Raw genomic sequence first — 144,179 nt, forward strand, 5'->3', positions numbered from 1 at the left:
CAACTATTGAATGCAGGTGCACTCAGCCACTTACCTCCACCACAGACCTTCACCAGTGGTACCACTAGAAATCAGATTGGTGCTGCAATTGATAGAAACTTCGTTGGTCTCATTCCGAAAGAGACCTAGCAATATCAGAAGTTAAGAAAATGGTGATGCAAAGGTGGCATTATAATAAGTCAGAGCAACTTTAGCCATATCAGCAGCCTAGGATTGAGATTGCTGAAAATGCTTCAGCCTTATCTTTTGCACTGATGTGCTGGGCTCCTCTATCTTTGAGGATGGGGGTATTTATGGAGCCTCCTCCTCTAGTAAGTTGTTTAACTGTCCACCAGTCTTTCATGTCTAAATGTGGCAGGACTACAGAGCTTAGATCTGATCTATTGGTTGTAGGATCAGTTAGCTCTGTCTATCACTTGTTGTTTATGCCGTTTGGCATGCAAGTAATCCCGTTTGGTAGCTTCACCAGGTTGATATTTCATTTTTAGGTATGCCTGGTGCTGCTCCTGGCATGCCCTCCTGCAATCTCCATTGAACCAGGGTTGATCTTTTGGTTTGATGGTAATGGTTAAGTGGGGGATATGGTGGACGATAAGGTTGTAGATGGTGCTGAAGTACAATTCTGTTGTTGTTGATGGCCCACAGCACCTCCTGGATGCCCAGTCTTGAGTTGCCTGATCGGTTTAAAGCCTGTCCCATTTAGCACGGTGATAGTGCCACACAACACGATAGAGGTTATTCTCAATGTGAAGGCAGGACTTTGTCTCCACAAGGACGACATATAGATTTTGCAGGCCCATTTATGGGGCACATGTTTTTACCTTGATTGACATGCATTCCAAATTGTTGGGTGCCCAACTAATGAAGTCTACAACAGCCACAGCCACCATTGACAAGCTGAGGCAGTGCTTTGTCATCCATGGCATTCCAGACGTCTTAGTGTCAGATAATGGCACAGCATTTATAGCCATGTTCAGTCATGGCCGGGCATATCCCCCACTCAACCATTACCATCAAGCCAAGGGATCAACCCTGGTTCAGTGGAGAATGCAGGAGGGCATGTCAAGAGCAGCACCATGCATATCTAAAAATGAGGTGTCAACCTGGTGAAGCTACCACTCTGCTTCCAATGGGTTAGCGGAATGAGCTGTGCAAACATTCAAGTCATTGATGAAAGAAACAAACTAATAGGTCATTACATTTATGCTTAGCAAGTTTCTTGTTATCATACAATACCACGCCACATACAACCACATGGGTCATGCCAGCCGAACAACAGAGCTGTTTGGATTTAGTATATGCAGATTTGGTGGGGAGGGTGGAAGCTAGGCAGAAACAAAGACATAACTTAAGTAAAAAGGATAGAGTTTTCTCAGCTGATGATCTAATTCTGGCCTGGAACTTTACAGCAGGGCCGACATGGATGGCTGGTAAGATTGTGGAAAGCACGGGGCCAGTTTCTTCTGTTGTGGAAGTACAAGGTCATTGGGTAAAAAAAAAGTGGATCCTTTGAGAAAGAGAGCTGGGCCTGATACAAGAGATCAAAAGGAATCTCCTGCAGCAATTCATGTTCAGTAGTTGCTGATACAGGGATCTCTGTTGTAAATGTGGAGTTGGAACATTTAACCGTTTCTGAAATTGAGGGAGCTGTAGATACTGAAAAAGATCTCAACCCCAGATTGATGAGTTTACCTTCTGCAACAGCCTGCACAGATTCTTTACTCATCAAAGATCATAGAAGTGAACTGAGATGTTCCTCCAGAATCCAGAAGTATCCTGACAAATTGAAATTGTGATGAGTTTTTCCCTATGTATCTCTTATGTCCTTTGAGTTGTGCATGCTGATGTTTAATGATATTACTTTGTTTCATTCATGGGTGAACTCAGGCTGTGTGGAGGGGTGGGGGGGGAGGGGGTGAAGGTGTGTAGTAGTGTGGCCTCTTTAAGGGGGCAATCCCTGAGGGCCACATGATCAGGCCGAACCTTATGGGGAGGCAGTGTGGGTAGCTGAGCCAATTGGGTGCAAGTCTTAGGTCATGGAGGAATCTCATTTGGAGCCAGGGAGGAGAACAGAGTAGACATGTATTGCAGTTCTATTATTGCTTGTACATTTATAAATATTGTTGATACTAAATCTTTCATAACTTGAAACCACAACATGTTATTATTGCCTATCTCTCAAACATTTTGGTTCCCAAACTGAGTTCCGTGAGGATCCCTTTAAGGGTTCCATGGTCAGTTCAGCCACTCGTCCTGAGAAGAACGAAGGTGGAGGGGAGCCTGAGAAGAGCAGGTGTTGTGGGGAGCCTAAGAGAAGCGTGAGTGGGTAAGAGTGATTGAACTGATCGTGAGGGTGAGTGAATGTGAGTAGGTGAATGTGAGTGGGTGAGGGTGAGAGTGGGTGATGATGAGCGAGAGATGGGTGAGAGCGGGACATGATGAGAGTGGGTGAGGGTGAGAGTGGTTGTGTGTGAAGGAATATGTATGATTGGATGCTCCCATAAAACATAGGAAAATGAAGGTAATTCTTGGAAGTATTTGCTGAATAATAGAACTTTTTATTATAATAAACATACACATTAAGACAGAGAAACAATGTCTAAGTTGTTTTTGTATGCCTGTTGGGCAATGACAATCTTTTTTTTGTCACTTAATTCTTAATATTAAAAGAATGTTTCCCAGTGATTACTTGGGAAATCAGAAGGGTTCCATAGCTGGAGAAATGATTGGAAAATGAGTCTTTTGTTGGATTGGGCACATTTAACAAAAGATAATTTTTGAAAAACATTTTCTCATTTAATAAGTTAAAAATGAGTAAGAATTTAAAGCTTTTTTTGTTTGATACTTAGAAAGTTAGTACTATATAAAATTAAGGATTGAAATACTTTTAACTTTCTCTGATAAAGCAAAATACTCCTGTGGTGAGATTTTTAATCTATAAGTGGGAGTTGGCTTATTGTGCCACATGTGAATTGAAAATCTTGAATCATCCTGATTAATTGTTGATGGTCATTGCTTTTTTTCTGTCTCATGTGTAACCTGTGAGCATTTAATTGGATGCTGGTCATTTGCTATGGTTGTTGTCAGATGCAGAGAAGTAGCATTGCCTGTGGTCAAAGGTTAATTGTGGTCATGTGTCTCATTTGCTTAAATTGGTGCTTGTGGGTTAGTTCAAAAATAGCACCAATTAAGAATGTTTTTTTTTTACTCCTTTGTTATTCAGCATCCCTTTCAGCCACAGATACAACACAACAATCTTTTTCATGTAATTCATCCTTGGTTCTATTTAAAAAAAGCACTGTTAAGGATTTCTGAGCCAGAATATAATTTCCACAGAGGGGCACAGTGGAGACTAACAGAATTTTATTTTTCCCATTCTAGTCTGAACTTGTGAGAGAATCAGGGAACATAACCTTCCCTAACTATTAACACACATTGTAGCTCAACATTTGAACAATTTGGGGATTAAATTTCTGAGTCGAGAAAATATGCGATGGGGTTGCTGTTCATGCTAACGGTTCAGACCTTGCAGTTGACTCCCAAAATATGATTGATACACATCATTTTCTCGTGACACTTCTGAAATTCAAATATAGGAACTGAACAGCATAGGGGGAAAAAAGTACAAGTCAGCTTCGAGAGAAATTCAAAGAAACCAATGAAATGTTGGCCCCTTTTACAACTGGGGTAAGTTTCTCCCAGCTGACCCTGACTGAAACAAAATAGTAATCTCATTATAATAGAGCACTCCTTGAAGCAGGAAAGGCAATAGTTTCTCACACACCCATGACAATATGCTGACGAGCTGTTTTAAGGTTTTGGATCTTCCAAAAGTTTGCTCAATGAAATATGAATTGCATCTTGGTACATTTAATAAGGAGCCTGAAAACACATTTAAATTTACAAACATACAGGGAAATTGTGCCATTCAATAAATGTCAAATGTGTCCCATCTTGTCTGAATATTAATTTCAACAATTTTTTCATTTGTTCATATATGTGGGCATCATTGGCTAGGCAGCATTTATTGGCCATCCCTCATTGTAAGAAGGAGTGTCCGCCCAATTTGCCTGTGCAATTTCTAGCTTGGTCGCAAGGGCAAACCGGGTGGAGGTTCATTACATTTTTTTTCATTTCCTCATCCCAAGGGCAGGATAAAAGGCCCAGGAGCAACAAAAGTTTCCCTGTGATAGCAGTGTGAGTATAGAGTTTTGCGTGAGTTTTCTACTTATTGCTTAGCATTGGAGGTGTGTAATTCAGCATTTTGCGTCTTCACTGGAAGGTAATTGGGTGGATTTGGGAACATTGTTCCATCATTTGCAAGGCATTGGTTGCCTGCATCTGCTGCAGAGGGGGGTAGTATAGTTTGCTGGTGGGACCTCCTCCAAAGAGGAAGAGAGGGGCAGGAAGGAGAAGAGTCAAGGTGAGTTTAGCCAGTGACATTCAAGAAGGCAGGCACACACTCATTTGGTGCAGGAAGGGCAAGGTGAGACTGGGATGCTGAAGACTTCACTACCTAGCAGCTAGAGTATGCAGGCAGTGCACCAACTGCCTACAAATGTCTGAGGCTAGGGCTCTCCAGGGATACAGTGGTATCCCTTTGCAACATGATAGGTCTTGAAATTGTCTCTAACTGCATGGAGGGTCCATGATGAAAATGGAGATCAGTGGCATTGAAAGGCACAACTGCCCTTAACTTCTATGCCTCTGATTCATTTTAGGGCTCAGTGGGGGGTCTGTGTGGCATCTCACAGTCAGTTGCACGCAGTTGTGTCAAGCTAGTGACTGGTGCCATCTTCGACACTCCTGCACTTTCATCTTACAACACTCCCAGGTACCAAGGCTGTTCTTGACACCTGCACAATTGGATGAATGTCACCTGGGTAACAAGGACTATACCTTGAGGTGGCTGATAACCCCATTCCATCATCCTAAAACTGAGGTCGAGGAGAGATACACCAAGAATCATGCATCCACAAACATTGTGGTGGAGAGGATCATCGGGCTGCTCAAGACATATTTCAGATGGCTAGAGTGATTTGGGGGTTATTGCAAACATGTCTCCCTCATAGTTGTCATGTGCTGTGCCCTGCACAATCTACCCTTAACAAAGGGACGACCCAGTGAAGGCTGAGGAAAATGAAGCAGGAGCAGAGGCCTTGGGAGGATAATTCCACTGATGGATCAGAGGATGAGTTTCAGAATGCACAGAATGAGTACACTCAGGCGAATGATAGGAACATTCAGCGGGGCAGAGATGCGAAGAATGTGTTGAATCTTCAGCCCAACCAAAGAATCCAGCACAAAACTCTCCTCTTACAAGTCTTTGCAACATCCGACTAATAAACTGTGCAGCAAATTCAACCTAATGAATTGAAGAAAGTGTTGATGTGACTTCATATTAATATAAAAACAGTATTCACAAATCCAAACCAACTATAAACTCCAAATAATGAACACAAATAATGTCATTTGCAGACTGGGGACTTCCTGCCAGTTCAGCAGCAGTCCACATTATTGTAAGGCCAGGTAAGGTAAGGGGATCAGGTTAGCTTCGTTGGCTGGACAGCTGCTTTGTGGTGCACAGCACTGCCAACTGCATGAATTCAATTCCCGTACTGGCTGAGATTATTCATGAAGATCCACCTTCTCAACCTTACCCCTCACCTGAGGCCTGGTGATCCTCAAGTTAAATCACCACTTGTCACTGCCTTAGATCACCTGGGAGTATGGAGACTTTTTACATTATTGTGATTTGTTGTCACTTACAGGGGACAATAGAAAGGCTTATTAGTGTTCCATTCCAAATGCCCCCTACCCCCACCTAGGCATTTAGCATACCATTTCAATGTAGCATACCTCCCTCTCCAGTGCATTGTGGCCTATTATGCTGACAGTCCAGCCTTGACCAGACAGACTTCAGTTCCAGCTGGCATCATACTCAGTTCCCTGAGCACGCCTGGGAATAGACATCCAACTATACCTCTCTGCATAAGTCCATAACTTCTCTGCACTTATCTTACTGACTGCAGGAGATCATTGAACCTTTAGCGACACTGCAGTCAAGTTGGTGCACAACGTTGTACCCATTGACTTTGGCAACCACCTTGGTCTAGGCCTTGTTAGTCAGGTGAGATGGCCTTTCTCTTCCTGTCCCTGGGCATCAGGATATTGCGCCTGGCACTGATGTCCTAATCAGTACAGACAGGGTTGTGAAATGGGGAATACTTTGCCTATCTGAATTGCCCTCCCATCTTTCATGGACTCTTGGCATGAATGACATCCCTGGAGGGCAGTAAAGTTCTTCGTCTTCAGCTGGCAGACTCCCCCAAAAGCTCCTAGCAACTTTCAGGGAACTGTCTCCTCTCGTTTTTAAACCCCGCATTGGGTCATCATTGGACCCGGTGCCTGACAGCCTGCTCAGTGTGAGCCTAACACATTTGGTGGGACTTAATTAGCTACCCTGTGTAATATCAGGTCAACAACGCATTCTCAGGCAGGAGCAGGTTTCATATCAGCTTCCACTAGCACTGACTATGGGCACATCCTGAGGGTAAAATTCAGGCCCTTGTGTAGAAAGCAGCATTCACAAACTAGAACTTGGATCAAGTAACTTACGTAACTGCAAGTGCCAGAAGGCTGAAATAGCGATAGAAAATGCAGGTACCGCACCGATGTTTGGTAAGAATCAGTAAAGGTTAGTATAGTGGTTAATCAGAATTGGAAGTGGTAACAAATAAACCAGAGGCCACTAAACTGAGGCAAAGGTCACTGCCACTGGTATCAACATCACTCAGTTAGCAGAAGGGGTATCTGAACAACTAGAGTTGATACCAAACACATTATTCAAATTCCAACTGGGCTTTTGAAATTCCCATCATTTGCAGTTTGTCAATTTTGAGTGGAAATACAGTGACTTTATTAAACACTAATATTGAATATTATAATATTTTATGTCAAGCATTTCAACTCCTAAAGGGATGAAGAGGCATTTGAGGGAAGAAAAATTATTGTGTGAAGGAACATAAGTGGCACTAATTTGTCAAAAAGAGACAATTTACTAGGTGTAATGGCAACTTCCAGTTCCTAAAAAATCCTACGCTCTTAACAGAGAGCAAGGGTCTTACTTCTATTTAGAATTTCTGCCTTGAATTTATGATCAATTATTTCACTAAAAACAAAAACAATCAGTTACTAGAATATAACAAGGTGGGCCAAGTGATCACTGAAAAATTATCTTTGATCACATTTGGATTACATTTGGTTATATGAATAAACTTAAAATGAAATGTTAATCTGCATTTATTTTCAAATTAGTACAGTGAATGAACATCATAGTGAAATAGTATATGCAGTTATAACTTTTTATTGGTCAATTAATTGAAAGCAATTTGAGCTGGGTAGATTTTAATATTTAAGCAATGAACATCTCCACATGTAGAAGGGGAAATGAATTAAAATGTATTGTGCATTTCATGAGCACTGATGTAGGGCTGTCAAAGAGCAACTAAGTGTCTGCAACATTTTTTTTATCCAGCAAGACATTAGTGCAATTTGTAAAAACTCTTAATGATCTGACAAGGGCAGCAAAGGTAAATGCTAGTTGTATGTTTCTTGCGCGCTATACAGCCAAAACATTTTGTTTATAAAGAAGGAAGTAAGAGAGTGCAGAATGTAGTGTTACAGTCATAGCTAGAATGTAGAGAAAGATCAACTTAATGTAAGATAAGTCCATTCAAAAGTCTGTCGGCTACAGGGACAAAGCTGTTCTTGAGTTGGTTGGTACATGACCTGAGACTTTTGTATCTTTTTCCCTGAAGGAAGAAGGTGGAAGAGAGAACGTCCAGGGTGCCTGAGGTCCTTAATTATGCTGACTGCTTTGCCAAGGCAACGGGAAGTGTAGACAGAGTCAATGGATGGGAGGCTGGTTTGCATAATGGATTGCACTATATTCACAACTTTTTGTAGTTCCTTGCAGCCTTGAGCAGAGCAGGAGCCAAACCAAGCTGTGATACAACCAGAAAGAATGCTTTCTATGGTTCATCTGTAAAGGTTGGTGACAGTCATAGCTGACATGCCAAATCTCCTTAGTCTTCTGAGAAAGTAGAGGCATTGGTGGGCTTTCTTAATTATAGTGTCGGCATGGGGTAGATAGGACAGATTGTTGGTGATTTGGACCTAAAAACTTGAAGCCCTTGACTTGAGCAAGGAATTATCAATTTGTCCATCACCTGAATGTATTCAAATTTCTTTCTTCTTATGTATCCATGCTTAACTGTCTTTTGGAATTCATAGAATCCTCAAGGTACAGAAAGAGGCCATTCAGCCCATCGAGCCTGCACCAACAACAATCCCATCCAGGCCCTATCCCTGTAACCCCATGTGTTTACCCTGCTAGTCTCCCTGGCACTAAGGGGCAATTTAGCATGGCCAATCTACCTAACCCACACATCTTCAGACTGTGGGGAGAAACTGGAGAACCTGGAGGAAACCCACACAGGCATGGGGAGAACATGCAAACTCCACACATACAGTGACCCAAGTCTGGAATTAAACTCAGGCCCCTGGTACTGTGAAGCACAGGGCTAACCACTGCACAATCCTTATGCATCACCCATCACACCAAAACTCTCATACAGCTGCTCATCTATTCCTCCAGGTGAAAGACAATGGACAAATTAAAGAATGAAAAGGAAAATGTTAAACACTAGAATGTTATTCCCTATTAAGGATAAATTCTTAATAATGCCTGGGACTATCATGTGGACAGGCCATGCTGCAAATGACAGATTAATAGACATCGATATTCCAACCCATCATGAGGAAGAGACAATAGACATATTATAATATGGATTCTTCTAAAGCCATAGCGGGACAAAACTGCAGGTGCTGGAGATATGTGTTGGAGTTTGTTAGCAGCAGTTTGATTTGTTGAAATAGAAACCAAGTTCATGTATACTATATTTGTTGTTATTATTGTGTGGAAACTTCAAAGAAGCTGAAAAGTGAATGGATGCAATGATGTTTATCTCCACAGGAAGAGATAGATCAAACATCACATTAAAGTTCAGAATCATAGAATCTCTATATGGCCAGTCCACCTAATCTGTGCATCTTTGGAATGTGGAAGGAAACAGGAGCACCCAATGGAAACGCACGCAGACAGGAGGAGAATGTGCAAACTCTGTACAGAAGTCATTCAAGGCAAGAATTGAACCCGGTGCACTGTGAGGCAGCAGCGCTAACCACTGTGCAAATTCCACACAGACAGTCATTCAAGGCCAGAATTGAACCCGGGTCTCTGGCGCTGTGAGGCAGCAGTGCTAACCATTGTGCCACCTTGATGTGGTATGATGTAGAAATGAATTTCAGCGCTCTGAGGAATATAGATTACGAACTGTAGTCAGGAAGTGTGATTGTGAAAGAAAGTTCCCTGGGGCCCCATTCCACCGTATAGATGGAGCAGTTGTTCTCCAAAATTGGAAGGGCTGACCCAGTCAGAAGTTCCAGAGTCAGTTTATTCAAATAATGTTGAGGGATAGGAGGGTCTATGACAGAGGCCCAGGGTAGGTGGGTCTATGACAGAGGCCCACCAGCAGAGTGTCAGACATGTGGGTGTACCTCAACATCATGACCTGCAGCAGTTATGAAAGTGGCGATTAGAGACGGCCAATAAATTCTGGCCTGGCCAGTGACACTGGCATCCCTTGAATGAATACAAGAAACATCATGGAAGCTTCAGAAAGTTAGAGTGGTGGGGGATATGAGGGGTGTGGGGGTGTGGAGGCATGGGACCAGGTATCCCATATCACCCAGCAATCCTGTTTCTGTTGTTGAAATAGAGTTATAACAGTGAGCTGACAAAGTACAAAAGCTTCATGTCAAATCACAGCATGTTGTGAATTTAGATGCATATCTGTGCCTGTTATTGCAAACAGGTTGCAGATTTAAGGAATAGAAGCCAGTCTGTTTCATATAAAAACAGGAATTTAGAACTGGAGCATGCACTGTCATACAGGTGGAATCAATAACTCAGACCCTGGGAAATCCAAAAGAATTCTGAATTATTTAATGATTACGTTGGTCATCTACGTGGGAGCCCTGTAATATTAAATTAATTGAGTTGTCTTGATTATAAGGGAGTTTTCAAAAGATTGGCAGATCATAACAAATGGCCCTGTGGCTCCCTGGAAAGTACATGCATCATAAAAGCTGGTCAGTTTAGTGACTGAAATAGAGATGCCAGAGACAGGTATTGGAAGGTGCACCCAGGTCTGCAGATCCTATTGAGCATATAGTCTACCTGCCAAACCTTGCAACCTCTTGCTGTTCTCCCCCCATTGCTGCTTCAGGTAAGGGATCATATAAAGTTCCCATTGTTCAGCCCTGAATCCGTTATAGCTGTGCCATTTTCTGGAAGCAGAATATTTTCCAAGGATAAGAATCAATGTTGGAGAAGGCTTCTTGAGTTTTAGACTGAACATTTGTTCCAATACTTACAGTGAGTGGTAAAATAAGGATAAAAGTCTCCACAACAATCTCATGTAAACAGTATTCCTTAATTTAAAAAACCCACCTAGGTGAGACAATCTTGACAAAAAGCTGCTTTAAAACAGTGGTACAGATTCTCAAAGTCCTGGAATTTAGGGCAGATTGTTTCATCCTATTCGGATTCTGTCATCTTCATGCATCTGCTGCTGTGAGAGTAAATGCTTCTTTGGTGCAACCTGAAACTGAACAGAATTGTTGCAAACACTCCTCTTCAGCAGAATTCCAGCATACACTGACCTCCTTCAAAATTATTGGTTCCAAACAACACAAATTCCAGATTGCATTCTTCCTCAAACCTGGAATTTCAGGGTCAAAGGACATATGTGCCAATTAGAAATGTTCAAATCGGGTGGTTGCAAAAAGACAGCATAAACATGAAGAGGTAAAATGCAGGTCTAAGAAGGAAAGGGAATGTTACAAATATGAGAAGTGGGAAAGGAACTCCGGAATAGACTCGAGCTGAGGAAAATGAACATTAGCATCAACAATAAGTGCTTCAAACAAACAGAAGAAACAGCTAGTATCTAAATATTTTAGTGATGAAAGACTTGTATTTAAAGCAAATTATTCCTTTTTCACAAGCTCAGGACCCAAAGGGTTTTATAGTCCAATGAAGTACTTTGAGTGTAGTCACTATGATAGTGCAGGATACACAGTGAACAGGTTACCAGCAAGGCCCCATAAACTGCAATGAGATTAACAACCGCATTCTGATGAAGGGTTACCCAGATTCAATGTTGGCTCTGTTCTCTCTCCGCAGATGCTGTCAGACCTGCTGGGACTTTCCAGTGTTTTCTGTTTTTGCTAACAGACACATTATTTGGTTAAGAAATAAATACAGGTCATGGCAGTGTGGTGAAAAGACCAGCCCACTTTTGATTGCTGACATGGAATCTTTTACATCCACCTGACACAGTTTTAACTCACATCTAGAAGATGGCACAATCTCAAGAGTAGACTGTGTCAGCCAGCATTTTATGTTCAAGTCTCTGGAATAGGACTTGAACGCATAACCTTCCAATGTAAAGATAAGTACTACCAAATGAGTGCAACTCTAACCCAGTCGTAAGTATGCTGATCCAGCCCACAATCTGATATGAATACACTTGAGGTAAATGTCATCTGAGATTAAAAGAGTCAACATGGATAGGATTCATAAAGTCTGCTTAATTGTGTGCATTAAAATTGGAACAAAGGAGTTTGGACCAAAAAATTGATAAAGCATTTATCATTTTCACATGTGGATCCAATGAATGCATGATCCATGAAATTGTGAAACAAGGAATTTTCACTGCTTATGATTTGGCATCTAAGGTATATAGGTAGAGATTTTAAAACACTGTGGAAGGTTTTATACGGGACCCACAGAGCATTCTCATAGAGCTAGAGGATATTTGGCAATTGTTGTTATAAAGGGAAAATGTAATAGATTACAAGAAACAAACTCAATTAATGCTAAGAAGTTGTTCTGTGAAATTGGTTCCAGATGATTTAAGGTTTTGCTTGGCCAGGGGTGTACAATTCTGATATATCTGACCTTGGGAGTTTAAACCTTTTATACACTTTCAGGTTTTCAATGATTGCAATAGAAAAGACAATTGGGCATGGTGTTTAATGGGAGATTAATTCAATATCACCTATTTCACACCATTGCTTAAGTTAATTCTAATCCCACTATGTGAACTCACACATGAGATCAATTCAAAAGCTGTGGACGCTCCCCCAGTTCTTTTTTCATCTGTTTTATTTCTTTTCTGTTTCCCCCTCTGTTCTTTTCTCTTCTTTTCATCTGAATGGGAATCAGTAAGTGATATAGTGTGGTATGGTGTGGCACGTTAAGGTGGGGAAGTAAGCCACTAGAATCTGAATTTTCTACTGCTCAGTGTAGGGTGATGGTCAGAGAGTGAATGAAACCATAAGCAGCTGCAGGCAATATTTTTGGCTGGCAAATGTGGATGCTGCTCAGGGGAAGGCAAATCAACATAAGAACATAAGAACATAAGAAATAGGAGCAGGAGTAGGCCATCTAGCCCTTCGAGCCTGCCCCGCCATTCAATAAGATCATGGCTGATCTGTCGTGGCTCAGTTCCACTTTCCCGCCCTCTCCCCATAACCCTTAATCCCCTCGCTTATCAAAAACCCATCAACCCGCTTCTTAAAAATATTTAGCGAGGCAGCCTCCACCACTTCAACGGGCAGAGAATTCCAGAGATTCACCACCCTTTGAGTGAAGAAGTTCCTCCTCAACTCCGTTCTAAACCGCCTCCCCTTTATCTTGAGGCTGTGCCCCCTAGTCCTACTGTCTTTTTTGAGCGGGAAGAGTCTCTCCACCTCTATCCTATCCATCCCATTCATCATCTTATACGTCTCAATGAGATCTCCCCTCATTCTTCTAAACTCTAGCGAGTACAAGCCTAGTTTATTCAGCCTCTCCTCATAGCTCAACCCCCTCAACTCCGGTATCAGCCTAGTAAACCTCCTCTGCACTCCCTCCAGGGCCAAAATATCCTTGCGCAGGTGCGGCGCCCAAAACTGCACACAGTACTCCAGCTGCGGCCTCACCAATGCCCTATACAGCTGCAGCAAGACCTCCCTACTTTTATATTCAATCCCCCTCGCTATGAAGGCCAGCATCCCATTCGCCTTCCTGACCACCTGCTGCACCTGCAGGCTGGGTTTTTGCGATTCATGCACAAGGACCCCGAGGTCCCTCTGCACCGTCGCCTGCTGCAGTTTTTCGCCACGTAAGTAATAGTCCTTCCTACCATTCTTCCTACCAAAGTGGACCACCTCACACTTGCCAACATTAAATTCCATTTGCCATTTCCTGGCCCATTCGCCCAGCCTATCTAGATCCTTCTGCAGACTCTCCACACCCTCCACACAATTTGCCTTTCCCCCAATCTTGGTGTCATCAGCAAATTTCGACACCCTGCACTCGGTTCCCTCCTCCAGATCATCTATATAAATGGTAAATAGCTGAGGCCCCAGCACCGACCCCTGGGGCACCCCACTAGTCACCAACCGCCAATCCGAATAGCACCCATTGACCCCCACTCTCTGCCTCCTATTTGACAACCAATCAGCAAGTCAGCAAATCCTGGGTGAGGCTGGAATCTGATCTGGTTTGCTTTGAGATGGACCACGGGTGAATTTTAGACTACATGTGGCATAGAGAAGGAAGAATACAACTAGGCAACAGAAAGTTTTTGTGTTATTAGATCTAGCAGCAAAACTCAGGAAAGAAACGTGAATGGATAAAGCTCTAATTGATTTTTTTCCTTTTGACTATTGTCTCAGTGACTTCTGTTAACCTAACATACTATTTTTCTTTCCAAAGTTACTTGGTGCACCCCATTCCAAGACACGTTCCTGCATTTCCCTTCCAACAATCTCCTATTTAATAGAACAAGACCTTCCTCACATTAAACTTCTCAGTACATTGAAGCTGCTAGCAACATACGTATGTCGTGAATGTGGCTCTCAGTACCTGGATTGGAAGCAGCACGTGAAAGAATCTGGGCGATTGTGGGGATGACCAATGTCCTTGACAAATGTCTCTATGGAAGCTGCTATCCTAACAGTGTTGACTTTGTGCATTGGCATGTCGGCACGAGCCTTCAGATTGAAAGCCGACAGGCTCCTTCACCATCTGTTGCCATTTGAGGAATTCAGCTGACATCTCTTCCTAATGTCCTCCTAATTCTCTCTGCAGCTTCAGCAACTGATTTAGGACCGAGTCTGCTGGCGCTTCATTAGATTCAAACTCGGCCCACTCATGGGCTTCAGCAGTCTTCCGAGTGCCAGGGACCTTGAACGTCCTCCACCTGCTATGGACCAGACTTTGTTCTGTGCTCACTGGATTATGATTCTGAATCTGCTCTAATTGATTTTTTTTGACTATTGTCTCAGTGACTTCTCTTAACCTAACATACTATTTTTGTCCCATGAGATGTATGTCTCTGTGCTGGTAGAGGGTGTAGATGAGAGCTGTCATAGATGCTATCATCAGGTTCCTCATCAGAGGTTTCCTTGGGGCTTTAATTGAAGGCCTGGTTGGATGTGGACTTTGGATACTTGACAGAAAAACAGAAAGTAGGGATAATTAGTGCATTGCAGCCTATTAAAAACATGACAGTGCTCTCACAGTAGTGTTGACTGAGGGATGAGCTGGTGTAAAGGATCCTCATGTAGTGCTGGTGCCAACCTCACTGTCCATGTCCTCTCTGGTAAGAAGTTTGGTGCAATTTTTAAAAGAAATGATCACCTTGAGTTCCAGCAATCCACTCCTGGTCTGGGATCTCTCGCTTTTTATAGTGCATGAGCTTGTCCTGCATAAAAATAGATGGAGAGAGTGTGAGCAACTTACATGCCAGGGCAGAGGATAAGGTTACCTGACATGTGTGGGTGATGAGTGGAGCCGTGGATGGGATGAGGATGTGATCTTCAGAAGAGATAAGCCCAGATGAAGATGTGAGGGTGTGAGAAAGAGAACGTGAGTGATGATATCCCTTGAAATATCACTGAGTGGGTTTGGCATGTGATAGTATGAGGTGAAAGTGATGAGATGGTTGACTTACCCTAGCAGCATAAATGTGATCATTTGTCCCCTTTCTGCAGGCTGACTTAATAGGCAGCGTTAACTCTGACCTCTGCCACTGTCTACCAATGGTAGTCATGATATGGAGATGTCAGCGTTGGACTGGGGTAAACACGGTAAGAAGTCTCACAACACCAGGTTAAAGTCCAACATGTTTATTTGGTAGCAAACGCCACTAGCTTTTGGGGCTCTGCCCCTTTATCAGGTGAGTGGGGAGTTCTGATCACAAACAAGGCATATAAAGACACACACTCAGTTTACAGAATACTGATTAGAATGTGAGTCTTTACAGTTAATCAAGTCTTAAAGGTGGAGATAGCATTAAGCATAGGTTAAAGAGATGTGTATTGTCTCTAGGCAGGACATTGAGTGAGATGTTGTAAGCCCAGGCAAGTCATAGGGGTTACAGATAGTATGACATGAACCCAAGATCCCAGTTGAGGCCGTCCTGAGGTGTGCAGAACTTGACTATCAGTTTCTGCTCAGCGACTCTGCGCTGTCATATGTCAGGAAGGCCGCCTTGGAGAGTGTTTACCCAAAGATCAGAGGCCGAATACCCATGACCGCTGAAATGTCCGCCAACAGGAAGAGAACAGATTGTCGAGCAGTGTTCATTCATCCATTGTCGTAGCATCTGCATGGTCTTCCCAATGTACCAAGCCTCGGGACATCCTTTCTTGCAACGTATCAGATAGACAATGCTGGCTGAGTTGCAAGAGCGTGTACTGTGTATCTGGTGGATGGTGTTCTCACGTGAGATGATGGCATCTGTGTCAATGATCTGGCATGTCTTGTGGAGGTTACAGTGGCAGTGTTGTGTGGTGTTGTGGTCACTGTTCTCCTGAAGGCTGGGTAATTTGCTATGGACAATGGTCTGTTTGAGGTTGTGCGGTTGTTTGAAGTCAAGAAGTGGGGGTGTGGGGATGGCCTTGGCAAGATGTTCGTCTTTATCAATGACATGTTGAAGACTCCAGAGAAGATGTTGTAGCTTCCCCGCTCCGGGGAAGTACTGGACGATGAAGGGCACTATGTCCACTGTGTCCCGTGTTTGTCTTCTGAGGAGGTTGGTGTGGTTTTTCACTGTGGCATGTTGGAACTGTAGATCAATGAGTCGAGCGCCATATCCTGTTCTTATGAGGGCATCTTTCAGCGTCTGGAGGTGTCTGTTGCAATCCTCCTCATCTGAGCAGATCCTGTGTATACGGAGGGCTTGTCCGTAGGGGATGGCTTCTTTAACGTGTTTAGGGTGGAAGCTGGAGAAGTGGAGCATCATGAGGTTATCCGTGGGCTTGTGATACAGTGAAGTGCTGAGGTGACCATCCTTAATGGAGATGCGTGTGTCCAAGAATGCAACTGATTCCAGAGAATAGTCCATGGTGAGTCTGATGGTGGGATGGAATTTGTTGATGTCATCATATAGTTGTTTCAGTGATTCTTCACCATGAGTCCAAAGGAAGAAAATGTCATTGATGTATCTAGGGTATAGCATCAGTTGAAGTTCCTGTGTGGTGAAAAAGTCTTGTTCGAGCCTGTGCATGAAGATGTTGGCATATTGCGATGTGAATTTGGTCCCCATGACTGTTCCATGTATCTGGATGAAGAACTGGTTGTTGAAGGTGAAGACTTTGTGGCCCAGGATGAAGCGGATGAAATGTAAAATTGCATCTGGAAACTGGCAGTTATCAGCGTTGAGTACTGGGGCAGTTGCAGCAATGCCATCATCGTAGGGGATGCTGGAGTAGAGTGCCGAGACATCCATTATGACAAGGAGTGCTCCATGTGCGCTGAGTTTCTGTAGGAAGTCCGTAGTGTCGCGACAAAAGCTGGCGGTTCTTTGTACAATGGGTTTCAGGATACCCTCGATGTGGCGGGAGAGGTTCTCGCATAGGGTCCCATTGCTCGATTAAAATGGGATGGCCGGGTGTGTTTGCCTTGTGTATCTTTGGGAGGCAGTAGAGATCTCCAATGCGGGCAGTACATGGGATAAGAGCTTCCACTTCTAAAGTGGTTTGGAAATCCTGTGGTCGTGAAGGTGCTTTATAAATGCAGGATTTGTCATGGTGGACATTAGTGTATCAGTTAATTAACAGCATTACGCCATACATTAATATATATTCATTGAAAGTAGAGATATCACATCAGACTTGACTTTTATCCCAGTGAAAAATAAAAGGTCACAACGAAAACATGTATTGCTTGCAACCTTGGTAAATGTTGCTGAAGCAAAGCAAAATTAATCCCCATCTTTGCCTGAAACAATAGTACTAATCTTTACCAAAAGCCTGTTGGACAGAAAAGATCCTGCTTTTACACAGAATTTCTGGGGCAAATGTCATGATCTTTCAATGCTGAATGTACATGGTCTGATTGTGAATTCAACAAAAGCAAAATCCATGGAACAAGGTGGCATGGGAGCAAATAGAGGATACATGCTGGCCAGTAGTTGAATATTGTCTTGCTATATTGAGCAAACCTGATAAAGTAACACGTGAGTGATGAAATTACAAGCATATTTTGAAAGGTCTGGTTGGTTCAGCACATGTTTCATTTCTAGAATGAACACACTGTCATTGACTTACATCACAATAGTTGGACTATAATTTTCTTTCTGAAGATACATTTGCTCATTACGTGGGAGTGGAGTAACAATCACAAAGAATGTTATTTTCCTATTGCCTGAGTGCAACATGGATAGCAATAGTACAAGAATACAAAATGTTTTATGTTGCCTCAAAACACGCCAATGCTGCCTCTATCAATTGTAAGGCAGGCGCCTTAATTAGCATGAATGGAGAAAACAGTCTGGCACATTTGATTTATTTGCTTATGTCACAAGTAGGCATGCACCACAATGAAGTTATTGTAAAAATCCCTAAATCGTCACATTCCAGTGCCTGTTCGGGTACACTGAGGGAGAATTTAGCATGGCTAATGCACCTAATCAGCAGGCCTGTCAGAAAGGAGGAAACTGGGGCACCTGGAGGAAATCCACACAGACATGGGGAGAATACGCAGACTCTGCACAGACAGTGCAGGAACCGATCCTGGGTCCCTGCACTGTGAGGCAGCAGTGCTAACCACTATGCCACCAAGCCGGTCCAGTTGATCTTAACCTGTTCAGAATGCCATCATCCTGCTATTGCTTCTTAAGTGAGTCTGGTGTTTTGAATTTAGTAAGAAGTTGCACAACACCAGGTTAAGTCCAACATGTTTATTTAACACTTCTTACTGTCTTTATCCCAATCCAATACCAACATCTCCACATTTTGATTTCAGCCACCCTTCCTGGCAACTTTTCCCAACTGTTAATCTCCCTTTACATGAAATAATGCTCCCTGAGCAACAAGTCTGATCTGGCTGCATTTGTATCTGAATCTTTGAGAACCAGATCAATTCTTGGGATGGTTTACATTGGTCGTTATGGAGGTTTTTTGATTCCATTCACTTGCTGTCCTGATTGGCCCCTAACATTGACATCCAATTGACAAACACCTGCCCTGACTGTGTCCCCTGATAATCATTCATCTTCTGAAGGATAGATCAAGTAGGAGAAAGATTTCTTCTTGCAAAGCATAAAGAAAACGTGCAAAAATGGCAGTGTGGGAAAATAGTGGAGTCCTGTAAAGTTGGGAAAAATCTCATGGGAGAGGGCATCAGAGGGTGGTTGGGGAATAATATGAGGGGGCACAGTTAGTCGAAGGTTGGGGGAAAGTCCCCTAAGAGGTCGCAAATGAGGGGGATTCCCATGAGGAATTGGTTTGGGTCTTATAAAATTTACCCAGAAGTTAAGAGGTTTTAATTCTTCTAACTCTCTGGGTAACTATTGGTATAGCCGTATCAGTATCATTCAAAATTAACATTTAAATTGCAATTCTAGATAGTTCCTAGTGCAACGTCATTGCCCAGTAGAAGTTTGTGTCTCGGGACAATTGCTGAGCAAACACTTAACTGTGAGGTTCCAGAGGGGATTTCCTCATACATCTTTGGGGTACCCAATCCCACCCATGCTGGGCAGCTTGGACATTATGGCCCAATGTTGCTTCTGAATCAGCAATGTTGCTGATTCAACTTCTCACTGACAAGATAGAATGACATTTAGTTAGCTCTCCTTGAATAGATAGCTTCAGTGATCCCTCCATTGCAAGAGCACATGGCAAATGCAAGATGTTGCAAATAGCTCCAATTCTAGTCTGAAAGTTTCCCTTGATTAATCAGTGCTTTTTCAAAATAATTATTTATAATATAATCAATGGGAATCAGGGATAATTTTCTTTGCAAGTTAGGGTTGGTGGTTGTGTTTTTTGGAAGCCGCACATCACTGCAGGAGTTTCTCAGGGTAGTGCTCTAGGCTCGACCATCCTTCTATCATAAGGTCAGAAGTGGGGATGTTCGTGGATGACTGCGCAATGTTTAGCACCATTTGCGATTCCTCAAATACTGAAGAAGTTCATGCCCAAAAGCAGCAAGACCTGAATAATATCCAGTCTTGGGCTGACAAGTGGCAAGTAACATTTGCATCACACAAGTGCCAGGCAGTGAGCATCTCCAACAAGAGAGGATTTAACCATAGTCCCTTGACATTCAATGGCATTACCATTGCTGAATCCCCCACTACCAACATCCTGTGGGTTATCATTGACCAGAAACTGCTCTGGACCAGTCATATAATGTGACTACTCACCTGCTGACCTCCCAAAGCCAATCCACCATATCCAAGGCACAAGTCAGAAGTGTATTGGAATACTCTCCACTAGCTTGAATGAGTGCAGCTCCAACAACGCAAGTAGCTTGATACCTTCCAGAACAAAGCAGCCTGCTTGATTGCTACCCCTTCACAAACATACAATCCCTCCACCACCGATGAACAGTGGCAACTTGGTTTTCCATTTACGAAATGTACTTCAGGAATGCACCAAGGTTCCTGAAGCAGCACCTTCCAAGCCCACAAGTGCTACCGTTTAGAAGGATAAGAGCAGCAGGTGCTTAGGAACACCACCACCTGGAGGTTCCCCTTCAATTCACTCACCATTCTGATTTGGATTTGTTTTGCCGTTCCTTCGCTGTCACTGGGCAAAATTCTTAGAATTCCCTCCCTAACAGCACAGTGGATGTACCTACACCTCAGGGACTGCAGAGGTTCAAGAAGGCAGCTCACCACCATTTTCTGTGGGGCAACTAGAGATGGGTAATAAATGCCGGCCTAGTCGGTGATGCCCACATCCAGTCAACAGATCAAAACTCCCATTTTCTCATCCTAACTTACTGCAGGAGGATTTCAATGGCTTCTCTTTCTTCCTTTGAGGCACACTTTAAAATCTACTTCTATGAATAAACTCCTGGTCACTGACCCTATTATCTCCTTATGTGGTTCAGTGTCAATTTTTTTTGATAACATACCTGTGGAGCAACATGGAGCATTTCACTATATGAAAGGTGCAATATAAATGCAAAAATGTCATTGTTATTGGTTGCTTAGTGGGTTAAGTAATAAATTGTCATGCTGCCTTTATTTTGTTTAGTATAAACCTGATTCGATGGATCTTTTTGTGCTTTGGTGTGATTAGGGAATTTTGGATAGCCAGTTGGTTAAGGGAAAATCTGACTGAGACAGTGACAAAAGACACTAAACTCATGAAGCGAGCAAACACGTGCAGATGGGCTGAATGGCCACTTCAATAACAGATTCAGAAAATGCAAATATCATTACAAAGGCATGCAATTTGTTGAACTCCACCACCAATTATCAGTTGAACCCAAGTGGAATATCTGTTGGCAAATTGGTTGCATCTCTGAGGGCTGAATCATTAGAATAGAAAATGGTTACAGTGGGCCCAGCAACTCATTCTGATGAATTTGCCTTGCCTCTTGTTGTGTTGGAAAAAGCTACTGCTGCCAATAATCATGTGCAATTTAATAGTATTTTTAATATTGGGATGGTATTTACCTTCAAAGGGGTTTCTTTGCATCTTTTTCCTAGTTGGTACAATAATTATTTAATTAGAGTTTGAAATCATAAGTTTCTGAATCTTGCTTCCAAGTGCATAAAGAAATTGTGAATCCACTGAAGGTGGAGTAGATTTGCACTGAAGAAAAACACAATGACATTCCCCTGTACATAATCAGAGTGTGGGAGCTGTTATGTTCATGTCAGCTTTGGATAGTCAGATACAGTAAAAACTGAAAGAATAAGCAGCTTTTGGTTTATTCAGAAATATATATAGTGAAGAGTTACATTTCATGCTTTTCAAGGCTGACTTCTGACATCATTTAAGTATTCTCTCTGACTCTGCTTTTTTAGTCTTTGGCCAGTTCTGCTTTCATTCATTTTAAGGTCAGCCATTTCTTCAAGCACAGATTACAATTCACAGTGAGAAATGCCAGAACTGGTTCTTTAAGTGCTGACTATTGTTGTCATCTGTTTCTAAGGGATGTTTTTAAGGCATGCCATCACTTGAAGGGAAATGGCTCATGTAATCCAGCCTCAGTCTCACTTTGACCTCTGAGCACAGGATGTGGCTCACAGCTGCTGATGTCATCAAGCTTTCTATCCATGTTGTACATATCCTTATGTGCCCAGTTTGAAGAAATGAATCCACAATGTATTTAAGTTCATGTACTAATGCCACAAGTATGCTTATATTTACACTGCATGAAGTTACGGTGAAAATCCCTTTGTCACCATTCTCCAGCACTGTTCGGGTATACTGAGGGAGAATTTAGGAAGGCCAATGTACCTAACTAGCAGGTCTTTCCAACTGTGGGAGGAAACCCACACAAAAAGGGAGAACGTGCAGACTTCGAGAGACAGTGACCCAAGCCGGGAATCTGAGATACAGCTAACCTGCTGTCCCAATTCAAATTGTTTAAAAATCACATGGAGCTATGGTTTCTTAATTCAGGTGTGTCTGAATCAGACAAGCAAGCCATAAAAAATTGTGTAGCAACTGAAAATGAAGGTCTAAGCAGACTGAACACATCAGGATTAACAGTAAAAGAGTTAAAAGGTGTGGATATCATTAAACTGGTTCAGAATCAGGTTAAACTCCCATATTCATTGACTAGATTTATTTTATTTTGACAGCAGTCAACAGAATCGATGGACCACTTTGTCGGTAAGTGCAGAGAAAAGGGTACATATTGCAATTCTTCAAATGTAGAATTAGCTGACAGAGTTGTTGATTTGGTGATTGCATCCACACTCTTAAAATTTTTCCATAACGATCTGCTAGACAAGCCCATTGTATAGCATTGAAGACCTGCTCAAAGATGGACGTAAGTACGAAGAAATCCTCCCAGGGTGACAAAGCTTACAGGTCCTAAGTACAACACCAGTTATTAAAACACTCACTGGAAAACTGAAACTTAGCAAGACATGGGGAAGATGTAGCCTTTGCATAAACCAAGGAAATGCTCAGCTTTCTTTCAATTCTGTAAGACAGAAAGAACCACTGGCAGTGCAGTAGCACGAAGGCTAATGCTAATATAAAGTGTTGTGCACTGATCTAAACTGTCCATATACAACAGGTACTTTCAGGCTAGAAGAATGCTCATCCCATAGCTATTAGAAATATGTACATGATGTGTTGACAAACCAAAGCATGCAAACACATAGTGAACACATTTCACACCATCAATACTGTGAAAATATAAATACTATCACACTATCTGAGGTTTTTTCAAAATCCAAATGATCTGTTTAAGAAAGTTGGCAACTATTCAAATTGGCTAAGATTGACATTGGGGCAAGTGCCAACAAAACTTACTCTGCAGATTCTAAAAGGTCTAAAAGGCCTTGGTGAATCCTACAACTGTACAACTTCAATGGACAATGGTTCACTAATGTACAGGATCCATAGTCCTGGAGTGCAAGCACAGTCAAATTTCCTGGGGAGGGGATGTCATTGATGGTCTACATCATGAAGATAAAGCCTACCAGTTGCAGGTCTACCAGAAGGCTGTGAGTTCTCATTTCTGACAACCCATGGAATTAGTCAGATCTCACAAGGCAGATCAAGCTCAGAACGACTCCTATCAATGCAGTCCATGACCCAACATTGAAATATCCTGAATGTTTGTTCGAAAGTAGCAGTTACAAGGGAGCTGCAACATTACACTTGCAGGAGAACATAAATTGATCAATTGATCCATGACATAAGTGCAGGATTCACTTAGACAAATTAAAGATTAAACGAGCAAAATGGAGAAAGGCAGCATCATTAGAAGGGTGCAAGAGTAAACCGATTGGTACATGTCAATCATAAAAAAGGACGGATCCTTGAGAGATTGTTTCAATCCATCATGTTTAAATGCAGCTTTGAAACATTGTCCTTATAAAATTCCCACAGAGTTAAATCCAAGATGCATAGGTGCAAAATTCCTCTTGAAGTTTAATATTGAGTATGGCTACTGGTTGGTACAGAGAAGTCACAAAAAATTATTACATTTAGTACCTTATTCAGGTAATTCTGTTTTCAACAACTTCCTTTTTATATTAGCCAGGGGCTCTTTCAAGCTCACATGGACCTCATAACATGCACCGTGCCAGGTTGCAGCAATAGCACTGATTACGCTGCTGTTGTGAGAAGAACAAAGCAAGAGCATGACCATAATCTGCACTTAGTGAAGCAGCAAAAAATAAAATATTAGTGTTCTACAGCCTGAAATACGCCATCAATGTGCAGAAAATCAATTTCTCTGGCCTTATTTATTCCAGTGCTCCCATAAATCTCTATTCAAGTAAGATAAATCTGGCACATTTTGTAAACTGCAAACTATAGCAGCTACATAAAGAAATGGTAAAAGTTTCTATTCAAGAAACTATAGAAAGTCCATCAAAGAATGGCCTAATTCAATGCCCAGGAACATATGATACCATTTTGCCCTTCCTGATTGAGCCAAGCATCTCCTGGGAAGTCTTTTTTAAAGGCAGGCAAGTCATCATACCTGAATCTCTGCAACCTGAGACTCTCTAACAATTTCATCACTTACACAAGGGCACAGATTGGATGGGAAGAGTCAAGAGACAGACAGCCTAATGGACAGATATGAACAATGACATTGAAGTCATTGTCAAGAAGAGCAAGGCAAATCAAGAGCAAATGTCAAGTCAGCACGAAGATCCATTGACTCCATATGAAGATATGAAGTTCCTATGCATCCTTCACCCAAAATCGCATCCCAGCTCCTTCATGTCCATGATACTGACGTCCTTGTCATCGTTGACTACTGCATCAGGTACTTCATTATTCAACAATACGTCAAGCAGCGCTGTTGCAAGTGCTATTTTAAGATAATCTGGTATGCCTAGAGATATGAATATGGATAATAGTCCACAATTTATTGGGAAGTGATTTCAGGATATGTGTGACAAGTGGAATACAGATCACACTAATTCTTCCCCTCATTATGCCAGATCTAACAGCCCAGCTGAATGAATGATTTGCACGATGAAATCCATAATTTTCAAATGTAGGCCGACCAACAACATCTGCATGTTGCAATGTTACATCAGATAGTAACTCTTTTAAGTGCAACTACTCCATCACTGGCAGATCTCATATTCAGCAGGCCACTACATACCAATTTACCTACTCTTATTCATTCTACTCTCTCAGAAACTAGAGAGCAATATTTGGAACTGCAAAAGGTGATAAATGTGTATGATAAAATGCAAAGACAGAATTGACAAATTTAGAGTTTGGACAACATGTTTGCATTCGGGATCCCACAGAAGGTATGAAGCAACTACTTGTGGTGATAATGACTTGTTCAGAACAAAGATCCTAGGAAGAAGTTCCACAAAAATGTGCAACAATAAGGCATAACCGAAGATAAATCAGATACATTTGAGTTTCTCAACCACCGTATAGTTCTATTGCATTGAGGTCTAGATCTCAAATGCAACCAGGAACAACCTCCAAGATTGATAACCCCACAGATCAGCATAAGCAAAAAAAACCTCCAGACAAGATTACCATTACATATCTGGGTGTACTAGCAGATTATCTGAATGCTTTAGAGATTCTTGGATTCTTAAAGCCTGGGTACTCACATAATGGTAACTAAACAAAGAAACATAGAAACCAGGAGCAGAATTAGACCATTTGGATATTGGAGCCTCCTCTGCTACTCTATCTGATCATGGCTGATCCTTGATCTCAATGCCATATTCTTACTTTCTCTCCATACCTCTTGACGCCATTAAAATCGAAAAAACTATCTTTCTCTTTCTTGAATACTTCTAGTGACTTGGTCTCCACAGCTTGCTGTGGTAGAAAATTTCAGATTCATTACTCTTTAAGTGAAGAAATTTTTCCCCATCATTGACTACTGCATCAAGTATCTCATTATTCAACAATACATCAAGCATTGCTGTCGCAAGTGCCATTTTAACATAATTTGGTATGCCAAGAGATATCAATATGGATAGTGGTCCATAATTTATTGGGAAGCCATTTCAGGATATGTGTGACAGAGAACAAAGAACAAAGAACAAAAACAGCCCGGAAACAGGCCCTTCGGCCCAATGAGCCCGCGCCGCCATTTTAACATTACCAGTACCCCCTCCACCCATGACCCTTATCTATGCTTATGGCATTCCATATTGAGGAAAACTAATTTAGGGACAATTTATTACCTCCAATCAGCCTTATAGCACATCTTTGGGGTGTGGGAGGAAACCGGAGCACCCGGAGAAAACCCACGCAAGCATGGGGAGAATGTGCAAACTCCCACAGACACTGGCCCAAATCCATGTGTCTGCACAGCATACAGTGATAGTCACTGAGCTGTCGTGTTGCCCAGCAACTGGTCCAATTTAAGCGCACACTAACGACATGAAGCACTAGGCTACTCTCGAACATCCAAGAGCAGCCCTAGTACGACCCATCGCGTGTATGCCCCTCGTTGGACAACAAGGCAGACCGACTTAAAACCTGTGAATTAAAAGAGAAAAACATTAGTATCATTCCACATCCTTATACATTACAAGTGGAATACTCAGTCCTAAATGGTCTACCTCATATCCAGCACACATAGAACATGAACATGTATTGTAAATAGTTCTACTTCTTCCGACAAGTAGAATGTATCTTTAAAAAGGAAGAAGAATATTGTCATATGCCTTTAAGGGATAGCAGTATGATATCACTGGAAGGGAAATGTTTCATGTGATCCAGTCTCAGTTTCACTTTGCCCTGTGAATGGAACACAGCGTACATAACTTTAATGTTTTCATATTAGTGATGTCTTCATACTTTCTATCCATGCATACAAGTTCTTGTGTTTAAATAAATAAACCCACAATGTGTTTACACAATCCCTTTTAATTGATTGGTGCTTTAATATCATTATAAAAACATGACAACCACTATTTCTAGCAAAGGGTGCTACTCTTTCAAACTTTAATCGCCATACCCACTAAGAAATTCAAGAACAGGCACTTATAAGACAAAACCATTATTACTGTTTTTATCAACAATTTGCTAAAAGCATAGCCCTTTCAGGTCAATGGCATTTATTAAGTATTTCATGAAGATGAGTATTGCTGGCAAGGTCAATATGTGTTCTCCATCTCTTATTACGCTTTGAGAAGGTGTTGGGGAATCACATTTTTGAACAGCTGCAATCCACCTGGTGCAGGTATACCAACAACGTTGTTAGGAAAGGAGTTCCAGGATTTTTGATTGAGCATCAGTGAAGGAACAACTATATAGTTTCAAGTCAGAATGATATGTGGCTTGGCACAGAACTTGTAAATGATGGGGGTGTTCCCATTCATCTGCTGCAGTTGTCCTTCCAGGTGGGTAGAAGTTGGAGATTTGAAAGGTGCTGTCGAAGGAGGCTTGGTGAGTTCATGCAGTTTGTTTTGTATGTAGTCCTCACTACTGCCCCTGTATGTTGTTGGTAAAGGGAGGAAAGGTATTGAGCTTCTTGATTGTTGCTGGAGCCACACATATCCAGTCCATCATGCTCCTGATTTGTACCTTGTAGATGGTGGACAGGCTTTAGGGAGTCAGGAAATGGTTTCTGCTGAAGAATTCCCAGCCTCAGTTGTGTTCTTGTTGCCATTGCAATTAAATGGTAATCCAGTTCTTTTTTTGGTAAATGGTCACTTGTACTGACAATAATTTACCTTTGGTCTGAGGCTTTTATTCTGCTAACCCCCTGACACTAAGGGGCAATTTAGCATGGCCAATCCACCTAATCCGTATATCTTTGCACTTTGAAAGGAAACCGCAGCACTTGGAGAAAACTCACGCAGACATGAGGAGAATGTGCAAACTCCACACAGATAGGCAGGATGTTTTGCTCAAACTTGTGACTGTGTGCTCATTTTGGAATGTGTTGACTGAGGTTCTGGGGGGAAAAAAGACGAATCAGTACCTTTCAGTCAGCTATATTTATGGAATCTTTCATTTCTAGCGCATCCCCAGCAGGTTTTCTTCAAACAATATTAGGGTAAATCAAACTTTCAAAAGCTTTGAAACAAAATTTGTAGTTTAAATCAAGAAAAGAGGATTTAGTGGGTGAGAATAAGGGAAAAATGTTTGGTGATTACACATCAGTTATTTATTTTCTTACAATTTTAGTATGTTCAGTTAACAAGGAGGAAAAGTGCGAAGGTAAAGGGATGAATGAGAAACTTAGTTAATTTTGATTCAATTTTCAAAAATAAGTTGAACTTTGAAGTCAACTGATTGTTCACATGTATTTTGCTCATATTGTTGTTACCAAAGATAATTGCTATTTCTTTGTTGACAAGATTAGGGGAGAGGTTGAGGAAGCAATATGTGAGGGAGTAGAGAAGACTGAGATGAAGGAAGTGGGCACTGGGAGGAGAGCCACTAAAGGTGACATTTTCTTTACAATGTCCACACCAAATGCAACCAGAACCACACTTTGCAATACCACCCTCTAATGAAAAAAGGAAGAAGTGGAGCAGTAGAAGAGTAGAGAATTAAAAGCCATTGAGATTCAAGAAGCAGAGGCAGGTGAGAAATGAGACAGACAGAGAAACAGTAGAGGAAAAAAATGGATGACATCAAACGGTAAGACGTGACCATGCTCCAATATGCAGAGCTACAGGAAAAATGTGCAGGAGCGACACAAGGTAAATTGTCCTTGTAGAAGTCTAGCATGGACACAAGAGGATGAGTGGACTCCTTCTGAGCTGCAACCATTCTATGACTCTGTGCTATTCCATTTAATAAAATAATATCTCCATTAATTTATTTTAATGCTGCAATTAAGTCCATGTTAGCTGCACTAGGTGGCAGTCTAGTTAATTTTCACAACTCTGCAGCAGAAAGCTTCCTGTGATGACAATTATTGTTCTTAACCACGCCTTCCCCTCAAGTTTCCCTGATCTCAGTCTTCCAGCTGAAGGCTGCTTTGCTGAAACTTTCTCTCATTTCCTGTTGAAGAAGCAGGTTAACTTCTGGTTAACTTCCATCTTGACCAAATCTCAGCACTTCAGTAGTTTTTACTTTTTGTAATATTGAACCAATGGGTCAAGAAGCAAAAACAGTAACATTTTACGTTATCTGTTTGATCTAATAAAGTCCTGTAAAATTTGCTTCTAAAAAGTCAAAGAAAACGTTAGCATTTTATGGCAATTTTATTTCCATATTGTTGTCACGTTAAACCATCTTTAGTTGCCATTTTTTGGTTCCTGTCTATTCTCAATCTTGTTGAAAATGTCCCTCTTGTCTCCCCATTATCTCATTCATTGACTTTTGGCAGATTTCATTAACAGTGTGTCACCAATCTAGCTTTAAAATAAGACAAAGTTCAACGTTGGCCATGTCATTGCACCATGGAGATAATTTCAGCTTAACAATTAATGCTTTTCAATTCAAATAATACAGTATTGAATGACTGCAGCTGCAATTTAACATATAGCTAGTTTATGAAATAATAATTGTAATCAAATTTAATTTTCTTATTTTTTTATGTAAAGTTGTAATTGGCATGACTATTGCTGAACTATGACTAACATTTGAAAAATGTCCTTTAATAATTACTTTCAATTAAATTGAAACAATTTCACTAGGAATTATGATGTCTTTGCATACAGATTAGAAAGATTTCTAATATCTCATTTCAGCAAGCATATTGGGCAGAAACCTCCCCACCCACCCCCCAACAAAATTCTAAGTGTCGTAACAGTGTGAAAATGGGAGTCCTCCACCCAACTCTTTTGGGTGAGCTCGACGTTGTAATCTTCTGGCACTCTTGCCAGTTTTTCTGATACCTGGGAGCTTGGCACTGGTGGTGTTGGGGGTGGGGAGCAGGTGATGAGGATACATAAGTATGCTGAGAAAGCCAGCTTCAGAGCACTCAGTTGCCCCAATCTGTTAGTGAACCTCACCCTTCTACCAACGGGGACAGTGGACCGCCCCCCACCCCCCCTCCCTGTCCCCCTCCAACGCTACCCCCCCCCGCCCCCATCATCGGCAGCATTGTCATTTCCTACACCCGCTGGCAATGGGGCAACAGGACCCTCCTGATGAGTCCCCTGGAGGACTCTGATATGCCCATCCCAGTCACAAACCCCTCAGCGGCCTACTCCTATACGTCCACCCCACTGCATAGACACCCTGCATGATGCCTCCTATTATTTTGCATATCCACCATCACAGCTCCTCACAGGCCCTACCCCACTTAGGCCCATGACTGCCCTGGCACACATATGGTGCCCAACCAGGTGCTGCCAGGTGGGCACTCCCAGATTGGCTCTGTCCATTGGGCATTGTCCAGCCATGCCCCTGACCACCTGGGGTTTTCAATAGCCTCCAATCCCTCCACATGGCCATCATGCCTGTCTCTGCAGAGCAGTTGTGATTCTCGGTGGTGCGACATCTCACCAGTGAGCGAGGGAGCAGAGGTGCCAGACTTGCTAACTACATTTAAATGTAGTCAATCCTATGCGAATAGGCTTTGCACCCTTTCTGGGCACAAAGCCATTCTCACTAGCAAACAAGGCATGAATTGGATTTTTGGCCTCACATGTTATCTTCCCAGCTGACCATGTTGATCGACCGGCGAAGCAAGCTGGTAAGATCATGCCCATTGTATATTTAAGATGCAAAACTATTAGAAATCCTCAGCAAACATAGCTCAATAATAATTGCCAGTGATAGACACTTCCAGCCAAGGGCACACTGCATTACAGGAGTAAGCAAGAACATTGCAATGAAAGGAACTACAATTACAATCATTCATTCTACTGTTTCTGAGTAAAAATAATATTCCATTTATAAAGGCTCCTTTCAGGCAAATACAAGCAACATCACGGAAGAAGAAAATACCCAGCCCACCCAGGCATCAACTGGACAAAATACCATGAACACATATTCCACTGGTCAGCACCAAATGGCAAAAAGCTCCTGTCCATTGAATTGCTAAGTACAGAAAGTGATCATTGGCCCTATTTGGTCATTCCAGCTCTAGCCACAATGCGTTAGCTATTAGAAGCAGAATGGAGTTCTTTCATCAATATGCAGCTTTTCATTAGCCACTAACCCCATTCATATTGTGACAGGGTATCTAACGGCGTCTGCAGACTCATTTCCTTAAACTAACAGTCGGACAATGCAATCTGAACAGCAACTTTTGGATATTTAAACTACTCCTCATCTGAAGGAGCTGTAACATTTGCATATAAATAAGAGTACCGTCAGTCATAATGTTATTTCAACAGAAACTATGACCTTAAATTGTGTATTCTATGTTTGCTACATGGGCAGTTATTGTGTTTTTGCATCAAACCTTGAATTGAAGGCAAAAAGATGGCTGCACAGAGAGTGAGGATCTCATCTGCAGCTTTGCAAACTTCAGATAGAACAAGACCCATACAACCATTAGAATTATTAAAAACATTTGTTCATGGGATGTGGGTGTTGCTTTCTGAGCCACCAGCATTTATTGCCCATCCCTGAGGGCATTTGAGAGTCAATCTCAAACATAGGCCAGATAAAGATAGTAGATTTCCTTCTGTAAAGGCTGTCGACAATGTGTTCATGCTCAACATTAGAGTTTTAACTCCAGATGCTGAATTCAAATTTCACCATCTACCATGATGGCATTTGAACCCAGGTCCCCAGAGCATTATCCTGGGTCACTAGGTTACTAATTTGGTGACAATACCAGTACACCACTGCCTTCCCAGTTGATTTTCCAAAATCATTATTATCATTTGCCAAATATTCCATTATTTTTCTGAACAAAGGAGGAATCGAATAATCCAAAAAATAATATGAGCTCAAAGTAAACCTTAACCACGAGAATTCAGTTCCTGAACATCAGTGCAGCAGCAAGGGTTCATCCAAGGCACATTTGGCAAACTGCCTTTGCTGCCTCTTTAAAGGACCATATTCTGTCCAAATGTGTGCAATGAAGTGGCCTAAAACACACAGAAACACTATCTTCTGCACATTGGCAGTTACCATCAAAACACATTCCTTACTCTTACTCTTGACAATCAGAACTAGAAGTATCAGTATAAAAATATGATACATCCATTTGATTACTTGGCCTCCTGTGTAAGATGCCAAGGCGTTTCATCTTACTGCTGGAACATTATGTACATTCTAAACCTAGCCTTAAGATTTCTTTCAAACAGCCCTTCCATGGAAGAAATAAACATGCTGGTTTGCTACATGGTTTCAGTGTCAACCGGTTGGGATTCAGGTGAGACTTCATCACTCATATTTGTCCATGCAATTGTCCTTCAATTAATTCAAGCATGATATGCTTTGGCATTCGGAGAAACACCATGCTGACTCTGGACATGTTACTAGTAATTCATCCCTTCTGCACATCCAATGACCTGTACGTAGCTGACACAGGGGAGCAGTGAGAATCAAAGATTGAACTGGCATTTATTGTACCTTTTAGAAACATCCCCAATCACTGCACACAGAACAAATTGCACCTTGTAATTTAACCCATCCAGATTGTTGAAATTTGTCAGTATAGTCTCAAGTAGATTGGAGCCTTAGGTCACAGCACTCCGAGCATCCACTGGAGATACTGTGCTAAAGGTTTTTATTATTGGTGCTCCACGAATGTCGATGTATCACTAAGCTAAGAAGGGGGCATCTGCTGAAGGTGCCTAATACTGCCACACTCATATGACAGAGTGAAGCTCTGGATTATCATGTCTAGCCAGCAAATTCCCCAGACTCTTGCCCCCTCGCTGTCTCTTCAATTGGTGGGGCAGGAAATCCTGTCAATGTTTTTGATCTGTGACCTTTCATCATAACTGTATACTCACAGCATTCCAGCACTTTCTGTTTTTAATTTTCTTCTCATCCTTTCCTTCTGACCACATCAGCTTGGAAAATTCCAAACTGAAAATTCATGGCTTTCAGTAATGGTAATGATTAGGAGTAATTGGCACAAAAGCTGACAAGACTCTGAGTGCCAAAAGATTAAAATATAATAAAAAGGTCTGGAAATGGCTCAGACTAACATAGCTATCCATTGAAGGACTGATAGATCAACTTTTGCCTGGTGTAGCAACACAGTAGAACAAATATTCTCATCAGCTGATTATTGGCAAATTGCATGCATGGTGGCCCTCCTCTCCTTTGATAATGTCTTACCTGTTTTCAGTAAATATTGCAGATGGCAGTCCCAAAAATTGCTGGACAATCAACAGGGTTAAGGAACTTCAGAAATCTTACAATCGCAGAATTGTTACAGTGTAGAAGGAGGCCATTTGGCCCATCATGTCTGCACTGGCTCTCCAAACGAGGTCTGATTCTTGCTTTGTTTTGTGTTCAACTATTTTCTGTTTGAAATGAAAATAGCTGGTGTGATTAGAAAAGCTGAAATCAGTCCATGATTTAGACTGCCCTTTGAACCAGTGATAGTAAAAGTATCTGAAGATTCTAAATCACTGGAGTTTGACTTTATGAGATGGTGTTAATCAGTCAGTAAAAAAAATGGCTGTCCTTCTCACATTGCTCCCAATTTTAATTTCCATTCACTTTAATGGAAAATAAAAAGCAGGGAGATGTAAAATGTACACTTGATTTTATTGTCACATGACTTATACTGTTGCAAAGTCAAAATTTAACAGTGTTATATGTGAATACAATGTGCAATCCTAAAAAATGCCATCTGCAATTTCTGTTCCGTAAGTTTAAAAAAAATAAGAAAGCCCTTTTAATGTATCTTTTGGCACGTGATTGCCTGTTTTGTTCAAAGCCGATATTGACTGCTACAGAAGGTGTGAGAAATCTATGATAAGTGCGTATGTGAGTTCACTTTTGGCAATGGGAGTGAGTGTTGCTCCTTTTATGAGAAAATAACTTTTTTGTTTTCATTTATTTGTTTGTTGCAGTTGAAAGAATTTGAAATTGAGCCAAAGTGAATTCTGCTATCAGCCAAAGTCTCAGACGTCAGCTTAATGCCGCCAGTTATTCTAGCTTGGCTGTTTTCAAGACGTGCATGTATAGATGGAACACTAAGCATGCCAGATGTAGTTTAGACGATATATGGTGATTCTTTTTGCAACATTAACCAATTGGAAGAAAAAAAATCATCTGTATTTAAATTATAATTTCACACTTATAATTTTGGAAATTCCATGTCCAGTCTTGAAAATAGTTTTAAAAATTCCCTCATGCAAGGTTTTCAGCATGCATGATGTCTATTGACTGATAGCCAAACTTCTCTCTTTACTGTCACAACAATTTACTTCAGCCCAAATCTCAGAAGAGCAGCTTCTTACTGCAGCTGTGTGGCATTTTCTTCTATTTCCTGTAATAGCCATTCTGCAGCGTCTGAATGATATTAGAGATTTTGTGCTGACTTAGGAGTAATTTTATGTTAAGGAACTGAGAATTGGATGAGAAGCCCAAATCAGTTTCAGTTTAGATCCTTGAAACAGAGGGGAGCATTCATCCCAATAGTCTTGGCTGGATTCCCAGAGATTAAGGACAATTGTCCGACGCAATGCACTACAGGCCTCCTGTCAATGCGATTCTAAATCTGATGGTCTTTTGTTACTTAATTTTGACCAGTACTGACTTTATATTTAATTTAACCCACCCAATGATTTTCCAGTCAGGAATCGCACTGCGGACCCTTAAACTGCAGGCTATGTTTTCTGACTCTGTGAAATCCTAGTGCTGAAGCTAATAGGTCAAATGCAATAAGTCCTGACCTTCTGAAGGGCACACACAAATCCAAATAAGAAGAACCCTCAGAGAACATGCATCTTTTAAAAAAAATAATAATTGAATCAAGCCCTGAGAAGGCAGGGTGTTTAGCAACCTGGCAATCATTGGCAGGGAAATTTTATTTTCTGTCTGCATGGCACACAAAGAGAACAAAAGTTGTACTCATAATGATGCAAGAACCTGCCATCCATAGGCAAATTAGATATCTTCCCCCTGAGTCTGCAAGATCCAGCAATCAACACTGGAAGATCACAGTGAACATGATCCCAATCTAATGTCAGAAATGCGGCCAGCAATATTTAGCATTTATGTTCTTGCCCCAGTCATTGCTGGTGTTTGCTGCTGGATAATTTCAAAAGAAATCACGTTGTTTGGAATATAGCTTTTAAGATGTTCAATTGAAGATTCTACACCATGGATTTAATATACAGCACCAGTAAACTAAAATATAATTCACTGCAACTCAGAAATCATTAGTTGTAACAAGTCATAAATGGTTACTATTTAAACTTGAATCATTTTCATATGAATTACATTTCAAAATCATTGAGGTGTCATTGACACTGCTTGTGCAATATGATTTTAATGAGGAGATATCATACAATAGAGGTGTGATAAATTTTAATGCATAATAATGAAGTTATCTCTGTATGTGCAGCATAACTGTTAAATAATTATTAGCAAGGCAAAACAGTTCAAAATAGCAGCTGTTGCTATGTAATTCTTCTTATCTACTTGCCATGTTTGCTAAAGTCATAAGCACAGGCTGACATTTAGCTTGAAAAAGATAATTCTTTATTATACAGCATGAACAGTCAAATGGAATGGGCACAATGTCAATGGCCTATTTGATTGTTGCTCCCATTTAGTTGATATTTGCAACTAGCGTGATATTAACCTTTGTAAAATGACATGTTATTCTATATCTTTTGCTGCAGTGTGTTTGACATCCGACTAATACTGTGGTCAAAAAACCTGTAATTCTGAACCAATGGGACTTCTGGTTGGTGCAATAGAACTAAAATATTAGTGCTAAATTAATCCCTCCCTTATTAAAAGTTGAATGGCCATATTAATAGAAATGCAGGTATTAAAGTTGGTGGGCATGAGGGACAGGAAATAATTGTTGGTCAAATGATTGTTTTTCAGCTGCAGGTATATAAAAACAGAGATGGCCTTCAAGCCACTTAGCAGTAGTGAAATCCAAATGATTTCACAATAACGATAATCAGGCTCATAACAAATCTGCAATCTGCTTTACACTACACCTAATTTTCTTTTAAAGTGTATGCAGCATAAAATGGCCTGTCTCTGCTATCAGCCTGTTTATGTCATTGGAAAAGGGTAGTTTCACCCCCTTGCCTTTAGCAATCGAGCAGTGAGGGCTAAATTTAACATGCCGGTTTAATGGCCAACAATGAACTCAACAATACCAATTTAGCAGGCCAGGCTAAGAATCTTAGCTCCCAGTATGCCTAATCCAAATCTCTGAGAAATCTCTATCATTACAATTTTCAAAGTAGTGACCAGAGCAACTCTCCCTTCTTCAAATGTATTTGTTGTGATAAATTGCAGATGATCTTATTGATTTAAACAGCAGGATTTTTCTGGGAATTATGAAACAGTTCTGTTTTACTATAAAGACATTGTACCAATTAACTGCTCGATCCAGCTGTCATGTATTCACAAATTGTTCTCGTCGATGTGAAAAGAATTATGCTTTGTCCTTTGTGTTGTATGGGAACTGATTAGTTATTGATAGAAAGTTACAATTCAGTCTAACGTTTTTAAACTGCATTTATTTACAATGTATTGTTTGATTTGTTATTGCAATCAGACATACTAATCTGAAAAAAGCATATGACATTGATTTGATCTGGGAAATCTTTGAGCATCTTAGGGCTTCCTATACATACTGATTTTAAAACCTGGGCTATGTTTTCCTTCTTGCTCAAAAATGTGGCAGTAACCAATTAGTTACATTTACTTATGACCTGCAAGCAAATTGCTGGGAGAATGTAATACTGGAACTACAGTTGATTACAGCACAGAAACAGGAGTGGCACAGTTAGCACTGCTGCCCACAACACCAGGGACCCGGGTTCGAATCCCAGCGTGGGTGACTGTCTGTGTGAAGTTTACACGTTCTCCCGTGTCTGCATGGGGTTTCCTCCAAGTGCTCCAGTTTCCTCCCACAGATCAAAGATGTGCAGGTTTGGTGGATTAGCCATGCTAAATTGACCCAAGTGTGAGGGGTACTAGCTCAGGTAAATGGATGACGTTATGGGGATAGGGCGTGGAATGGATTGTGGTCGTTGCCGATGTAATGGGCTGAATGGCCTCCTGCTCTCTACGATAGTATGATTCTATGAAAAAGGACATTCATTCAATAATGTTTTCAACAGTTCTCTCCCAGAGAATCCAAAACTAACCTCAGTCCCTGTCCTCACCATATGAGCATTACATTGCTCTGCTTCAAGTCTTCATTCAAATTTTGCTTTTAAAAATGTCTCTTGAAGTGCCTTGGGAGGAAACCTCAGATGCAGCAGGCTGCAGCTTCTCTGGCCTATCAGTCCATCAAGACACTCCCTACTTCCCACAGATGGAGGTCCATCCGGAGGGATATTGAGGTGCACAGTTAACCTCTCACTGGCCCACAGCCACAATGAGCTCATGACAACAGCAATCATCTACAGCTTAGCATAAACACTGGACATTCACTGACTGGTCTCCTGGATCTGTCTCTCCATGATGGCTGCTGTCTATGAACAAAACCATGCGTTCACATACCTAAGATATGACAGAGATCCCGAACTGGGTGGATTCCTCCATTGCCCACTCATATATGCTCAGAGCCTCAGGCAGTCTGCCAGATTCTCCCATGTTCTTCTCAACAGGTTGAGTGTGGCTGACATCAGAGACCCATCTTCAGCTGGATGTGCAGCATGGGTCTGACCTCCAACAGCCCTCTGACTGGAGGGTATCGAGCATCAGAGGCGTTGGTTGTCACAGCCTCTGCCTTCTGCATCTGTGTTGCCGTGAGGTGCTGAGGAGGAGAAACTTCTTTGTACTGAACTTCTCCTGGTCCCATTGTGGGTTAATGAGTGTAGATGGCCTTATGGGAGTTGAATGACATAAAGGTACTGTGACCCAATACTTCTACGTTAGCTACAGTGTAAATGCCACTACTTTAGAGTGTATTTATTAGTATCGCAAGTAGGCTTGCATTAACACTGCAATAAAGATACTGTGAAAATCTCTTAAGTGTCATTCTTTGGCACCTATTTGGGTACACTGAGGGACAATTTAGCATAGCCAATGCACTTCACCAGCACCTCTTATGATGTTACCAAATGGCAGCTTAAAGGTGAGGAAAATGAAAGGCAAAGTTTGCCTTGTGGGAATCCAGAAATAATGGTGCAGAGGTGCAAAAAGAAATGATTAATGGGGATGACCTGATTATAGTAAACAGGGATGAGTAGTCCAAACAAAGGCAGTCCCACTGAACTGAACAGCAGAGGAAAAACTTTGGAGCAGAATAAGGGGCTACCATCTCAGTAGCTATAGAGAAGTTGTGAAGGCCAGTGCAGGGAAGACATAACATGGGCTCAATTCCAGTAGATTCCATGTGTGCCTTTGATTAAGGTCTTTGTTGTGTTGTGCTAGAATCAGAAACCCGATTTGAGAGATTCAAATGAGGAATTGTGGCAAAAATGGACAGAGATTTGAGAAGAAATGTCATCAAGTATAATTGAAATGTGTGCACTTTCTTGCTAAATCCTGCTTCTCAAATATTTTCAGTGTTATAGACACATTTAGACTGCTAGCTACATTGGAAAATGAATAAAAAGCAATCTTTGTTCTGCAGTTTGTGCTTTCCTACGCTTAAAATTGTCCCAAATGACCACTTTAATTAAGGAGTACAGCCATAATGATTTCATATTCAGTTTTCCGCTCCAGAAAATACCGCAAATCTCTGGAGCAATGAAACCAGATCCTACCTGTCAAAACACAAGGGAAATTGTACAAGTTGTACACGAGATAGAACATTGCATGCTTGCACTGTAGTATAAACATAGAATACTGGAAAAACTCAACAATTCTGGCATTATCTGCAGAGGGAGAAACAGTGTTAATAACCCAGAATTTAGTTCAGAGGTAAGAAGGGAATTGGGTGTGTTGCTTTGTATCTGTGAAACCTGCAATTTCAGATGTTTCATTGCCAGATGTCTAACCATTTCTCTATTAGTTTTCCACTCAGCCAGTCCAACAGATGGGAACTTGTAGAGCACAAGATTACAGTTGAGCTGCTCTAAGAGGAGTTAAGTCTAGTGAGGGTGTGGGAGAGATGATGGGTGATGGGAAAGTTCTGATCAAGCAAGGAGATGCAAACATGGGGGAATCTGGTGGCCTGAATGAGGGCAGATTATAGTTGTGGAGGCTTGATAATTGTTGGGCCAGAAGTCCAACGGTGTTTGGGAACAGATTGCAGACACTTTACTGCAGGGTTGGATCTGGAGGAACCACATCTCTCCTCTTGGTCCTCAAGCAATGTGGTCAAGGCATTTATCTCAGGGATTCAGTCCCCAACACCTCCTTTCAATTGTTGTTTTCCTAAGACTTGGGAAATCCAGCTGGCATGAGTTAAGAATAGAATGACTGTTTAAATGATGGCACATAGCTTCATTATAATATTTGAAAGGTGACCCATCACTTGCTGGTTGATTGGTTGTCTATTACTCATTCCATCTTTGCTAAAGTGGAAATAAGCAGATTCAAGGCAGGTTACATTCCTGCTTCAGATTTTTAAAATCTTAACTTTTAACCAATGCTAACGCACAGGTTGTGGTGATTAGGATTTAACGCAACATTTCAGATTGATGATCTTACATCAGAAATGGAAAATGTTGCAAGTTTAATAGATCTTAATTAAGAACAGAGGCTGGAAATATGAGAAGGGGCGAAAGAACTACAGGGAAGGGTGGAAGGAATGCTTAAATGAATAAACAGATAACGTGCAAGACAAAAGTCGGATGGCAATGGGACAAGATGATAAAGTAAAGCTATAAAGACTGGTCTAGGGTAGGTGTAAATGAGAAAAGTAGAATCCTTACCAAAGGTTGTTGCCTGAAATATTGGGAGCAGTGGTTCTGACCTGAAATTGTTGAACTCAATTGTTGAGTTGATTTGATTTGATTTATTATCACATCTATTAAAATACAGTGAAAAATATTGTTTCTTGTGCGCTATACAGGCAAAGCATAGCGTATACAGAGAAGGGTAGGAGCGGGTGCAGAATGCAGTGTTACAGTCATAACTAGGTGTACAGAAAGATCAACTTAGTACGAGGTAGGTCCATTCAAAAGTGTGATGGAAGCAGGGAAGAAGCTGTTCTTGAGTCGGTTAGTATGTGTCCTCAGACTTTTCTCTCTTTTTCCCAATGGAAAAAGATGGAAGAGAGTGCGTCTGGAGTGCATGGGGTTCTTTAAACATGCTGGCTGCTTTTCTGAGGCAGCAGCAAGCGTAGACAAAGTCAATGGATGGGAGGCTGGTTTGTGTGATGGACTGGGCTTTGTTCAGGACCCTTTGTAGTTTCTGGCAGCCTTGGACACAGCAGGAGCCATATCAAACTGTGATACTATAAGAAAGAATGTTTTCTATGGTGTGTTTGTCAAAGTTAGTGAGAGTTGTAGCGGTGGTGAAGAAGGCATTCAGCATGCTTGGTTTCATTGGTCAGAACATTGAACACAGGAGTTGGGACATTTCGTTGAAGTTGTACAAGACATTGGTAAGGTCACACTTGGAATACTGTGTGCAATTCTGGTCACCCTATTATAGAAACGATATTATTAAACTGGAAAGACTGCAGAAATGATTTACTAGGATGCCACTGGGACTTGTTGGATTGAGTTATAAGGAGGGGCTGAATAGACTGGGACATTTTTTTCTGGAGCATAGGAGGCTGAGGGGTGACCTTATAGAGTTCTGTAAAATAATGAGGGTGAATGAACAAGGTTGATGGTCAATATCTTTTCCCAAAGGTAGGGGAGTCTAAAACTAGAGGGCATAGGTTTAAGGTGAGAGGAGGGAGATACAGAAGTGTCCAGAGGGGCAATTTTTTCACACAGAGGGTGGTGAGTGTCTGGAACAAGCTGCCAGAGGTGGTAGTAGTAGTAGTGGGTACAATTTTATCTTTTAAAAAGCATTTAGATAGTTACATGGGTACAATGGGTATAGACAGATATGGGCCAAATGTGGGCAATTGGGATTAGCTTAGGGGTTTAAAAAAAATAAGGGTGGCATGGACAAGTTGGGCCAAAGGGCTTGTTTCCAAGCTGCAAACTCTATAAGTCTATAACTATAACTTGCCAAAGTTCCTTCGCCTCCTGAGGAAATAGACATGTTGGTGGGCTTTCTTGACTATAGTGTCGTTGTGGAGGGACCAGGACAGGTTGTTGGTGACCTGGACAGCTAGAAACCTGAAGCTCTCAACCATTTCCACAATGGGTACAATCAGATAAGCCATGATTTTATTGAATGATGGAGCTGGCTCAAGGGGCCAAGTGGTCCACTCCTGCTCCTAATTCATTTATTTGTATTTATCTTCTGTTATGGTCATTTGGGAAGTTCAGTTCATTTAGTTTATTGGTCTTTATGGGATCAGAACATAATTAAGTAATTTTTACTTTAGTTATTAAAACACATACACATTCATTGAGAAAAATAAATAAACTTGAGGGCACCTAACTGATTAAATATACCTGTGGTACCAAAAGGCCAAAGTTATCATTGCAGAACCAACTCTGACAAACGTCAAGTGATATTAGAAAGCAGAAGCACACTTTTCATTTCCTATAGACCAACAAAACTATAAAAAAAGACTGTCATCTAAAGCAATAAGTGCCGTTGTTGGTTTGTTGCCTTATTCCTTAATCAGTTTCAGAGAAAATTTTTCTTCTGGTGAGGGCAAACAATTGTTTGGCCTCATAGTTAAAGTAAATGTGTGCTGTTAGACAAAGGTTTGTCATTTTAAAATAATTCATAATTATTTTTAGATGCATGTTGCTGGTCTGCTTTTAAAATAAAATTGTTCTTCAGATATGTGAGACACTGGCAAGGCTGAAAAGTTAATGATGGGTCTTGGACTTTTGCAGTTTACATGGTGAAGGTATGACTACAAAACGTGTAGGGTAGAGAAGAGTAGGAATTTGACTCATAATGATGAAGCAATGCTATAAACTGTCCTATTCAGGACGTTCTCTGGATCAGAAAAGAACTTGAAGATGTTGAATTTTAATGACTCCCCAAATGCAAAATCAACCCAGCATCTCACCATAACTTCAATCTTCCCAGCCACAGACCAAGGCCACTCAAGGGCCAATCTAGTCCATATTTTCTCAGGGCTATTGCTGGTGTTAAGAGGATTTCTCATCAACCCTGAATTACACATATTGTAACAATAAATTGTTGTGACTGAAACAAATGATTAGCTCAAACTTTGCCTCCACCCTGAGCAATAATCTTAAAACTCAATAGCAAGGCTTTGAAGGGTACAGATCAACAATTCTCAAAGCACTATCTGTCCTTTAGTTTGTTATTCAGTTCCCATTTTGTTGATTCTTTTTTGTGATTGATGGTGAATGCCAAGACAAAGCACATGAAAAGAAACTTTTGTCTATGTATGCAGTTTACGAAGATTTAAGATAAACAATTTGCTTCAATATGTAAAAGGAAGTTTGAACTCCATAATTAAAAAACCTATAAAAATATTTCTGCTTTGCATACTGCATAGCTGTCATTAATTTAGCAGCTATAGTCAGCAAAATACAATTCCTTTCTTATTCATGAAATAGAATCCGATAAATTAATAGTTGTCAACAGAAGATGCAAATATTACTGAGGAAATGAGCTTTGTGTAATAAATTGACACAGATTCATTTGATGTATTTTCAAATGCATTCTCAAATGACTGCTTTGTCAAAGTAAAATGTGATTAATATATTTGAGCATTCAGGAAGATTTTTTTTAAATTAGTTTTGGAAATAAATAATACATTTGCCATGGTGAAATTTGTCTGTGTAGTGCAGAATGCTGGCTCATTTGCAATTAATAATGCTAAATATTACATCACTTAAAGAAAACGTTCCCTGTAGGGTGAAATGTAGGAGCAACAAGCACAGAGAACACTGGATGTCTAGGAATATTCAGGACTCAATAAGAAATAAAAGAGTGGCTTTTAGCAGGTACAAAGGGAAGAAATCAGCGGAGGCCTGTGGAGTATAAAAAGAGCAGGTAAACTTAAAGAAGCAATTAGGAGAGCAAAGAGTGGACATGAAAAAACACTGCAGATAAGATGAGAGAGAATCTCAAGATAGTCTGTCAGTATATTAAGGAGAAGAGGATTCCCAGGGAAAAAGTAAGACCCATGAGGGAGCCAGGAGACAATCTGTGCATGGAGTCAGAGAACATTCACAGAGCGTTAAATTAATATTGCAGATCTGTCTTCATAGAAAGATACATAGAAAATAGAAGCTGAAGAAGGCCATTCAGCCCTTTAAACCTGTTTCATCATCATTATGATCATGGCTGATCAATAAATTCAATATCCTGACCCGCCTTCCCTCCATATGGCTTGATCCCTTTCGCCCCAAGAGCTATTTCTGATTTCTTCTTGAAATCACGCTATGTTTTGGCATCAATTACCTTCTGTGGTAATGAATTTCAGAGATTCAGCACTCTCTGGGCAAAGAAATTTCTCCTCACATCAGATCTAAAAGGACCCTTATCCGCAAAGTATGGCCCCTAAGCCTGGACTCCTCCACCAATGAGGACATTCTTTCTGAATCTAGCTTGTATAATCCTGTTGGAATTTTAGAAGTTTCTATTAGATCCCCTGGAGCCAATTCTGAAGGCAAAAATTAACCTCCACTTGGTGAGGCTAGATTTGATCAGGGATAGTCAGCATGGCTTTATCACAGAGAAGTCATACCCAACGAATTTGATTGAGTTTTTCGAGAAGGTGACAGGGTGTGTAGATGAAGGTAGCACAGTTGATGTAGTTCACTTTAACATGGTCCTACATGGGATACTGATAAAGAAGGTAAAAGCACATGAGATCAGGGTAAATTGGTAAAATGGATCTAAAAATGGCTTAGTGGTAGGAATGATGTGGAGATGCCAGCGTTGGACTGAGGTAAACACAGTAAGAAGTCTCACCACACCAGGTTAAAGTCCAACAGGTTGACACCTATATTCCTTCTTAACTACTCTATTAACCTGTCCTGCTGCCTTCAGGGATGTGCCACTGGACAACAGGTTATCAACCTGTTGGACTTTAACGTGGTACTGTGAGACTTTTTATTAGTGGTAGGAAACAGAGGATGGTGGTAGAAGGCTGCTTGTGTAATTAAAATTAGCAATGTCCAGTGGCACATCCCTGAAGGCAGCAGGACTGGGGAGAAGGTGGGAAAGTGGAACTGAGCCACTTCAGATCAGCCATGATCTTATTGAATGGTGGAGCAGGCTTGAAGGGCTAGATGGCCTACTCCTGCTCCTATTTCTTATGTTCTTATTATAACAGGTTAATAGGGTAGTTAAGAAGGAATATGGATACCTGTCTTGATGAGCATGGAGGTAATGTTGGAGCTGTACAAAACTTTGGTTGTGGCACAGCTGGAGTACTGTGTGTAGTTCTGGTATCTCACCATAGGAAGGATGTGATTGCACTGGTCAAGGTACAAAGGATATTCACCAGGATGTAGCCTAGGGTAGAGAGTTTGAGTTATGAAGAGAGGATAAGCTTGGGTTGTTTTCTTTAGTGCAGAGAAGGCTGAAGGGGGACCTGATTGAGGTGTACAAGATTATGAGGGGTATAGACAGAGTGTGTAGGAAGCAGCTGTTCCTCTTAGTTGAAGGGTCAATAACAAGGGGCATAATTTTGAGGTGAGGAGCAAAAGGTTTAGAGGGGATCTGAAGAAAAATGTTTTCAGCCAGAGGGTGGAGGGAGTCTGGAATTCATTACCTGGGTAAGTAATTGAGGCGGGAAACCTCACAACTTTTAAAAGGTACATGGATGAGCACTTGAAATATCGTAACATTCAAGGCTATGGGCCAAGTGCAGGAAAGTGGGATTATTATAGATTTAGTTTAGTTTTATAAGTGCAGATTCGATGGGCTAAAAGGCCTCTTCTGCACCATATGACTCTATGACTCAGTGACACTATGGATGGAATTTTCCCATCCCACCTGCCATGGGAATCACAGCAGTCAGGGGCAGACCATACAAAGGCTTGTTGATCTCGAGCAGGAATTTCCAGCCTTTTGGGTGAGTGTGGCCAGAAATTCCCATCCTATGACTCTAAAGTCATGACCTAGTGCAAAAACACACCATCTAGCATTGTAGGAAGCCAAGCATATGAAGTGGGTCGCAGATCTGATCTTTAATTTACACTACATTTGTTGACCTCATTAAGGGTGGAGTTGGGATGCTATGAGTGGCTCCAGAATTCCAAACCAAGGGGGAAAATAAGCATGATGTGGAGATGCGGATGTTGGACTGGGGTAAACAGAGCAAGAAGTCTCACAACACCAGGTTAAAGTCCAACAGGTTTATTTGATAGCGAAAGCCACTAGCTCTCGGGGCTTTTCCCCTTCGTCAAGCGTGTGGTGAGTTCTGATCACAAACAGAGCATATAAAGGCACATATCATATACATATGCTCTGTTTGTGATCAGAACTCCCCACTCACTTGACAAAGGGGAAAAGCCTTGAAAGCTAGTACCATTTGCTACCAAATAAACCTGTTGGACTTTAACCTGGTGTTGTGAAAATAAGTAACCAGGGCTTCCCCTCTCATTTCTACCAATAGTAATCAGTCATTCCTGAAAGACTAAATAATGTGCCACGATATGGCGTTGCTGGCGTTGGACTGGGATATGCACAGTAAGTAGTCTCACAACACCAGGTTAAAGTCCAACAGGTTAATATAATAATGCGCATGAGAGTCAAGAAAGAAAGTGGACAGAATGATACACTGTCCATTCTGACAGTTGAGAGCTTGAGAAAGTTTCTGCACATATAGTATAACACAATAAATTTCGTGATTGAAATGCAGGTGATGTCAACATTTAGGAATAAATTGGACAGGTGGTTAAAGAAAAGGACAATAGAGGAACAAAGGAACTTGGAATTCCACCTCGGGCTCTTGCAAAAAAATGCTATGCAGTGCTAGTTAAACAGCAGAAATAGGAACAGGGCCATTAGCACTGTAGTGATAAAAGGAGCAGTAGTGAGAAAGAATACTCCAAGAACAGCAGGAGGCTCAAGAGAACACAGCAGTGATAAATGGGGCAGTGGGACAAGGAGAATGGAGCACTGTGATGTGTGATTAAAGGAGCGGTGGAGAAAGAGAGACATGGAGAGAGAGAGTGAGAGGGATAGAAAGAAAGAACATTGCAAGAAGAATGGGAGGCCCAAGAACACAAAGGAAACTAGTAAGCAGGATCTCGTTGAATGGTGGAACTGGCTTGAATAGCCTTCTGCTCCTTCGTCTTATGGCCTAGGACCGCAAATGTGGTAATCTCCAATTATTACCATTGGCAAATTCTAACAAGTATGGGAATTGAAGAATAGAGTATGCAGGGTTGTAGCGAGTGAGTGGGGGAGCATACCTTGATATACAGGCAAGATGAGAATCTTTTGAACTTTCTTTTCAAAAGATTGCCTCTTGTGGACTATAGTTCATAAGACCTCAGAGGGGCCGTGACTCATGACTCTTTGAAAAGCTGGCCTGATTCCATGAAAATTGTGGAACAGTTGTTCATGTCTTTTCCTGCAATGGAGCCACACCAGCCTTATCATGAGTGTGGGCTTGCAATCCAAACCAATCTTCATCTTTAAAATGCTTGGCTGAAAACCTGCAACACAAGGAGCCGGGTCAAGGATCTTGGCAGCCAGTTTCACCCCTGCACAGATTCTCTCTGAATCCAAGAGTATGAGAAGAGATTAACTGGTAACAGCAAAGGAAAAAAAATGATGGATCAGAACTGGCCATAATCTTCCAATCATCCTTAGATTCAGGGGTAGTGCCAAAGAACTGGAGAATTGCAAGGATTACACTTTTGTTCAAAAGGGGGGTGTGACCCAGCAAATACAGGTCAGTCCATTTTTCTTTTACTAAATAATAGGATGTGGGCATTGCTGGCTAAGCCAGTATTTATTGCCCATCCCTAGTTGCTCTTCAGAAGGTGACAGTGAACTACCATCTTGAACAGTTGCTATCCATGTAATGTAGATGCATCTGCTGTGCTATTAGGGAGGAAATTCCAGGATTTTGACCCAGCAACAGTGAAAGAACGGTTCACTGTTCTTTCCAAGTCAGGATGGTGAGTGACTAGGAGGGGATCTTCCATGTGATGGTGTTTTCAGGTATCGGCTGCTCTTGTCTTCTAGATGGTAGTGATTGGGAATTTGAAAGATGCTTCCCCAGTAGACTTGGTGAGTTCCTGCAGTGTTTCTTGTAAGATGGTAAACATTGCTGCCACCATTCATCAATGGTGGAGGGATTGAATGTTTATGAAAGGGGGAACAATCAAGTGTGGTGCTTTGTCCTGGATGGTGTCGAACTTCTTGAGTCTTGCTGGAGCTGCACTCAGCCAGGCAAGTGGAACATATTCTGTCACACTCCTGACTTGTGCCTTGTGGCAGACAGGCTTTGGGGTTATGGGCAGCACAATGGCACAATGGTTAGTATGTTGCCTCACAGCACCAGGCACCTGGGTTCAATTCTAGCCTTGGGTCACTGTCTGTGTGGAGTTTGCACATTCTCCCTGTGTCTGCATGAGTTTCCTCCGGGTGTTCCAGCTTCTTCCCACAGTCGAAAGAGATGCATATTAGGTTGATTGGCCATGCTAAATTGCCCATAGTGCCAGGCGGACTAGCAGGATATAGGGATTAAGCCTGGTTGGAATTGTGTCGACTTGATGGGCTGAATGGTCTCCTTCTGCACTGTGGGGATTTTATGAGAAGGTAAGTTACTTGCTGTAAGATTCCTGGCCTTTGTCAACTCTGGTAACCACAGTATTTATATCAGTAGTTCAGTTCAGGTTTTGGTCAATGATAACCCCCAGGATGTTGATAGTGGGATTTCAACAATGATAATGCCATTGAATGTCAAGGATTGGATCATTAGGTTGAAATTTGGAGGTGGTTATTATCTGGCACTTGTGTGACGTGAATATTTCTTGCCACTTATTGGCTCAAGCCTGGATATTGTCCATCTTTTGCTGCAATTGGACATGAACTGCTTCAGCATCTGAGGAGTTGCAAATGGTGCTGGACATTGTGCAATCATCAACAACCATCCCCAGTTCTGATTTTATGGTGGAAGGATGGTCATTAATGAAGTAGCTGATGATGTTTGGGCCTAGGGCATTACCCTGAGGAACTCCTACAGTGATATCCTGGAACTCAGATAATTGATCTGCAACCACTACAACTATCTTTCTCTTCTGTCATGTATGACTTCAACAAACGGAGAGTTTTCCCCCTGATTCCCATTTACTCCAGTTTTGCTTAGGTTCCCTGATGCAAATCTCAGTCAAATGCTGCCTTGATGCCAACAACAGTTGCTCTCACCTCACCTCTGATGTTCAGCTCTTTTGTGTATGTTTGAACCATGACTGTAATGAGGTCATAAGCTGAGTGGCCTTGCTGGAACCCAAACTGAGCATCAATAAGCAGGTTATTGTTGAGTGAGTGCCACTTGATAGCACTGATCATGACCCCTTTGTTGATGATGGAGAGTAGACTGATAGGTCAGTAACTGGACGGGTTGGATTTGTCCTGTTTCTTGTGACAGGACAGACTTTTGTTTGATTTGATTTGATTTATTGTTGTCATGTGTACTGGTATACAGTGAAAAGTATTGCTTCTTGCGTGCTATACAGACAAAACATACCATTCATAGAGTATGTAGAGAAGGGAAGGAGAGGGTGCATAACGTAGTGTAACAGTCATAGTTAGGGTGTAGAGAAAGATCAACATAATACATGGTAGGTCCATTCAAAAGTCTGATAGCAGCAGGGAAGAAGCTGTTCTTTAATTGGTTGGTATGTGGCCTCAGACTTTTGCATCTTTTTCCCAAAGGAAGAAAGTGGAAGAGAGTGTGTCTGTGTTGTGTGAGGTCCTCAATTATGCTGGTTGCTTTTCCAAGGAAGCAGGAAGTGTAGACACAGTCAATGGATGGGAGGTTGGTTGGCATGATAGACCGGGCTACATTCATAACCCTTTGCAGTTTTTTGTGGTCTTGGTCAGAACAGGAGCCATACCAAGCCATGAAACATCTGGAGAGGATACTTTCTATTGTGCATCTGTAAAAGTTGGTGACAGTCATAGTGGACATGCTGAATTTCCTTAGCCTCCTGATAAAGTGAAGGTGTTGGTGGGTTTCGGCGTGGAGGAACCAGAATAGGCTGTTGATGATCTGAACACCCAGAAACTTGAAGTTCTCAACCATTTCATCCCATTGATGTATACAGGGCATTTTCTCCATTATGTTTCCTGAAGTCATTTTACTGACATTGAGGGAGAGATTATTGTAGTTGCACCAGTTCACCAGAATTCTTATCTTTCCTGTACTCCTCTCATCATTGTTTGAGATTCAACCCACTATGTTGGTGTCATCAGCAAACTTGAAAATTGAGTCCAAGAGAAATTTGGCCACTACTCATAAGTGTACTGGAAACAACTTGGCACGGGGCATGGCAGGTTCTGGAGCACGAGTCTTCAGTACTATTGCTGGAATATTGGCAGGGCTCATCACCTTTGCCGTATTCAGTGTCTTCAGTCATTTTTTGGTATCTTATGGAGTGAATCAAATGGGCTGAAGACTGACATTTGTGATGCTTGGGGACCTCCAGAGGAGGATTTGGGAAAGATTTTCTTTGGCAATTGTGGATTAATTAAGGCAAGCCAGAGCAGATTTGTTGCAGACAAATCATGCTTTAACTTATTTGAGTCTTTTGATGAGCTAACAGTAAGTTGGGAGGGTAGTGAGTTTGATGAGATGTACTTTGACTTTGAAAAGGCATCTGATAAAATGCCACATGATAGGTTTGCCAGTGACGTTGAAGGTGATGGAATAAAAATAACAATGGACATATGGATGTGGAATTTCTTGAATGATAGTTGTGGTGAATGGTTGTTTTCCAGACTGGAGGAAGGTACACAGAGGGTTCCTGGGGTCTGTCTGGGGATAATACACATCTCTTTAACCCATGGCTAATGCTATCTCCACTCACATTATCTGAACCTTTAAGACTTGATTAGTTGTAAAGACTCGCATTCTAATCAGTATTCTGTAATCTGAGTGTGTGCCTTTATATGTCCTGTTTGTGATCAGAATTCCCCACTCACATCATGAAGCAGCAGTGCTCTGAAAGCTAGTGGCATTTGCTACCAAATAAACCTGTTGGACTTTAACCTGGTGTTGTGAGACTTCTTACTGTGTTCATCCCAGTCCAACGCCAGCATCTCCACATCAAGATCTGTAAAGAGACCAGTGCTTCTATTGTTACACATCAGTGGCCTAGACCTGGGTGTACATGGCACAATTTGAAAAGTTAGAATTGTTTTTATTATTCATTCATGGGACGTGGGTATCACTAACTGGCCAGCATTTATTGCCCATTCCTAGTTGCCCTTGGAAGCAGTTGAGAGTCAACCACATTGCTGTGGCTCTGGAGTCTGATGTAGGCCAGACCAGGTAACGATGCCTCTAAAGGGCATAAGTCCTTATCTGTGTGCCTCTCCCTTTCTTTTAGTCTCTCTTTCTCTCTCTTCCCTTCTCCATTCTCCCTGCAGAGAAATATTGAATTTTGGCTTCCAGCCAGGCCAGCTGACCTTCATGGTATTGTTGGCTACTGAGGCAGATAGGTATTGGCATCAGGGCCAAGGCTATCCCACGTCTGCTCCAGCACCACAGGAGCCAGACCCCAAATATCAAGGAACTGCCAGAGGCTCCAGTGCCTCCAGCCATCAGGTTGAGGAGTGGGTACAAAGACAGCTCTTACGAAGGTCACTGCTGTACAGGAGGCCCTGTTCATTCAACTGTCGGGCAACATGTTCCTCTGAGGGCTGTGCCTTAGTATGGAGACTGTGCAGCATTTGTGCCAGGTATGTATTTGCCCATTTTACCAGCCTATCTAAGCCCTCTTGAAGTCTAACATATCCCTCCTTACATTTTGATCAAGGAGTTCAAAATCATGCAGAGCCTAAATAGAGTAGACGGAGAGAAATTGTTCCCATTGGTGAGAGTCGAGAAAGAGGAGGAGCAGATACACAGCTGAATAACCAAAGAACCAATGGTGATATGAAGAAAAACTGTTGATACTTTTCGTTAGTGAGTGGTTAGGATCCAGAATGCACCGTCAAAGAGTGTGGCGGAGGCAGATTCAATCCTGACTTTCTAAAGGATAAGCACCCAGAGATTTAAAAAAAATCGAAGGCTTCCAGGGAAATTTCTGGAGTGTGGAACTAAGCTGATTTGCTTTTGCAGAGAGTTAGCACTGGCACAATAGGCTGGAAGGCCTTATTCTGTGCTGTAACTATCTATGATTTTCTGAATTGGAACAGATGTTCTCCAGCGATGAAAAGTCTGCTGAGAAGCACTATTACTTTCACTACTCAGAAGCAAAAACAATTTGATATTATAAGCAAAAGAAATTAATGGGGAGATTAGACAAAATATGCTTACAAAGGAGATTACTGCAAAGTGGAATTCTCTGCCACAAACCACCCTTAAACTGGAGTCCATAAATTCTCTGAGAAGGAAATAGGTCTTCATTACAGAATACCTTCAAGAAAATGCAGCCAAATTCCCTGCCACAGTTAATTGATACTGTTACTGCATGTGCCAGCCCTCAGCTGCACCAGTAGCTGCAGTAATCCTTGTAGTAGCTAGCCCAGTTCTGCGTCTGCCTCTCTGTTTCTATTCAAAAACAATTCCCCATGGCCATTACCAGGTAGGCGTACTAGGCCTCGCAGATGTAGTTACTGGCAACTTGGTGGGTGTGACCAGCTAGTGTATGCTGCATGAAAATCACACTGGCATTTTCCTTTGGGAAGGAGCTTTTGCATGCGCTAATTATGTTCCAAGACTAAATTTGGAAAACAGTGCCTGCAGATGTGACTTTGATTTTCATATGGGTGTCACAGAGTTCTTTTTGGAGCCTGGCCAGCCTGGCACTCCTGACAACAATACTGACAACAATCTCATCCAGGCCCTATCCCCTAACCCCTGCAAATCCCCCTGATATTAAGGGCCAATTTAGCACTGCCAATCAACCTAACCCGCACACCTTTGGATTGAGGGAGGAATCCGAAGCACCTGGAGGAAACCCACACAGACACGGGGAGAACATGCAAACTCCACACAGGCAGTGACTCGAGACCGAGTCTATCCTAGACTGGTCACTGAGACAAGAGATGAAATTGCTGGGCAGCTAACAGAAATCTTTGTCTCTTCGCTGGACACAGGTGAGGTCCCAGAGGATTGGAGGATAGCAAATGTGGTCCCGTTATTTAAAAAGGGTAGCAAGGATAACCAGGGTAATTATAGGCCGGTGAGCTTGACGTCGGTGGTAGGGAAATTGTTGGAAAAGATTCTTAGAGATAGGATATATGCACATTTAGAACGGAATAATCTCATTAGCGATAGACAGCATGGTTTTGTATGGGGGAGGTCATGCCTCGCAAATTTGGTTGAGTTTTTTGAGGAGGTGACAAAAATGATTGATGAGGGAAGGGCCATGGATGTAGTCTATTTGGACTTTAGTAAAGCATTTGACAAGGTCCCTCATGGCAGACTAGTGCAAAAGGTTAAATCTCATGGGATAAAAGGTGACCTATCTAGATGGGTGGAGAACTGGCTTGGCCATAGAAGACAGAGGGTTGCAGTGAAGGGGTCTTTTTGCATTTGGAGGTCTGTGACTAGTGGTGTTCTGTAGGGCTCTGTACTGGGACCTCTGCTGTTTGTGATATATATAAATGATTTGGAAGAAGATGTAGCTGGTGTGATCAGCAAGTTTGCAGATAACACAAAGATTGCTGGAGTTGCGGATAGTGATGAACATTGTCAGAGAATACGGCAGGATATAAATCGGCTGGAAAATTGGGCGGAGAAATGGCAGACGGAATTTAATCCAGATAAATGCGAAGTGATACATTTCAGTAGATCTAATGTAGCGGGGAGCTATACAATAAATGGCAGAACCATTAGGAGTATAGACACATAGAGGGACCTGGGTGTGCAGATCCTTAAAGGTGGCAGCGCAGGTGGAGAGAGTGGTGAAGAAGGCATATGGCATGCTTGCCTTTATTGGACGGGGCATAGAGTATAAAAGTTGGCATGTGATGTTGCAGCTATATAGAATGTTGGTTAGGCCACATTTGGAATACTGTGTCCAGTTCTGGTCGCCACACTACCAGAAGGACGCGGAGACTTTGGAAAGAATACGGAAAAGGTTTACCAGGATGTTGCCTAGTACGGAGAGTCTTAGCTATGAGGAGAGATTGGGTAAACTGGGGTTGTTCTCCCTAGAAAGACGGAGGATGAGGGGTGACCTAATAGAGGCATGTAAAATTATGAAGGGCATAGATAGGGTGAACAGTGGGAAGCTTTTTCCCAGGTCGGAGGTGACGAACATAAAGGGTCACAGGTTCGAGGTGAGGGGGGCAAACTTCAACACAGATGTCAGGGGGATGTATTTTACACAGAGGGTCGTGGGGGCCTGGAATGCACTGCCAAGCAAGGTAGTTGAGGCGGACACGCTGGGATCGTTTAAGATTTAGCTAGATAGCCACATGAACAGACTGGGAATAGAGGGATACAAACGAATGATCCAGTTGGGCACATGAGCAGTGCAGGCTTGGAGGGCCGAAGGGCCTGTTCCTGTGCTGTATTGTTCTTTGCTCTTTGAACCTAGATCCCTGGCGCTGTGAGGCAGCATTGCTAACCACTGTACCACTGTCCAAGGGCATGTTTCCATCAACCAGAAGAACCCCTCTCCTTTCAAGAAAGTCAAAGGGAAATTCACACTGGAAAACCCATTGGTGCAAATAATGATGCCGGGGACAGAGATGAAATGGAACAAGTGGAACAAATATTCATGTACGCCTATTGTGGCACCCATAGAAAAGTCTCCCAGGAAGAAAAACAGGAAAATAAGTAAAAATTGAAAAACTGCAGATTCATTCTATTTATCCATCTCATTTATATTAGCTATCATTCCTGACCCAAACACTTTGATATCATTTGCATTCAACAGTGTTCATTTATATCCATTTGGCATCAATCACACTCAAAAACAATCATTTACCCATTATTTGACATCAGTTGTTCTACACAGATCTCTCATCCAACCAACTCTTCCTCTTCCATTAAGTGCATGGAGGTCCAGTGACATTGAATTCTCAGTCATTTCAGATGCATTTAAGAACATAAGAACATAAGAAATAGGAGCAGGAGTAGGCCATCCAGCCCTTTGAGCCTGCCCCGCCATTCAATAAGATCATGGCTGATCTGTCGTGGCTCAGTTCCACATTCCCGCCCTCTCCCCATAACCCTTAATCCCTCTCTTATCAAAAACCCATCAACCCGCGTCTTAAAAATATTTAGCAAGGTAGCCTCCACCACTTCAACGGGCAGAGAATTCCAGAGATTCACCACCCTTTGAGTGAAGAAGTTCCTCCTCAACTCCATTCTAAACCGCCCCCCCTTTATCTTGAGACTGTGCCCCCTAGTCCTACTGTCCTTTCTGAGCGGGAAGAGTCTCTCCACCTCTATCCTATCCATCCCATTCATCATCTTATACGTCTCAATGAGATCTCCCCTCATTCTTCTAAACTCTAACGAGTACAAGCCTAATTTATTCAGCCTCTCCTCATAGCTCAACCGCCTCAACTCCGGCATCAGCCTAGTAAACCTCCTCTGCACTCCCTCCAAGGCCAAAATATCCTTGCGTAAGTACGGCACCCAAAACTGCACACAATACTCCAGCTGCGGCCTCACCAATGCCCTATACAGCCGCAGCAAGACCTCCCTACTTTTATATTCAATCCCCCTCGCTATGAAGGCCAGCATCCCATTCGCCTTCCTGACCACCTGCTGCACCTGCAAGCTGGGTTTTTGCAACTCATGCACAAGGACCCCAAGGTCCCTCTGCACCGTCGCCTGCTGCAGTTTTTCACCATGTAAGTAATAATCCTTCCTACCATTCTTCCTACCAAAGTGGACCACCTCACACTTGCCAACATTAAATTCCATTTGCCATTTCCTGGCCCATTCGCCCAGCCTATCTAGATCCTTCTGTAGATTCTCCACACCCTCCGCACAATTTGCCGTTCCCCCAATCTTGGTGTCATCAGCAAATTTTGACACCCTACACTCGGTTCCCTCCTCCAGATCATCTATATAAATGGTAAAAAGCTGAGGCCCCAGCACCGACCCCTGGGGCACTCCACTAGTCACCATCCGTCAATCCGAATAGCGCCCATTGACCCCCACTCTCTGCCTCCTATTTGACAGCCAATCCTCTATCCACGCTAACACCCTACCCCCAACTCCATGTCCCCTGACCTTCTGCAATAACCTCTTGGGAGGTACCTTGTCAAACGCCTTCTGAAAATCAAGAAAGACCACATCCACCGGCTCTCCTCTATCCACCGCCCTAGACACATCCTCATAGAACTCCAGTAAATTTGTCAGACACGACTTCCCTTTAACGAAACCGTGCTGCGTCTGCTCTATCAAGCAATTCCTCTCAAGGTGCCTTGCTATTTCCTCCTTGATGACGGATTCTAACATTTTACCTACAACAGACGTTAAACTAACCGGCCTATTCCCTGCCTTTTGCCTGCCACCCTTCTTAAACAACGGCGTAACATTAGCCGTTTTCCAATCTTCCGGCACTTCCCTGGAATCCAGCGACGTCTGGAAAATAACCACCAAGGCATCCACTATCACCTCCGCCATTTCTTTCAGAACCCTCGGATGCATTCCATCCGGTCCTGGGGACTTGTCCACAATCAGCCCCTCCAGTCTGTCGAGCACTGCCTATTTCTACAAATAAACAACAAAAAACCTGGATTCAAGTTTCCAATGAACCATAATTTCGTGCTGTTGTCATTTTTGTTTCACTACTACCCTGATTCCTTTCATATTTTGTGAAATAATAGAAACATATGAAGCGATGGCTTTGCTGGCTACTGAAAACAATTGTGGGGGTGCAACTTTTAAATAGAATCATGGAATTCCCACAGTGCAAAAAGAATGCTATTCAGCCCATTCAGTTCATACTGACAACAATTCCATTCAGGCCCTATCCCTATAACCCCTGCTAATCCCACTGACACTAAGAGTCAACTTAGCGTGCCCAATCAACCTAACCTGCATATCTTTGGACTGTGAGAGGAAACTGGAACACCTGGAAGAAACCCACACAGACATGGGGAGAACATGGAAACTCCACACAGACAGTGACCCGAGGCCAGAATTGAAGCTGGATCCCTGGCACTGTGAAGTAACAGTGCTAACCATCATACCACTGTGCAAGGGCATGTTTCCATCAATAAGAAGTCTCACAACACCAGATTAAAGTCCAACAAGTTTATTTGGTAGTACAAGCCACAAGTTTTCAGAGCGCTGCTCCTTCATCAGGTGAGCAGGAGTTCTGTTCACAAACAGGCCATATAAAGACACAAACTCAATTTACAAAATAATGGTTGGAATGCAAGTTTTTATAGGTAGCCAAATCTTAAAAGGTACAGACAATGTGAGTGGAGAGAGGGTTAAGCACATGTTAAAGAGATGTGTATTGTCTCCAGCCAGGACAGTTAGTGAGATTTTGCAAGCCCAGGCTTGCAAGATTGGTGGCATAGTGGACAGTGAAGAAAGTTTTCTCCAATTGCAACGGGAAGTTGATCAATTGGGCCAGTGGGCTGACGAATGGCAGATGGAGTTTAATTTAAACAAATACGAGGTGATGCATTTTGGTAGATTGAACCAAGGCAGGACTTACTCAGTTAATGGTAGGGCATTGGGGAGAGTTACAGAACAAAGAGATCTAGGGGAACATGTTCATAGCTCCTTGAAAGTGGAGGCACGGGTAGACAGAGTGGTGAAGAAGGCATTCGGCATGCTTGGTTTCATTGATCAGAACATTGAATACAGGAGTTGGAATGTCTTGTTGAAGTTGTACAAGACATTGGTAAGGCCACACTTGGAATATTGGGTGCAATTCTGGTCACCACATTATAGAAAGGATATTATTAAACTAGAAAGAGTGTAGAAAAGATTTACTAGGATGCTACTGGGACTTGATGGTTTGAGTTATAAGAAGAGGTTGGATAGACTGGGACTTTTTTCTCTGGAGCGTAGGAAGCTGAGGGGTGATCTTACAGAGGTCTATAAAATAATGAGGGGCACAGGTCAGCTAGATAGTCAATATCTTTTCCCAAAGGCAGGGGAGTCTAAAACTAGAGGGCAGAGGTTTAAGGTGAGAGGGGAGAGATACAAAAGTGTCCAGGAAGGTAATTTTTTGAGACAGGAGGTGGGGAGTATCTGGAACAAGCTGCCAGAGATAGTAGTAGAGGCGGGCACAATATTGTTTTTTAAAAAGCATTTAGATAGTTACATGGGTATGATGGGTATAGAGGGATATGGGCCAAATGCAGGCAATTGAGATTAGCTTAGGGGTTTTAAAAAAGGGCAGCATGGACAAGTTGGGCCAAAGGGCCTGTTTCCATGCTGTAAACTCCTATGACTCTATGACAGGCAAGTCATAGGGGTTACAAATAGTTGACATGAACCCAAGATCCCGGTTGAGGCCGTCCTCATGTGTGCGGAACTTGGCTATCAGTTTCTGCTCAGCAATTCTGCATTGTCATATGTTGTGAAGGCCGCCTTGGAGAATGTGGTCTTGTTCAAACCTGTACATGAAGATGTTGGCATACTGAGGTGTGGATTTGTGCTCCATGGCTGTTCCGTGTGTCTCGATGAAGAACTGATTGTTGAATGTGAAGACATTGTGTTCCAGGATGAAGTGGATGAGTTGTAAAATTGCGTCTGGAGATTGGCAGTTGTCGGCGTTGAGTACTGAGGCAGTTGCAAGAATGCCATCATCATGGAGGATGCTGGTGTCGAGTGCCAAGACATCCATTGTGATGACGGGTGACCCTGGTTAAGTTGCTCCTTGTGTGCTGAGTTTGTGTAAGAAGTCCATCATGGTGTGTCAAAAGCTGGGGGTTCTTTGTACAATGGGTTTTAGGATGCCCACAATATACTCAGAGAGGTTCTCACTCAGGGTCCCATTACCTGGTACGATGGGACAGTTGAGTGTGTTTGCCTTGTGTAAGTTCAGAGGCAGTAGAGATCTCCAACATGGGAAGTACGTGGGACGAGAGCACAGAGGGTGCTCTGAACGTCCGGATCAAAGGACTTGATAAGTCTGTTGAGTTGACGGATGTGTTCTTTGGTCGGATCTGCAGGTAACTGTCTGTAGTGTTCCTCGGTGTTCAATTGTCGGTACACTTCTTTACGGTAATCCATTCTGTTCAGTATGACAGTGGCCCCTCCTTTGTCTGCTGGTTTGATGACAATGTTGTGGTTGATCTTGAGAGCGCGGATGGTGTTGCATGGTGCTTGAGTGACATTCAGAGTTGTCTTGTCAGTGTGCCTGATGAATCTGGCATTGACGCGTCTCCTGATGGCTTGGGCATACATGTTGAGTCAAGTGCAGCAGCATTCCGGAGGAGTCCAATTTGACTCTTTCCTCTTCGGTTTCTGCACTGTGTTCTCCAAAGCAGCCTTCATGACACACGACAATGCAGAATTGCTGAGCAGGAACTGATAGCCAATTTCTGCATACATGAAGACAGTGTCAACCAGGATCTTGGGTTCATATCACACTATCTGTAACCCCATGACTTGCCTAGACTTGCAAAATCTCACTAACTGTTCTGGCTGAAAACAATACAGATCTCTTTAACCTGTGCTTAACCCTCTCTCCACTCACATTGTCTGCATCCTAACCATTATTTTGTAAATTGAATTTATGTCTTTATATGCCCTGTTTGTGAACAGAACTCCTACTCACCTAATGAAGGAGCAGTGCTCCGAAAGCTTGTGGCTTGTGCTACCAAATAAACCTGTTGGACTTTAACCTGATGTTGTGAGACTTCTTACTATGTTTACCCCACTCCAACGCCGGCATCTCCACATCATGTTTCCATCAATCAGACATGTTTTCTTCTGACATGATCACTCCTGTGTAGATGAATTGAAGCATATAGACTGGTAGTGGCAGTAGGTGAATTTCACAGTAACTTCATTGTAGCGTTAATGCAAGTCTTACTTGCGGCTAATAAACAAATTTTTACTTTTGGTTATTCACCTTTGTTCAGATTACCAGAAATTACTTACTAGATACAATGTATCGAATGATAGTAATGGATTTGACTCAAGAGAAACTATCTAAAACTAAATCCCCATTATCTTGTGGCGATTGTAAAGTCTAAAAGATGTTTACAACAATTACAGCTTTTTAATGTATTAAAAAATAAATTAAAAATATCTTTATAACAAAGCCTGCTCCTTGTTTTGCAGTAGATTCACTGTTCTTTCACATCACACTGTTGATGACTCCTTGACTATTTTTCCGAAGTTAAATATACGCTCTGCGGTTGTTCCCCTCACTGTAGTGTGTTGTTACTCTTAGCTGAAATGGTAACATTATAACTGCAATTTCCCTATAGATTTGTAAACACTGTATCTACATTTGTTCACATCGTAAGAGTACTTTCACCAAGACTAAACGGCGCAGAGAAAATATTTCAACTGTTGTGTGATTCACATGTACAAGTCTTTAAAATAACAGCCACTTCCTCTGAAGGAATGCATCAATTGTAGAACTATGCAGAGATCAAAAGGTTAGAGGAAATACAGGGAGCTGAGAACCACATTAACCAAACTGAGGCCATGGAAAGAATTCAGTTAAATCCCTTCTTTGAAAAAAAATCTATAATATTAGTTACATTTCTAGCACACACAGCAAAAATTAGAGTTAAATTTTCACTGCTACACATCATTACAAACACATTAGAAACAATGAGCTGAGAGGCACATTTACAGTACCAATTGAAGTTAAAAGGCTCCATGGGTGAGAAGGCAGCCAATTTTTAAAGAGGCAGAGACAGAAGCAATGGAGATAGGCCAAACTCTTGGGTGACTGATGTAATCAAAGATCCAAGACTCTTAGAATTTTTGGCAGAAGTAATGTTGTCAGCGATAAGGACCTGAAGACATTATTCCAGGATTTCTGGCACCTAAGTCAGGAAGTCCGAGAAAGTATCCTATAGGAAACTGGAGTTTGGTGACTCATGCCCACAACCAGAAATACATATAATAACTGTCGGTGTCACAAAGCAGGCCAAAGTGAATGAAGACACTTAAATAATGTTGGAAACAGCACTCACCTCAAAAGTAACCTTGTCCACATGACAGGATGAATGAGGTAATAACTATGGAAAGGAAATGTCCACAGCCTTCAACAATCACACATCCCCCCTCACAATTCAACTGTTCCTTATTCTACTTCCTAAGTGAGAGAAAAAGGAAGAGAGTGTTGCATTAATTGTGTTGGAAAGCATTACCACAATGGAGTGTCTGCAGTCACGTAGATGAAGTTAAGTTTTTAATGTTCTTTAAAAATTGGCCACAATCTACATCATATAATGTTCTAAAGTAGAGTGCAATAAACTTCAGTTCCGTCAGTAGGTTAAAAAATAAGCCTTACAATTCCTGGGCAGATGCATTTCGGAACAAACCTAAGAGTTTGAGGATGGTGTGGGAAGGCTCATCTGTAGCTTGATGAAAGTCTTCATAAATTTAAATGATTAGAAAGGAAATGATCATTGCTCAGTAACGATTTCTGCATCACAGTATAAGTGATGTATGTTCCTGGATCCTTGCAGAATCAATGACCAAAGAGCTGAGTGACAATTCCCAGACTTTGGGTGGAATTTTCCATTCTGGAGACCAAGTTTGATGGTGAGTGGGAAAATTGTCAGTTTGATGGTGGGATGATTTGTATGTGTGTGTGTTTGGGGTGGGGCGTGAATGCACAAGATCTTCTGCTTTCCATCTCACTAATTATACATCATCAAGGAGTTTGTTGAATCTCATGGAGGGGGAGGATAGGAAGCCACCTACCCTGTCATAACCCAATGCAGTTGAAGGTCATGGTGCCATGTTGAAAGGGCACCAGGACACTCACATGTTCACTCATTGCAGGCATGAGCTCTGCATTGCTTTTCCAGAATCCTTGCCATCACAATACGTAGTGGAAAAGCTGAAAGATGTGTCCAGACCCACAATCCCTACCACCTAGAAAGACAAGAGCAGTAAATTCTTGGGAACTTCACCACCTGGAGATTCTCCTCCAAGTTACTCATCATCCTGACTTGGAAATATACCACTGTTCTTTAATTGTTGCTGGATCAAAATCCTGGAGCTCCCTTCCTAATGGCATTGGAGGTGTAATGATGTGGAGATGCCGGCGTTGGAGTGGGGTTAGCACAGTAAGAAGTCTGACAACACCAGGTTTAAGACTTAAACCTGGTGTTGTCAGACTTCTTACTGTGTTTACCCCAGTCCAACACCGGCATCTCCACATCATGACTACTATCGACACTGCAAACTGCCAGATCCAAGTGGAGATGATCTCCAAGAAGATTGTGCATATCGACACAGACATCAAGTTTTTACAGAGATGCAAGAAAGCAGACAAGATACCAAACTTAAACCTGGTGTTGTCAGACTTCTTATTGTAGGTGTAGCCACACCTCAGAGACTGCAGTGGTTCAAGAAGGCAGCCCACTACCACCTTCTCAAGGACAACTAGGGATGCTCCTCCAGGATGTCCTTTACCTGGGGGAGGTAGTGTGTGAATTCCATGTCTAGATAGAGATATACAAAGGCACCTCTGGCACTGCCTTTTGCTCATCTATTGATAAGAACACCATTGGCAATACATGCATAATCAGGCCAATGCTCACTGTTGTAGTGGGCCATTTTTAGGCCCTTTTCTGATCTCTATCTAGACATGGAATTCTCACGCCACCTCTCCCAGGTAAAGGACATCCTGAAGTAGCATTCCTGGAGATGTTGCAGTCTCTGAGGTGTAGGTACATCTACAATGCCATTAGGGAGGGAGCTCCAGGATTTTGATCCAGCAACAATGAAAGAACAGTGATATATTTCCAAGTCAAGATGATGAATGACTTGGAGGAGAACCTCAAGGTGGTGGTGCTCCCAAGAGTCTGCTGCTCTTCTCTTTCATGGTGAGTTTGGAAGATGCTGCCTAAAGAACCTTGGTGTGTTCCTGCAGCTGCCACTGTTCATCAGTGGTGGAGGGACTGAAACCTTGTGAATAGTTAGCAATCGAGCAGGCTGCTTTGTCCTGAATGGTATCAAACTTTTTGAGTGTTGTTGGAGCTGCATTCATCAGGCAAGTGGAGAGTACTTCATCACATTCCTGACTTGTGTCTTGCATATGGTGGACAGACTTTGGAGAGTGAGGACGTGAATAACTTTCCATAGGATTCCTAGGCTTTGACCTGTTCTCAGTATTTACATGACTAGTTCAGTTAAGTTTCTGGTCAATAGTAATCCACAGGATGTTATTGATATAATAGAGAAGAAGCTGACAGAGAATTGACTCATCTTTGATTAGATGCACACCTGTCTTTAGCTGCCTTGACCCAAGGTTACCTTCACTTTCATCATTGAGATTACACAGAATGCATTATCCCGCTGCTGGAGATGAACCTCTTTGAGGAGCTTTGACAGATTGAAGGCGTACAGCTACGAGCCCACCGAGGATGGTGGAACAGCTCCTGGTTATTGTAGGCTGCTGTTGTGACTGAGATGCTGGAAAGATGCTTGAAGATGCCCTCCTTTAGTTAGAAGCTCATCTCAACCAGGATACATGCTCCAAGGGCTTCACCATCATCCAAAGGATCAGGACAATATAAACACATTGTTAACTACTTACTCTTATCTTGAACTGCATTGCTGAAATGTGAGGAATAACAATGTTCATGTTAATGTTGACCGATGCTGGAGGGCACTTGTCCAAGAGGGGACTCACTACAACTCATCATAGAATTATAGAACAGAGTCATAGAATCCCAACAGTGCAAAAGAGTGCCATTCGGCCCATCAAGTCTGCACCGACCACAATCCTACCCAAGCCCTATTCCCATAACCCCACATATTTACCCTGATAATCCCCTGACACTAGAGTCAATTTAGCATAGCCAGTCAACCTAACCCGCACATCTTTGAACTGTGGGAGGAAACCCACGCAGTCACAGGGAGAATGTACAAATTCCACACAGACAGTGACCCGAAGCCAGAATTGAATCCAGTCCCTGATGCTATGAGGCAACAGTGATAACCACTGTGCCTCCTTTCTGCACCGTGTCAACTTCCTCCTGGAATCTAGTGGCCATGAAGGCCTCATGCACAGGCCTACCTGATCTGACCCATGTTATAGATGTTTCTACGGCAAACTTGGCATCCTCAAACTCAGCGTCCTCATCCTTTTTAATGTCCTCAAGAGAGGAGATGTACAACTCGTCTGTGTTGACATCTGCTCCCCCGCACGCGCCCCCCCCCCCCCCCCGCCCCCCCCCACACACACACACACACCTTTTGCAGTGCCAGGCTTTGCAGCAATGACCACTTCTGTCCTCAAGGGTTAGAATGATGCAATCCCAGCCATCAACTTCAGAACCTCTTGATATTCAGGTAGAACCACATGGGAATGAGTTTCTTTGTGAGAAGACACTTCTGCGCCAGGGATAAATATAGTGATCAGAAATTGTAATAGAAAATAAATAAAAAATACTATCAGTCCCTGTAGAAACATTTGGTGGATTAGTGTAGTTTGTGGATTATTTTACAGAGACCTTGGATTTTCTTCTGATATGTTGATGATATTTTGAAAGTATTGCATCCCTTTTCTAAAAGGAAGTGAAATCTGCTGCAGATTTGAGTCATGTTTAACTGAATAATGCAAACTCTCATCAAAGGCATCACTGGAGAGGGGTACATCCGTTCTACTGGAAACAGTTGTTGATCATTTCCTGCCTAATCTCCCATGCTATCTCTCCAAGGAGACACCATGAAGAAAGGGAATTGATGTCCCCCAACCCTTTCACATAATCTTTTGTAGCTAGAAGGTTCAATATTTTTTTAATTACAATATATTGTATCCTGCCAGCCACTATAGCTCTTGATACTCTTGCTCGGTCATAAGGTAGAGCTCCATTCTAACCAGGCAATGGAAAATGAAGCTTCAGAATACTGACTGCCTGTTCCATAATGGTGTACATAGTGCACACAGCTTCATGGTCAGTCTTGTCCTCAGGCAACAGAGTGGTATCATCAGCTGGCAATGGCCGACTGGTATTATCACTAGGCTATTAATAAAGAAACTCAACTAATGTTCTGAGCACCTGGGTTCGAATTCCACCAGATGATGAAATTTGAATTCAATAAAACATCTGGAATTAAGAATCTACTGATGACTATGAAACCATTATCGATTGTCGGAAAAACCTATCTGGTTCACTAATATCCTTTAGGGAAGGAAATTTGCCATCCTTACCTGGTTTGGCCTACATGTGACTCCAGGGCCACAGCAACATGGTTGATTCTCATCTGCCTTAAAGGGCAACAAGGGATGCACAATAAATACAGGCTAGCCAGCAACACCCATGTCACATGAGTGAATAAGAAAACAGTCATGGTTGAAATGGCCATAGAAAGTTTGTGATGCTATTAGAAAGAGACGGCTGATCTGATCCAGGAAGAGCAAAGAACAAAAAAGATTACAGCACAGGAACAGGCCCTTCGGCCCTCCAAGCTTGCACCAATCGTGCTGCCCAACTTAACTAAAACCTCCTACCTTTCTGGGGGATTATCCCTCCGTTTCCATCCTGTTCATGTATTTGTCCAGATGCACCTTAAAACTCACAATGGTATCTGCTTCCACTACCTCCCCTGGCAGCGAGTTCCAGACACCTACCATCCTCTGTGTAAAAAACCTGCCTTGAATATCTCCTTTAAACCTTGCCCCTCGCACCTTAAATATATGCTCCTAGTAATTGACTCTTCCACCCTGGGGAAAAGCTTCTGACTATCCACTCTGTCCATGCCTCTCATAACCTTTTAGACTTCTATCAGGTCGCCCCTCAATCTCTGTTGTTCCAGTGAGAACAAACCAAGTTTCTCCAACCTCTCCTCAAAGCTAAAGCCCTCCAGGCAATATCTTGATAAATCTTTTCTATACCCACTCCAAAACCTCCACATCCTTCTGGTAGTATGACGACCAGAATTGAACACTATAGCCCATGTGTGGCCTAACTAAGCTTCTACAAAGCTGCAACATGACTTGCCAATTCTTAAACTCAGTGCCCCAGCTGATGAAGGCAAGTATGCCATATGCCTTCTTGACTACCTTCTCCACCTGCATTGCCACTTTCAGTGAGCTGTGTACCTATACTGTTTACCCAGATCCCTCTGCCTATCAATACTCTAAAGGGTTCTGCCATTTACTGTATATTTCCTATCTGTATTAGACCTTCCAAAGTGCATTACCTCACATTTGTCCAGATTAAACTCCATCTGCCATCTCCCTGCTCAAGTATCCAACTGATATATATCCTGCTGTATCCTCTAATGATCCTCATCACTATCCGTAAATCCACCAACCTTTGTGTTGTCTGCAAACTTACTAATCAATCCAGTTACATTTTCCTCCAAATCATTTATATATATTACAAACAGCAAAGATCCCAGCACTGATCCCTGAGGAACACCACTTGTCACAGCCCTCTATTCAGAAACACAACCTTCCACTGTTTCTCTCTGTTTTCTACGACTGAGCCAGTTTTGTATCTATCTTGCCAGCTCACCTCTGATCCCATGAGACTTCACCTTCTGCACCCGTCTGCCATGAGGGACCCTGTCAAAAGAACTGTACAACTTTCTCACACTGCTTTTCATAAATTTCCATTTATGATGTCCTGGGTCTGCAGGTCCTCTGGCATGGATACCTATGTGTCATATGGTCTACAGATTTCATGCTACATTCCCCAGACATCCTGCCTTCCTGTCCGAATCAGATGCTTTCTCAAAGCACAGGAAATATATGACATTCCAAGAGTGACATTCATTATTTATTTTTCATGCCGTTCTTGCTTTAAGTTCTTTGAAAATAGCAGCCACTAACTTCAATCCTTATCACCAATAGGAATCCTGTACTTGTTGACCTGTCAGAGTTAGCATGCTTACCCACCTCGGTTGAGGATATCACATTGATCCAAGCACCATCACCCTAATAATTTCAATGCTTCCTGAAGAAAAATACTATTAGGCTGTGATCCCTGCCTTCATCTGAATGTGATATGGCAGACTGAAGGAAGGAAAATGCAGCAAAACGATGGCTGGGGCCATTTGAGAGTGAAGCGCAGGCAAAAGGCTTGCTATCCCATTTTCCTTGACCATCTACATCAATAAAATCTTAACCTGCATTTTTTTTCCAGGAAAATCATAATTTAAGATAAAATAATCAGTAATGGGGAATATTGAAGAATATTGATTTGGATGTATTTTAAGCAAATCTTCAGAAGGAAACCACATTGATAATACAATTAAGAAAAATCTTTTCATGGCAATGCAAAAGAAAGTACAGCTGGATAATTATTTTGTTCACTGACACGTTGTGGGCATCACTGGCAAGGCCCACATTTATTGCCCATTCCTTATTGGCCTCAATAGGATGATGGTGAGCTGCCTACTTGAACACAATTGAATGGTTTGCTAGGCCACTTGAGAGGGCATTTAAGAGCCAATCACATTGCTATGGCTCTGTATCTGCATGTAGGCTAGACGAGGTAAGGATGGCAGATTTCCTAGGTTTCCTTTCATAAAGGTTGTTAGTGAACAATAGAGCTTTAGGACAATCTGGCAGTTTAATGATCAGCATCACATTGACTAGTTTTTTAATTCCAGGTTGTCTTTAACTAAATTAAAGAGCGGCACGATGGCACAGTGGTTAGCACTGCTGCCTCACAGCACCAGGAACCCGGGTTCAATTCCTGGCTTGAGTCACTGTTTGTGTGAAATTTGTATGTTCTCCTCGTGTCTGTGTGTGTTTCCTCCCACACTCCAAAGATGTGCGAGTTAGGTGGATTGGTCAAGCTAAATTGCCCCTTAGTGTCAAGAGGCTAATTAGGGTAAATACATGGGATTATGGGGTTAGGGCCTGGATGGTTTTGTAGTCAGTGCAGACTTGATGAGCTAAATGGCCTCATTCTACACTATAGGATTCTATGATTCTATAAATTTAAATCCCTGAGTTACCACGTTGAAGTTTAAACTCATATCTCTGGATCATTGGTCCGGGTTTCTGGATTGTTAGAGCAAGACATAACCACTAAGCTACCGTAGCCCATCTGTTAAGTGATTAAGCAAGTGCCAACTTGCAATGAATCTCAGAGTAAAAATTGGCTGCGTGATATCATGTTATTGATATCATTTGGGAGTTTAAAAAAAATAATTATTGACAGTTGCTAAAGGCTAGTAGAATATATTGGCAGCTATAAAAACCTATTAAGTTATAACTCTGGCACATCATGTAGAACAAGATATATTATCACACACAAGTCTCCTTCAATTTGATCATTATCATGAGTTCCCTGTGAAAGTTTCACCTGCCACCCCAACAAAAGAGAAACAACTCAGTTTAACCTTGAAATGGCAGTTTCACATGTTTAATCTCTGTGGGCTGCAGTTGTATAATGCCTCACTGGCTATCACCCAATTCTGGTGGTGCAAGGCTTAATTTTGTTGGAAAAGAACGTGACTGCAAAATTTGACACTATGGGCGGGGTTTTGCAGCCACACTCAACACAAGACCAGAAAATCCCACCCGAGGTCAATGGACTTTCCTATTGCCTGCCCCGGCCCACTCCAGTTCCCATGGCGGGCAGGGTGTTAGAATTCCTGTATGTAGCACCAGTAGTTCTGGCTTCAGGGCAGCCTATTAATGGTAAAAATGGCATTAGCACCATGCCCTATCACTGTCGGTGTGGTTCGTGGCGCTGCCAGATTTATAGAGCTATTAGACAATTGGATTGGCTGGCAGAGGGTGGTATTTCCTTGAAATTGAGGAGTGGGAGTTGCACTTGGCCCTTGTTTAGCCTCTGTGCCTCCCTGCAGTGTGTTATGGCTGTGGGTTGTACTGAAGTGGAGTGGCTTGTCTCCACATCGATTTTGTTTCTGGGAGCAACAAGTCATCCACTCCCACATCCCCGAGCCCCAAAAATATTTTCTCAAAGGTTTAATTCATATTATTCATGCATCTCTCAATCTCAGTTATACAGATAATAATTGGCTCAACAACATGGTAACATAAAAAAAGGAGCAGGAGTAGATCATTTGGCTCCTTAAGCTTGCTTCGCCATTCAGTAGGATTAGGGTGGATCCTCTGTCTCAATGCCATCTCTAACACTCTCCCCAGACTGCTTGACACCTTTAGTGTCTAGAAAACCATCTATTTCCTTCTTAAATATATTCAGTGATAGCATCCACAAAATTTTGTGATAGAGAATTGCACAGGTTCATACCCTCTCAGTGAAGAAATTTCTCATCTTCGTCCTAAATGGCCAACTCTGAATTCTGAGACTGTGATCTTTTGTTCTAAATTTCCCACTCTCAGGAAGCATCATCCCTGCATCCAGTCTGTTCAGCCCTTTCAGAATTCTATACGTTTCAATGAGATCCCAGCCATTCTTCCAAACTCCAGTGAATACAGGCCCAGTCAACCCAATCTCTCTTCATACAATAATCCTGCTGTCCCAGGCATCAGTCTGGTGAACCTTTGTTGCATTCCCTATATGGCAAGTATCTCCTTCCTTAGGCCAGAAGACCAAAATTGCGCATAGTACGCCAGGTGTGGTCTCACCAATGCTCTGTACTGCTGCGGGAAGACATCTTTCCTCCTGTACTCAAATCTTCTTGCAACAAAAGCCAACATACCATTTGCCTGACTATCTGAATATTGAAAGAAATCCCACAACACCAGTTTATAGTTCAAACAGGATTTATTTGTAGCAAAAGCCGCAAGCTTTCAGGACAGCCTGTCCCTTCGTCAGGTAGCTGAGAGTTCTGAACTTCCAGCCACCTGACGAAGGGACAGGCATTCCTGAAAGCTTGCAACTTTTGCTACAAATAAATCCTGTTTGGACTTTAAACTGTTGTTGTGGGATTTCTTTCTGTTTTACCCCAGTCCAATGCCGGCATCTCCACATCATAACTGAATATTGCCAGTGTAAGCCCAATATTGACCTTCGGGGCTCACCATTTCCAATTTGAGCAACACTCATTTCCTCCAATTCTTTCATGTTATTACATTTACTACATCAGACATGGCTGAATAAATGGCGGAACTGACTGGAAGGGCCAAATGGCCTCCTCCTGCTTCTAGCTTGTATGTTTCTATGTTTCTATTTCCTGTTATGTGACATGGCTGAATATTTGTAGCAAATTGCTTCACGAAAGTCACTACATAAACCACATTCCTTTTGTTTTTACAGTAATTTATTCCTCCCATTTGACTGGCAGGGAGATAATATACTTTTATTTCCAAATCTATTTTGCATTAATCTTCAGAAAACTTCTGATCAATTTGAAAATACTGAAAAGCAATTAGTTTGTTTGCTAAGGTTGCAAATCCCCAAGGATAGGAAATGTCCAAGGTGATCTAATTTCTTGAGCAGCTATTGCACATATGTGGCCACTTACATTCTCCGAACTTCATCTCTCTTGTCTTGAAATTAACACCTCAGAATTCCACTCTCTCCAAGAATGCCATTATGAAGTGTTTCCACTTGTACCATGTTATCTTTAATACCAGTAGAATTGTCCAATATTCTCTTCCTTGTTTAACTTTGAAATGCAACTGATATCTCAAAACAAGAGTTCTAGGTGGCATAGTGGCACAATGGTTAGCATTGCTGCCTCACAGCACCAGGGACTAGTGGAGTGCCCCAGGGGTCGGTGCTGGGGCCTCAGCTTTTTACCATTTATATAGATGATCTGGAGGAGGGAACCGAGTGCAGGGTGTCGAAATTTGCTGATGACACCAAGATTGGGGGAACGGCAAATTGTGCGGAGGGTGTGGAGAGTCTGCAGAAGGATCTAGATAGGCTGGGCGAATGGGCCAGGAAATGGCAAATGGAATTTAATGTTGGCAAGTGTGAGGTGGTCCACTTTGGTAGGAAGAATGGTAAGAAGGACTATTACTTACGTGGCGAAAAACTGCAGCAGGCGACGGTGCAGAGGGACCTCGGGGTCCTTGTGCATGAGTCGCAAAAACCCAGCTTGCAGGTGCAGCAGGTGGTCAGGAAGGCGAATGGGATGCTGGCCTTCATAGCGAGGGGGATTGAATATAAAAGTAGGGAGGTCTTGCTGCAGCTGTATAGGGCATTGGTGAGGCCGCAGCTGGAGTACTGTGTGCAGTTTTGGGCGCCGTACCTGCGCAAAGATATTTTGGCCTTGGAGGGAGTGCAGAGGAGGTTTACTAGGCTGATACTGGAGTTGAGGGGGTTGAGCTATGAGGAGAGGCTGAATAAACTGGGCTTGTACTCGTTAGAGTTTAGAAGAATGAGGGGAGATCTCATTGAGACGTATAAGATGATGAATGGGATGGATAGGATAGAGGTGGAGAGACTCTTCCCGCTCAAAAAAGACAGTAGGACTAGGGGGCACAGCCTCAAGATAAAAGGGGGGCGGTTTAGAACGGAGTTGAGGAGGAACTTCTTCACTCAAAGGGTGGTGAATCTCTGGAATTCTCTGCCCACTGAAGTGGTGGAGGCTGCCTCGCTAAACATTTTTAAGACGCGGGTTGATGGGTTTTTGATAAGAGAGGGGATTAAGGGTTATGGGGAGAGGGCGGGAAAGTGGAACTGAGCAGCGACAGATCAGCCATGATCTTATTGAATGGCGGGGCAGGCTCGAAGGGCTAGATGGCCTACTCCTGCTCCTATTTCTTATGTTCTTATGTTCTTATGGACCCAGGTTCAATTCTATGCGCAGGTCACCGTCAGTGTGGAGTTTGCGTGTTCTCCCCATATCTGCCTGGGTTTCCTCTGTCCAAAGTCCAAAGATGTGCAGATTAGGTTAATTGACCAGGCTAAATTAACCCTCAATCTCAGGGGGATTAGCAGGGTAAATGCATGGGGTTACGGGGATAGGGCCGTGGGATTGTTGTTGGTGTAGGCTTGATGGACCAAATGGCCTCCTTCTGCACTAATAAGAATTCTTGGAATAAGGTAAATTGAATTAGGGTAATTATTCTATTTTCTAAACTGTCTAAACTCTCAGCTATAAATTTTAACTATTCTAGTGTAATAATTAACAATTCTTACAGATCACAGGTGGGATTTTCCAGCCACGATGTCTCCAAGACCAAAAAATCCCACCTGAGGCCAATGGACCTTTGCAGAGCCTGCTCCCCGCTTGCTACTATTCCCATGGCAAGTCGGATGGGAAAATTCTGGCCCACATATTTCAGTAAAAAGTCTGACAACACCAGGTTTTAGTCCAACCGATTTATTTGATAATAGATAGTTGATAGTGAGTCTATTATCAAATAAATTGGTTGGACTAAAACCTGGTGTTGTTAGACTTTTTACTGTGTTTACGCCGGTCCAACGCCAGCATACCCACATCATGATCACATATTTCAGCCACACATCAAGAAACAATTGACATATTCAATAGCACCATATTCCGTTGTAATGATACCTTTTAAATTTCTGAGTTGTTTGTACCATTCTAGTAAAAGTGCACTGTTACATTTGGGAACAGATCTCGATGTAACCATGTATGGTTTCTCCCCTGTGCCTATCTGCGTTGAAAGTAAAGAGATACAATTCACACCAATTCCTTGTTGTATTGTAAATTAAGTTTCCAACCAAACAGATTTACAAACTGAATGAAGGAATTAGATCCACACCTCAGGTTAAAGGCTGGCCATTTTGGGCCGAGATGGGGAGACATTTCTTCAGTCATAGTCAGTGTGAATTTTTATAATTTTCTATGCCAAAAGGCTGTGGATGCTCAGTCAGTGAGAATATTAAAGAAAGAGGTTACTGGAATTTGAGTGAAAAAAGTGATGGGAATAGTAAAGGAAAGTGAGTTGAGTTAGAAGATCAACTATGATCTCAGTGAATGACAGAGGAGGCTTGAGCAGTCTGCTCCTACCTCAAATATTCTTATTCCTTCCACATATGTACACAGGTAATACTTTACACTTGGGTTAAAATATCGAAGACCCTTTTATTGTATTGGAAACATTACAAATGTATATACAGATTAAGAGGAGTAGGTCACTTGGCCTTCCAAACCTGCTCTGTCATTCAATAAGATCATTGTCGATCTGATCAAAACCTCAACTCTACATTCCTGTCTATCCCCGATAACCTTTCACGTCCTTGTTAATGAAGAATCTATCTGCCACTTGTCTTAAAAACATTCAAAGACTCTGCTTCTGCCAATTTTTGAGAATGGGAGTTGCAAAGAGTCACAACCCTCTGAGAGAAAAGCTTTCTCCTCATCTCTGTCTTAAACAGTGACCCTAATTCTAGATTCTCCCACAAGAGGAGACATTCTCTGAACATCTGTTCTACAAGACCCCTCAGGATCATAAAGGTTTCAATCAAATTGCCTCACATAAATGAAGGTTGGTGCAAGACATTTTAATACATTGCTCAACATTTAAATTATTTCAGTCAGTTGAATAATGTGGGTTAATGTCTGAATAATCCTTTTTCTTTGCATTTCAATGGTACGTGATATTGTTTTATGCCAACAGCTTACAGCCACATAACCCTGCTCCATAGTCTTATTTCACACACCACTAAACTAAACTGTAGGAAAGCAATAACAAACAGTTTTGGAAATGTACAGTAGAAGTTTTATGCACAGCTGTGACATAAGTAGCTGAAATTTATGATTGAACCTAAGTTATTACACAAGGGCATTTTGATTCGAAACTCGTGAGAGAATACAATGTGTTGTCAGGAGTCGTCACTGCTGAGAAGCATCCGAGGTGCTCAAATGTGACCTGTCTTTATATCATGACGTTAGTAATACAGCTGGCATTGGCCTGTACAATTTAGCACAAAGAGGGATAAAAACATTCTATCCCTCTCAATGTCAATGCAACCATTACTTAGTCCATAGTTTATTGCAGAGCACTGCCTAATATTAGATCCACAATTATTCCCCTGCTGAGTTGGTGCAGATGAATTCCATTCCTGATTTTGAACAGCTCCAGGAGCTGGCATTAAGATAATTTAGAGCTTTTTTCCCAAAACTGCTACTTATGTCCTCAAGATCACTGGATTAATGCTGCTAGCCCTTTGTAATTGAACATTATGAATCAAATTATTTCTGTCTGTACAATGATGTCTTACTAATCTTGAAACTCTAGTAAGTTTTGTATTTTCCATTTATGAAGTTGTCTTTTCCTTTCCCCTTGCAATTAAACCAAGGCAAAGAACATACAAAAATAATAACAAGAAAAATCCACTGATCTATCCAGCCTCTCCCAACATTTATAGTGCTTCATCTTTTATGTAACAGACATTCCCCTACAGGCCATGTGAAGTCCAGAGATAGATAAAAAATACTAACAATTAAAAACACAGATCAGTTAGCAAAAGAATAATCTGACAATGTCTCTTTGAGCTAGACCAAGAAATCACACTGAGCAGGAATTTACGGGCTTGCTCAGGTGGGACTGGAAATACCCACCCAAGATCAACAGAGATTTCTGTTGTTGGACCCTTGCCTGCTCCAATTCTGTGGTAGAGTTCAGCCATTGACTGCTATAAGACTTGGTGGCACAGCTGGGTTCAATTCAGGCCTTGGGTCACTGGCTGTGTGGAGTTTGCATGTTCTCTCTATTATGTGGGTTTCCTCTGGGTGCTCTGGTTTCATCCCACAATCTAAAGATTTGCAGGTTAGATGGATTAACCATCATGACCCAAGATGTGTAGGTTAGTGGGATTGGCCAGGGTAAATGTGTGGGATTACAGGACAGGCAAGGGCCTGTGTAAGATGTTTTGTCAGGGAGTCGATGCAGATTCAATGGGCTAAATGGCCTCCTTCTGCATTGTAGGGATTCTATGATCCTTTAACAGGCTACTATTCATTATAGTACAAAAGTGAGAGGACATAGCCAGCATACTGAGCACAGGGCAATTTATGTTAGAAGGAAGCATTTGGGAGAAAAGAGCTTGTAAAACAACTATACAAAAAGTTCTTGACAGCAAAACCCTGAAATAAAATGTGCAATAGCAGTCAAGCAACACTTCAGTAGAGAGTGAAGGGAAGGACTTTCCTTTCTTAAAAGTGCAATCTTATTCTTGTATTCCTCTTGATCAAGATCTCCAGTGATCAATTCCTGGTTAAGGACTTTGCAGTGCATGTCTGGAAAGGAAATTGGTAACTTTGTAAAGGCGGTTAGCATTTTTACATTGCCTGCTGGAGAGAAACTCTTGAGTTTATTGCACACCATGCCTCAGGGTTGTCACTAAAATATGTTGTTCAGTTAATATCATTCAATATAACATTATCCCTTTTTAGTTGGTTTTCTCATTATTGTTTTTACATTTCTGATAATTTTCCACTCTAAGTAACTGGGTTCTCATACAGGAAATCATTATCAGCCTAGTTGTTAAGAACCCTGCTGATGTTACCACAAGCATGTCTCAAAACCCTGAAGAGTAACTTGAAACATTGCTTCTTAGTAGTGTATATTTGTTTAGAATAATATGAAAAACAAAGTACAACCCAGTGAGGGACCAGTCCAGTCATTGTGTAAACAATGAATAAAAAGAGTATTTGTTAAAATAAAAGAACACAAAACAAGAAAGATTAATGCGCACTATGACACTTAAGTACATTTAATAACTAAACACACTATTTTATCTGAAATTGCCTCGTTACTAAAATACACCCACATTCTCTGAATTCACTGAGACACCCCCTGTCTCAAACATCATCCACTTTGGTAACTCTATAAGTCAAATTCAGCACATAGTTATAACAAAATTCAGCTTAGATAATCAAGTCCGGAAAAATATCTTTTCCTGGCTCAGCAAAATCTTGCTGCCATTCACACTGATGGGATCTGATGGCTCTGCTGACAGTTCATCCCTAGTGGTGAGGTGCATCCCACAGGAAACCCTGTTGACAACAGCAGGACCGTAAGATCCCACCACCAACGAGTGCATGCCACCTCCTGTCACCATGAACAGGCCATGGGGGGAGGAAAATTCCACCCTCTGCCTTTTAGAGAAGAATATCTGCAAGCGGCCATGGCTCTTAATCTTAAATGGAACAGGCATCTGTGATGCTGATCATAGGTGAACTGGCCTCTCTGAAGATTTTAGCTTGTCTGTTTGTTGGGTGAAAAATTAACCTGCTTCCTAACTAAGGGTACTAGCAGTTATCCTGTTCAGCACTTTGATAGCCTACTCTATGCATTCAGCAGTCTATCTCCTAAATTCATTGCCTTGAGAAGATATCATTTTGCATAGCCCTACTGATCTGTAGCAAATTCTGATAGGGCAATTTGCATCTCAATTTCTCCAATCGCCTGTTAATTTTCTTTCTGGACAAATCACATACGAGTATTCCTGATCTGCTAATCCTGTTACTTTCTTATTATTTAGTTTTCATTTCAAGTTCACATTTAACTTCCAAACTCTCAGCACTTGTAAAGCTTGATCCCTGTAACTCCAAGCATGGTTCATACATGTCTCTAAGGAGCATTTATTGGCACCACAGTTGTTTCTTTGAAATGCAAAACAAGCACCTAAACTTAAATGTACCACCTTTGCATAGCAACAAAGATTAAAATATTGGAGTCCCAGATCCATGCCCTTCGAAACAGAGTGCAATAAATCTATGGAGGTTCCTGTCAGCATTAACCTCCAGAGCAAATAGTAGGCTTCTGTACTTCCAAGGAACACTCCTGCTTCTCCCACAACTACATTAAATCTTCAGATTTCTGCTGGCTACTGCTTGCTTCCTTCCCAATTGCCTCAACATTCCTAATCTCACCCAAGTACTTCAGTTAGCATTCCAGCCAGCCAAATTCATAAATAAACTGGCTTGAGAGCTACAATTGCTGTTTTTTGTGTATTGGCACTTCAATATATTCATGAGGTTAAGGACCAGTTTACCTTGATTTCTCTGCTAGTATCATTTGGGTGAGCAGGACATACTCGCTTAATTTACTCATTGTTTTCATGTTCAAGGGATTGCCAGTATGGCCAACATTTATTGCCCATTCCTAATTTCCTTGAGAAAATGGTGGTGAGCCATCTTCTTAAACTGCGGCATTCCCTTGTATTTTAGATGCACCCACAGTGCTATTAGGCAGAGAGTACCAGAATTTTAATCCAATGATGATGAAGGAATTGCAATCCAGCTTCAAGTCAGGATAGTATGTAATTTTGGGAAGAACTTGCATAAGCTGGTATTTCCAGTTGCCTGCTACCCCTAGTCTTCTAGATGGTAGAATTGTCATGGGTTTTGAAGGTGTTGTTTAAGGAATCTTGGTGTGTTCCTACTGTGTATCTTGTAGAATGCAGACACTGCAGTCATGGTATACTAGTGGTGGAGGGGGTGAAAGTTAGTTAGTGGATGGACTGAAAATCAACCAAATGTCTCATCCAGATAGTGCTGAGCTTCTTCAACGGTGCTGTTCCTCCCTCTACTGTGTCTGCTGCCTTCTCAATTCATTCCATAAACTTTTACCAGAACGACCATCCATTTTGAAATCTGCGCTATTTTCTCTTAGCTAGATACATGCTAATTTCATCCTAATTAGACACTGAAATTTTAACAACTACGGATGTTAAACTGACTGGTTTGTAATTACCCGGATTCACTCTGTCTCCTTTATATAAAAATAGATACCAACATTGGCCATTCTCCAGTGTCCTGGCATATACCCACATTCAACAGAATCCAGAAATATAAGGTTCAATTCTAATCCTGGCAAAAACTAGGGAGATGGGCAGTTTAAATTACCACAGCAACCTATTCTCGGTTCTCATGGTATTTGCCATGGTTTACAATGTTAGCATAGCAACAGCAGCAAGCCATTTAGCCCCTTTAGGCTGTTCTTCCACCATTCAATGTGATGCTGGCTTGTCTGCAACCTTTATTGACCTGTTTTTTTCCCATTACCTTAATAACTTTGGTTTACAAAAAAACAGCAGATTTAAAATCAGCAATTTATCTAGCATCAATTGTCATTTGTAGGAGATAGTCCCAAGCTTCTACCAGCCTATACGTGGAAATATTTCTTAATTTCACTCTGAAAAGGCTTTGAACTTAATTTTTAGATTATACTCCTGATCCTAGACTCAGGGCTAGTGAAAATAGTTTCTTTTTATCTACTTTATCTGTTCACCTAACATCTTGTTAAGTTTGACAACATTACCCTTAACCTTCAAAATTCCAGGGAATACAACCCTAGTTTGTGCAACCTCTCCTCGTAACTAGAGCCTTGGACTCCTGGGGTGGGATTTTCTAGCCAAGTTGCCCCAAAACTGGAAAATCCCACTTGAGGGCAACGGACCTTTTTTAGGTCCAAAGTGAATGATATCACACTTGGCAACGCTGAGATCCACTGACACAGTTTCGTCCTTTCACTTAACCTATAAATTGTACGCTTCTGTCCACACTGCTTATAATGCTGCCTATTGGAAAACAAGGAGATGTCAAATGAATTGAACAAGTATTTTGCTTCAGTCTTCACTATAGGGGTAAAATATTATCCCAGAAGCAGCTATAAATCAGGAAATAGAAGGGAGGAAGGAAGTCAGGAAAATTATGCTACCAGAGAAATTGAACTTAGTAAATTGCTGAGCTGCGGGCTGATAAGAGCCTGGGTCCTGATGGACTTCTTCCTAGGATCTTAAAAGAAGTAGCAAGTTAGATAGTTGATGCATTGGTTTTAATTTTCAAAAACACTTTAGATTCAGGGACAGTTCCATTAGATTGTAAGATAACAAATGTAACTCCATTACTCCAAAATGGAGGGAGGTAGAAAGCAGGAAAACACAGATCTCTTTGCTTAACATCTATTGTAGGGAAAATGCTAGAAGCGATTATTAATGAAGTTATGGCAGGGCACTTAGATAAGTTCAAGATACTCAGTCAACTTAGTTTTGTGAAAGGGAATCATAGTTAACCAACCTATTGGAATTCTTTGAGGAAGTAACGTGTGCTGTGGATAAAGGGGAACCCATGGATGTTACTGTACTTAGATTTCAAAAAAGCATTTGATAAAATGCCAAAGGACATTGCAGAAATTAAAAGCGCATGCTGTAGAAGGTAACATATTGACATGAATAGAAGATTGGCTGGTTAATAACAGAGAGTAAATATAAATGGATCATGTTGAGATTGGCAAGACATAGCAAGTGGTGTGCAACAGTGATCTGTGTTGGGAGCTCAGTTGTTTTACAATTTATATAAATGACCTGGATGAAGGAGGTGAAGGGATGGTCATCAAATTTGCTGATTACACAAACATAGGTGGAAAAGTGAGTTATGAAGAGAACATAAGGTGGCTACAGAAAGATATGGATAGGTGAAATGGGTGAGTGATGAACAGGCAAATAGAGCATAATGTAGGAAAATGTGAAATTGCCCGTCTTAACACCAACAATACAAACAAGCTTATTACCCAAATGGTGGGAGAAGAGGGATCTGGGTGACTCACAAAAGGCTAATATGCAAGTACAGCAAGGAATTTGAAAAGCTAATAGAATGTTATAATTTATTGTGAGATGAACTGAATACAAAAGTAGAGATGTTATACTTCAATTGTATACAGCATTTGTGAGATTGTATTTAGAGAAGTGTGTACAGTATTGTTCACCTTAATTAAGGAAAGATGTAAATATGTTGGAAGCAATTCAGAGAAGGTTTACCAGAGTAATACCTAGAATGAGTGGGTTTTCTTAAGAGAAAAGGTTAGATCGACTAAGGTTGTATCCACTTAAAGCCAGGAGAGTAAGAGATCCCTTGATTGAAACATAGAAGACCCTGAAGGATCTTGACAGGGCAGATGTAGAGAGGATGTTTGCTCTTGTGTGGAACCAGGAGTGACTGCATGAAAGTAAAGGTCTCTCATTTAATATTAAACATTTTTAAGGCAGAGTGGATAGGTTCTTCGTAAGCAAATAGGTGAAAGGTTATCGGGAGAGGGCAGAGTGTAGATTTGAGGTTAGGATTCCAACCATACTCATTGAATGGCAGAGCAGGTTTGAGGGGCTGAATGGCCTGCTCCTGCTCCTTGATCATATGTACATATGTTACTATCAGTATGTCATTGGTAAATTTAGAAATGTGGTTTTCTACCCCATCACCTAACTTATTACAAAAAAGGTGAATAGCTGAATTCCCAATGCAAAACCTGGCAGAACACCATCAGTCTCTTAACAGGCTCTGATAATATAATTCAGGTCGAGCTGCAATTTACTCTGAGACCTGAGTGGAGGAGCCATCGTGCCTTCCTTACAATTCCAAAATGACAACAAGAATATTTGGGATCACAAGAGGTCTGCAAGGAAGTTTTTTTTTTAGATTCCTTATCCCAAGAGGACATTCTTGCTATGGTTTCCACCAACCCACCTCCCATACCCATCCCTGACCACGTCCAGGACAACATATCACTAGTTAGGCTAATTTTTCTGACTTTGATCTTGCACTGACAAACTTGCTATCTTTTGAGCCTCTTCCTGTACTCTGTGACAATTCTTAGGGTGATGGAGGATACACTGACAGCTTCTATCAACCTCCATCCATATAGTCTGAACTAGTCTCTCATGGGGTTCCTGTCCTTAGACTCCAGCCTTCATTTTCAGGTTCTCATTGATATCAAAAGCACCTTCAAAGATGTTTTAAAAATGTGGAGGTCTCTCCATTTGCTGACATTGTAAACAATGCTGACATCTTTGACATATTGAGCACTCTGTCTCCTTTGATTTAAATGACTCCAGTTTTCTCAATGCTGAATTATCCCCAACAACAGTGGTAATCCTGTAAAGAACAATGGTTGAAATTCTCCAGCTATCCACAACAGTGGGGTCTTCTGGTCCCACCAATGGTGCACCTCCACCATGGGTTTCCCAGCAGTGTGGGGTACAATCAAAGGGAAATCCCATTGGAGGAGGCCAGAGAATCCCCCCAATATTGTCACTCCAAACCTGCTGTGTACGTCTAATTTGATACCCAAAAATGAGCAGTCAAGGAGGATGGGCAAGCAATGATCTTAGTCTGCCACAGTCCAACAAGCAGAGGAAAATTCAATCCATTTACTTCTCATAGGTGAACACTCTTACGTCACATAATGTATCAAAAGAAAAGTTGCAAAACTCAATGTCTTTTGCCCCAGTCTAACAGATTCAAACCTGTGGGGAAATAAACAATTTATGACAGAGGTTTCAAGGTAACTCTTCTTACTTAAGTTTAATAATGGTTACTAGCAAACATGAGTGTCAAAATGATTGTAAAGTTACATCAGCTACATACACATTTAATAATATCAGTGAGTGATCAGTTCAGCTAGAAGGTTCTTTTTCTTGTGCCACAAAGCAAGTCAAGCAACTCATTGCAGCAGCAGTAAGTGCCCTTGGACTGCCAGCTTCACACTCTAAACCTGACAGGCCATCCATTATATACCCAGGCTTTGTTAACAATTCTCAGTTTATCTGTAGCCAGTAAGCTCCATGCCATCACCTGGAGTTACAGGAGTTCCTCATTTTGAATGCTTTAAGGTTTGTCTTGTTGGATTCTTAGTCCCTGTCTGAGCGGCCAATGTTTCAACCATAGCTTGTGGTGTTCAGCTTCATTGTTCAGTTTCCCATAGACAACTGGTAGTTGCTCATGCAACTCAAAAATATAGATCATTCAAGTAAGTGCATTTAGATTCATAAGAACAGCTTGAAACCTTAACAATCCTATTTTGTAAAAGTTTGTCCAGTAACACAGCCCTCGACTTCTCAAGGCATGCTGGTTAAATTCAGTCAAATTACAGATTTAGTCAAATCCTTCTGACAGAGTTTTGCACCGCAGCAGTAGCATTATGTGTGCAGTGATGTTAATCATCAAGTCAGTGGTTGAAGATAATTATAGATAACCACCGGGGGTAACTACCAGCTGTAGATAACAGAATTTGATGCTCCTGTATACAAAGTGAATGCTTTAGAGAACCAGAGATTTTAAGGCCTGGAAACCTGCTGATATCTAACCAAAACTTCGTTCTGAGCAGTTTGAAAACTTGCATTTTCTAGGTGAAAGGATTTATTGTGGATCCACCTTTGAAACTGTCAAAACAGAAAATCTTCCCTTCAAAGCAGATGGACAGACTGGATTGATATTAAAAACAAATAAAATAACCATTCAAATAAAAAGGCCTAAAGTAATAAAAGGATCACACAATTATGAACATTTCAATATACAAATAATTACAATGCATTGCAAATTGCGGATCTCCTAATTTACAAAATCAAAGGTCTACTCTGCATTTGATATTATAGTCTACAAATCATATGGGCCAGAATTTTCCCAAAATAAATTCTAAGCATTTGAGTTGGTGGGAAAACTGGAGTAATTCACGTTATTTTTTTCAGTGGGAATTCAGACTAGAATCTCCCATACTCTGTGCAATGCGGAGCCTACCAGCGTGAATATCATTAGATTTCAGGGGGCGGGGCCTTTTCCCATCCAGGATGCTGAAACCAATAGGCTCCTCCCATTTAATCCCCCAGATACCGCCAGAAATTTGGCTCTGGGAGATCCAAGCTCAGTGCAAAAGCTTGCGGGAACCCTGCGAATCAGCCAACGCAAGATTCTCCCGGCCCACTGAGTTAAAAATTAGCACAGTGGAATGGGAGAATGGCGGCCATGTTGTCAATTTGAATTCATTAAATTCTCATTCATCTACACTTAATTTATGAGTTTTATAAAATAGGGGTTGGGCTCTCTCGTCAATTCGTTCAGTATCTTATCCATTGACCTCAAGTGGGATTTTCCGGTGTGGGGGCATTATAGCCAGAAAATCCGCCCCAGGCAAAAGCACAGAGTAAATGTTGTGCTGCCTGCTAATTACAGTGATTGCGACATGCAGCCCAACACTGAAGATGCTGCTTGTACATCTTGACTGATTTGTGTGAAGTTAGCCTGTGCTATTTAAAGCCTGACTGCATTCTAAGTGCAATGGCAGTGTGGAACTGGTTCAAGAAGAGTCGATGGCCTGTATGAATGTGCTAGAAATGGTGCAACAAATCAGGTCTTTGACCCACATTCTTGAATGCAATGACAAATATGCTGTTGTAGGGGATACATTCATTCACCCTCATGAAAGAAACATTGCTCAAAATAAATGGAGCCGCTGTCACTGAGGCAGGGGATGCAGCATGGCTAAAATCATCGAGAGTGGTGACCTGTTTCTTTCAAATTAACCTTCTCATATCTCACTTCCTCCTCATCACATTGGATAAGTTGCAGATACTGCAAGCAACTGCCTATGGTTTTTGTCCCCTTCCCTCATCCAAGCCTTTCCTCATGCCTTTACGCTTTCAGTTACTGATGAACTACTGCCAGTGGTGTGGGAAGTGAAGACCTAAAAGGACAACAGAGTGAGGAGGAAGAAAAGCACGCTACCTGACACTCACAGCCAACAGCTCAGTTACTTCATAAATCTGTTACAGAGAGGCAGCACCTACATGTGGTGAGACAACAGCCATAGGTGGATTGCAGCCAGGACAAGAGGAAGGGTTCACGTGGGTGACAACTTCCCTGGGGGTAAGGTCACACAGGGTCTCAGTGGGATGGTGTACAGGAAAAAGCTGATGGGTGTGCCCATAGATATGCGTGGTGCATTGACAATTTGCCAGAAAGCCTCTCGTCATCATCAAGGAGCTTGTAAGAGTCTGGCCATAAATTTGCCACAGGGCTTTTGGGCAAATTTTGGTAGCCAAGCTTTCCACAGTATAAGTGGTTGCCAATTCCAAAAGAACACTTGCAGAGCATACTCTTTCCCACCTTCTTCTGTCCGGAAGAAGATACAAAAGTCTGAGGTCACGTACCAACCATCTCGAGAACAGCTTCTTTCCTGCTGCCATCAGCCTTTTGAATGGACTTACCTTGCATTAAGTTGATCTTTCTCTACACCCTAGCTATGACTGTAACACTACACTCTGCACTCTCTCTTTTCTTCCTGTATGAACGGTATGCTTTCAAAGCATCATAGATGCTGTTTCCTGTGCAGGAAACAATACTTTTCACTGTGTGTTAATATGTGACAATATTAAATCAAATCAAATTTTAAAAAAGCAGATGGTGAAGTGGTGCCTGATGGCTGATATCTCAGTGTCATTGCAGCACAAGCAGAAGCAATGTCTGAGCACTGAGTGAGAGTTCAGGATCAGGTCATGAGTTCTTAGTTTGGTGCCATACAGACACAGGCTGTTGCTAGTGGATGCCAACACTCAAAGGGTCACTCAGTGAGGATCTCTGAGTGTTCCAATCATCTGTGCTCACTAAAATTGCTGAGGTGGTGGATGCTCTGTGGAATTAGCAGTGGCTCTGTGGAGCACAATACTATCCTCTCTCGGGTTGACAGTATCCAATTTCCCAGGACTGTCACTCCACTCGTTCTCTTGTTATTGCCTGCCAACTAAGCAGCCCAGGCTGTCGCTGCCTGTACTGAGGTGGTGCAGCTTGAAGCTGGATCCCCAAGGCCCAGAGCTCCTCAAGTTCCCCCTTCAAGACCACCTGTAGTCTCCCTGAGTGAAAGTCAACAGCCTTCCACGTAATGCTGCAGCCACTGAGGTGGCACCGTATAGAAGCACTGAACTAGACAAGGGCATCCACAAGAAAGGCATAAAGGGAATGCACAAAAGTGATCATCTCAGGCTGGTATGAATTATTAGATGTTTTATTACATTGAGGTGAATTTTGTTGGTGGCGGGGGAGGGGGGGGCGGGGGCATATTCCTCAATTCTTGCCGTCAAAAAGTCATCAGAGTCAACAGGACATTGTCATCAGCAGGCTGCCTCCACTTTGGCTGCGGATGTCAGAGCTATGCCTAGGCATAACAATAGAAAAGAAAGATAAAGAAGTTTTGAAGGCACATGGGTGGCATGGGCATCATACCATTGCATCTATTTTGTAAATATATGTTTATTTGCACAATTTGGAACTGTCCTGGTTGCCATTTTGCTGCTAGTTATTTCAATGGTGGTGGGCTTTTAACCATGTGGCATTTGGGCCTCCATCAGAGTCCAAGAATTAACTCCTGTGTTTTCACATTATCAACATAGTAATCACTTAATAATCCCACATTGAAAGGGTCAAGAGCTTCAAGTTTTTCGGTGTCTAGATCACCAACAATCTATCCTGGTCCCCCATGCTGACACTACAGTTAAGAAAGCCCACCAACGCCTCTATTTTCTCAGAAGACAAAGGAAATTTGGCATGTCAGCTACGACTCTCACCAACTTTTACAGATGCAGCATAGAAAGCATTCTTTCTCGTTGTATCACAGCTTGGTATGGCTCCTGCTCTGCCCAAGACCGCAAGGAGCTACAAAAGGTTGTAAATGTAGCCCAATCCATCACGCAAATCAGCCTCCCATCCATTGATTCTGTGTACACTTTCAGCTGACTCGGCAAAGCAGCCAGCATAATTAAGGACCTCACGTACCCTGGACATTCCCTCTTCCACCTTCTTCTTTCAGGAAAAAGATACAAAAGTCTGAGGTCACATACCAACTGACGTAAGAACAGCTTCTTGCCTGCTGCTGTCAAACTTTTGAATGGGCCTACCTTCTATTAAGTTGATTTTTCTCTACACTCTAGCTATGATTGTAGCACTACATTCTGCACTACATTCTGCACTCTCTTGTTTCCTTCTCTATGAACAGTATGTTTTGTCTGTATAGCACGCAAGAAACAATACTTTTCACTGTATGTTAATACATGTGACAATAATAAATCAAATCAAATCAGAATCAAATACGCATGATTGAACACTGACATCATTTATGAATGTGTGGCCTAGGTATGCAACATGCAAGCCATTGTTTGCAGCTCACCATATTCTGAGCATTGGAAATGTTTTCAGTGAGGTCATTGCACCTCCTGCTGCTGTTAGCCTGATGTGAAGTGTAGGTAAACTTCAAACAAAGGATTTCATAGAATCCCTACAGTGCAGAAGGAGGTCATTTGTCCCATCAGGTCTGCACCAACAACAATCCCACCCAGGCCCTATTCCTGTAACCCCATGTGTTTACCTTGTTAATTTATCCTGAAACTCAGGGTAAATTTAGTATGGACAATTAACCTAACCTGCACATTTTTGGACTGTGGGAGGACACAGGATAAGTTGGAGGAAACCCATTCAAAACGTGTAAACTCCGCACAGTCACCCAAGGCCGGAATTGAACCCAGGACCCTAGTGATGTGAGGCAGCTGCGCCAACTACTGTATCACATAGGCCACCTGTGCAAACAAAATACACCAGATCTCATTGAAAGACCAGACTCTTAGTCCATAAGGTGAGAGCGTAGAACAGGCCAATGTGCTGGACCGTGCTGAGGACTGTGAGGCTATCCATGGGATGCATCAGCAGCTGTAAAAGGGCCCTGCACAGTCCATGCAGAAAAGATGCCTGAATTGTCCACAATAACAGATCACAGCCTTGCACCAATACTAAGTCTGCCTCGCACTGAGACTTGCAGGAGTCAGCATGGTAAAGCTATCAAGGCAAATGGGCTCATTCTGGGTAAGGGGCAGGAACATTATCCTCCCCGATCAATCTGCATGGAGAAGCCAGATCGAGGGCCCCAAATGATATGGTCATATTGCTCCTCCCTGCGCACCTATATATCTGGTTCTGCCTGAAAGAGCTCTCTGCACAGTCTGTCCCTCGTGGGGAGCAGGGATAAGTGTGAAATGAATGTATCGCTGCCAAGCTAAGATGTCATATGGCTTCCAAGTTGCCATACACATTTACTTAAAGGTGCCAGAGGTCATGAAAGAATGGATTGCTTTCCAGGTTCTAATTCAGCAGCAGTGCTCTATAAATCAGTACAGTCTATTTCAACACAGTTTGGCACATGCAAAGGATCAAATCTCCAGCACGGCAGACGTTAAGAAGTGCAATTTAATTCAGCTATCATATATCAAGGTACATTCGAGAAAGTGCAATGTCGGAAACTAAAAAGCAGCAACGGCTTGCCAGCGATCAAAGGATAGAAAATCAAATCGTCAAGGAAATGTTTGCAGCTAACTCTATCTGGAATCTATTAGCATTCAGATTGTCAAAGGGCGGTCTGTTGTGTTATATCCTTGAAATGGCCTCTGCATGTGGCCCCACAAATCCAGGCCCTCATCAGCATCACTGTATCACCATTATCATCATTGTATGAGATATCTCAGTCTTCCATATCTCTCTCAGCCAAGACGTCCATCTTTTCTAGTGTGAAGTTGTGCAGGATACAGCAGACAATGATGATGCAGGACATTTTCTGTGGTGAGTATTGGAGAGACTCACCTGAATGGATCAGAAATCTGAATCTTGTCATTCGGAGGCCTATTGTCTGCTCAATTGTGGATCTTGTGGAGGCTTACCCAGTATTGCACTTCTCCTCATCAGCACTCTGCACATGGCAAATTGGTGTCATCTTTTGGGGGTATCCCTTGTTCCCAAGAAGCCAGCCATACAATCGCCAAGGTTCCTCAAAAATGTATGGTACCTTGGAATTAGCATTGAGAGAGCTCCTGGGAACCGAGCACAAACATGCAGAATTTATTGTGTCAGCTACATGTTCAAATGTGAGGTCTTTCTATTGATGAATGTGACTGGCTACTTCCAGGGAGCTCTCGAGGCCACATGTGCAATCAATAGCCCCTTGCACTTCTGCAAGACCTGTGATTGCTGCAAAACACAAAGATCTTGCAGCCTGGCTTTGAGCAACTAGCATTGGACAATTGGTGCATACTACAACTACAGCACAGGAACAAGCCCTTCAGCCATCCAACCTTGCACCAACCATGCTGCCCGACTTAACTAAAACCCCCTACCCATCCTGGGACTATACCTATTCCCATCCTATTCAGGTATTTGTCAAGACACCTCTCAAAAGACATTACTGTATCTGCTTCCACTATCTCCTCCAGCAGCATCTTCCAGAACAAGGTAACTATCACATACTGGGATACATGTGTGTCACTGACTGAGAAATGTGCAAAGTGTCCCCAGTGCAGCTCGAGAGGAACAAATGGGAAAGAAGCATAAGGCAGCATAAACCTTTAACGTCACTGGAATGGGAATGCCTCCAAGTCCTTGCGGCTGCAAGTTAATATGGGAGAAACTGGCAGATGTGAATAACGATATTTCAGGACATTCTACGGTGCCTCCATAGTCTTTCAGTCATCTGTAGATAGCGGAACCACCTGTGATATACCCAAGTTCAGGCCAATGTTTGGCATCACACTGGCCCCTGGTCATCAACATCCTGACCTTACTGAGGGCCCATTGCATCTCATTTTTGAGGCCATGCCTCCTCATCTGGACAAGTGCTAGTAAAAAGGCAGGGTTTCCTGGAACTTGCATCATCTAGGCCTTAGTGAATCTGTGAATGAATAACAGTAATCAGTCGAGTGAGCATAATGTTTTCAGATTCACCTCCATCTCAGAGCCACCAAACCAGTGTTAAGCCCTGTGCATGGATTCATTTAAACATGACACCTCCAACCCATCCACTCCCAGTGAAGGACATCCTGGAGGAACAGAGATCAGTATTCATCCTGTTCATTCTTCCTGCATAGAGATATTGCTCTTTGACTGGAGTAATGACAGCCATGTGTGAGGAGCTTCCCTCAGACGCTGTTCAGCTTGCCTCCATCATCCTAAAGACACTGTAGAGAGTCCTTTTCTGCTAAACTCTTTTCCAAGTCCACTCCAACCAACTCTGCCCTTATTTCTTTGTAATATCCTTATTTAGCAAAGTTGTTTGTGACCCAAGTTTCTCACTCTCAAACTGAATGCTAAATTCTACCATACTATGGTCACTGTTTTCTCGGAGGTCTTCTCCTCTGAGATTGCCTCTTGGAGAGCGCCATGCCAGAAATAGTCAAAGGTGGTAGGAATGTTCTGGAGCTGAATTTGACCAGGATCCTCTGGCTTGCTGCTACTGGAAGTTACTAAAGGTATCGCCACTTTAATCAAAACTGTACTAGTTGCAAAAATAGGCCGATTTAAAAATCCTGCTCTGCAGAATGTACACACACCAATAACTTGCAAATACCTCATACTTTCTTTCCCCTGTGTTATAATATGAGGTTGTAGCATCTGCTGCAACAAAGAGCAAAAGAATAGGTAGCCACATTACGGATTATTCAGTCAATAAATCAAAGTTTATTCAGCTAGGTGTTGCTTCATTGTTCTAAGGTGGAAGAGAGATTGAACACTGTAAATGACATGATGTCGTCACAGCACATCATGTGACTAATCACACTGAAATACATTGCTTTACAGTACATTGCATCTTCCACCCCCCAACCCCTCACCACCATTTACTTCAGTAGTATGACAACAAACTTTAATATTTAACGATTACCTACTACAAACATCAGGACATTATCAAATATTATTATCTACATATGTGCAATTAACTTGAGAGTCATTTTGGTGGATGTCAATTTCATTTTGGTTAAGATACAACATCCTGGAGTCTGACCTTTGACATTCTTGATAGCAATTTCACATGGTGAAGTACCTGATATTTGCGAGATTTGTGAGGGATCTCACAAATATCAGGTACTTCACCTTGTGAAGTTGCTTCATTATCTGGTTGGTTTGTCCCTACTGGAGTAGAGTTTGAACTTGGTTCTGTAGTAACCTTTGGTTCAGGGATTTCACAACATTGAGTGTCCGACATAAACCTTTCTAATACTGTCCCTGCAAATTGATTTTTTGAGGTAAGAATTTGTTCCTTGTGTCTCCGCCATATTCTCTCATCAAGTTGCACTGCATAAGAAATTGAGCCTGTATAGGTGGAATGGTTTCTGAATTACAGAGTAGTTCCGCACTAAAACTCTTTCTCCTTGTTTGAAACGCCTCGTTCTGATGTTTGTTGACGGTGAGTAATTTGTGCTTGTTGTCGTTGTACTATTGTAGTAGTGGTACTGTACTATTGCAGTACTGTCGCTGTACTTTGCAATATTGTCACTGCACTATTGCAGTATTGTCGCTGTACTATTGCAGGAGTGTCAGGTGATGTGAATAGATGGAATTTATTTCTGTTTTCTTTTCAGGAACAGGAATTTTGACGGTATGAGTTGTGTTCTGATAGGACATGAGAAAGTTTTTTTCTCTCCTGGATAACAAACCTTTGTTTTTGGATGCTTTCATGGAATGTTTCAGTGATTGTACCAGCGTCTCTGCCTATTCATTTGTAGATGGGTGAAATGGGACAGGCCTTATGTGCTGTCCACCATTGTTCTAATGTAATCCTCAGGTTTTTGAGATGTAAATTGCATCCCGTTATCGCTGACTCGCTATTCAAATCTTGCGAACAAATCATCCAACCCCTCTGTGGCTCTTTCTGTCCTGGTGGATTTTAACATCCTGACTTTGGGCCACTTTGAATGTGTGTCCACTAGGGCAAGAAACATGTAGCCTTCAATGGGTCGTGCAAATTCGATACGCATCCTCTGCAAGGTTGTTGTGGCCAATCCCATGGGTGAAGTGGTTGTAGAGATGGAGTATTCACTCCATTTGTGAATGAAGCCCAGCCAACAAAAATGGCTTCATGCAAGTTCTTTAATCCACACTACCTCTGAATGACCTTTATGCAGTTTATCCAGGATTCGGCATCATAAGCATGGAGGAATGATCACCTGCATTCTCCCATGGTAACATTCCATTTTGGACAGTTCATTCAAGTTCCTCATTATATATAAGGTCTGAATTCAGGATTCTGTCTGCCCAATAATGTTCTTCTTAAAACTATGTCCATAACCCTACCCAGGAAAGGGTCATTCCTGATGTGCCTTTGCACCTGAGATGATGTTATTGGGACATTCTCTACCTGGGAGAAGTGTTGCAGCTGTCTTGTGACTTGGGATTGTCCTGAAGTGGCAATCACAACAAGGCATCTGCATTGGCATGCTGTTCTGATCTCTGATACCTGATTTCATAACTATGTACTGGTAATATCAACGCCCATCTTTGTGGGCAACCTGGTGAAATGATGGAATTCTCTGATATGGACCAAAAATTGTTTTCAATGGCCAGCTGTTGTTCTTATGGTTGGTCAACAAAGTAAATCATCTACGCGTGCCTCTGGTGATATCACAGCATGTCATGTGACTAATCACACCAAGATGCATTGTTTTTCAATACATAACAGCACTAAACTTATATTTTTGCTGATGCATTGTTTTCTGTGAGCCCCGGAGACAGTGGTACATCAAATAGCTGTTCATGCGGCTGTCAGCTCTCTTAATTAAATTCCATACCTGCTGGCACCTTCAGAAAAAGTCTGTGGCTGCCCTGAAAAGAAACGCTAGGTGGATATGACTTATGACAGTTTAAAATGCAGTTAATATGAAGCACAGTCTCTTTGATTCAAAAATGGCTAAGTGTGAAATAAATCACTCGCTCTGTTTTGGCAATGCATTGGAGCTGCTACCAGCAGAATGCAAATAGGCTCAATTCTACAAATCTAGACGTCAGACAAATGGCAATATGTAATGCAAAACGTGTTCAAATTTCATTACACTCAGCAATGATTGTCACAGGACCATAAAACAGACCATAAACAACAAACCAAAAAACGTGGAACAAAATAATGTGGTGTGGGCCAGTTGGGCAACAGTAAAATAGGGTATGAACCATCCTTATGGATCACTATGTTATTCCTGCACCATTTGTATATATTTTTTGCATAAATTTCTGAAGAGATTCATCCTTCTCATAATTAATGCATACTCTCCATTACTAAGTTCTACATATTGAATTACAGAGTTATTGCAAGATGTATACTTCCGCACTCTGTGCTTGCAAATTTTACGGAAACAATGGGATGATTTAAGTAAAATTACTAAAGTATCCAGTTTAGGAAATTACATACATTTAATGGAAACTAAAATTCTTAAAACATTACTCTTATTAGACTCTCTTCAAAAATACATGAACCCCATACTTCTTTCTTAAATAAATTTGCCTGCACTGTAAATGCATGCTGAATAGCTGTTTAACAAAAAAACATAAAGATTAACACGTGATCATGTGCGATAGTAAATAGCTGTCTTTGGGTGTGTAAATAGTCTCTCTGGTTACAGACAATCAGCTTGCTACCATCATGTTCAACTGGCATGACAACGAAAGATATAAGGGAGGGAAAAATCTTCGGGCTAACGTGAGCAACGACACACACAGTAACTATTTTGTTATGGAAATCTTAAACTGTTAAAAATGAAAGTCAATGTCCTGATAAATGTTTCAATCTCCTTGAATGCTGCAATGATTCCTGTGTTTGCTGTGTGGTGTTAGGAAGTAACAAGCTTCACCAGCAGAACGTTTAGACATTTCTGCCAGGAAAGTCTGACAACAGCAAACTGGTGAATCTCAGCCACAGTGCGTATAATGATATATTTTAAAAATTAATTTCAGACTTTCCATTCCCACATTCAATCCACATTTTCATCATGCATTCTTTTTCCCCAGTGACACAGTAAGCTTTAACATCAGCACAGCCAAAGAAATGCTACTACTGTCTTGCAAAAATACAATTAGTTTCTCAATGGATTACAAAACCAAGGGGATGGAGTGGGCTTATTATGTCGATCTTCAGTGAAAGGCTCTTATTGGCCATGACTGTCCATCGAAAATACATTCAGGATCTTCAAGGAATTGTGTAATTCCCTGCTCGTTTGTTGCTGCTGGTTTTGTTTATCTTAAATGATTTAAAGGTGGCTAATCACATCCCGTTGGTCTGCGTTGTTGGAATTTTAGAACCATTAAATGCAAACTTATTCAATATTCTCTTTTAACTCTTTCCAGTCCTAATTTGTATTATGCAGCATCTTAAAGCATTATTTACACATATGTTTAAAATTCCTGCTTACATTAATTGGCAAAGTGAATTTCATAAAAACACTGGAGAAAATGGTTCATGATTTTGAATTTGTAAATAATACATAAAAGCCCAAAGGTCAGAATTTCTAATTGGAACAAAAGTAGGCACACTATTGGACATGCTTCCACTACACCTTCCAAAGGCCACAGACAGGGGGCTGGTACAATTTTCAGCTTCATTTAAATTTTGCCAGCGGGACATGGGCATCAAACAAATGCTATACTTCAACAGACTATGACCCCACTGCCTGTTGCCCACCCTGCCTTGCCAAATCCAACTCTTCATCTTCATCACCAGATCTTTGTCAACCTGACTCTGGTGAAGCCCTGGACGTATTGGGTGTCCAGTAACATGGTTCCTCTTCACTGGGACTATTTGCAATCACTGCAGTGACAAGTTCTCCTTGTGGCATTGGTCGGGACTAGAGAATGGCCGACCATTCAATTAGCTGGCAGCTCTCAGAGGCCAGACTTCCTCCCCAATTGGGTCTCACTTTGAACAAACTAACAAGCCAACAGCTGTGTAAAATTCTGCTTATAATTTCAGGTTTGAGAAAATCTTAAAGTTTGGTGAGGTTTGCAACTGGTGACTTAGGAACATAGGAATACAAGAACAGGAGTAGGCCATTCAGCCCATCAAGCATGCACTGCTACTTAATATAATCATGACTGACTGGACACTTCAGTGCCTTTTCCAGCCACTATCCTCATAACTCTTTATGCTTCTGTTATCAGAAATCTTTCAATCTCTGCTTTAAACATACTCAGTGATTGATCTCCTATTCCCACTGCGGTAGAGAATTCCTTAGGCCTTCACACAACCATCTGTGTGAAGGAACTGTTGCTGATCTTGGTCCGGAGTGTCAACACCTTATTTTAAAATTGTGCCTCTTGATTTTAGACTCCCTGACCGTGGTAAACATCTTACTTGTGTCCACCCCATCTAGTCCTGTAAGTATTTTGTAGGCTTCAATAATATCACTCTCATTCTTTAAAACTATAGAGAATACAGATTCAGTTTCCCCAATCTATTTTCATAAGTCAATTCTGCCATCCCCAGAAAAAGCCTAGTGAATCTTTGTGGTATTCCTTCTAAGGCAATGATATCTTTTTGAAGCAAGGAGTCCAAAACTACACACAATACTCCAAGAGCAGTCTAACAAGCTCCTATATAACGGAAGCAAGACCTCACTACTCCTCTACTCAAATCCTCTTACAATGAAGGATAACATTCCATTAGCCTTTATAAAATGTGCTGCACTCGCATGCTAGCTTTCAGTGATCGATGGATAAGGACACCCAGGTCCCTTTGTACATCTACACTTTCTAATTTCTTATCATTATGCTCGGTTTCTTCTACCAAAATGAATTAGATCGCATTTTTCCACATTGTATTCTATCTGCCACGTTCTTGCCCATGCACTAAGTCTGTTCAAAACCTCCTGTAACCATCTCCCTCACAACACAGATTCTCATTTGTATCATCTGCAAATTTGGAGATCTTGCATTTGGCCCCCACATACAAATCCTTATTATATATTGTGAATAGCTGGAGCCCAGGTACAGATCCTTGTGCTACCCCAATAGCCAAAGCCTGCCAACACGAGAATGATCTGTTTATTCCTACTCTCTGTTGTCTCATTGCCCGTTAGCCAATCCTCAATCTGTGACAGTACGTTATCTCCTAACCCATAATCAACCTCCTATGTGGTACTTTATCAAAAGCCTTCTGAAAGTCCAAATATACTAATGTCTATTGCCTCTTCTTTATCAATTTTATTAGTAACATCTTCAAAAAAACTCAAACAAGTCCGTCAAATATGATTTCCCATTCATAAATGCATGCGATGTCCACTCAGATTATGATTATCCTAGGATCCTTTTGACACATGCTTTATAATCGATTCCAACATTTTCCCCACTACTGATGTAAGGTTAACAAGTTTGTAGTTACCCATTTTCTTTCTATCTCCCTCCTTGGATAATGGACAACATTTGTTACCTCCCAATCTTCAGGAACCATTCCAGAATCTATAGCATTTTAGAAGATGATCACGAATGCATCCACTATCACTAAAGCAGCCTCATCCAACACTCTGGAATGCATGATATCAGGCCACAGGGACTTACCAACTTTCAGTCCCGTTTATTTCTCCAATACAACTTTCTTATTTATACTTAGTATTGTCAGTTCTCGGCCATAACTGAAGTTGACACTTTCTGTCTATCAAAGGAAGTTAAAGTGATTAGCAAAAGAAGCAACACTGACACGAGGAATAACATTTTTAAACAGCTCACGTTTAGGATCTGGAATGCTGTTCCTGTGAGTGTGGTTAAAGCAGATTCAAACAAGCTCTTCTGAAGAGAATTGGGTAATTATCTGAAGCAAAAAGATTTGCAGGATTCAGGGAAAAGGCGGAGCAGTGGACTAGGTGAGCTGCTATTGCATGAGGCGGCATAGATTCATCTGTCCTATAATTATTCTATAAATCTATGAATCAAAGCAAGGAGCGAGAAAAAGAAAATGCGCATTGATGATAGATCCAAACCCATAATAGTGTTACAATAGCCTGCAGCTAGAATTCATCATGATACTTGGGCCTCAGCCACCTACAAGTGATATCAATGATTGAGATGGTGGAGCAGGTGTTATGTTTGCTAACAGTACAAAGTTAGGTGGGAAAGTAAGCAATGAAGGGAGTGTGAATAGACTACAAAGAGGTAAGGACATGTTGGGTGAATGGGCAAGTACATGGCAGATGGTAGGGAAAATAAAAAAAAACTTCAATGGCCTTTTTTGTGATAAGAACCTTGTTTAACTATTTTACAAGTCTTATGTGCTTTAAGCTGACCCTACTTCTGCCTGCAGGTTAAACTCAGGTTGATTTTCAACCTGATAGGTAACCTGAAGTAAAAGTAAAATACTGCAGATGCTGCAAATCTGAAATAAAAATGGAAAATGCAGGAAAAACTCAGCAGGTCTGGTAGCATCTGTGGAGCGAGAAACCGTTTCAAGTCCAATATGACTCTTCTTCAGAGCAAGGGGGAAAAAGAGATTCATATGAATGCAAAACAAACTGTTTCTCTTTCCACAGATGCTGCCAGACCTGCTGAATATTTCCAGCATTTAATTGTTTTAACAATGGCAAGTAACATTTTATTTTAATTCCCCACTATTTTAATGCTTCCATTAGAGGGCAATCCTCCCCATCATCCCATTTCAACTCATAAAAATAATGGATTGCCAAAGAAAGGAATTATATAGAAAAGAAGGACAAGAGAAAAAAAGAAGCTTGCATTTATGTAGCATTTTTTAATAAAATGCTTTCTTTTTAGGTGTAGATACTATTGTAATTGCAGGAAAATATGAAGGCTGGAGCACAATTTTAAAATTGGGCACATTGACCATTAACATCAGTTCAGTCATTCATTGAAAAACCAACAGGAACTTACCATTCTGAATTCTAACCAGCTCTAGTGAGCAGGTAGTAAGAATACACACCCAACTCAATGGAACCTTTCTTTATATGCATTGATGATGAAATTGGAAGCTGACAGCAATTATAACTACTGCCAATATAACTTGCCCACGGGCTGAAGATAGCACGAAGAGTAGCCAGGGACAGGAGGCCAAAACAGGTGCGAAACAACAATGGTGTGCCTCCGGGACCCAAAACGTCCCTTCCCAAACATAAGACATCAAATCACTGCAGTAAGTCAACCTCCTAACAGCCAATCCTGCTACATGCCTTAATGATGATGAACAATTGAATCAATGAGCTTTGATTTTCCATTATTTCCTGCCAAAACCCCAAGCAATCCCTGTGGAAGGTTTGACAGCAGAATTTAAATGAGGTCCAGGATTGAAAATAACTGGGCCTCATTCCTGGAGTAGTTAGTGCATTCCTGACGAAATGGTGTCAGAAATCATTCTGAGAAGAAAAAAAATTCTGAAGAATCATCGCTAAAAATCGGCTTAAAGACCAACAAAGGTTAGGATTCGATATGCTTGTGATCCGAAAGCGTAGTGCTAAAATGGAGAAGTCTGCAGCAAGTCAGTTTAAGCAAGCATGGGTAATACCTTTGTCTTCAGATTAATAACAGTACTACCTTGAAATTTTGAAAGCTCTTAAGGAAGAAACTTGGTGGGCAATTCTTCCATCGCGATCTGCACATTTTCTGGCGGGTCGGGTGGGAAGATGTGCATGTCGGCCGTTTCATGGGATTCGCTCGTGTGTTCTTGATGCACGCAGTAGCAGTTGGAAACCGGCGGATTTACAAGTGATGTAAATCTTTTTAAAATGTATTTTAGATCTATTTTAAGTGTGATTATCAGGTCCAGCATGGAACACGCTGGGCACAGTTGAATCTCCCACCCTGCCAGGAGTACTTTGCTCCAACAGGGTTTAGAGTAGCTCGCCACATTCGGGGAATTAGTGGGAAACTCCACTGGTGTGAAGGGTGGCAATCGGGCCCGCCAGAGGGTCGGGCGGCAGGGGGGTGGTGCCTCCTGGACATGGGCATCGTGGCACTGCCAGCTTGCACCCCCGGCACTGCCTAAGGGGCAAAGTGTCCATGCCCAGGGAGCGCATTGGCATCAGGTAGTTCCAAGGGAGTGGGCCTATTGTAGGGAGGGGTTAGGGGTGATCGATGGGAGTGGGGTCCTGCTGCCACTCTGCATGGGGATCGGTCTGAGCTGGAGGGAGGCCAGTGATCAGGGCAGGCTGGGGGCGTCATGTTCTGCCTGGGGGGTCGGGGGGGGGTGGGGGGGGGGTCTGCCTCCCATCGGGGGGAGGGGTCACTGGGGTGGGGAGAGGTGGGCTTCTGCCAGGGTGAGAGGGGGTGGGGGATCCACCACTGCTAGGTGCGCGGGCCCAACATCAGGGCGTTCCGGGACAGGGCCGGGGCCGGGGCTGGCCCAGGAATTGTTGTGGGGGCCATGATCGAGTTATTGGGGGGTTGGGGGAGGGGGGGGGTGGGGGAGGTGTGGAGGATGCTGGAAGAGCAGTACTGCGGTGGTCCTGGACAGACCAGCAATCGGACTGGCCAGCAAACAGGGAGCCTGACAGATCGGGACAACTGCACATGTGCAGACTTCCAGAACTCTTAAACTCCAGCCTGAATAGCCTCCACCACAGCCCCCCACCACCCCCCCACCCACCCACACCCCCACCACACCCTCCACCCCACACTCACACCCCCCACCCCACACTCCCCACACCCCCGGGTTTTTAATGAGATTCCCGATTGCACAGACTGCGGAGATTCAAGTCTGAAGTTGCACTGACGAAACAGTCGAGATCTAGAACAGTTTTCCCGTCAATTCAGCACTTTTGGAGAATTACCACCTGCGCCCACACCTCCCCCCCCACCCCCCCCACCCCTCCCACCCCTCCCACCCCCCCATAGATTCTCCTAAAAGTGCTGAATTGGTGAGAAAACTATTCTAAATCATGGCTGTTCTTTCAGTGCAACTTCAGACCTAAATCTCCCCACTCTATGCAATGCAGGAACATACCGGGCCCAATAATGACATTTAAAATATGTTTTTTAAAAGATTTAAATCACTTACCTTTCTTCCCAGTGGTTTCCAGCATAGTCCTGACTGCACCTGTTCCCTGGCTCTGGGAGACGCGTATGCATCAGGATCGCATGCATGAATCCCGCGAAATGGCCGGCACGCGATTTTCCTGACTGGACCCGCCAGAAAAATTGCGGGTTGCGATGGGAGAATCGCCCCTCCCCCATGTTTCAAAAAAATAAGGTTCATAATTCTACATTCCAAATCATTTCAGACTAATCTAAGAGCCAAACCAGACCCAAAATTGGGCATCATTGGAAAGAAGATGTTTTGCTTGCAGGAATATGTCAGAATTATACAAAAAAAACACAAAAATTTAAGTTAATACATTTTTACACTTATTTGGTTTATGAGCAGATGAAATAATCATAATGCAAAAAATTGATACCTCAACCAGATTCAACTAAATATGAGAAGCCTTTGATGTTTGTTTTAATCTAAGGAGCAATGAAACTCAAAAGAGTCAAGTAGTAAAGAGAACCTGTCAACTCATTCATCAATGATTTGTATAGGATGGCAAAAAGTTGTCACTATGGTGACTTAAAATCTGAACTCATCAGAAACAGCATAGCAGATGAACAGTAGAGTAGTGAATGACACACTCTTTGATTTCACGCAAGCAAAGATCTAACTCTTGCTATGACGATGGAGGAAAAAGACTTGAATTATGTATAGACGTGCTGAACTTTTCATAGAATCATATTTACCCTGCTAGTCCCTCTGAACACTAAGCAGCAACTGAGAATGGCCAATCAACCAAACCCACACATCTTCAATGTGTGGGAGGAAACTGGAGCACCCGGAGGAAAGCCATGCAGACCTGGGGAGAACTCCACACAATTGAACCTGGTCTGTGGCACTGTGAGGCAGCAGTGCTAACCACTGTGCTGCCATTTTAAGTAAGACCTGTGATTTTAAAAATAAACATGTGAGCAAAAGGCGGCTAAGGATGTAAATTTGGCCACTGGCTGAATTGCTAATGGGTGATGTTTAGTGAAGGATAATGGGAATGCTCCCTGTTTCCAGACAAGGATACATCAAAAGCATGAAAGCCATAAAGAAACTAAATGCCATCTCCTGTGGAGATAATTGGAGTTCATTATCATCTCAGCAGGAATTATGTCCTGTGAGCAATGTCTCAGACCAGTTTGTGAATTTGTCCCTTCTAGGAATCTACAAAGACTTAGAATAAAAGCCAAATGCAAAAAAAGTGCCAGGTTTGTCCGCATGTGAGAAAGGAAGAAGGACCAAAGCAAACACCTGCAAATGTTTTTGGGCAACTCTGTCAGTCTGATTGCTGAAACAAAACATTCAGCAAAGCCACAGCCTTCTTAACCAGGGTTGGGGCTAAACTCTGGTGGGTTATGTCTTTCTTGGGGCAAACTCTGCCACCTTCTTGTCCCAACCCGTATTACATCCATTGTGGGAAGGTCAGTGGATGACCTTACTGTCTCGTCACTAATTGAGGCCTTAGAACGGTCAATTAATGCATATTTCAGAGCCTCATTGCACTGCTGCTGATATTAATCCAGAGGTGAGTGGATAGGCAGAGGGCTCACCATGCATGGAGCATACAAGGAAACCCTGGTGTGTTTGGTCATCATGCATTATAAGTAATCAATACCTGATCGAGGGATCCAACATTGCAAAATGGCAGGGTGGGGGAGTTGAGCTGGGCTGCTAAGAGCCACACCGCTCCTCTTGCTATCAATTCCTGATCCTCCCCCCATAATCCCCAACCCATGACCCACTTCCCTCCATTGCTCACCTGGTTCCCTCCTTGATCCAAGGCCTCAGGTGAATGTCATACTTGTAGCATCCATTGCTACCTCATTAGAGTTGCTGAGTACAGAGGAGCTGCTGACTGCTCTTGGCAGGCAGGGTCCTTGATCCTAGGGGAAGGCATGCAGCTGGCCTGCTCAGTGCCTGATCAGTGTGAAATGTAGCAGGCATTGCTGAAAAGAGGAGAGGAGCGGTTTCACCGCCTCTCAGCCAGCAGTTCAGCAACATCACCTGCACAAGATTCTACCCCACATAAAACACAACACGGAGGATGAAACAGAAACAGAGAATGCTGGAAAATCTCAGCATGAGTGACAGCATCCGTGGAGAGAGAACAAAGCAAACATTTTGGGCAGGATTTTACAGCTTCATAGAGTCATAGAGGTTTGCATCATGGAAATAGGCCCTTGAGCCCAACTTGTCCATGCTGCCTTTATTTTTTTAAAATCTGTAAGCTAATCCTAATTGCCCGCATTTGGCCCATATCCCTCTGTACTCATCATCCCCATATAACTATCTAAATGCTTTTTAAAAGATAAAATTGTACCCGCCTCTACTACTACCTCTGGCAGATTTTTCCAGATACTCACCACCCTCTGTGTGAAAAAATTGCCCCTCTGGATACTTTTGTATCTCTCCCCTCTCACCTTAAACCTATGCGCTCTAGTTTTAGACTCCCCTACCTTTGGGAAAAGCTATTGACTATCTACCTTGTCAATGCCCCTCATTATTTTGTAGACCTCTATAAGGTCACCCTTCAGCCTCCTACGCCCCAAAACAAAAAGTCCCAGTCTATTCAGCCTCTCCTTATAACTCAATCCATCAAGTCCCGGTAGCAGCCTAGTAAATCTTTTCTGCACTCTTTCTAGTTTAATAATATCCTTTCTATAATCAGGTGGTCAGAACTATACACAGTATTCTGAGTGTGGCCTTACCAATGCCTTGTACAACTTCAACAAGACGTACCAACTCCTGCATTCAATGTTTTGACCAATGAAACCAAGCATGCTGAATGCCTTTTCACCATTCTATCCACCTGTGACTCCATTTTCAAGGAGCTATGAATATATATCCCTCAATCTCTTTGTTCTGTAACTCTCCCCAATGCCCTACCATTAACTGAGTAAGTCCTGCCCTGCTTCAATCTACTAAAATACATTACCTCATATTTGTCTAAATTAAACTCCATCTGCCATTCGTCAGCCCACGGGCCCAATTGATCAAGATCTTGCTGCAATCGGAGATAACCTTCCTCACTGTCCACCATGCCACCAATCTTGGTGTCATCTGCAAACTTATTAACCATGCCCCCCCCACCCCCCACATATTCTCATCCAAATCATTAATATAAATGACAAATAACAGTGGACCTAGCACTGATCCCTGAGGCACACTGCTGGTCACAGGCCTCTAGTTTGAAAAACAATTCTCTACAACCACCCTCTGGCTTCTGTCAAGAAGCCAATTTTGTATCCATTTAGATACCTCACCCTGGATCTCATGAAAATTAACTATATGCAACAACCTACCATGCGGTACCTTGTCAAAGGCTTTGCTAAAGTCCATGTAGACCACATCAACTACACTGCCCTCATCTACCTTCTTGGTTACCACTTCAGAAAACTCAATTAAATTTGTGAGACATGATTTTCCATCACAAAGCCATGCTGACTGTCCCTATTCAGTCCTTGCATCTCTAAATGCCTGTAGATCCTGTCTCTCAAAATACCTTCCAACAACTTACCCACCACAGATGTGAGGCTAACTGACCTGTAGTTTCCAGGTTTTTCCCTGCAGTCTGTTATAAACAAAGGCACAACATTTGTCACTCTCCAATCTTCAGGCACCTTACCGATGATTATCGATAATTCAAATAACTTGGCTAGGGGACCCGCAATTTCTTCCCTAGCCTCCCACAATGTCCAGGGGTATACCTCATCAAGTCCCGCAGATTTATCTACCTTGATGCGCTTTAAGACTTCCAGCACCTCCTTCTCCGTAATATGTGCACTCTTCAAGACATCAATATTTATTTCCCCAAGATCCCTAACATCCATGCTTTTCTCAACAGTAAATACTGATGAGAAATATTCATTTAAGATCTCACCCATCTCTTGTGGATCCGCACATAGATTACCTTGTTGATCCTTAAGAGTCCCCAATCTTTCCCTTGTTAAGCTTTTGCCCTTTATGTATTTGTAGAAGCTCTTTGGATTCTCCATTGCCTTATCTGCCAAAACAATTTTGCGTCCCCTTTTTGCCCTCCTGATTTCTCTCTCAACGCTACTCCTACACCCCCTATACTCTTCAAGAGATTCACTTGATCCCAGCTGCCTATGCACGTCATATGCTTCTTTCTTCTCCTTGACCAAGGCCTCAATATCCTGAGTCATCCAGGGTTCCTGACTTCTGCCAGCCTTGCCCTTCACTCTAAGAGGAATGTGTTTACCCTGAACCCTGTTTAACACACTTTTGAAAGCATGCCACTTACCAAATGTCCCTTTTCCTTCCCACAGACAAAAAGCTGTAATTGGGGTCAAAAAGACAAATAAAATGCAAATAAACAAGCAAGACGAGTTGGATTACTTTTCGTCCATGTCAGCCCTATGCTGCTGCTGAGGTCACACTGATACAAAGCTCCAGAAGCTTTTTGACTTAGTTTTCTGAGTGAATCCTTTCAGTGAACAGCCATATGGACAGATCCACACCTGCAGATAAAAGCCAGGATGAGCCTTTCTATAACTGAGCCTAATTGGAACTATTCTAGCATGTCTGGCATCAGTGTAGCAGGTGCAAGGGAACCTTTTAAAGCTGGCAGTATCACTGTCATTATGGTAATAGCGAGTTTGAAATTCTGCACACACGCAAGCATTCCTCCCAGATCTAAATGAGGCTCAGCAGTTCAATGCATTGCAAAGATAATACATGCCAGAAGGACTTTATATGTTAAAGGATGTAAGATGTTCCTGCTGCCTGCTTATGCCCTACAGATCGTCACTTAAGCCCTAATAATGGAGACATGACCCACACGTTTTGGCTGGCAGTGATATGCCACATTCTCCATCTGTGCGTGAAATCAGGTTTGCTGAGTTTGGGATTCCAAACCTCATTGGGAATTTATGCCTGCCATTCCGTCTGTCTGCTGATTATTTCCAAGGTACCAGTCAAGACCTCCTCTGACGCTTGCTGTTCGTTTGCAGGGAGAGCTCACGCTGGCTTGAAAATGAGAATGAACAATTTTCCACATAGGGGTAAACTATAAATAGTGCATATAAAATGGTAGTACAGTGCTGATCATCTTCAAATGGCGTCACACAATTTCAAATCCAATGAGAAGTGCCCTGCTGCCATTCAATCAGCAATTCCTTGATATTATGAAGTCAATGAAACAGCAGAAAGTCAAGCTGCAGTCCTGGTTACATTTACTCTAGCTCCCTGTGTGGCATGACATGCCTGTGATGTAACAGAAAATGGTCTTTAACAATTTGTTCAGTCTGTGCTAATGGCAATGCTCAGCGTTAAAATGCAGCAGTGTAATAAAAATAAATCAGTGACTGCTGGCTACCAGTCACACAGGGCAACATAGAAAAAATACATTGTAAAATTCACCCGAGGACCAGATATTTTTCATACATATTTAACTTGCTCATAAAATCTGTTGCATAGAAATTGCAACTTAGTACATTGAAAACTCACTCAGAAACTCTGGTCTAAAATGTCATGAAGAATATTAAGGCCAGGGAGCTGTACAGGGTACAGGTTATTCACTTTTGACACCCACCAGCCACTCTGATATTGTGTCTAACATAATAGAATACAAATCCTGCCTTAACAGATCTAGTGCAGAAACCATCGAGAATAGCAAATTTTTTTATTGTCCTTTGCTAATGTGAAATGTTGATAGGACAAGTGGGAGGAGGTTTTAATGGAGCATGAACACTGGCATAGACTTGATGGCTTGTGTGTGTGCTGTAAAATCCTGTGTGATTCTTTGGATGGAATTCAATGCTCAGCCTGGAGGCAAATTTAGGGGTGGGGACATTCTGGCTGAAGGATGCCCATACCCTGCCCACCTCCATCTGATTAAATCCAGGATTGAAAGGCTGGTGGATGGCTTTAATTCCTACCTAAATGGCCAATTACTGCCCACTTAAGATCCCCAACCTGCCACCACTGGTATTCAAGCAGTGGCAGGCGAGATATTCAACATGCAGAGGGAGCTCCCAAATAAATGCTGTGAGATTTTCTTGCAGTTTCCAGTGGGAGAGGTGTCCTGTTCAAAGAGGTTGAATGCCTCATTGAAAGGCCCAGCATCAGGAAGGCTGAAGACACCACCTCCCTACCCTTCCTTCTATCCCACCACATCACCGAAACCACCCTCCACCCCCCCGCGCCCTCCCCGCCACGTCCTCAGCCAACAAGTCCCTTCCTGCAATCCCCTTCTCAACCTCAATCACCTATGGCCCTGGGTCAATGTCAATTAGCAACTCTAGGCCTTGTCCTGGGTGCTTTACTGACAGCAGCCATCATTCCCGGTGGCACGACCAGCGATAGAGAGCTGCCGGACTCCAATTTTTTAAAAAAATTTTGCTCTATTGTTAAAGCCACAAAGCCAGCGCTCAGTATGGACCGGGCAAATCCAAATCCACTCCCACCCACTCCAAAAACTAAACTCAAAATCCAGTTGAATCCAAGTCAAGGTCTCCACAAGAGAGACAAACAAGATCCAAGCTGTTAAGACGAGGCACTGTACTCCATTCTTGGCCCGATCCAACGCTTGCCTTCAGGGTCCTGAATTCTGGGGCTGGCATGATACAAGTCAGTTAAGTGCCTTATTGAAACTTAAATTTGTTGGATCTTTCCCAACAGAGATGATGTGGGAGTCCCACTGGTTCTTCAAATAGCGTGCAAGACCCTTGTCATCAAGATTAAATTCCACCTTATGTTATAGTCCATCAATAAGTATTCAATAATGACATTATATCTTGCACTAACACAGTAATCATCACTACATAAAAAGTCATAGCTAACAGACCGTAACTAAATATGACTTACAGGAGCTGAATTGCTAATGAAAATGTTCCGGAGCTTTCGATATTTCATGCTGTCAAATTCTTGTGTAGTTAGGAATGCTGCAATCTCTGTTTCTGGGGTCAATATAATATTCTGTGGGTTTTCTCCTGCCATCAATTGGACTCCCACTTGTAGGAAATGATGTGTTCTTACAAACATTAAAGGCCTCCAGGAGTTTATTAAGGCATCGCTGCTTCTGGTCAGAAACAATAATCAACAACAGAACTTGCAATTATGAAGTGGTCATGAAATTTATTTTCACTGGAGGTGGAGCTATAGGAGACCGAAACACAAAACTGCTGGCGCGATGGCTTCTGGCCACTTGTCACATGGCACATGCATAGTGGCCTTACTGCAAGAGTGTTTCTAGCACCAATATGCTGCAGAAGCATGCAAATTGGGTGGATTCTAATGTCAATTTTTTTCAAAGACTGATTTGCCAAACAATCTGCCATTTGAACTGTGCAAAACCAATTAATGTCCTCTCTCAATAACCTCAAACTGGATATGGGGCCCTCACTGGTTCTCTTTAATGGACTAATCATTGCTGTGGAAATATGGCAGCTCTCCTCTTTTTGTTCTCCAACATTAAGGGCTCCAGCATTACATCTGAAAATCTGGCAGTCCTGTCTCTGCTCTGTTGCTTTATTTGTTGTCGTATCCCTTCCACAAAAGTCTTTTGCTGGTACTACTCAAGCAGTTCCTGCAGCAAGAGTGCAGGTGCTTTTTAAGACAGGCAGGATGTCTTCAAGAATTAGTTTGGCTGCACATTCCAAGTGTGTAATTTACTCTGCAGGACATAGTATATACACAGCCTGCCTAAAGGGGAATGGGTAAAGGCTAATCAGGCAATGCAGCCCTCAGTTAAGGGACACTGAGGTTTGGAAAATCCATTAGAAAGTGGTAGAGGGAGGGTGGAAATAATGGATGCAGTCACTTCAACCCCCATCAACAGCCAAGAACTGTGACAACGGGTGGAATCTTCCATTTTTGGAAAGTGTTATATGCACTCTCTGAAAAAACAACAAGACAACAAGAGGAAGGCGCACCACATTTTCTGCCAATCAGGAACTCAAGAGGACAACAGAGGTCTTCCTCCAGAACGCCAGGATATGAGACCCTACCCATGTAGATCTGATGACCAATTAGAGGCCAGCAACTCTTGCACAGTGTAGTATCATGGAGGAGGCCCAGCTGCTGCTGAAAACAATAACCCCTCTCCTCCCTCAGCACCCAACCAGAGTCCGGCATCATGCAGGAACAAAGGTAGTTGCTGTTGGCAGAGGGAAATCTCTTGCAGGATTGGATCTGTGTGGCGAGTTGGTCTTGAGGCTGGAGCCATCATTAGTTACTTAATTTTAGTCATCGATTTAATATCATACTGCTTCCAGACACAATTATGAAGTGGGCCACTGGAAGGTTGCATACATGGATGTCTTCATCAATAGTGGCATCCCATAGGGAGCACACCACCAATATATGAGGAATCTTTGCAGTAAGAAGTCTCATAACACCAGGTTAAAGTCCAGCAGGTTTATTTGGTAGCAAACACCACCAGCTTTTGGAGAAATGAAGGAGCAGCGCTTCGAAAGCTAGTGGTGTTTGCTACCAAGTAAACCTGTTGGACTTTAACCTGGTGTTATGAGACTTCTTCCTGTGTTTACCCCAGTCCAACGTCAGCATCTCCACATCATGAGAAATTTTAGAACATAGAACACTACAGCACAAACAGGCCCTTTGGCCCACAAGTTGCGCCGATCATATCCCTACTTACCAGGCCATAGAACTATCTGTAACTTCCAATCCCATTAAATCCCATGTACTCATCCAGAAGTCTTTTAAAAGACCCCAGCAAGTTTGCCTCTACCACCACCGATGGCAGCTGATTCCACTCACTCACCACCCTCTGAGTGAAAAACTTACCCCTGACATCTCCTCCGTACTTGCTCCCCAGCACTTTAAACCTGTGTTCCCTCATAGCGACCATTTCAGCCCTGGGAAATAGCCTCTGAGAATCCATCCTATCTATGCCTCTCAACATTTTATAAACCTCTACCAGGTCGCCTCTCAACCTTCGTCTCTCTAGGGAGAAGAGACCTAGCTCCCTCAACCTATCTTCATAAGGCATGCCTCCCAATCCAGGCAACATCCTTGTAAATCTCCTCTGCACCCTCTCAATAGCTTCCACATCCTTCCTGTAGTGAGGCGACCAGAACTGTGCACAGTACTCCAAGTGGGGTCTGACAAGGGTCTTATAAAGTTGGAGCATTACCTCCCGACTCCTAAACTCAATCCTTCGATTAATGAAGGCCAGTACACCACACGCCTTCTTGACCACATCCTCCACCTGCGAGGCCAATTTAAGAGTCCTGTGGACCCGGACCCCAAGGTCCTTCTGCTCCTCAACACTGCTAAGACTCCTACCCTTGATATTGTACTCCTTCATCCCATTGGTCCTGCCAAAGTGGGCCACTACACATTTATCCACGTTGCAGTCCATCTGCCACTTCTCCTCCCAGTCTTGCATCCTATCTATGTCATGCTGCAACTTCTGACAACCCTCCAGACTATACACAACACCAACCTTCGTATCGTCGGCGAACTTACTAACCCATCTCTCCACTTCCTCATTCAGGTCATTTATGAAAATGACAAACAGCAAGGGTCCAAGAACAGATCCCTGGGGCACTCCACTGGTGACCGACCTCCATGCAGAATAAAACCCAACCACAGCCACTCTCTGCCTTTTGCCTTTTCTCCGGCCTTGCAACTGGTGTCATCAATGATTATGTCTGGTGTTTCATTCTGTGCTTCTGGTGCCAGCTGAAACATGAACTCTGTCTTCGAGACACTGATTAGGAGAGCTAAAGTTTTGGCAACATCCAAGAATGAGTTTGCCATAGTCTGGCTACCTTTGGTTTTGTGGGTAGATCAGGTACAGTCATCTGTACACAGCAGCATCCTGATGACAGTTTCTGTGACTTAGGTGAAGGCACAGAATCTGGAGAGATGTTGATCCCTTCAGGCATGGCACTGTTAGCTTCCTTGAGGATTACAGCAAAGAAGGGATTGAAGAGTTGGAGATCCATGACACATCCTTGCTTTACATTACTGGTTATCACAAAGTCATTGCACTTCTCACCACAGGCATAAGCACCCCCAACCATGCCATCCTCCAACAGGTACAGAATTTAGTCCAGTAGTTATTCCACAAATGAAACAGATTATTTGATCATTTATTATTTTGCTATTTGTCTGTGACTTGGGTGTGTGCAAATCAGCAGCTGGGTTTGTCTGTTATATAAGTGACTGCATTTTAAAAGTTCTTAATTGGTTGTGAATCACTTTAAATCATGCTGGGGTTACAGAAGAAATATTTCCAGAAAATAGGAATTGCATTCATTTTGAAAAATGCAATTTTGCAGAAATACTAACCACTGAAAGCCTTCATGAATGAGTTTCAATGAATGATAATAAAGTATACTGCACTCTTATGTAAGACAGGTATTATATAAAAATCCTCTTTGAAAACAAATATCATTTAATATTGTAAATCTTTTGGAATATTCTAAGAAATAGTACCAACAATATGTGGAATATTCAAACAACTAGGGCAGATCAGACCTTTCGTCAAAGATACAATGATAGACCATGGCAGTGTGAGAAACTGAATGGTAATCCTTGGATTAGCAAATTAACATTTTTCAATACATTATCAACAAGAAGTGATTTGTGTGTTTTATTGCTGCACCACAAAGCCACTACAAGGAAAAAACTTGTAGCTCATGTTGCCAGATGTTTGTGCAATATGTTGTGGTTTCAATCTTGATTATTCTTCTCAGCTATATCATAATTTAAAGTCAGATTAGGATTATGAATACTTGGAACACTGGGCACCACATTTGGCATTCCTTGGCATTTCCCTTGCAATCACCTACCATCCATTAAAACATAAACCACATAGCAAACTGCATTGACCAGTAGAATGCTTCTGCACTGCCTTAATAACAAAGCAGATTGTATAACATACTATGCTCAATTAAAACTGCTTAAATTAACCAGAGGCCTCATTTTTGACTGGAACACCTAAGCATGGGTTCCACAAACGTAGGCATTAAACTGTCCCTGCCTAAGAGCATAAGAATCTTGAATGGAAACTTTAAATGGCTTCAAAATACTGTGGAGACATTTTCACAAGGACCAAATCTATAAATCTCCAAACAGCTTATTCCTTGAAAATTATGCATTAGGATGTGAAGGGGAATCACCCGAGTTCAGCAAGTCAAAAAATCATGTAACATTGGTGAGTATTCAAGCCCAAGCTGATGTTATTGGCAGTAAAATAGGTGATGAAATCAGACTGAAATACATGAAGATGCTGAAGTAATTCTACAAGAGTTTAAAGGGTCAACTGACTTGCTAAGTGTGAATGGCTGGAATTTTACTTCTCCACCTATCATGGGAAGCGTAGTGGGCAAGTGACCTAGGCTGGGATTTTACAGTTTCAGGATGAGCGAGGCTATAAAATCCCACACAATGTTCAAGCATGTTTTCTTATCATTTTTAAGCATTTCAGCAGTGAATATTAGCAATTATAAGACATAGGAGCAGAATTAGGCCACTTGGCCCATCAAATCTGCTCAGCTATTCAATTATGGCTGATATTCTTCTCATCCCCATTCTCCTTTCTTTTCCCCATAACCCCTGATCTTCTTATTAACCAAGAGCCTATCTATCTCTACATTAAAAACACTCAATGACCTGGCCTTCACAGCCTTCTGTGGCAAAGTGTTCCACAGATTCATCATTCTCTGACAGAAGAAATTTCTCCTCATCTCTGTTTTAAATGATCATCCCTTTACCCTGAGGTTGTGCCCTTTGGTTCTAGTTTTTCCTACTAGTGGAAACATCCTCTCCATGTCCACTCTATCCAGGCTTCACAGTATCCTGTAAGTTTCAATAAGATCTCCCCTCATCCTTCTAAACTCTAATGAGTACAGACCCAGAGTCCTCAATCATTCCTCATATGACAAGTTTTCATTCCAGGGATCAATCTTGTGATCCTCCTCTGGACTCTTTCCCAGGCCAGCACATCCTTCCTTAAATGTGGGGCCTGAAACTGCTCACAATACCCCAAATGTGGTCTGACTAGAGCCTTGTACAACCTCAGAAACACATCCCTGCTTTTGTTCTAGACCCCTCAACATGAGTGCTAACATTGCATTTGCCTTCTTAACTGCTGACTGAACCTGCATGTTAACATAGAACCCTGCAGTACAGAAAGAGGCCTTTTGGCCCATCGAGTCTGCACTGACCACAATCCCACCCAGGCCCTACCCCCATATCCCTATATATTTTACTTGCTAATCTCCTTTAACCTAAGCATCTCAGGATACACTAAAGGACAATTTTAGCATGGCCAATCAACCTAACTCACACATCTTTGGACTTAATAACCTTAAGAGAAAATTGAACAATGACTCCCAAATCCCTTTGTGTTTCTGATTTCCCAAGCATTTTCCCATTCAAAAAATAGTAATAATAGAAACCAGAATTAAAAGAAAGAATGTCAATTAATTCACAATATTCCTGGATTAAACAGCATAAAATTTACTTATCTTTTAATTTACCAATCCTTGAAGAGTTAAATAGAACAGGCACTGACAGGTTATAGTTTTGTCTTGGGCAGAAGAGTAAAACAGGCAATAGCAAATCAAGAACTCATTTTACACCTGTTTGATTTTCTGTTCCATTGAAGGCAAAATGGGGTTGCTGAGTCATGACTGCCTGTTTTGCACTCGCACACAAGAGGAGCTCGCACCCTGCGTAATGTGAGCATGGAGTCAGATTTAGTGAGGTCAGAGATTTTGATATCTAATGGCAAATTTGGTAATGCTGCCCAAGAATTTAGAACTGCTTACCTTTTAAGCAACCTAACATTAGTGTCACAAGCAGCTTTCGATAAGCCACACTCCAGATGCTGATGAATTACTTCCCTGCAATTGGAGTTCAGATGCTAAGGGAAAAAAATTAGAGCTGGAAACATTTAAGAGATTTTACTCTTATAACCAAATTGTACTAATGAGTGTGTTCATGTATTCAATTAATTATAGCACTTGGATGAAAGATGTTTCCTAAAGTCTCATCCTACATTCCAGCCACTTTCTATTATAACCTGATGAATATCAAATACGTTTCTTTATTATATGTACACATATATGCTTCTGCTTTTACCCTGTTATTGCAATAATTTTCCAGACCATGTATACTAGACTTCATCTCATCTATTCTTGTTTCCTTTCACTACAATCAAAGATTTTAAAACTATTTACTAGCTTTCGTGTTCACCAAATAGAAGGAAGTGTTTTAGCAGCAATATAACAGACATATATTTAACACAGTTAAACAATATAAATAATGCAGCCCTTTTAAGTCCAACTGTTTCCTGAAAGAATAAAATCTATATCATTTGGATGATAATGTAAACATAAAGAAGGCAGGGTAATCCTCTGCATTGCCCATATTAATATTGCCCATATGGACCCTTAGAGGATGAGAGGGGGGACTTAGTGGTAGGGGATGGGGAAATGGCTGAGGCCTTGAATAACTTTTTTGTATCGGTCTTCACGGAGGAGGACGTGAATAATTTGCTGGGTGTTAGCGATGGAAAGATGCTAGGAGTGGAGGGCCTGAATGACATTATTGTTACTAGAGAGGCAGTGCTTGAAAGACTGGAGGGACTGATTGTGGACAAGTCCCCAGGACCAGATGGAATGCATCCAAGGGTTCTGAAAGAAATGGCGGAGGTGATAGTGGATGCCTTGGTGGTTATTTTCCAAACGTCACTGGATTCCGGGGAAGTGCCAGAAGATTGGAAAACGGCTAATGTTACGCCGTTGTTTAAGAAGGGTGGCAGGCAAAAGGCAGGGAATTATAGGCCGGTTAGTTAAACGTCAGTTGTAGGTAAAATGCTAGAATCTGTGATCAAGGAGAAAATAGCGAGGCATCTTGAGGAGAATTGTTTGATAGAGCAGACGCAACACGGTTTCATTAAGGGGAAGTCATGTCTGACAAATTTATTGGAGTTCTGTGAGGATGTGTCTAGGGCAGTGGATAGAGGAGAGTTGGTGGATGTGGTGTTTCTTGACTTTCAGAAGGCGTTTGATAAGGTGCCGCACAAGAGGTTATTACAGAAGGTCAGGGGGCATGGAGTTGGGGGTAGGGTGTTAGCGTGGATAGGGGATTGGCTGTCAAATAGGAGGCAGAGAGTGGGGGTCAATGGGTGCTATTCGAATTGGCGGTTGGTGACTAGCGGAGTGCCCCAGGGTTCAGTGCTGGGGCCTCAGCTTTTTACCATTTATATAGATGATCTGGAGGAAGGAACCGAGTGTATGGTGTCGAAATTTGCTGATGACACCAAGATTGGTGGAACAGCAAATTGTGCGGAGGGTGTGGAAAGTCTGCAGAGGGATCTAGATAGGCTGGGCAAATGGGCCAGGAACTGGCAAATGGAATTTAATGTTGGCAAGTGTGAAGTTGTCCACTTTGGTAGGAATAATGGTAGGAAGGACTATTACTTACATGGCGAAAAACTGCAGCATGCGACGGTGCAGAGGGACCTCGGGGTCCTTGTGCATGAGTCGCAAAAACCCAGCCTGCAGGTACAGCAGGTGGTCAGGAAGGCGAATGAGATGCTGGCCTTCATAGCGAGGGGGATTGAATATAAAAGTAGGGAGGTCTTGCTGCAACTGTACAGGGCACTAGTGAGGCTGCAGCTGGAGTACTGTGTGCAGTTTTGGTCGCTGCACTTACGCAAGGATATTTTGGCCTTGGAGGGAGTGCAGAGGAGGTTTACTAGGCTGATACCGGAGTTGAGGGGGTTGAACTATGAGGAGAGGCTGAATAAACTAGGCTTGTACTCATTAGAGTTTAGAAGAATGAGGGGAGATCTCATTGAGACGTATAAGATGATGAATGGGATGGATAGGATAGAGGTGGAGAGATTCTTCCCGCTCAGAAAGGACAGTAGGACTAGAGGGCACAGCCTCAAGATAAAGGGGGGGCAGTTTAGAACGGAGTTGAGGAGGAACTTCTTCACTCAAAGGGTGGTGAATCTCTGGAATTCTCTGCCCGTTGAAGTGGTGGAGGCTGCCTCGCTAAATATATTTAAAATGCGGGTTGATAGGTTTTTGATAAGAGAGGGGATTAAGGGTTATGGGGAGAGGGCGGGAATGTGGAACTGAGACACGACAGATCAGCCATGATCTTATTGAATGGCGGGGCAGGCTCGAAGGGCTAGATGGCCTACTCCTGCTCCTACTTCTTATGTTCTTAACAGAAAAATTGATTTGAGTGAACCAATATCATTTCTCAGAGGAATATGATCACATTTTTATAAACTAATTCTTTCTTTCTGTTACTCCAAAAAATTGTTAAGTTGATCATTTATTTGACTCTCTCTCTAGAGAAGTCAGAAGCAATGCAGACAAGAGCAGCACAACGGTTAGCACTGCTGCCCCACAGCGTCAGAGACCCAAATTCAACCCCGGCCTCAGGTGACTAAGCAAACTCCAGACATGCTCCCTGCATTTCCTCCCACATTCCAAAGACGTGCAGGTTAAGTTGATTGGCCATGCTAAATTGTCCATTAGTGTCAGGGGGATTAAAAGGGTAAGTATCTGTGATGACGCGGGATTGTTGTCAGTGCAGGCTCCATGGGCTGAATGGCCTCCTTCTGCACTGCAGGGATTCTATGATTCTATGAACAATCATTATTTCTTTTTTTCCAGTTGCTTCTTCACATGAAAGATCACAATGCCTGTAAAAGCCATTTTGCTTTTTTTATTTTTGTTATGAGTTTGGTATTGAGGTATCCAGAGGCATGAAACTTGAACTTCAGAAATAAGAACAGCTCATTCCTACTCTGTAATCTTAATGCTCTGTTAACAAGCGCACCTCAGTGATATTTCTTAAGATACCCTATAATCTGCAATGTATCACCTGCATAAAAACAACAAAAGGTTACTGACAATGATGGTGACTGTTTCAGTGATTATTCACAAGTTCAGCTGAAGGTCATTCGAGCAATATACTTTTCAATTGATTTTGCCTATTGACCTGTGACAGAAAAAAAAGGAAACACCAGTATGTTGTGGTACTAACCAAATAGAGCATGTAAGTTATGAGGGGCACTTGTGTGGCTGCAGCACTCAGCTGCACCCTGAATTCATCCTGCCGTCTTCATGGTTCCCATTTCCTAATTAGAGTGCAGTGCTGTCATTTAGTTTAAGCTTTTAGACAAAGTTCAAAAATAACTCTGGTTCGACGCTGATGGTTTATGACATTCAATGTTATTGATCAAAATGACAAATTCATGCTCTCTGACTTTTCATCAGCAGTTCTACAAAACACAACAATTCATAAGGCGCTGTCAAACCTTTCTCCCTTCGAAGGACTTAACTAAAATGTACTCCTTTCTGAATAGGGACAAGGTAAGTGTGGGGTAAGCCTGATTAAAGTCCTCGAATAAAGTTTTAGTGAATTTGCGTAAAAGGCACAAACAAGAAGTCAACTTGAATTGCCTATGAAATAGTTATTGGGATTTAACAAAAGAGACACAACAAATAGATATATCTAAAGGCTCACGCTTTATTTCATTTAAATATTAGCATCTCTCCACTTAAATATTTTGTCTGGTCGGGAACTAACAATGATTAATGACATGTGTCTTTTGGTGTCCGGGCTGATGTGATTAGTTTATGTTCATATTTCGTGAAATCTTTGGCCTCACTTACTTCACCTGAATTAAAATTTCTTCTACCATCGCATTTTTGATTGGTGACTAGGTCCTTTTGATAATTTAAAGGCATTAGGGAATCAGTTTGGTAACAGATGCCTCTGTACTTGTGCTGCTGCACTGTAGATGTTGGGAAGGTAATCTAAAGGCAATGTTTTTGTTCCAGTATTTGCGGTTGTCTAAGTCAAGCTGGGAGTAATGTTACAAAGTTAGCTTCATGTAACTGGCCATTATTACACTGCTATTTGGGTGAACTTGCTGTGCACAATTTATGCACTGTATTTCCTACTTTGCAACAGTGGCTGTGCTTTAAAGATACTTCATTGGCTGTGAAGCATTTTGGCACATCTGGGGGTCATGAAAGGCATTTACAAATGCAAGTATTTCATTTTTCTTTTTCTATGCTTCCACATTTCTGTGTAACAACTAACTTCATTTAACACCACAGACTCAGAATTGTTACAGACCATTCATACCAGCTATCTGAATGAGTAATTCACTTAGTGCCCTCTCCTTGTAACCCTGTATGTTCTTCTTTTTCAGATAACAGTGTAATTCCCTTTTGAATGCTTCAATTGAGCCTGCCTTCAGCACATTTCCAGGCCGTACATTCCAGACTTCAACCATATGAAACGGTATGTGAAATTTCTTCTCGTGTCACTTCTCTCCTTTTAACAATCAGTTAAAATCTGTCCTCTCATTCTCGCTCCTTTCACAAGTGTGAACAGTTTCTTGCTATTTACTCAGTCCAGATCCCTCATGATTTTGAATACCTCTGTCAAATCTCCTCCTGGCTGCTTTTTCTCCAAGGAGAACAGTTCTAACTCCCCTAATATATCTTCATAACGTCAACCTCATCCCTGAAACCATTTTCATGAATTCTTTTTGTTGTGACTAATGTGTAACTAATGGGTCTGTTCTATGGTCATACGGGCCTGCATGATCACATGGATCTATTTGCGATGTAAAGACCTTAATGTTTTCTATTTTTCTCCTAATAGAACAAAGCTATATCTTTGTTCCTTGCCGATTGATGAATGTACCCATTCAGTCCTCACACACAGAGACTGAGCAAAATAAAACATGAGACATAATTATTTTGTGAAAGTTACTGATGACTGTGTGTGCGATTTCCTAAAGTTATTATTTTGCTTGTAATGTTTTTCAGTTAATGTCGAGGGGATGCAAATGATTAGCGATAGTTTTGACACACACTAACAAATTTAATTACTGAGTTGACTGGCGAGTTGTTCATTTTTATATCCAAATCAAAGGATCTAGAGCAGAAAGTGCTGAGACCAATAAGGACTGTCTCCTTATGATCTTGTATTGTCTGGTTACTGCATCAACCACATCTAGGCCTGCAGGAGATTGCATGATCTGAGCATTTTGTTACATTGCCTTCTCTGCTGGGGAGGTGTAAAGTTAGTTCAGTAATGATTGCCTGCAGTTGAACATGTGTTAATCTTACTCATTGCAACAGACAACAGAAAGCCAACAAATAAGGTTGTGATGGAATGTCTTTTGCATTTCATTTGAGAAATTAATGACTGAAAAAAAATTTTGGAACTCCGAAAGTTGATTTTGAATAATTTGAAATATTGCTACACCTTATTTGAGTACACGTTGGCAAGGATATGGCACGTATTGAAAGAAGGACATTGAAGGCATCTTTGGGTTGTTACAACCAAGTGAGGAGAAACGAACTGGCACTTCAGTATTCAGCCTCCTCCTCTTCTTTCATTAACATACAGAGGAATCTGGGCATGCATGTCCACAGTTCCCTAAAAGTGCCAACACAGGTGGCCAAGGTGATTAAGAAGGCATGCTTGCCTTCATTAGCTGGGCATTGAGTACAAGAGTTGGGGAATCACGTTGCAGCTGTATAAAATCTTGGTTAGGCCGCATTTGGAGTATTGCATGCAGTTCTCGTCACCACACTACCAATAGGACATGGAAGCTTTGGAGAGAGTTCAAAGAAGATTCACCAGGATGTTGTCTGATCTTGAGGGTGTTGGCTATGAAGAGAGGTTGAATAAACTAGGATTGTTTTCACTGGAAAGACTGAGGGGAGGCCTGATGGATGTCTATAAAATTATGAGAGGCATAGACAGAATGGGTAGATAGAGTCTTTTTCCAAGGGTGGAAGTGTCAAGGGTGTTTGGGACATGCTGCCAGAGGAGGAGATGGAAGCAGGCATGTTACCAACATTTAAGAGACATCTGGATGGATATATGAATAGGGAGGGAAAAGAGGGATACGGTCCTTGTAAGGGCAGAGGGTTTTTTAAAATTTAGTTAGGCCATCAGGGTTGAAGGGCCGATGGCCTGTTCCTGTGCTGTACTTTTCTTTGTTCTTTGGTCACATTAAAAGTTTCTTAATGTATCTTCCTCCTGGATTTTTTGTTCAAATCCAAATGCATTCTCTACTATCAATGCAGCAAACAACAAAGGGTTAATCAGCAAAGTTTTCTGTGTCAAAGAAAGAGGAAATTTATTAACCACTGAACCTGAGCAGAAAATAGTAAATTACACAATGTCATAAAAACTCAGGTATTAGAAGTAATGAAGTTAGAGTCCAAATAAAAATTAAAAGAGTATACGGTTAGAACCCGTTGCTTGTCTTTGAGGACATTGATTTGTTAAATATTGCAGATGATTTAAGTTAACTTATTCCTTCAAACAGGTAGCTGTAGGAAATCTTGCAATTCTTTTAACATCTCTGTTTGTTGGTAGGTTCCGAAATGCTGCTTTCTGGAACTGGGTGCTATGTTTTTTTTCCCAGCAAAGAGAGAGACCTTCCTCACTAGTTCATGAGCAGCTTATCCAGATCCCTTGCTTCTGTCTGGCAAACCAGTCCTTAAAGTCCTGTTTGCTGTATATATTCCACAGTAATTTGATTCTGCTGTAGTCATTGGTGTTGAATAAGTAATCACATTTTGATATTTCATTCAGAAACCTTTGACACATTTCAAGATCGTAAAAACACAGAAATTAGGGTTCTTTCATCTTCCACTGGAGGAGTTTAAGACTCTCTTGGTTATATATCCTAACTGATTGTAATAGTTCCACATTGCCTTGATATGCTTATAGTTGATTTTGAAGTTAATTTTTAATATCTCCCTTTCAATCATCTTTTCCTGAAGTCCTTGACATTCCCAAATGTGAGATTCCATGAGAAATATGTCAAGGCATGTCAGCAGTGTAATCCATAGACTACACTTTGAGAAGTTCTCTGCTTACAATTCCAGAGATCAGGTGACTTGTGCCAATCATCTTTGGGTGGTATATTTTCTAGTAATTAAAGGTCCTCTGTTCAGTTTTTTTGGTTAGCTAGTTAAGTTATAGGTAGATCTCACTCAGTCACAACTTTCCATCATTGTGACAGGGGACATTGAAAGAATTCAACACAAATAAATACTACTGATGTGATTAGAAACACATTTTACACATTTGGCTGAAAATAAATAAACTAGGAGATGAAGATAAAGTGAATGTTTACCTCATCAGATGCTCTTGAGATGATGCAACCAATATTGCTTGGGCAACTCCAGCGCTAAGGACTTCTCTGAAATTAATGAGATTGTGGACTTAGATTATAGTGCCAGATCGAAACCTGGTAGATCTAAAGGTAGTTTAGAAGTCTTGAAATCCTTGAATGCCCAAATGGTAGACAGGGAAACAAAAACTGATGTAACTGAGCAAGAAATTGAAGCGTTTTGCTTAATCAGAGAAATACAACACATGGAAGATGGGAATAATGGGCTTGAAGATCTTATTTCAGAACTCACAGTAGAAAGAAAAGTCAGAGATTTACAACTTACCTTGATATAGCTGCATTGGTTCTTATATTTCAGAAGGAGAGCATAAGAGTATCTCAGTCACATTCCCTTACTTAAAATTGACTTGTTATCCCAATATTAATATTCTACAGCAAGGTCAAGTAAGATACATCTAGCTATTTCCCTTTGATAGCATGGAACATTTTATAACACAGCAGCTTTTGTATTTTAAAAATATTGAAGGTCAGTTTATTTCACAAATACTTGCTCTGAAGGTTAATGAAAATGCAATGTCTCACTCACACAACTTACCCACACTATTGCAAGCACAAAACTAGATACAGTTGAAGATAAAATGGTAATTATAAAAATGGAATTAGTTTCAATCCCGACTCCAGTACAGGTCTGATGTTTTATGGATGAGTTGTTGCTTCAGCTGAAAGTTAAGGTCTCAAGAATGCAGAGATTTCCCCATAGTTGTGATCATTCCTCAAGTGGATCTGTTCAAAGCAGCACTCCATTCAGCAGCAGAAATGTTCTTTTTTCCTTGATAGGAGCTGCAGGTGTGAGCAGACTCCTTTGAATTCCTCTGACAGAGAGGAGATGGGGGTGGAAGAGAGAGTACCATTCTGTACAGCTGTGCACTCAGTCCCAATATATGTACACAGCTTTGATTTAAAGTTGCTAAGGCTTCCTATCAAACTAACATCTTTGAAACCCTCTTCATTTTTCTTGAAGCCTTTGATCTGTAACAAATTCATTGTGCAGTAAAAGATTTGTCTGTCAGTTCAATGGATGTCTACCATCATCCAGCTACCTGTATTTATTTTTATTTCCTGAATGCAGCTCAAGTACCCCATTGATCTTGACCGCAATGTTGACAGACTCTAAGCCTGATTCACAGTTTGTGGTTTAACGTCGGGGCAAGTGGCCATTGGACCTATCTTCTCAAGTCCCCTTAGGGCCCAAGGTAACAGGCCAGGGTGTCAGTGTCAGGGTGCTGGGGGCTGTGCATTGTTGGCACTGCCAAGCTGCGGGGCCCAAAGGGAGAGTGAATGGAGGTTTTGAGGGAGAAGGAGACTAAGTGGGAGGTCTGGGGAGGGGAGGGTTTGTGGGGTCTGGTCATCCTCATATCGGTGTGGTGTGGTGGGGGGAAGGTGGCTTACCTGTTATTTATGGGTGGGGGAGAGGATGCCCCTCTTTGGTGAGGGGTTGGTAGTGCTCTTCTGGTGAGTGTAGATGTCAGCATTTTTTTTGCAGCAGAGTGTCTGTCTCCGAGCACAGAGGTTGGGTCGTCCTTTAAAAATGGTGGCCCTGTCTCGGAACAGCAGGTCTAGCCAGTGGATTGCTCAAATTGAGCTCAACTGCATCTCTCAGGTGAGTGAATCCCCCCCCGAAAGACACAGCCAGAGGGAAACTTTCTTGTTTTCCCGCCATGTGGGCACTTAGTCTCAATTCAGAAGAACTGTGGACTTTAGATTTTCCCAAGACGAATTTTGAATTTTTACAATGAAGGTGTCAATGGAGTTTCGTTTATCACCTGGCTAAAAGCACAGCGGGCCAAAATCAACAAAAGTATCTTTTTCCTCTTGAGAGATAAAATGGTTTAATTTACAAATTGGTCTGGTAGCTCTGAGGAACCATCTTCCGTTCCAGTTTTATTTATTCTTAAATGTAGTATTTAGGTTAGGTGGATTCACCATGGAAAATGCACATGTTACGGGGATAGGATAGAGAGGAGGGCCTGGGTGAGATGCTCTTTCAGAGAGTCAGTGCAGACTCAATGGGCCAAATGGCCTCTTTTAGTGGTTCTATGCAGGTATTGTGTCATAACGCAATAAATAAGATGAATTGTAAAGAAAATGATAATAAGCCACTGCCTAACAGTGAAGATTTGTCTTCTGTTTCTAATTTAGCTAATGGAAAAATGTTCACTAAGGCAGATTTGTCAAATGGATATTTGCAATTAGAATTAACTAACAGGAGCAAGGAACCACATACCATTTATTCATACAAAGGGCTGTATCAGTGCAAAATGTTGTGGACAAGATGCTCCAATCTTATCCATGACCACCCTGTTGCAAGTGAGAATGGAGAATTTGGCAAACTTCAGCGGCACTGGAGAATCCCAGCCATGAGCGAGGATGGAGATTTTTCATAAATTCATTTGGGGTGTATGCTGCTACTGCAGTGCTTTATGACTATTATGTGTTGTAATAGTCAAATATTATAAGATCATAATCCCTTCTCAAGAGCAATTAGAGGGATGGGCAATAAATGTTGGATGAAAGAAATGCATTGTTTCTTAGACGGCATTCTACTTGAGTAGTAAGGAAAGGAAAGTCATGTTGTAATGTTGAACAAAGTCCGAGATTTACTACAAGATTTTGGCTTTAGAGTTAAAAAGCACAAATGTTGCTTTACAGTGGTGATGATTCATTTTTAACCACTGAGTTACCTGTAAATTACTTCACATACACAAATAACATTCCAATGTCTGCACGAAAAATTAGTGAAGAAATGCACTAGGATGCGGTGCTCAATAACATGGTTCAATTATGCCATGAATAGCTGATCTAAACAGTGTGATGATGAGAAATTGCATGAGTATTTTAAATGTTGAAATGAACTGCATGTGGATGAAAACTAACTCCTATGGGGTTTAACAGCTCTTATTCCACCAAGATTTAGTGAGAGATTGTTGGAGGAGTTTTATCAAGAGCACACATAAGAACATAAGAACATAAGAAATAGGAGCAGAAGTAGGCCATCTAGCCCTGCGAGCCTGCCCCGCCATTCAATAAGATCATGGCTGATCTGTCGTGGCTCAGTTCCACATTCCCGCCCTCTCCCCATAACCCTTAATCCCCTCTCTTATCAAAAACCCATCAACCCGCGTCTTAAAAATATTTAGCGAGGTAGCCTCCACCACTTCAACGGGCAGAGAGTTCCAGAGATTCACCACCCTTTGAGTGAAGAAGTTCTTCCTCAACTCTGTTCTAAACCGCCCCTCCTTTATCTTGAGGCTGTGCCCCCTAGTCCTACTGTCCTTTCTGAGCGGGAAGAGTCTCTCCACCTCTATCCTACCCATCCCATTCATCATCTTATATGTCTCAATGAGATCTTCCCTCATTCTTCTAAACTCTAATGAGTACAAGCCTAGTTTATTCAGCCTCTCCTCATAGCTCAACCCCTTCAACTCCGGCATCAGCCTAGTAAACCTCCTCTGCACTCCCTCCAAGGCCAAAATATCCTCGCGTAAGTACAGCGCCCAAAACTGCACACAGTACTCCAGCTGCGGCCTCACCTGTGCCCTATACAGCTGCAGCAAGACCTCCCTACTTTTATATTCAATCCCCCTCGCTATGAAGGCCAGCATCTCATTCGCCTTCCTGACCACCTGCTGTACCTGCAGGCTGGGTTTTTGCGACTCATGCACAAGGACCCCGAGGTCCCTCTGCACCGTCGCCTGCTGCAGTTTTTCGCCATGTAAGTGATAATCCTTCCTACCATTATTCCTACCAAAGTGGACCACCTCGCACTTGCCAACATTAAATTCCATTTGCCAGTTCCTGGCCCATTCGCCCAGCCTATCTAGATCCTTCTGTAGACTTTCCACACCCTCCGCGCAGTTTGCCTTTCCACCAATCTTGGTGTCATCAGCAAATTTCGACACCATACACTCGGTTCCCTCCTCCAGATCATCTATATAAATGGTAAATAGCTGAGGCCCCAGCACTGACCCCTGGGGCACTCCACTAGTCACCATCCGCCAATCCGAATAACACCCATTGACCCCCACTCTCTGCCTCCTATTTGACAACCAATCCTCTATCCACGCTAACACCCTACCCCCAACTCCATGTCCCCTGACCTTCTGCAATAACCTCTTGTGAGGTACCTTGTCGAATGCCTTCTGAAAATCAAGAAAGACCACATCCACCGGCTCTCCTCTGTCCACCGCCCTAGACACATCCTCATAGAACTCCAATAAATTTGTCAGACACGACTTCCCCTTAACAAAACCGTGCTGCGTCTGCTCTATCAAGCAATTCCCCTCAAGATGCCTCGCTATTTCCTCCTTGATGACGGATTCTAACATTTTACCTACAACAGACGTTAAACTAACCGGCCTATAATTCCCTGTCTTTTGCCTGCCACCCTTCTTAAACAACGTGTAACATTAGCCGTTTTCCAATCTTCCGGCACTTCCCCGGAATCCAGCGACGTTTGGAAAATAACCACCAAGGCATCCACTATCACCTCCGCCATTTCTTTCAGAACCCTCGGATGCATTCCATCCGGTCCTGGGGACTTGTCCACAATCAGTCCCTCCAGTATGTCGAGCACCGCCTCTGTAGTAACAATAATGTCATTGAGACCCTCCAGTCCTCCCACCTTTCCATCTCTAACACCCGGCAAAGTATTCACATCCTCCTCTGTGAAGACCGAAACAAAAAAGTTATTCAAGACCTCAGCCATTTCCCCATCCCCTACCACTAATTCCCCCTTCTCATCCTCTAAGGGTCCAACGTTCACCCTGGCCAGCCTCTTCCTTTTTATATATTTATAAAAACTCTTGCTATCCTTTTTTATATTAAGCACTAGCCCAGCTTCATAGTTTCTCCTACCCTTCTTTATCAAATTCTTTGTCAATCTTTGTTGACATTTAAACCTCTCCCAATCCTCTTCTCACACAGGAATAATTTATATGAAAGCAATAAGAGAAGCTATTTTTGGTATCCAAAGATCGATAGATATTTAAGAGTTGGTGTAAAAGTTGTGAAATATGTCTCAGAATGAGAAATAATTCAACAAGGGTGTCTTTTATTACATGGTCAAACACAAGAAAACTGTGGGAATAAGTACACATTGTTTTATTTGAAGCAGAAGGGAAATAATGGCCCATGACTTCTGACCTGAACATCGTCCTAAGTTGATTTTGCCTTGCACACATACATCAGGGCAATACAGAAGCCCTGGTGTACGCACATGTGCACTGAAAAAGCACCAAATTTGAACCTCCAAAGGAGGTTCTGAAAGATGCTGGTGTTGAAGCACGAAGCAACAATTGTGCCAAAACTACCGTCACTTACGCTAATGTTAGGTGAGCTTCTTTATGTGCAGTTATTTTTCGAGCTAGCTGCAGCAAGTAGAGGCAGCAGACATTTCTTTGTAAATATTTTAAAAAGATGTTTACAGAAAGTAATTTTTAAAAAAAAATTGTTTACAACTTTGCCATGAAAACTAATGTTTCGGCTGAAGTGCTTTCAGGTGTAGCCATATATTTTAAGCAGTATTTATCCCAATTTTAAGAGTTTCCCTGTGCAATGTTTATCCTTGTGTAACTTGGCTAGTTCAAATACTTCAGGTAAATGTATTCCTTATGATGATGTATGCAAGTCTCCTGTGATGCATATCATGTTTTGAGCTGGTTGGTTTAAGAGCCATTTATGTACTTTAAGTATTCAATATTTGTTGAATTATTTGATAACCTTTCCTGTTTTCAACAGTTAGCACGCACAACACATAATAGTCAAATATTAAACCTGTGGGCATAATCCCTAATTTGTAGCTCTTTCAGTGCACATGTGCATACACTGGGGCTTCTGAATCATCCTGATGCACGTGTGCAGGGCAAAATCGACTTAGGACAACATTTGGGTCAGAAGTTATGGGCTATTATTTTTCTTCTGCTTCAAATAAAACGTGTACTTATTCCCACAGTTTTCTTGTGTTTGACCATGGAATTAAAGACACCTTTGTTGAATTATTTCTTGAGCAATTAGGCATGGCCAATAAATGCTGACCTGGCCAGTAATGCTCACATCCATGAAATGATTTTAAAAATCTATCATTGGGACAACAATAAGACCAATATGATTATTGGAGAAAAGGGCGATTAATATTCAACCCTTCACTTCAGTGGTGCTTGAAGGCCTGGAGGGTTACCCAGTGATATTTTGCAACATTGCAAATGCTCCTCTAAACGTCTACTGTTTTCATCATTTCACCTGAGGAAACACACCATTGAGAAAATGATCTGTAAAGTCATTAACTGAAAGGTAATGCTGCGTCCCATACTGGGCTCTCAGGGGAAAACAAAATGGGCATTGATGGTATAGCCATCTAGTTTTTTTCATTACTGTCACAAGTAAGCTTACATTAAAACTGCAATGAAGTTACTGTGAAATTCCCATAGTTGCCACACTCCATCGCCTGTTGGGAATACTAAGGGAGAATTTAGCATGGCCAATGCACCTAACCAGCATGTCTTTTGGACTGTGGAAGGAAACCACAGCACCCAGAGGATACCCACACAGATGCAGGGAGAACATGCAAACTCCTCACAGACAGTGACCCAAGGCCAGAATTGAACCTGGGTCCCTGGCACTGTGAGGCAGCAGTGCTAACCACTATGCCACCATGCTACCCAGTATGGTGCAGGAGGAAACTTTAGCAGGACTTGGAAATCAGATGAGATTTTCTTTCAGATTCCAGCATCCACAGTTTTTCCTTTTATATTAATCAGATCAGAAGCCTATAGTTCAATTGTTGATCAATTCACCGGATCATTTCACAAAGTTTAATAGGCATTGAGTATGATCTCAGTTTCCTTTAAAACAAGATATCCCCTTGAGCTACAGTGTTACAGATGACTGCAAGTTTCTTGAATAATAAGCAAAATATTTCTGCCAAGATTGCCTTTGAACCAAAAGACATTGACAGCTGAAATTCAGAATGTTACAACCGTGTATTCAGTATCAACAGAAATGTTTTGCCTATAATGTTTGACCCTCGGTTCAATGCAAATGTTCTTTCAAATAATGTCACAGATGACTTTAGGGGTGATCTGATGTGGGAGGTCTAGGCTATCAAAGCACAGTTTACGCAGATTGTTGTGTGCAACAATCAATTTTCTGAACTTCCAATTGGATCTTCTGGATCTCATGTTTAAAATCTGGATGTAATAGCTTCAGTGTTACTGTGACTGAAGCTGTCACATCTGAACGGAATTTGATGAAATTCCATCTCCTTCACATAACTACAGAGATGGCATGAGATGTATTACCCAGGGAAAGGAAATGAGACCATGTGGCCATTTCTCTTCCACATTGAAGTTTGCCTGTTACAATTCTCGTTATTCATATTTGCAGCAAAATTGAGATTCCACAGCCAGATGTGCACTTCCTATGACTGAAAACATCCACCCGTATTTATGTTATCAAAGTAAGTAGTGCAACAGGAAATCAGTGAATACCTATTTATGGGGATCACTTGCACTGTTTGTTGCATGGATAGCTCATCAAATGAATTGTATGCTTTAAAAGGCACAAAAATTATTGGGCGCAGTTTTCCCTGTACAATATGATAGTGGGTGGGCAAAGCACATGGAAGCAGCAACAACAATGGTGGTTTTCTCCATTGAATCGTTGTGAATATTAAAAAAGCTGTCAAAGGGTGGGTACCCTGACTGCGAGTTGGGGAGGGAGTGCAGGCACTTAGGTTTTAAAGATAGGTGCCTCATTTTTAAAGATCATCCAGCACACCCCGTCTGACACACCCACCATCATACTCCCCACCTATCATCACACTCCCCACTCAGCCCAAGCAATCCCCCCCGCCATCCAGACACTTCACTGATGGGGGCAGGACAATCGTGTCACGCTTATATATGAGCATAAAATGCAATTTGGACATTTCATGAAATTTTCCGCACGGATCACTGATCCCAAAATCAAACCCCTCACCACACTCCCAAAACCCCACAATCAGAGCTAACGAAGGATCACCTAGACTCAAAATGCTGGCTGTATTCTCTACCATGGATGCTGTCAGACCTGCTGAGATGTTCCAGCATTTTCTGTTTTTGTTTCCGATTTCAGCACGCGCAGTATTTTGCTTTTACCCACTCTTACACTACATAGTTTGAAATAAAATTGGTATTTTAATTCATTTGTAAAAGATATACCGCAGTCTAATAGTATATGAAAATGCTGAGCTGCACACTGCTTTAACGTATCTCACAAAAAGAGATGAAAATTAATTTTGGCAGTAACAAAATATGGGAATGGCAAATCAACATTTTACAAAAGTCCAGTGTAAAACAAGATGTCAATTCATTCTTACCTGTTTTTCACTGTGTCAACATTATGAATTTCACCCCCAAAGTGTTCAAATCTTCTTTCTCTTTCTAAAATCTTTGAATTGAGTCTATAGTGATGGAAATGTAGATGCCTCTTTGTTCCGTGGAATGCTATCTCGTGGCTGGAATGTGAACAATAAACAAATGACATATGAGAAACCATGCGAATATTCGAGGACTGCTATCCAGATATTTCCTGGCTTCCTTTGAAATTGTGGCCAGTTTCTTTGAAGAATGTCCATCCCAACCACCACCCATTCCCTTCCCCCACTAAGCCCTGATCAAAGCAACAGTTCCATGCTAGTGTGAAATCATGTTAATAATGATCTTCATCTTCCCAATGTTAGCTGCTGAATTTCAACGTTCGAATCTTTTAACACTTAAATTACACATTTAAAAAATTAGTCCACAGCCATCCCAAATGATCATATTGCACCTGTTAACTGTGCAATGTTCTACAGACCTAAGAGAATTGTATTGCCAAATAACATGTGGTTAAGAGACTGGCTGGCCATCACTTCCAAATATCAATAGCTCACTGCTGGCAATTAGTTGTCCCAGAGGTTTGATGTTTGATGCCCATGTTTCAGTACTTAATGATCTCCCAGGCCACCAACAATTTACAAAGCAGATGGCACAGGCTCAGTACAAGCTGGGAATGCACTTCTGGTCTACCATATTTAGAGAGGCAAATCTGTTGACGTCAGGTCCACGAGGCTGAATATTCCTGTGAAGGCAGGTTTGTGGGGGGGGTAGGGGACCGGTGAGGATGTGGTGAAGGGGAAAAGCAGCTTACTGATGCTGTCCCACCTCCAGCGAACTGTCCCAGGATTTTATTTAAGATTCAAAACGGAAGCATGTTTCTGCCCATTTACTAGACCATCCCGGCCTCCTCCAAAAGTCCCCAGCCAGTTTTCAACCAATTTAGTTCACTCCATGTGACAGCAAGGCATAGCTGAAGGTACAGGATACTACAAAGACTATGGGCCTGACAATATTCTGGCAATCATACTCAAGACTTATTCTCTAGAACTAGCCAAGCTGTTCCAGCACAGCTACAACAAGGGCATTTACCCAGCAATGTGGAAAATTGCCCTGTGTTCAGTTTTTTTAAGCAGGAGAAAGCTAACCCGGCCAATTACTGCCCCATCAGTCCATTCTTGATCATCAGCAAGCTACTGGAAAGGGAATCACCAGCGCTATCAAGCAGCACTTGCTCAGCAATAACTTGCTCACTAGTGCTCAGTTTGGATTCTGCCAAGCTCACTCAGCCTACTAATTACAACCGTGGTTCAAACGTGGATAAATGCACAATTGACAAGAAATTAACATGTCCAACAAGAGAGAATCTAATCATTGCCCCTTGATGTTCAATGGCATTACCATCACTAAATCCCCACAATCAAAACCCTGCTATTGCCTTTGACCAGAAACTGACCTGGAGTAGCCAGATAAATACTGTAGCTACAAAAACAGGTTAGAGGCTAGGAATCCTGTGGTGAGTAACTCACTGCCTGACTTCCCAAAGCCTGTTGGGCATGTAATGGAATACTCTCAATTTGCCTCGATGGATGGGTGCAGCTCCAACTCAAGAAGCTCGAGACTGTCCAAGACAAAGCAGCCCACTTGATTGGCATCCCTTCCACAAACATTCACTCCCTCCACCACTGACGAACAGTGGCAGCAGTGTGTGCCAATTAGGTATGGTCAATAAACACTAGTATACACCCACATCCCATGAATGAATTTTAAAAACCATTAATAAATTATTGGTAATTGTAAAAAGTAGCCAAATAACACATAAGAGAGTAACTTCCTAATTAACAAACAGATTGTCAAAAATTGACTATTTCTAAGATTCAGAATAAATATGTTGTATGGTGTTATACAGAAGCATACCAATCAGGGAGATTCTGTATGCCATTCTGTACTAAGTTAGCCCTTAGTTGGCCCGAATGCCAAGGAAAGAAATTCATCAGTTCTTCTGCTCCTGTGTGAATCCTGCTGGACAATGTGCCAGATTAATTGCTTGGCTCCGTTCTTTGCACTCATCCCCTAAAAGGAGCATGGCAGCCTTTGCATGGCAAAAATTGCTCTCCTCTTGCTGACCTTGGCAAACAGTCCTCAGAGTAACACAAACTCTAAGGTCCACTTACGAACAACATGCACATTGGTCCCAACCGGAAACACAAGCAACAACATGGTCCACTTTAATTTGATCTATGGCACCCTCTCAGTAGCACTGAAGTTTGCAAAAAATCTCACATCCCTATTTCTGACAGCTGCAAGCAATGTTAAAAAGTGGTGACCTCTGATGACATCAGATGACTGAATCAAAGTGTACAACGCTGTTGTTACTAGACACTGGTGGGCTATCAGAAACCTTGCCAACATCCAGAAACTTGACCTTTATATACCTTGATTCTGACCACTGAGGAGAGCAACCGAGAAGTGTATGACTTAGCATTGAATTGTTGGAAGGTTCACAATATGGGGCCTGGACACTGGGTTGAGATTGCCCAAACTAATTCCATTACATCAGCCTTGATTGAATTCCAGGCAGAACTTAAAAGGCAACTGGAAATAACCCATTTTATTGCACACTTTTTGAAGTAAGAGATTTTATAAAATTGAAATGAAAAAATGTATAACTGTCCAAATAAGCTAACATTCTAAATAATGTAATTACACAATGCACACAATCATAACACAAACTGGTTTTCAGTTTGTTATTTAGTACGGCAGCCACATGATCACAGCTGCCTGTGTGTCCCTCAGGATATAATGATATGTGGGTTATTAAACATTTTATAGTTTACAGGGTGGAAAACAGATGCTACTGTTTAGACAATTTAATTTACAATAGTATTCATTTCAAAAACCAATTATTCTAACATGTCAGAAGAGTGGTATTTTTACAAATGCATATAGAAAAGCATTTCTTCAGCATGAGAATGAATCTTTTGAATCCATGCTGTAGGGAAGGATGGTATTGTTCTCTGATGGGCAGGATTAGCTTTCCCTTCACATTGCTTGTCATGAAACAAATGGATCTCACTCTCAGCATGTTTTTTTTTGTGCAGTAGCTAATCAATTTTTCATTTGGTGGTTGACAAGTTCTCATATTATCTAATGGATAATAACAAATAACTTGCATATTGCACTGTCAGGTGCCTCTTTTAACCTGTTAATGTATAAGCTGTAAATTCTGCTGCTGCCTTAGCCCATTTCCCTTCCTTGCACTGCTTATCAAATTTCTTTCATGTGCTTATCTGGATCCTCATGATTAGTAAGAAGTCTCACAATGCCAGGTTAAAGTCCAACACGTTTATTTATCATGGCCTGCTCATGATTAAGCAGATAAAATAAGGCCTGCATTCTCCAGGGATGACTTCCAGGATTCTAAAGTGCTCTGTCTTGAAGTAGTAATGGCAGATTTGTCTTCAACCCAGAAGTTGACTACGAATGGCCAGAGTCCACATTATCTTTGCAGTCTACACTTTCCTTTGGAAGCCCTCCAAGACTGAACAAAAGTCACATTTTTGTGCAAACCTTTTATTTATGCAAACTGTTTTCACTTCTAACTCTCTATGGATGAAATGAATAATGTGGTCTCTTTTCTCCCCCTTCTACTTGAAGACAATAATGTCTATAGTTTCTCAGAGGTTACCCTAATTAGCATCATAATTAATGCATGTGTCTTCTAGCTATTCTGGAGAAATTTAACCAGAACATTAAGGTGTCAAGCAGCTTCATTCATTCTTCATATGAAACCTTGTGTTACAATGGAATCATTGAAATTCAGTTCAATGCTAATTTGGAGACTGAATTTCCTCCTTTAATAAAAAACAGAATTTTTATTTCTTCATCAATGATTTGCACCATAGGAGTATATAGCTTTTAAAACATGGATTTTTGGAGATATGATTTTGTTTGCAGGCCCTTGGTTATGGAGAAAAAGAGGTTTAGTTTTCTTGTCCCTGAAATGTGGGCCTTAATCGTTATCATATAAATGATCAGTCTGGCATTTGACTGAGAAATTTTAAGCTTTTATTATTACCTGTCACCTTTTGAATGTAAATTTAAGAGCTTAGAACTGCTGAGTGTCTTCACATTTGTGATGATGCCTAATAAGATGCATCCGCTGCCACATGAACACACATCTGGGAGGCTAAAGTACCAAGTTTCTCCACTGTTGCTTCTTCCCCTGAGTGACAACTCTATTAAATCAAAGTGCTTCAAATGCTGAAGGCATCCAAGCTGAAATACTATAATGTTGGACAAGTAACTATTTTGATTATGAATGATCACAGCAGTTGAGGAGAACGCACGTGGTGAAGAGTATAGAGAAATCATTTTGAAATGTCAATGATGCGAAGCAAAGCTTATGATGTTGTTTGTGTCTTCAACCAAGGAATTAGTGAAAACCCGTGGAAATAATTAACCCCCTGCTGCTAATAAGGCCAGAGAGGTCCCCTGGCTAACTAACTGATTTTATCAGCTTTTAGATTATGCTCTGTGCCACTGAAAAAAAATGAATGTCTCTAAATTATTGTCTGTCTTGTTTTTCAGGGTACAACACATTTCATAGAATCCCTATATAGCAGAAGGAGGCCATTCTGCCAATCAACTTCTGCACTGACTCTCTGAAAGAACATCTTACCCAGGCCCTGTTCCTGTAACCCCATGTATTTACCCTGCTAATCCCCCTAACCTAAATATTTTGGGACACTAAGAGGCAATTTATTATGGCCAATCCACCTAACCTGCACATTTTTGGATTGTGGGAGGAAACTGGAGCACCCAAAGAAAACCCACACAGACAGGGGGAGAACATGCAGACTCCACACAATCACTCAAAGCCCAAATTGAACTCTGGTCCTTGGTGCTGTGAGGCATTAGTGATAACCACTGTACCATCATGCCACCTTTACTTTCCTTTAGTTTCCATTCCTTTCCTGTTCTAAGCACAGCAAATTGCTGGGGACAAACACAAAGTAGCTTCATGGATATAAGGTAGCTGAAGTCGTAACACACAACTTGTGGTATTTCCATTGCTGTTGACCCACGATACATTGTATAGAACTAATGATCACTATAGTGGCAGAAGGATGTAATAGAAATTTGTTAAGTTAGCACTTCAGTCATAATTTTCTACAACATTGAATACTAAGTCATTTCACTTAGAAGGTAATAAAACGTCAATCATCCAGACACTTTAAAGTATCAATAACAGAAGTCACAAACCTGTGAAAGTGCTTTGTGAATAAACATTGTGAAATTGACAGCAGAGGTCAGAGAGTCTAAGCTGTCAATCAAGCAATGATTTCTCTGGGGTGCAGGTGTTTCAATTTGCATAATGGATGTTTGGGCTGTCAGCCAAACACACACAATAAGACTCGGTTGAGTGCTCCTGCATAGAGTTCTTCTTCCCCTTCTTTTCTTCCCTCTGTGAGAAGTTTGTCCCTCTGCCTCATCTCCCTGTCATTTTGTACACTAAGGGAACTGCCAACTACAGCACCCATGATTGGGAGAAAAGTGGTGTTACCAGAACCCAGCAAGAGAAAACCAAAACCTTCACTGTGTGTAACAAAGATGCCTGTCAACATTACCAACTTTAAAGCACAAAGACACTCACAATACTTCTACAGATTCAGATGGTGCCAGCAGAAGTAGTCGGTAAATGCTTTAAATAGACATGTGTGGTTGCTTTTGGATGCTGTCCATGTATTCAGCTGTTCTTATTTAAGACCTGATATTAGTTTGAATTGCGATGTCAAAGATGGTAGTGCTGGTGCCAAATCAGCATGACTGACATCATAATCTGCTACACTTCATACTTTTGGTGCATCCACCTAACATTGGCACAAACATCTTCACCAAAACGAGATCAGGCACAAGCTGCACTGAAAGTGTGTGCATGCATTTGAGTTCGGGAATGGCACACAAAGTGCTGGAATAACAGATGATATTGAGCTGAGTTTTGTGGTCTTCCAGAATACAGCATCAACACCATAACATTGTAGAAATTATTTTCTTTGTAAAAATCTACGTGCTTAAATTGGGTGGAGTAGTTTAGGTTTAGAGCATAAAAAGTATTTCTATAAAGCAGTGGGAACTGGAGTCATACACAATTTCTGGTTATCATGACATAATGTCCATTTGCCACTAAATACAGACAAAATATCATTGTAGGAGCAGACTTCTACAAATATCTATGTGAATTATCTTTTTGTCAACCAAAAGTACAGGAATGGGTCTCCAGACTTTATTGGAGTTGGAAATGTCTCATAAATTGGACGACAAGCATTTCTGTTCTCAATTACTTTCACTTACATGATTGTAGAATTTTTAGTCAAGTTGCAATAGGAACAGCAATAAGAATGATTAACAGAAGATAAATGAATCATTCGCAAACAGTGTTCCATATCTTTATTTGAGTAGACAGAAAGATCAGATAATAACACTGTGTTATATATATTGAAAGGTCAGATAATACTGCTGTGTTGTGTATACAGCATTCAGAATGAAATCTTGACAAGTGACTTCAGAGCAGTAATAGTTTCACAATAACTTGATTGCAATGTTAACGTAAGCCTACCTATAACTAATAAATAAACTTTAACTTTTCATTCCCTGTATACAGGACTGCTGGAGAAGAATGTTAATGGAGACCAAAAATGAAAGGACATATCTGGGAAAATTCACACATTTTGGGTGAGATATCAGTATGGTAGATGTATTGGAAAGCACCTTGTTAACATGCACACCTCAGTCTTCAGTTCACAGAGTCAACAGCATTTTAAAAGTGCAGACGCCTTCACCCAGAAGCAAATTGCATCGCTGAACTTGTGGGACTTATGATTTTGAGGAAAAGTTTTCAAACTACCAGAATTTTGAGGAAAGGTTGAGGGAGCTGGGGCTTTTTAGAGTGGAGGAGGATGAGAGGCGACTTAATAGAGGTTTATAAGGTGATGAGGGAGATAGATAGAGTGGACGTTCAGAGACTATTTCCTCGGGTGGATGTAGCTGTTACTAGGGGGCATAACTATAAAGTTCACGGCGGGAGATATAGGAGGGATGTCCGAGATAGATTCTTCACTCGGAGAGTGGTTGGGGTATGGAGTACACTGCCTGCTGTGATAGTGGGGTCAGACACTTTAGGAACTTTCAAGCGGTTATTGGATAGGCACATGGAACACACCAGAATTATAGGGAGTGGGATAGCTTGATCTTGGGTTTGGACATAGCTCGGCACAACATTGAGGGCCAAAGGGCCTGTACTGTACTGTACTTTTCTATGTTTCTATGTAATTCTTTGGAGCAGTCAGGTACCTCTTCAGATTGCTAAGTATGTACATAAAAGGTGGATAAAGTCTGTGGAACTATCAAGCCATTTAACTCAACTACATTTTAAATTCTGGGGGGAAGAAAGCAGGACCTGATATGATTGTTATTGAAAAGAAATCAGTGCCTGTTATTTCAATACTCTTCACTAGCCCTAAGCCTGAGGGTTATCCTTATAGGATCTGTACCTACTATTATTAAAGTGGAGAGCTTGTGAATTGACAGTTTGTTTGATAGCTCCAAATGGTTTTAAAAGGATTAACTGTCATTGTTGTAGGTCTAAATGTTTGTTTGTATAAGGTATTAAGTACATGAAGGGATTTAAATTTATTGAATAAGAGTTCTTTTTAGATATAGTGATGTTTGTAACTGATATTGAGAGCTTTACGTTGTTTCATCTCAGTATGATTCCTGAGGTCTGCTGTAAGTGCTGTGCTAATCCAGTTTATTGAACACCTTATAGAAGACACCAGGATTAACATGCTATTTGGTCATGGACATCTTACTGGTATGAACATAGAACATAGAACACTACAGCACAAACAGGCCCTTCGGCCCACGAGTTGCGCCGATCACATCAACACCTACCAATCCATAGACCTATCTATAACCCCCAATCCCACTATGGATGAGAAATAGGAGGAAAACATGAGGTCAAGAAGAGCAGCATCAGCTGTTGAAGAGAGAGAGACAGGAGGGTGAGGTGGCATCTTTCCCCACTGTGGTTATAGTACATCCCTTGTCCTTGGATGTCCTCCACCAGGGACTCCACTGCTGCATCATTGAACCTGTGCATCCCTTCCGTTGGTACATCAGCCATCCTGAAATGTGCCACTGGATGTGAACAGAGTAATCCACCCCTTTAGTGAACGTATGCATGAGAAACTACTGCTCCATGAAAATTGTGTCTAATCAGCACTTTAGTGTTAAACTTGCAGATATCAGATTCAGTATTTCCAGGCAACTTCAAATTATGGTATTCAACAATTATGCTAAATCCAGACTTTCAAACAGGCACCTGCACCAATTATAGCAGCTATTTTTTACCTTTTCGCCACAATAACCCCTATGGTCGTTGCTGTGCACAATGCACTCATCCATTTCATAATGTTGAGTGGAGTGAAATGAATTGGCTGAACATAATTTGGAACAATCAAGAAAAGCTTTTTTTCATTGAATTATTAGACTTGTAAAGAATTTATCTGAAGTAGTCCCAGAGGTCAAGGCATAAGGATGGGAGGAACAGTATTCCAAAATGAAAATGTTGATCAAAGGGATCACACAATTTGCATTTGTTCTTCTTTTTGGCAGTTTTAACTTCTGGACTTTATTTATATGCTGTCACTCAACTGTCCACTTGAAATGGGAGCAGGGCTGATAGATACAAAATGAAGTTCATGTGGCCTAGGACCTCGAGTCAACAGACCAAGCAAAGACTTTCTTGTGAGGGGTTAGTTTAAGGGGGAACGGTTTCGGGAGGGTCTTGTCAGAAAAATAGGTAAGGGGAAAGGTCCAGAGGAGAGAGTTGACTTTTCTTGTCAAGCACAGATGTATACTTCTGCTCCTTTTGGCCCATTACAGAAAGCATTTCCCTTTTCTTGGAAAGCCTTTTCTCTACTTGAGTTTCTGTAGACTTCCCGTCACATGATGGAAATGTGTTGCTGTTCCCCTGCTCAGGCTGCCAAAATGGTCTGTGATCTGTTTGACATTACAGGACCCTATTTTGCACAAGTTCATGAATTTCCTCTCCTGCTTTAAATGGGCACCTCATCCACTCTCAGAATTTTATGACAACAATGGTTTCATAGTCACCATAAGACTTTTAATTTCAGATGCGTTATTGAGTTTTAATTCCACTGTCTGCCATGGTGCAATTTCAACCTCTGGGTCCCCCAAAGCATTACCCTGGGTCTCTGAATTAAGCAGCAATACCATTATGTCAGCACCTACCCTTCATGCCTACTGAATGAATGAGGTTAAAGCCAACTCTTCTGACTTACTTTATGAGACTATTTTTGTGGATGCATTATTGGGATGTATTTGTAGATGCTGTCAGATAGATTGCAACATTTCTTAATAAATATTGAGAATTTTATCAAATAGGAAGGACTGATATTTTCAATGTAATTGGTTGAGATGTGTGTTTCACAAGCAAGTTAGTCAATATAGATCATAAAATTTAATTTACTGCTAATGTTTTCCAAGTTAACCTCTTATAATAAATCTTGGGAGGTCTATCACTTCTGCTGTATTAATCCCAGAACCCCCTCCATGTTTTATAAGGCACTGCACTTCAACATTTTTGGCATTTCTATGGTACTGGTAGTAATTTAATAATGATGTAAAAATAATGGGACTGTGCCTGGAATTTATGCAGTGAGCCAGGACCACAGAACAATCTGTAACAAATTTAAAAGATCTGTTTGAAGCTCTTAAAGCCCTCTTCTACACGAATATTGGAACTAGAGCAATACTTTGAAATCTTCCCCTTTGTTTAGCTCACTGACACCAAGGCTGACCTGGAGTCAAATACTTGCTTCTTCGTTTGATTATACAGCTGCAGGATGCTCTTCATGTGTCTCATTATTGAATTTAAAGCCTGGACAAATTTAAGTTCACCTTCATAAATGTTTATTAATCACTTTTGGAGGGGTACAAATCTGATTGATTAATCAGAACTAATAGTTAGTGCTTTCTACTGAAATTATACCATCTCTCATTCACATCTGCTTTCAATTTAAAATTATGCAACAGAGCAAAATATTGCTCTTAGTTATGTTCTCTGATCTCTGTGGGTGGGATTAAGTGGTTTTGGTAAGAAAACCAGTTTTCAAGAAAATAAACAAATACTGTAGCAAATGGCCTATTAAGAATGCTTTGGGCCATTTCTTGGACTACTTAAGTGGTGCTTTTAGGTAATGACAATCCTTCTAGTTTAGCAATGATTTTTCACAAATAAAATGATAGGGTAAAAGTTCTAATGACAGTGATTAAAGCCTGCATGATAAAGTAGTTTTTAAAGGGAATTCAATCCAACAGAATTCTACTCCTGCAGTCAAGTGTATAATGGATCACTTGGATAACTCTGAGGAAAATAGTCTAAAACTTTATCAGCTGTGCAATGGGCAATGACATCATGAGACAACAGGGACAGTTGTTTGTCTTCAACTTTCAGCAATGACACAACACATTTTACACTGTTAACATTCTAAATTAGGTTTCCAATCAAATCTAATGTAAAACATAATTAAATTTGTCATGCACAAAATCTTATGACTGTGTGTGTGTGGAGGAGGAAGGAACGATTACCATTGCACAAAATGATAGGACAGCTTTGTATACCAACCTCCTCTCTCTCTCTCCACACTTTAGGATCCAGATTCTTTTCCTTCTTGTGGTCCCTCCTGCTGAGCACACCATTAGGGAAGTGGTGGCATAGTGGGATGGATTAGTAATCCAGTAGACCCAGGGTAATGCTCTGGTGACCTGGGTTCAAATCCCACCAAGGAGGATTAAAAGTCTGATGGTGACTTTGAAACCAGAGTCAATTTTTGTAGTAACACAGCTAGTTCACTAATGTCATTAGGGGAGGAAATCTGCTGTCCTTACCTGGTACATGTGACTCCAGCCCTTTAGCAATAGTGCCTTCTGAAATGGAAGTAAGACACTCACTTCAAAAACAATCAGGGATGTGCAACATTGTTAACAATGCCCACATCACATGTAAGGAAACAAAAATTCTCAAGTCTCTTAATGCTATTATTAACCCAACATCTAAAATGTCAGTCTGAATGACATTTGGGTTGAATTTAGACTAGCAGTTTTCTTTTCTACATCCCAATTATCAGCACTGCCCACCATCTCACATCACACAACTCCACCAACGCCCCACACAGCTCCCCCCGCCCCACAACAGGCATTGTCGGCACCCCCTGCTCCTCCGTTCCCTCCCAACCAGCACTACATCTAAAAGAATCCCCCCTTCTAATGAGGCCCCCATTGTCCCACTGGGGCTCACCACTTGGCACAGTTTACACTGCCAGTTTTGGCAGTACCGACATGTTCCAAGGGACAATGCTGGAGGCAGTGCCAGGCAGTGGTGGGAGGGAGCAGACATGGGAGCTATGGTGATGCCAGCAATGACTATTTGGTGGGGGGAAGAGGTCCAATGCCAGCGATGTTCAGGAGGACATCTCTATGATGGGATTGAGAAAGGTTATTTTTCAGTCTGATCGGGGGCCCTTTAAAAACGTGTTCCGATCTCAGTGCTGCTGGCATATTTAGGCCCCGCCCCTTAACGTAACACCGATCTGCTTTTTTTGACAACGTGTCATAAGATCTGGAGCAAAACATTTGATTTGGTTTATTATTATCGCATATATTGGTATACAGCGAGAAGTATTGTTTCTAGCATGCTAGTCAGACAGCACATACTAATCATAGGAAAGGAGAGGGTGCAGGATGTAGTGTTACAGTCATAGCTAGAGTATAGAGAGAGATCAACTTAATGTGAAATAAGTCCATTCAAAAGTCAGACAGCAGCAGGGAAGAAACTGTTCTTCAGTCAGTTGGTACGCAACCTCAGACTTTTGTATCTTTAACTGACAGAAGAAATTGGAAGAGAGAATGTCCAAGGTAAGTGGGATCCTTAATTATGCTGGCTGCTTTGTCGAGGCAGCAGGAATTGCAAATGGAGTCAATGGATGGGAAGCTGGTTTGCGTGATGGACTGGGCCATGTTCACAACTCTTTGTAGTTTCTTGCTGTCTTGGTTAGAGCAAGAGCCATACCAAGCTGTGATGCATTTAGAAAGGATGTATTGGTTTTTAGTGAGATCCTAACACTTTGTCATTTTTTTGGTAAGATTCAGCTCTATATGGTTAGCACTGCTGCCTCACTGCACCAGGGAATTGGTTTCAATTTTGACCTTGGATGACAGGAGTTTGCACATTCTCCCCATGTCTGTGTGGAATTCCCCTGAGAGCTCACGTTTCCTTCCAAAGTCCAAAAATGTGCAAGTTAGGTGGATTGGCCATGCTAAATTGTCCTTTACTGTGCAGAGATGTGCAGGTTAGGTGAATTAGCCATGGGAAACATATGGGGTTATGGGGAAATGTGGGGGAGTGTGTTGGGTAAGATACTCTGTCAGGGTGTTGGTACAGACTTGATGGGCCAAATAGCCTCCTTCTGCTTAGGAATTCTATATGCTATGAAATAGAGACGGTTGAACAGAATCCATCTTTGGATTCCACCTTGAATCCACCTTGGTATATGTTGGCAGGACCAGGGCACTAACTCAGAAGTGCAGGAGTGTGTTATTTCTATCAATATATGCTCACTGCTAAGCCAACTATGACTGCGCTGGCTTAGGCACATTCATCGGATGTATGACAGCTGAATAACCAAAGACTCTGTATTGGTGAATTGGCCGCTGGGCCAGAACCCCCTGGGCATCCTTACCTCTGCTACAAGGGCACCTGCAAGTGAGATATGAGGATGACGGACATTGACAAGTGAGCGATAGTTGCTGATGACCATGATGACCTCTGGAGACTGACTGGCAGAATATTGGAAAAGGAGAGCAGAAAGGAAAATCTCAACTAGCAGAGTAGAGGGTCCAGAGAAAACAATTCATGCATTTTCTCAGCCCACTTCCTCTGCAGCAAATACAGCAGAGATTACCATGCCAATAGTGTGCAGTTCCTAAGCTACATCAGCTGATGCCTAACTCAACAATGACCACAAAGACACTGACCATTATCTTACAAGATGGAAGGCAGGTACAGATATTGGCCGGACTTCTTTGGTCTGTACATCCTGCCAACGCTGCCAGTGGAGAACAAAGTGAGCGAGTACTTGGCACTCAACTAAATTCCCATTCACTGCAGCGGGATCTGAGAATCCCAGCCATCATCTTTTTCAGGATTCCTTTGCTGGAGAGAAGTGTTACTTCCTATCAGTTTTCTTCTTTTCTGTTACTTCAATCATTTCACCCATTAACTTTTTCTACTGCACATTGAATGTTTATGTAAGGATGGATTTTACAGGGGGTGTATTTCTCACTTCCACCCTCCCACCACTCTCAGCAGAAAAGTTGGTTGGCAGGTCACAGACTTTTAAAAGTGGTATCACACTGCGAGCAGCCTTAACAAAGTGAGACTTCCTTCCACGCGGGAAAGAAGGAGAGCTACTGCCCATCAGATTGGCTAACAGTTGAGAAGTCCCAGCAGCACTGGAAGTAGATAATGACCACAACTGAGACAACAGGGATTCCTGAGAAGAAGATCCATCCATTCCAAAATTCCAGGCAACAATAAGGCTTTTGGTAGGGGAGGGATTGGTGATCCAAGTAAATAGAAGGAAGAGTTTGGGGTTAGGCTCTGGAGCCCAGGGTGTGGGGGAGAAGGCACATCTCCACAATGGCACATGGGTCCCTGCGAATGAGATACTTTCCTTCTTGTCATTTACCCTGAGTTATGAAAGCAACTGGCTGGCCACTTTCATTCCACCTTTCATGTCATGGTGACAGAGACGGAAAGAGGCTCATATGTTGCATTTATTTGACAATTTAAAGGCCTCGAGGCTGGGGACAGGGCAGACTGGCTGGCACCTTATTCATCCATCATTTCTTTTTATTCTTTAGTGGGATGTGGGCATTACTGGCTAGGCAAGTATTAGTTGTCCATCTCTTGAGAATGGGTTAGTGAACCATCCTCTTGAACCACAGCAGTCCATGCTGTGTAGGTACACTCTCAGTGTTGTGGGAATTCCAGGATTTTGACCCAATAACAGTGAAGAAATGCAATGTAGTTCCAAGTCAAGGTGGTGTGTGATTTGGAGGGGACTTTGCAGGTCGTGATGTTTTCATTTGTCTGAAGTCTTTGAACTATGAGGTGATAGAGGTTATGGGTTTGAAAGTGCAGATGAAAAAGACTTGGTGAGTTGCTGCAGTACATCTTGTAGATGGAACACACTGCTACCATTATGCATGGTGGAGCGTGTGAATGTTGATGGTGGTGAGCTTGTTGGTAATCAAGTGGGCTGATTTGCCCTGAATGGTGTTGAGCTCCATGAATGTTGTTGGAGCTGCTCTCATTCATAAAATTGGAGACTGTTCCACCGCAGTCCTGACTTTGGCCTTGTAAATGGTGGACTGCCTTTGGAGAGTCACGAAGTGAGTTACTTACTGCAGAATTCCCAGTCTGAGACTTGTTCTTAGAGCCACAGTTTTTATATGTTGAGTTCAGTTTTCGTCAGTAGTAACCCTTAGGATGTTGATGGTGAAGCTCCAGCGACCCTAATGCCATTGAATGTCAAGGAGAGGTTGGATTCTTTGTTGTTGGAAATGATTATTGTCTGGCACTTGCATGATGCAGATATTACTTGCCACTTGTCAGATCAGCCTGACTGTTGGCCAGGTCTTGCTCCATATGGCCACGGACTGTTTCTGTACTTGAATAGTCACAAATGGTGTGAACGTTGCGCAATCATCAGTAAACATCCCTATTTCTGACTTGATGATGGATGGAAGGCCATTAATGATGCAGTTGAAGATGTCTTTTGATTGAGGTGTTTAATCTCCAACAGTTACAACCACCTCCCTTTACGCTGGGTATGACTCAAACCAGCATGGAGTTTTCCCAATTATTACCATTGATTCCAGTCTTGCTCAGGTTCCTTGATGCCATCATCGGTCAAATGCTGCTTTGATGTGAAGGGCAGTCACTCTCCATGTCTTGAATTCGGCTCTTTTGTCTATGTTTGGACCAAGACTATAATGAAGTCAGGAGCTGGTGGCTCTGGCAGAAGCTAAAATTAATGTTAATGGGCTGGTTATTGCTGTGTAAGTGCTGTTTGATTGCTCGGTCATTTCCATCGCTTTTCTATAATATAGGGGAGAGCTTTGGTGGGATGGGAAGGCAGTGGACTATCCATCTATTTTATCTTCCTTCTCCTCCCTCCTTCAAATATGCCAGCAGGGGGCATAAATGTCACCCCGTAAGCTCACAATGTGGATGATTCCTTTTATTCTAAAGTATGATTGCTGAACATTCTATAAAACTAATGGTCAGTCAGCTCAGTTGACTGCACAGCTGGTTTGTGATTTGGGGGACTGACACCAACAACATACATTCAAATCCCATTCTGCCTGAGGTTATTCATGAAGATTCTGCCTTTTCAACCTTGCCCCTTGCCTGAGGTGTGGTGATCCTCAGATTAAATCAGTATCAGTCAGCCTATGGTCATCTGGGACATCGGCAATTTCACCTTTTAATTGAACCTCTTTTTAAATATTTTGGAGAAACTTAGAAGTTTAAGTTTAGAATTTACAGTATGGTTAAAATTAAAACGAAGCCAGTGCCACATGATGTAACTGAGATTACAATTCAGTATAAGGGGTCTTATGGAGTAGAAGATGCATACTCTGACCTCCATCCCCAAGGCCCAACCCCACATATAACCCCAAGGCCTGAGCCGATTTACCTGGTTTACGGCAACTGGAGAGTGGAGTTCATTTCCTTTTGACTCTGCAGACCTTTGATGGCCTCAGGAACACACAGCCTAACCAGGTTTCAACTAGACTAAGTCAAAAGGTTGGGCATGATAGGATCACCTACATTTTCAAATTGGAACATTCAAGCAAAGTGGCAATTTGACTCAATTACCACTCCATCGGAAGCAATGGCCCTTCAGATTGCACACTATGAAGGAATAGTAGTGGTGTTATCCCAGGCCAATATTTATCTCTCTATCAGCATTAAAATAGATTATCTAGTCACAATCACCTTGTTGTTAAGAGGATTTAGCTGTGCCCATATTGTCTGCCACATTTCTTGCACTGCAAAAGTGGCTGCATTTCAATAAGTGCTCCATGGCTACAAAGCACTTTGGAACATATCCCAAGTCATTTTGGAGTTTAGATGGTATAACACTTTAAGTAGATCATTGTTCAGCGCGAGCAAATCCACAGTAAATAGGACCTCAAGTGGAAAGAAAGTATTTTTTTATTCATGAACAAATTTTATAAAACCCTTGAGCACTTTGAGTATTTCTGTACATTCTGCTGCATGCACTATGACCAGGAAGTCAGAGTGGGTCTTTTACAACAAGGTGACTGAGGAGAGTTAAGAGTTTGCAATGCTGGGCGACTTTACATGAAGGGATGCCACTAGGGGTGTCTGTTAGTAGAATTTAGTGGCTGATATATTCAGGCAATAAAATTTGTCAGCATTCATTGAAATGTATAAAATGACATTCAGCCAGTATGCCAACAGAAAGCATTCAGTAAGGCTGCAGTAATAATAAGGCATAATAAAATATTTGAAAGAACAGATCATTTTAACTTAAATATTGCAAGAAAAGGTGAGATGTTCATGAGTTCTGACTTGTCTGACAAATTTATTGGAGTTCTATGAGGATGTGTCTAGGGCGGTGGATAGAGGAGAGCCGGTGGATGTGGTCTTTCTTGATTTTCAGAAGGCGTTCGACAAGGTACCTCACAAGAGGTTATTGCAGAAGGTAAGGGGGCATGGAGTTGGGGGTAGGGTGTTAGCGTGGATAGAGGATTGGTTGTCAAATAGGAGACAGAGAGTGGGGGTTAATGGGTGCTATTCGGATTGGCGGTTGGTGACTAGTGGAGTGCCCCGGGGTCGGTGCTGGGGCCTCAGCTATTTACCATTTATATAGATGATCTGGAGGAGGGAACCGATTGTATGGTGTCAAAATTTGCTGATGACACCAAGATTGGTGGAACAACAAATTGCGCGGAGGGTGTGGAGAGTCTGCAGAAGGATCTAGATAGGCTGGGCGAATGGGCCAGGAAATGGCAAATGGAATTTAATGTTGGCAAGTGCGAGGTGGTCCACTTTGGTAGAAATAATGGTAGGAAGGACTATTACTTACGGGGCGAAAAACTGCAGCAGGCGACAGTGCAGAGGGACCTCGGGGTCCTTGTGCATGAGTCGCAAAAACCCAGCCTGCAGGTGCAGCAGGTGGTCAGGAAGGCTAATGGGATGCTGGCCTTCATAGCGAGGGGGATTGAATATAAAAGTAGGGAGGTCTTGCTGCAGCTGTATAGGGCATTGGTGAGGCCGCAGCTGGAGTACTGTGTGCAGTTTTGGGCGCCGCACTTACGCAAGGATATTTTGGCCTTGGAGGGAGTGCAGAGGAGGTTTACTAGGCTGATACCAGAGTTGAGGGGGTTGAGCTATGAGGAGAGGCTGGATAAACTAGGCTTGTACTCGTTAGAGTTTAGAAGAATGAGGGAAGATCTCATTGAGACGTATAAGATGATGAATGGGATGGATAGGATAGAGGTGGAGAGGCTCTTCCCACTCAGAAAGGACAGTAGGACTAGGGGGCACAGCCTCAAGATAAAGGGGGGGGCGGTTTAGAAAGGAGTTAAGGAGGAACTTCTTCACTCAAAGGGTGGTGAATCTCTGGAATTCTCTGCCCGTTGAGGTGGTGGAGGCTGCCTCACTAAATATTTTTAAGAAGCGGGTTGATGGGTTTTTGATAGGCAAGGGGATTAAGGGTTATGGGGAGAGGGTGGGAATGTGGAACTGAGCCACGACAGATCAGCCATGATCTTATTGAATGGCGGGGCAGGCTCGAAGGGCTGGATGGCCTACTCCTGCTCCTATTTCTTATGTTCTTATGTTCAAATTGACTAAAAAAAATCAAGATCCTGGAGCCCAACAGCTGGGAAGTACTATTGTCAATAACATTCCAATTGTAGGCTTGAAACTCTTGAGTCCACATAATATAATATTTCATTCAGCTACAGCACAAATATCTTTCATAAAATTTCGGGTCCCTGTAATTTTCTCTATTAATTTTTGCTAAGCCTGGTCCAATACCCAGGCAAATACATGACCTAGGCATTACCCAACCAATGTATAACACAGGCCAGTACCTGACCCAGGCACTATCCGGGAAAGTGTATGACCCGAGTATT

Source organism: Carcharhinus amblyrhynchos, chromosome 7 (genome assembly GCF_965287045.1).
Source record: "Carcharhinus amblyrhynchos chromosome 7, sCarAmb.v2.hapA, whole genome shotgun sequence".
Classification (NCBI taxonomy): domain Eukaryota; kingdom Metazoa; phylum Chordata; class Chondrichthyes; order Carcharhiniformes; family Carcharhinidae; genus Carcharhinus; species Carcharhinus amblyrhynchos.